The 121,896-nt window shown below is 40.7% G+C and overlaps 3 protein-coding genes across 5 annotated transcripts; 2 read left to right on the top strand and 1 right to left on the bottom strand.

Annotated features, from left to right (window-relative positions):
• The first annotated feature begins 2,127 nt into the window (after positions 1 to 2,127).
• LOC124996971 (amine sulfotransferase-like) lies at positions 2,128 to 4,956 on the top strand. The gene is made up of 6 exons (XM_047570417.1): positions 2,128 to 2,377; positions 2,467 to 2,672; positions 3,396 to 3,522; positions 4,382 to 4,476; positions 4,578 to 4,749; positions 4,828 to 4,956. The coding sequence occupies exons 1-6, from the start codon at positions 2,239 to 2,241 to the stop codon at positions 4,935 to 4,937; spliced, it is 849 nt and encodes a 282-aa protein (XP_047426373.1). The 5' UTR covers positions 2,128 to 2,238; the 3' UTR covers positions 4,938 to 4,956.
• An 8-nt stretch (positions 4,957 to 4,964) lies between these two features.
• taf1c (TATA-box binding protein associated factor, RNA polymerase I subunit C) lies at positions 4,965 to 19,317 on the bottom strand. Its single transcript, XM_047570416.1, has 15 exons — positions 18,423 to 19,317; positions 16,954 to 17,065; positions 16,524 to 16,573; positions 16,314 to 16,409; positions 15,321 to 15,388; positions 14,965 to 15,218; positions 14,352 to 14,483; positions 14,127 to 14,244; positions 13,944 to 14,015; positions 13,704 to 13,839; positions 13,286 to 13,414; positions 11,513 to 11,714; positions 10,560 to 10,697; positions 8,603 to 10,020; positions 4,965 to 6,944 (listed from the first exon to the last, which is right to left on the bottom strand). Exons 1-15 carry the CDS (start codon positions 18,546 to 18,548, stop codon positions 6,708 to 6,710), a joined length of 3,288 nt encoding a protein of 1,095 aa, XP_047426372.1. The 5' UTR covers positions 18,549 to 19,317; the 3' UTR covers positions 4,965 to 6,707.
• A 205-nt stretch (positions 19,318 to 19,522) lies between these two features.
• On the top strand, positions 19,523 to 112,185 carry LOC124996404 (WD repeat-containing protein 7). 3 transcript variants are annotated; one of them, XM_047569384.1, is made up of 31 exons: positions 19,523 to 19,677; positions 20,647 to 20,816; positions 20,922 to 21,028; positions 22,461 to 22,539; positions 22,927 to 23,101; positions 23,776 to 23,837; positions 24,043 to 24,162; positions 24,306 to 24,451; positions 24,578 to 24,680; positions 30,894 to 31,041; positions 32,342 to 32,457; positions 32,615 to 32,747; positions 34,221 to 34,441; positions 37,817 to 38,012; positions 39,509 to 39,723; positions 47,242 to 47,475; positions 47,580 to 47,873; positions 48,068 to 48,264; positions 53,429 to 53,526; positions 56,926 to 57,042; positions 62,265 to 62,383; positions 63,229 to 63,352; positions 71,695 to 71,808; positions 88,376 to 88,603; positions 93,864 to 94,050; positions 100,696 to 100,813; positions 101,040 to 101,189; positions 101,355 to 101,437; positions 101,972 to 102,071; positions 107,770 to 107,874; positions 109,041 to 112,185. In XM_047569384.1, exons 2-31 carry the CDS (start codon positions 20,658 to 20,660, stop codon positions 109,242 to 109,244), a joined length of 4,452 nt encoding a protein of 1,483 aa, XP_047425340.1. In that variant the 5' UTR covers positions 19,523 to 19,677; positions 20,647 to 20,657; the 3' UTR covers positions 109,245 to 112,185. The 3 variants fall into 3 exon arrangements, with proteins under 3 accessions (XP_047425340.1, XP_047425339.1, XP_047425341.1); XM_047569383.1 differs by having other exon boundaries at positions 23,776 to 23,852; XM_047569385.1 differs by lacking the exon at positions 56,926 to 57,042 and having other exon boundaries at positions 23,776 to 23,852.
• The last annotated feature ends 9,711 nt before the right edge of the window (positions 112,186 to 121,896 follow it).

Genomic DNA, 121,896 nt, shown 5'->3' with positions numbered 1-121,896 from the left:
ACATGGCCCTGATTCACACCTACCAAAAGGTCTGTTTCAAGCAGACTAAATGAGCCGGGTGTGAATATGACCATAGACTTGGTTGTATAACTGAAGGTTTTCTGAATCTGAATCTGTTATACTTGGCATTTCTTTATCTCATTGCTAAACTGGTTCAGCCTACCTGCATTACCTGGAGGGAAACTTTACACAGGCAAACAGTTATTTAAAATAATGTTTGTGTTGTAACTTAGGTAATATGACTGTGTCATTTAAGGGGTCATCATTTATTTAAAAAACACACGATAAGTTATACAACTAAGTCTATGGTCATATTCACACCAGGATCCTTTAGTCCGCTTGAAACGGACCTTTTGGGTAAGTGTGAATACAAATCAGCGGACTCTGGACTGGACCAAACAAATGAACCGAGACCACCTCTGCAGCTGGGAGTCGGTACACTTGCTTGGTCCGAACCAGAGTCCGTAACGAACCCTGGTACGCTTCGTGTGTCCTGTGAATGCAATCTGAACCTTTTCTGAACCAAATGCAACATCTGAGCGCCTTTTTGGATTAAACAGGCTTCCGTTCCATACACACGAGGGGGATCTTTTCAGGACAAAAGTACCTTTTAATGTAATCAATATCTTATTTTTCCCCGCCTTTGAAACCATCAACACACAAAAAGCCGACATGTGTAGGGCGTCCCGCATTTAATTAACAGAAATAATGTCCTATTTTACATTGTGTAAATTCAGAATAATTCCAAATCTAACGGAAAAAAAATAATTTGCCCCGTTCAACACACTCTTTAATGTTTAATGTTTAAATTATATTAAGTTCGTTTAACTTCACGGCCCCCAATGCCGAAAAGTTAAACGAACTTAATATAATCCATTCGCTAAGCAACAGTTTCATCTGCAAAAGCAAAACAAAACAAAACAAAACAAAAAAACAAAAACGAAAATGTGCATTAATACTAACTGGTATATCAAGAGCAAAAAAGTTACAAAAAAATGTTGTGATTGGTCATCGGTCATTTCATTCATTCATTTCTATTTCATACCAAGTATGAGCCGTGGATCAACGTGGGGCACAGAGGAGACGCACTGCCTCCTCGATATATGGTCGGAGGAGAGGATATATCAGCTGCTTGACTCACAAAAATGCAGACGTCTAGGCCAAATCTCCCAGAGAATGTGCAGACAGACTTTACCCGGACTCCTACGTGAAAAAACTTCGCCAAAGATCCCGCCAGTAGTTTTTATCCAGTGATTGAGCAGCTGCAGGACACAAGTGGGTCTGTTTACAATGGTAGCCAGCTTGTCAAAAAGTGCAATGTGAATACAAACTGAACCAAGTTTTTATTTTTTTTTTAAAGGTCCGGACCAAAGCAAGTGGACTATCAGACTTTCCTGGTGTGAATACACACTATGGCAAGTAGACCACATACACAGAACTGGTGTTGCATTTAATTGCTATTTTTGTATTTATTTAAAGTACACTTTTCTCATCTGTTGCACTGTCCTTGCCTAAATGCTGCTGTAATAGAAATTTCCCCACAAACTGTCAGATAAATTAAAGGGTTATAATTTAGCTTAACTAGACTGGGATCCCTGAGCCTTCGCTCTGTTCTGTGGCTGTGGAGGGTGCACCGGGCTCTGATTCTCCAGGAAGGCATAAAAGGTACCTCTGACATGTAGAGGAGTGGAAGCAGACAAGAGCGGAGACACAACCAGAGTAACCAAAGTAATATTAATCCTGTGCAAACAGGGCTTGACAGAATATTAACACAAATATTCACATTTTAGTTCCTTGGCTGTCCACGTTTACACTACTTAATAACTTGACCAACTCCAGCTTAACATATTACCTTGTTTTAACATTCAGACTGCTGTAATGTCTGGATTTATGTTACCGTGGGACATTCATATTTTATCGTGGTTAATGTTAGGAATTGCAGCAAAGCCTTCAGGTATAGTTAGCATTAAAAATGATCCAAATAGAGCGACGCCTCAAACACTAGCCAAGAGCATTGACTGTGTTTACTAAGAGGGTCAACAGCTAGCAGCTACTGGCCTTTGGCATCACCCAACCATCAACTGTCACTCAAAGAAAACACGCCCCTGATTATAAAATAATGAAGAGTACACACTTCTGAAGCAGCTTCACTTTTCAGAGCCAGAGGTTACAGCTTGGTCCAGAGTCAGCTTCTGCAGCTATCAAGTCTTTCCACTATTCTTCATTTTCTGGACAACAATGGAGCCCACCAACAAAAACTACAATAGGTATAAAAACTACGTCTTCCGCAGACAAACAACGGCTGAGCAAATTGATGCTCTTCAAAGCTTTGAAGTGAGGGACAGCGACGTCTACCTCATCACTTATCCAAAGTCAGGTGAGTGAGAAAACCATAGATGGTCACATTATTTTCATTTGATCAACTTTAATGCCTCACGCCTGTCTGCACTGTATCTCCCTCCATAGGCACCATATGGACTCAGCAGATCCTCATCTCCATTTTTTCGATGGGCGGAGATGTGGACGAATCAAAAAACAACCTATTTCAGATGCCCTGGCTGGAGTACATGAAGGATGAATTTGACTACACCAAGCGACCCTCTCCACGGCTCTTCACTTCCCATCTCACCCCGATTCTCATGCCTCCAGGAGTGAAAGACAAGAAGCCAAAGGTCAGCCATAAAATAATGAATTATCTGAATGGGGTTTGGTATGGGAATAGCTTGTAGTGCCTCAGGTTATATTCTGACATCTTTCTTTTCTTTTCTTTTTAATTTTACCCGTTAGAATCCAAAATATAACAAATAAAAGTGCAGTGTGTATGTGTAGGCCTTCTTTGAAATAAATGAAACAGTGAAGGCAGGCCTATTTGAGTAGTATTTGACCCAATTACAGATTACTCCTTTAAAACATAGCTTTACTATTTACTTGGCTTTAAAAGTAACTGTTAGATTACAAGTTACTTTATTAGATTAATTCATGGCTATTTTACTCCAGTGGTTGCAGACTTCAGAAGCTGTGGCCACCTGCAGGGAAAAACAACCAATATGGCTGCCCTTTGTGTAAACAGCAAGCTCCTGCAATACTCCATTTATCAGCACTTCTGATTAGTTAGGCGGGTTGGGAGTGTGATGGTTGTTGATTGTTATTGTCTTCTTCATGAATGATGAATTCCTCCAAGTAGTCCTCCAAGTAGTCAGCTGAACAACTAGATGTGTGTAGTAGGTGTCCTGTTTGAAAAGAGCATTTGTGTATTAAGATGAAAGATTACAGATGACGCTCAGTCTGAACTAGCAGCAGGCCCCCACCATGCTGAATCTCACCTCTGTGGACTCATGATATCTGTGTCTCTCTCTTATGTCTTTTTTTTTTTACTTGTTGTTTTTTAATGTCAGGTCATCTATGTGATGCGGAATCCCAAGGACAACGTAGTCTCATATTATCACTTCACCAAGGGATGCTCTACCCTGCCAGATACTGGGGACTTTTCAGAGTATCTTGAGGACTACCTCAAGGGAGATGGTGAGATACCTCAGTATTAAAGATAAACCCATATTACATATATTGGTGTAAGTTGCACATTCTCAACTTTACTTTGGATCTGAATTGGAGGAAGGGAATTACAGCTTTTTATAAATAGTTTCCTCTTTTCTACGGACAAAATTGAATTGGACTCAAAAGCTGTCTGTGATATTCCTTCATTCTTCTTCTTCTTCTTCTTCTTATTATTATTTTTAAAAGGAACTAATTTAGAAGATAAAAAGTCTGGAGGTATTTCCAATTGTGGAATTTCTACTTGGAGTCAACCAACAACATAAATTCAAAGGAGCTCTGAATTTAAATGAAACAGAACATCCGTAGGCTACAACATCCATCTTTCAGGCAGATAGCAGCAACATCAGGAGTTACCAGATCAACAATTGGACATGTTGTGGGAAGAATGATTGCACTAAGGTCTTAATGTCAACAGGAGAAAACAGTGGAATATGATCACCTAGTCATTTGCTTTTTGGCAACAACAACAACCTCCAACATCCTACCAAGTGAAGAAAACACATAATGATGCTGATATGGATGAGGACAGGGATTATCCTTATCCAAGTCACTCAGGATATAAAGACTTCACAGAAGCAATTACAGAGGCTTCACCACAGTGTGCAAACCATTCATAAGACTCAAGAATTAAAAGTAGAGTTGAGGCAAACTGTTGTGATTTGTTGGTGGAACAAGACTGTAAGTCAGGATTACTGAAGTCATTAGGAATTATCCTAAGAGGTTGTAGATGGTGAGACAGTCAGTCTAGGCCAAAGTGGTGAACCATCATATCCACAAATGTTAAATACAAATGTTAAATGTTGAAATACCTTCTATCATTCTGCAGTTATAGGATCATCCTGGTTTGACCACATCAAGGCGTGGTATACACAAAAAGACCAATACGACATCCTCTTCCTGAACTACGAAGACATGGTTTTGGTAAGATGGTGCTGTTTCCATAGGAACATCATTAGAAAACATTTGTGTCTGTCCCTGGCCAGAGGTGAAGATCTTATTTCTACTGATTTCTTCTGTTTTAGGACCTGAAGGGAGAAGTGGTGAAAATCTGCAATTTCTTGGGTAAAAACCTGAGTGAGGCTGATATCCAGAATGTTGTAGAGAAAGCTGTGTTCAAGAGCATGAAGACAGACTCAAAAGCCAACTACGAGTTTTTGGAAAAAAGGAATATCTCAGTAACTTTCATGCGCAAAGGTAAGGCAGCATAGCAGCAGCTCTGTTGTACAGAAACATGTAAACAGATATCAGGAAAGGTTTTGGTTTTCATTACAGGTCAGATTGGTGACTGGAAGAACACTTTAACTGTGAATCAGAGTGAAAGAATAGATCAGCTCATCAAGGAGAAACTCGGGGATCTGCCTCTGAAGTTCATCTACGAATAAACAGCCACAGCAACTCTAAGATGTCAATGTTGTAATGCAGTGCTTCACAAACTTTTTTGGTCATTCCCATTTAAATAAAGGGGAACTTTCAAGCCCCACTTGCCACAACCACCCCAACAAAAATACTGAAAAATTACACACTTTTAAATTTATTGAACTAACACAAACACATAACAAATAAAAAGTCACCACATAATACCAAATAACACAAAGTCCAAAAGAAAATAAAAGTGCAGCTGTGCCATCACTTGTGTCAAAAAAACAAGTCAAAAGTACAGAAAATAATGAAACCTAAGTGAATATTTCCTGCATAAGTGGCTGCAATGAGTTTGTTTTCCACCAAGATCACATATTGATATACCATCCTTAAGGCGTGTGACTACATGTGCAACATCTGTAGGGTCCAGGTATCACCTCATATTACCAGTAGACGCTGACCCTGGCCAAATGCAAACCTCCAGCAACTAATTATCCCAACCCAAACAGTTAGCACTTGGCTACAACCCGACCTGCTATTGTGGTCTAAGCTAGAGAATGTAGTCCATTTTATTGAACTTACGGTCTCGTGTGTTGAGCTAGAGATAGAGCTAGATATCAAGAGATGGCAGCAGAAGCAGCAAGGATAGAGTGCTCGCATGTGGCTAGTGGAGCTGCCATGGATTTGTGGTAAAATCCAGCATTGTTCTCCTAAATGAGCTGGGCTTACGTGTAAAAAGTCAGAAAGTGGCGATAAGCAACATGTCCAGAGCGAGGAAGTGAATGGCTGAATGAACAAGGCAAAAATGCACCACAAGATTCAAAGATGAGAAATAAAAACTGGTTTTGTCAAATGTCTGGCTTCAGTCTGTTACTTCCTACTTTTTTCCTGCTCAAAATCATCTTGTTCAGGCAATGGACCTTCAAACTTTAAATGTTCCTTTTCTTTTTCCAATGAGAACCTAAATTGAGTTGTGTGATTTCGCAGAAGTTTTGTTTAGAAAGATAGACCTAACCAAGCAGCAGTTGCACACACATATATAAACACTTGTGAACTTTGTAAAATTATAGCAGGGAATTTCATTCAAGTAAAACAATTCATTCTTTCCTTTCCTGATTCCTTTGATTTGGATTTTGCTATGGGCATTGGAGCTTCTCCCAAAACACCCATTAATATGCTAGAAATAAAACATAACTACCATGTTAACAAAAACAGCTATATTGTGGATGTGTGCAAACTGCTTGTGTTCAGAACCGATAGCAACTTGCAAAAAAGCATGACATCAGACCTTAGAGTTGTAAGACAACATGACCATTTGCCGCTAGTTCACCATTTTCAATAAACTATGTCAACTCATCTCTGTGACTGGGTGTTGAAACCACAGGAATGTCAAATCCATAGAAATAGAAACCAACACAACCGAAACATCGGCTCAGTGCGACAGTGTGCAGTCAGAAATGCAAAAAGTAATCCAGCAACCAGAGCCACCTCTCAAACACAAGCACTGGACCACCGTGGGAAACCAAAGTCATATCCGCAAAGCACATAATAAATTGCATTCAGTCCTACCAAACCAGTCTGCAGCGAATCTTTCTTCAGGGATCAGACAGAGATGATCAGTTTCTTGTTCTCCATCAGATCCAGTTTTCAAGTTCATTTCTAGTAATTTCAATCCAGATGAATGAGACCAGTAGAAAATCCATTTTGCAAATCCGGGAGCAAGAAAACATCCAGTGGGAAGGACGCATTGATCTGTCCATCCCCACTCTTGGTGTGATGGACAGATCATTGCATTAAAACCCCATTCGAGATTTCTTCTTCTTTGGTTGTGATGCCTGCGACAGCCCCTGGCGGCCCTGTGAACTCTGTGAGAAGGATGAAGTCTGAGATGAACCAATTGAGGGGAAGACTTCCTTGGACAGATCCACCCTCAAGCTCCTCTGGGACTGGGAGCTGCGGAACAGAGTGGAGGCTGTATTTGGGTGCACAGGGCTTTCATTCTCCGGGAAGTCATTATGTGATGGGACCTCCTACAAACATAAGAAACATACATTGTGAGGATTAGACAGTCTCCGTTCGAGTCCTTCTGGAGCTCTTTCTTTTAAAATGATTGCTCTCCCTCTCCTCATTTCCTCCACCAAAGTGACAAGGTCGAAATGCCTATTTTGGAATGTTTACTGCATTTACTTAACCAGTTTGACAGATTTTTTAGGGCCGATAACGGTACAGATTTGTTAGATCAGCCTTGGCCGATGGTCAGTACGTGTTGCAGATTTCTGCAACACGTAGCCGATATTTGGAGCTGATGCTGCTTTTTCTCAATCTCACAATGATAATAAATGTTACAACTCTCAATTTAACCAAATACACAAACATTAATTTAACTCAAGGAATATCTAACAGTCTTATGCATACAAAATAAAAGAGCACATGCATTTTCCAGCTTCCAGCTGCATGCACTCTGTTAGTGTAATGTATGGGCAGCACAGCATGCTGCCTGTGGATGTCGGGATAAAAATATATATACAAAACTGTGCGAACATTTTTGGCAGGCAGGAATGCTGTAGTGCTTTTAAAAATGTAAGTGTTAACAGTTTATTTTCATCAATTAAGAAAATGTAGTGAATGAACAGAAGCCAAAATCGACATCATATCAATATTTGGTGTGACCACCCCTTGCCCTCAAGACAGCATCAATTCTTCTATGTACACTTGCACACAGTTTTTGAATGGGCCATACCATCACTGTTTTTCTTTACATTTTCATTGTTTTTCCTTTACACTGAAGACAGTTCTTAATGATCTTGGCTGTATGCTTGGGGTCTTTGTCCTGCTGTAGAATAAATTTGGGGCCAATCATACTCCTCCCTGATGGTATTACAAGATGGGTAAGTATCTGCCTGTATTTCTCAGCACTGAGGACCATTAATCCTGACCAAACCTCCAACTCCATTTGCAGAAATCCAGCCCCAAACTTGCAGGAACCTCTACCATGCTTCACTGTTGCCTGCAGACACTCATTACTGCAGTGCTCTCCAGCCCTTCAGTGAACAAACTGTTGACTCATCAGTTTCTTGGCCTAGTTTCCACGTCAGAGACCACTTCTGGCCAGAATTCTCCAGACAGTAGATGGGTGTACCAGGGTCCCAGTGGTTTCTGACAGTTCTGAGCTGATGGCACTGCTGTACATCTTCTGATTTCTAAGGGAAGTAAGCTTTATGTGTTCTTCATCTGCTACCCTTTCTTGGCTGACCACTGTGTCTACAAAAATACAGAATTTGTGACTTTGTGCAAGTGTACCTAGAAGGATTGATGCTGGTTTGAAAACAGTGGATAGCAACGCCAAATATTAATGTGACTTAGATTTTTCTTTTGATCGCTCACATTGCATTTTGTAAATTGATGAAAATCATTATTTATATTTTTGAAAGCATTCTTATTTTTCAGCATTTTTTCCACACCTGCTGTACTGTAACAGCGAGTGCACCTGCGTATAGGCCAATACCAGTACCAGTAAAAAGCACAAATATCGTCCAGATTGCAAGTTAGCATCACACATAACCATTTAAGAAGGAATAGTTTACTTAGCTGCTCCCAGAAACCACAGTGACATCTTGTGATCACATGTTACTATAGTTAGCTGAGAACCAACATGACACGTTACTGAACAGACTACATTCCCTCTTACCTGAGGTGCAAACAAAACACTGAGGATGTCATCAGCTGGACGTTTGTTCCTCCTCTGACTGGCTGGTGGGTTGGGGCTGTGTGGTTGGTTTACAGACAGACTATGTGGTCTGCTGGGAGTCTGTCTGTCACCTTGTTCACCTTGAACAACTTGAGGTGTGGTGGCTGGTGTGTGATCCGGAGTGTCCATTTGAATAGTGGAAGGTGTCAGAGCTCTTTCCCTCTCGTGCTCCCAAAAATCCAACTGTGACTGTGTCTCCTTATTTTCGGCGTCTGACCATGCCCCCTGACTTGTTGCAGAGGACCAGCCCGTTGAATCAGAGAAATCATCCAGGTCTGTCTGGTAGCTGACAGATGAGGTAAAGCTTCCGGACAGATCCAATACACTGCCAGCAGCTCTCTTTGCTTCCTTTTCCTTCCTCCTCTTCTTCCTCAGAGCCTGTACCTTAGCCTCCCTGTTCATCCCTAAATGTTCAGTCCACCACGCCCGCCACGCCTCCTCACTCTTCCAGGAGAGGGTCAGACGCTGACTCAGTGGATCAGTCCAGGCTTCTGTGTCCACCTGGTTTGTCAATGGCACAATATCTGGAGTTCTGAGTGAGGCAGACACAGTGCTGTGAACCAGCAGCGAGCGTCTAGACATGCATGACCTCAGGACTTGCCTCAGGCTTTGCACACACTCTTCTTCTGACACATCACTGGCATCATTGTCAGGCAGATGGAACAGACCTTTTGTTTCGATTGTGGGGTGCAGTGAGCAGTGTGGACGAGGCTTTTTTTCATTACATTTCTGCATTAGTTTCTGGAGCCAGTGTTTCCACATGACAAGAGCACTGCTGCTGACTTTTATTGGAATCGGTCGCTGAGATGGGCTGACGGTCACCTCCTCTTTGCCAAGATTATCAGATTTACCTTTAGCCACATTATCATCTTTCACACCTTCATCCAAACTGCTCATTTCATCTAGCTCTGGCTCGTCATTAACAATAACCGGCAGCTGCAACTGCTTTCGGTTTTTGCTTGCCTCTGAAGACTCACAGTCAGAGTCAGAGTACACGTTCATTGCTCGTTGATCTCTTTCTGTTTTTTTCGCAACAACTCTGTGCATACTGAGACTCTGAGTAGGCCTGACTATGCCCTCATCACTGGACGTGTCTGAAAAAAGAGGCTGAGAACCTGGTGGAAGGTCTTCCAGCTTCCTCCCTGGTGTTGCTTCCTCTGTCAGAGTTGACTGTGGCAGTTCCTTGGCAGCTTGTTGCAGCACAGGTTCGTCCCTCGCCGCTGGTGGTCGGGACATCTCGGCGTCCTGCTGCTCGGGCTCAAGTATCTGATAGAAAATATCTCCTGCCTCTGTAAGCTGTAGGATGCACATACACTCCTGACCACCTCGTACTGCTTTCTTCTGAATACAAGCAATGCCTAAGAAGACAGATAAAATATTAGTTCTTGTGCGGTTTGTCTTAGTGCTGTTTTTTTTTTTACAGTGCGGTCAGAATTAGCAAATCCAATATTGTTGAGATCTTTGTGCAGTGCACTTGTCCATTGGTTGATGGTCAATAAATGACTGTTGATAATTGCAGCTAAAATGCACAACTCAAAATCAAATAACTGATGAGCTCCCAAAGAAATCAACTAAACATTTTAACTACCAAAAACGTATTATCTAGCTGTAAAATATTTGCACACAGCCCATCAAGTACCTCACGGTCACAACTCTTAACCTACACATGACATAGTTAGTCGACAAATCTAAAAGCAGTCTGACACAGAGATGTATTTTAATATGTTAAAAGGATGGGATTTGTTCTGTTCTTCCCGTAAAGCACCGACACAGATTTTGAAGGAAAAAGTTCTCCAGTGCATCATATGTCAAGCCTGTTAATTAAAGTTTTATTCTGGTTATGGTTACTCTTCACTTAAGTTTGTGAATGACACATACTCAACATGTTGTTTGTTACCTGCGGCCGGTGAAGACAGTCTATTGTTTGCATTGCGCAGGCGGCGAGGGATCTGGACTGGGAGGTGTTTCAGGCTGTCTCTGGGTCTGAGCAGAGCCTGAGGAGGACCTCGACTGAAACAGGCCTGTGCTCTGCCTCCTGAAAACACACACAGACACCTACATTTAAAACTAAAGAGTTTCGGATTATAAAAGGGATGACCCGATCAAGTTTTTTTGCCCCCCAATGCAATGGCAGTCTGTTAATATTGAGTATTGCCTGGGCTGATCTTAAATAAACTGTCCTCCCCTCAAGATACATGAAGGGTTTTTACTTTCTTAATGATTCTACCAAATGATGTGTGCACTATGCAACTGTATTATTGACTGTACTGTACAGAAAATAGGACTGTCAATGCTAATGTACTGGTGAGGAGAGGGTAACTCTTACCTTGCCACCAGAAAATCTGGGTTATGTACACCAGAAATGTGCTAGTCTAACTCTGCAACCCTCTCTGAAATACTTTGGTCCTCGATTACACATTAATCGAAAAACATTTCTCTTCTTTTAAATACAGCGTTCAGTTTTTGTTATTGTTTTGTACTGTATTCGTTTTTTTTTAGTCACAAATCAAATGAAATGATGACATTATACCACCACTTCCAAACATCCACATTGCATAATTTTGTAGATTTCTACCTGACTGACTTCATTTTCCAGAGTAAAGTACTTCCAGGGACCACATGTGTTCAAATGATTCTGGTTTCTCTTCTTCTTAGATTTTTGTCAGCTTTGACGCTAACCAACTGCCATTAAAACAGAAGAGGATAAAGACGGTTTGACAATACAGGGACGTGGTTTGGGTTTATGGCCTAAAAGACCTGAAATACATATAAATAACTGAGAAAGATCAGACTTGTGATCTCGAGCGGAACGTCCCTATTTTCTGTGCCCAGCCCCTCTTGTTGACTGACCTGAGTACTGCAGCATTGTGATTTCCTGAGAACTCTGGGAGCCAAGCAGGACCTTAGTGGTACTTTCCCTGCCTCCTGTCGCCAAGCCAGAGGATGAGGAGCCAGGAATGACGTGACAAAACACAGGTGGGGACTGCATCATGTGATCCCACTTGAGCATTGGCACGCATGGAAAACGCTCGTCCATGATGTAGGCAGAGTACTGACAGGCAGACAGAGAAAGAGAAGTCCGATGAAAGGGAAAAACTGCTTCAAACTTTTCATCACACCCAGCAGGATGTGTTAGTGAACACATTTAGATGTATACATAAAAAAAAAAGTTCTAAATGCTTCTCTTTAAAACACCATCACATGAAGTGTTACTCCCTGGGATACTATTGTTAATATATAATGTCATTTCAAAACCTTTTTTCCCCTCATTACCCCAACCAATCATCTGTGCCAACGCTGGCATCTAGTGGTGAAATTCAGGTATTTAACAGAAAATCTGAAAAGCCTGGGGTTGGCTCCGTCCCCCTCTTGGACGTGAGTGTCAAGCATACAGCCTGCAGGTAAAACCCCAGAACGTCATTTCTCATTGTCTCGTGTTGTTAATGGTAGTTCTCCCAAATTCAAAGGCAGGAATCGCTTGGTCACAAAGGACTTTATGTGTGCTTCCAGAAGCACCTTTGTGAGGACGTATTTTCTTCTCAACTGATAATGAGTAGGGAAGTATGGGGCTACAGTGGTTTTGTTACTGCATGGGAGGCTGAACTCACACCTGTTACCTGCTCACCTCTAGTGCAAAGAGGAGGATTACCTACCCACCTGTGAAGTAAGAGAAGAGTGGCTGGGCTACAACTACACTGCTAACAATTACTGGTTTCATAAAAAACGCAGTAAAATTCCAGATGGTTAGTATTATCAATTCAAAACTGTATTAACTGTGTCTGACTACTATGTAATAATTCACGGTGATATGGCTCATTTCTGGAGTCACTCGCTCCCTTAGACGCCGGCACGCATGGGCAGTTTGATCTGAAAACCATGAAAACATGGTGGAAGGCACCTGCGTGGCATGGGCAACACTTCTAATATGATGAGCCATCTCCATGAACACCACCCACAACTACACAGCGAGTGCAAGTTAACTTGTAGCTGAATGCATGATGTGGGGACAGGGACAGTGGACAATGTCCTAGTTTGTCTGACAAACGTTCCTGTAGTTCATCAATAAAGGAAACTGAAGACTTAAATGTTGCCTAACGTTACTCCTATAAAAATCCATGCTACTGACACGACATGTACAGCAGCAGAGCAACATGTGTTTCCGCTGTGAACGAACACTGCCACTTAATTACGCATGTATGGTCTGTTTCTGCTCTGGCCCTTCAGTAGCTCCGCTTCGAATAAGAATATTCAAATATGCCTCGTACGGGGATCTTTAAAATAAACAATAAACAAACAGTAAATTTTGAGAAGAAAACATTCCGTGTTAAAAACAAATCCTAAAAGAAAAACTGAAACGTGTTTTGGTTTCACAGGAATGACGTTAATGTGTGTGTGTGTCAATCAGATATCATCATTATTATCATTATTAAGTTGGCGTGCAGCAGCTAAATCTGTGATGCTATGGCTACTACATCCTCAAGTTCATCGTGCTTGTTTTTTTTAATTTGTTTTTCCTTTTTTCCAAAATAAAATTTAGTTAAATTATTTCAGTGTGTGTATGAGTAATTGTTTTGAGCACATGTCTCTCTCCGAATGTGAGTAACTGAGTGAAGATTACAGTACCTGTGTGGTGATGAGGTGATGGAAAGAGTGAGTTTCTCTCAGATATCGGGACAAGACGAGTCTCTCCCCGCTCCGACAATCTGCGGTGCTGCTGATACGAAACAGTGTATATCCTGAGGCTGGATTTGCCTGGAGGTGAAGAAGAGGAGGGGGAGATAAAGCATGGGACCAAAGGTTATGGAGTTTCCCTGGCAACCTACCTGACACATGTTGGGATATTTCAGTCTGCACATGAGTGGAGTTTCAACTATCACCAGAGTTACACTAACTGAAGTTAGAGAGCTTTTAAACTGTGCAACAACACTGTCGTACCAAAGTGACTGCATGTGCAAGATGGGTGATTCTTTATTTAAGGGTTTTCCAAACTGAAATCAAAGAACAAAACTGAAACGCCTTCGTTCCCACAAGCTCCACTCACCCTGATATCTGTGAGCTCCACCCCTGTCCTGTCTGCGTAGAGCATCACCCTTGGGTGAGCAGAGAATTCGCACCATCTCCAGGATGACTTGGCGTTGAAGTACAAGTTGCTGTCCTCCACACGAACCTTCTGCATCCTGATTGGTCAGAGCGTAACCTTGGTTCCAGATGCACTTGTGCCAACACACTTTGGACAGATGAAACCTGAGTGTACACCTCCGTCCGTCAATAACCTACTCACCCTTTGCCGACAGTCCACAGGTTTGCGGCTCCACTCTCACTCGCCACGAGAACTTCTCCCAAAATATGAGGACTGTCAACACACAGCAGAGAGGACGCTAATGAAACACCTGTTTCTTCAGCTGCAACATTTTATAGCATTGATTACTACTTCTTTTCTCTAACCCCTGAAGCTGTCACTAACCTGACACTGATGCAGGTTGCCATCTCTCTGGTGTTGACCGCCTGGAGTAAACGTGGCTCGTTGCTTTCACTGAACCTCCAGACTCCACAAAGGTAATCTGACCGCACACCAACGCAGCCTGTAAAACAACAAGTGAGCATCTTTAAATATCTTCACGACCTGAAGGTAAACCACAAAAGCACATTAGATTGGTGAAGTTGCTTCATAATATGCTCATGCTCTTACCTTCGTTGAAGAGGGACGTGAAGCTGATCTGTCTGATGGGGGCTGTGAGCTGGAAACTGAGAGGGTCGTGGCTGCTGGTGTCCACACAGGAAGTACCCCCTTTGTGGTGCTGCAGCTCCACTTTGTGGAAGGCTGATGTACAGTGTTAAGAATCAGAGCTAACACAAAGCACTGAAAATCTCACCCGTTTACCTCGCCTGTCTCATCACTGAACCTCTTCACAAGAATTCTTACTACCCCTTTATCAAAAAACGTAACTACAGCCATGAACAGGGACTGTTTTAAGTGAAGGGACAAAGGTGCATTTTCAGTATGACCAGTAAATTCCTCCAGGTTTGAAATCCTGTAAACTAAGAATGCTTTCAAAAATGGAAGTGTTAATAGTTTATTTTCATCAGTTCACAAAATAGGATGGATTTTTGGCTGCAACTCTTTTCTTGTTTGCTCACATGGCATTTTGTAAATTGATAAAAATAAACAATCATTATTTATAGTTTTGAAAGCATTCATTCTTAGTATCTATTAATCTAATATACTGACTAGGGATAAGTACCTCAGAAATCCTCACTATACAAAAACCAAACTATCCCCTTCACTGTGATGTGCAGGATACTGAGGCAGTCTAGTCCTTGTTTTCTGGGATAGAGAAGGCAGCCATGCAGAGAGTCGCTGCTATCATTGTGTGAGAAGGGGACGAATGCCAATGCGCCCCCTGTGGCTCTGTCAGAGAACACCAGGCGCTTCCTTTGCTCCCTCAGCTCCTCTTGCAGCAGAGACCCCAGCAAGTCGGGAGGGATGTCGTGCACCACGTCGGACAGCAAGCTGCTGTACCCATTCATGGCAGGACAGTTATATGACTTCAGACATCTGGGAGGAAAAACAAAAGAGTAACGATTAACGCTAGGAGTTCTTTTTCATTTGATGCCTTTCCAGAAAATGCACGCTTTAACACCAAGAAGGCCCACTTACAATTTAAGCTTTAGTCTGTCGAGGAAGGATTTCACTCTCCACATGCTGACGGATTCGCTGCGATATTTCTGAAAAAGAAAAAAACAAGTCAGTCATACCTAAAGTTCATGACAATAGTTGAGGGTTGGAACGTGGATTGAAGATAGCCTTCCAACTGAGCTCTCTCTTCACCACGACCTTTTAAACGCCCTCCCTGATCTGTCTATCACTCTCCCGCTCCATCCTATCCTCACTTGTGAACAAAATCCCGAGATACTTGAACTCCTCCACTTGGGGCAGGACCTCCTCCCCGACCCAGAGTTGGCAATCTAGCCTTTTCTGACTGAGGGCCATGATCTGAGAGTGGGAGGTGCTGATCTTCATCCCAGCACATCACACTAAGCTGCAAACCGGCCCAGTAAGAGCTGAATTTTGTAATTCGATCAAGCTATTAGGACCACATCCTCCACTTCAGTTTCAGACCTGTGTCTTCGTATAGCTCCATGGTCCTGGGTGAACATCATCTTATTTCACTATGTACTGCACCTGACATATATGGTTGAAATGGAACAAAAACTGAAAAAACTACATCAAAAATGGAGCATCACCAACATTTAACCCCTTTATTGACCATGGGGGACTTGCGTCTCTCCCTCATTTCACACCACTAACAATTCACATCAATGTAACTAACTGGATGTTCTGTCCCCATCTACCTGCATTGTCTGAGATTCAGTTCTATGATACCTCATGCAGATTCATTTTCGTGTTACCTCTATAAATATTCATTCATCACCTTCTTGATATTTCCTTATTGAAATAAAGCTTAGATGAAACACTGGATTGAAATAATTTCTCATCTCTTCCATTTTCTTTTTTGGAACAACAACCCGTGTGTGAAAGTCACCTAAGACCAAAGAGTGTAATTCATAAGTACTATATTTTATATTCATATTTTTGTCTGTGAAATCAAAAGATGATGTCGTTATTTCTTTTGGGTTGAAAAAAACTCACCTCTTTCTTTCCTGGTTTGAAGTTGAAGTTTTCACCCAGGACATCACTCATGCAACTGAATGCATCTTGAGAGTGATCCACGAAGAAGTTCTCCATCTAAACACAGAGCAAACAGCTGTGGCTGGAGAGCACTATGGCTGCTGAGGAGTCTGATCTGATTGGACGACCACAAACCCCTTCAGCTAGGTTATGTACAACTGGTTCACTCACGTGTTCTGTGAAGTCCTGCACATCTGGAGGTTTCGGGGGCCAAAGGAAGGCTGGAAAACATATTCACAAATCCTTTATTGAGGTATACATAAAATAAAATAAATATAATGCAACTCCGGAAAGATGCATTCAATCATGCACCAAAGGGTAGAAGATGTTGACATTTTACACTAACTTATTTTCAGTGTGTTTAGTGTTAAGTCTCTTATTCTATCTACCACATCTGCTTTTGGTTTGTCTCTACATGATCCGATAATAACAGATGCAACTGATTAGTCTCAAAAACTGCATAGACTAAAACTGTAATCCTCTCACAAGTTTTTTATATTCATCTTGATGTCTTCATCTGAGTCTTGGACCTGCTTCAGAAATCCAAATCTGAACATGAAGTTGACAATTACAAACCAAAGCAAGCTTTTAGGAGACTCACCCTTTTTAGGAGATAGGAGGGGAAGCGGGACAGGCTCGGTGACGCGCCACGTCTCCCCTCTAACCTGATGCTTGGATGTAAATGTCCAGCTGGAGGGAAGCCCGGAGACACTCTGAAACCATTAATGAAGCCGGAGATTAGCAGTGTCTGACAGGGCGGGTAGAAGTGAATGCAACAAAAGATATTAACCAACAAGAGAGTGACATTTCTGCACAAAAATGACGTCACAGATTTTCACGAAAGCAGACAAATGTGTGGGGCGGCTATGGCTCAGTAGGTAGAGCGGGTTGTCCATGAACCGAAGGGTTAGCAGTTCGATCCCCCGAGTGTGCCATATGCCGAAGTGTCCTTGAGCAAGATACTGAACCCCCAGTTGCTCCCAGTGCAACTGGCCCTGGTGTGTGAATGTGTGTGTGCTTGTGTGAGCGAATGGGTGGATGTGTCTCTGACTGTAAAAGGGCTTTGAGTACTTTTGAGTAGGTAGAAAAGCGATATATAAAAGCAAGACCATTTACCATTACAAAGAGATCCCAATCAGAAATATTATTCATTATGTGTATTTATTGATTCATTCAAGAAAATTAATCATTTGTACCGGTTGGGTGCCAATTCTTTTAAGCAGTACTGGCATGTTTTATTTCTGTTCATTTACAATGACTAATGAGAGGTTCAGGAAGGTTTTGAAATTCATTTAGTTTTGGTGAAAACCCATGCACCCTTAAACTCGATCATTATCTCTTCATTAAAATGCCTTGTTTGACAGTGTGACTGATTTGCCTCCCGCTACCTCAGTAATGCACAAATGGGTCACACAAAACGTTAGGCATCATGAAAAGCACCCATAGTATGTCATTTTTTTTTTACTTTAGGATTTCATCAACTACAGCAGGAGTATAACTGACATATATAACTGAGAGGTAACTGACTTTAGTTCAGGGGCTAGTACAGCCTAAATTGATCTCTAGGGACCAGACCATTAACCTATAAATCATGACAACTCCAAATGTGTCCCTTTGTATTAGTGCAAAGAAGTACGTTATGAAAGTGCTTACATTTAATGAATGGCATCATTAAGCATGTAACGAACAAGCAGACAGGTGCAATTTCTGTTTCCGCGCCCCCTTGAGATCAAACTGGGCTGTACGTGGCCCCTAAACAAAAAATGAGTGTCTACATGATCCGATAATAGCAGAAGGAAGAGTCTCGAAGTCTTTCTAATTTCCTTTTGTTTTAACACTCAATTGTTCACATCTGCACATTGGTGAAGATATCGATGGCCACTACATCAAGCACAACACTTCTTTGAAGTAACTGATTAAGCAATCAAATACTGGCGTGTTTATTGAAGTCTGAACCTCAAATCAGACAATCTAAACATCGCCAGCATGTAAATACTGCCGTCATCTAACGTATCTTCTCCCCTCTATTCACAGACATGTGACGCTGTAAACTATTAACAGCAGACCCACCTCAAGCCTCACTCCGTTGTAGGAGCCCCAGTTTCCGGCACAGTGTTTCAGGTTCGAGTTCGGCGGCCCGCAGTTGTAAAAGGAAGGAAAAAGCTGAGGTGGGAACTGGTAATCCATGTCACGCATAAAAACAAGCAGTTTTTCTTAACTGCGTGTGCGTCTTGGTCCTTCGCTTCCTTGGTGACTGGTATCAAGCCTGGACATGTTCTCCCGGCATGTAAACTTATGTTATGCTAGCTCCACGGCTCCAATATGTCAACTAGCACCAATAAAAGCGGGTTCTGCTCCCCTAAACGTCATGACACGCACTCGGCAGCACTAATGTATAAACTGGAGCTTGCACAGTTGTCTGAAATGGACAAAAAGTAAAGTAAAAATATCCTAAATATTCAGCGAATCACCGTACACGTGCAGACTGCGCATCCAAGAAGCGGAAGTAGATTTAGATCGTGTGATGCTTCAAAATATCAGCAACTATAATCATTTATTATTATCATTTAAAATATACATTAAAATAGCAATTCTTTCCGAAGAGCGTAGAGTATTAGGTGGCATTTGCTTGCTTTGCAAATCAACACAGCGCAGTATTTAGAACGATGATTACATGATCATATGCGGTGAATGAAGAAAGATTCTGGCTATACATTTCACTACAGAGGGCACTTTCTGAGAAAAGCTGGCTGCAAGAAAAAAAAAGAGAAAAGAAAAAAGAAAAGAAAAGAAAAGAAAAGAAAAGAAAAGAAAAGAAAAGAAAAGAAGAACCACTCAATGAATAAAATCCGAATCTACTTTATTATGAAGGACAATGGCGCATCCCGGAAGCTTTGTTGTTGCCGTGATCGCTATCTAGGAACACGCCTTCTCACATATCGCTCTTGCAACGTTTCAAAAACAAAAGTCATTCTTATTAGCGCACTTCTGAAATTCTCAATAACCTCATTATAACTGATAATACTATTACAAACATTACTAATGTATTATTATTGTTATTATTTTTTTATAATCATATTAAAAATATTTTGTCTTCGTTGAAATCATTCAATCTATTTTTTTTTTTTTATTTTGAAAACACGAGACCGGATGAGGTTTTCAGTTGTCGCGTGATCAGATGACCAAACAGATTGGTCGGTCGGTTGGGCAAGCAGTGATACAAGCCTAAAAGAAAGGTAATTTCTGCTTTCCTTCGCCTTGGAGGCAGTGTTGGAAGAAAAGCCTTCCGTTGGAGTGAGATGCTCTAATAGCACTGCTATTTCAGGTACGTATGTGCAGGTTTCAACGTTGTGTTTTGGTTCCGTTAGCCGCGATGCTAACCCGGAACCCGCGACACTGCAGGTGAAGTTTAGCGTTAGCGCTTCATAGAGAACTGCACTGCTACTGCTAATCCTTCATGTAATAACTGGCAACCAGTAGCCGCTGTCGTTCGGGTTAAATATCCTCCACTGTTTCCCCCCACAGGTGTCAGGAACTGTTTTGCGACTGAATTTATGTAATTTATGTGCTTCTGTCATCACGGTGCTGCTTAGGCTTTAAAAATGGACGTGACACCAAGGTTAATGAATCAAATGTACACGCAGTTAATGCGTTTACACTGTCATGCTTGAATGCAGTCTTGCTGAATCTAGTCACCTGACACCTGTCATTTCTCTCAAAGAGGTTCATGGTGTAGGATTAGGTATGAAAATGGAATCAGCACACCTCTGCAATTAATCTTGTTACTGATGAGAGATGTCTGGAATGGTTGTCTATCTGTGTAAAATAGTGTAAGGAAATGTACAGAATTGGCGTAGCTATAAAGAGTGCACAGTCCAAAAATGCAAACTTCTCTCATGTTGTACATAGTAGAACAGTATTATTATATAAAATTATATATAGCTAGTTGCAGGGTTTCCTAAAACTTCTTAAATGCAACATATTTTGCATCGTAGGTCTACTCACTGTAGTCAAGTCTTAAATTCTCACGTCTATTTCTGCTTCATTTGCCGTAAGACCCTCTCTACCCCCAGCCTATTATGTAGGAGAACGCAACCCAAGAATTTTGTTATTTTGAAAATAATTCTGGATTTCTGATTTCCCTTATTTTTCTTGCTTTGTGTAAATTTTAAAATTAACCCAAATTAGTCTCAAAAGGATTCAAAAAGTTTTAAATTTGACTTGTTCAAACCTGCAGAAACCCTAGTATAAAAGTAAGCCTTTTCCAGATCTAACTGTCCCTCTCTCCTCCCAGACATCAACATAATGTCAGGCAACAGCTTGGTTCTACCCATAGTGCTCTGGGGTCGCACAGCTCCCACCCACTGCATCAGCAGCCTGCTGGTGATGGATGACTTTAGCACCATCATCACTGGCTGCCACGATGGACAGATCTGCCTCTGGGACATGACTCCTGAGCTGGAGGTACTGATGAGTGTGATGCTGGTGGTGGGGATGTTAGAGATTACTTGCCACCTACCTGCAATACTTTCCTCCTCCTTATTGTGCCTTCTTTTCTTTTCTGCTCAGATTTGTCCCAGGGCCATGTTGTTTGGTCATACAGCCTCAATCACCTGTCTGTCTAAAGCTAGTGCGTGCAGTGATAAACAGTACATTGTCAGTGCATCTGAGAGTGGGTGAGTAACCTTTTTTTTTTTTTTTTTCAAACCACGTACACATCTATTCATATTCATAGTACTTCTTTCATAAGTATACCATAGCAGAATGACCAGAATGCATTTGTTCAAAGTGCAGTCTCTACACCTCGATTTCTGTTTTTGTCATCAAATTGGTCTTTTTGTCAGTTCTTGTCTTGTTCTTCAAATGTCTATCAAAACAGCCTCATTTAGATGCAAGTGATAGATCAACAAAGAAATACCTTAAAACGTTTTGAACGAAGAATTATTCTTTAGCTATTCATACAAATTTGAAATGGAGCCTTTTCCCAGTGAACACATGTAACCTCTGCCTTAAATGTTATGTTTATGTAATGAATACTTGGCGTGAACACTTCACTTATGACTGTGTAGTGCACATAAATGCATTATTTTACATTAAAAAATAACATGGGCTGCTGGCTATATTAATCTGAGGCTCAGCAGTGCATCAGCAGTGTGAAATATAGTTTCCTGTCAATGATGATTCCAAGATTCAAGACTCAAGATCATTTTATTGATCCCCGCAGGGAAATTATTTTGTCCAAGAGTCATAAGATAAGAAAAGGACATATATGAACAAGATATAGACATAAGAAATGGAATGAGGTAGAAGTCAAAATTACAAGAAACTGTACAGTCCAATTTACATGAAATATGCAGTAAATAAAACATTTTAGCTAAAGTGTCTCAACAATCACTTCTTCGTTATTTAAGAGAGGAAGCTACAAGAGGAAATAGAGAGAAGTACATCATGCAACATCATCTGTGAACAATCAAGTAGACATTTGTGCAATGGAACAGCTACCTCTGGGACCTAAGATTGAACTGATTAGAATTTGATGGTCAAAGGTCATCATGATCTTACTAAGCATTTTAGGCTAAATTACAGGATACTGTCATTTTGGCAAAACTGAAAAAAACTGATAACATTTTATGTCCAAAAACTCAAATAGAATTACTAGGCAGTAATTATCGTTTTCCATTACTGAAATTTTATTAGATTGCAGAATATTGACCTGTTGACCATTGTAGTTAAGCAACCTAAAGCAAGCTTCAAGGTAGTGGATTGTGATAAAGTATTTTAAGTTGGAATCCATCAATTTAATGACAGTCCTTGCTGCACTACAACCTTAAAAACCAGGATCTATAAAAAAAGGCATATATATGTTGTTGGACTCCCAATAAAGCTTTCTGAATATCGGTTTGCTTCTAACTGAGCTGCCAAAGTTTACTCAGTCAATTTCATTTATTGAAAATACTTAAGTAACTGCTTTGTTTTAATAGTCTTGTTCATTAAATTTAGTTTGATATTTCCACCATTGGAAGAGATAATACACACGATGCGTGTTTATTTGCAGATCTTTTTTTTTTTTTTACTCCTGTCTAATAACGGTTTTGTTGGTGATTCCAGAGAAATGTGTTTATGGGATGTGAACGATGGACGCTGCATTGAGTTTACCAAGTTGGCCTGTGCACACACTGGCATACAGGTAAGACACAGAGCACGTATATTATAATCCTTTACATGCAGACCTGAATGTAGTCTCATACAAACTAATAAAGGGATGGAAAACACTGAGAGGACTTCAATGACATGTGCTCAACTATAATGTACATCAGTGTGAAGGCTTTATGCATTTCTCCGCTGCTCTCAGTTTACTGTTTTGCACCAATACTTCAAAGTATGATTTTTTTAATCATAGACAACATCTGCATGGATAATATTTCTTCAACCCAGTCATTGTGATTGGGGATTGTGGCTCAAGTGTTTATATGGAGGTGAAATAAAGTGAGATGATGAAATACATGCCTCAGAGCGTCAGGCATTTTTAACATGCTCTCTCTTTTTACCCTTTGTCTCCTCTGTGGATCTCCAGTTCTATCAGTTTACAATTGGCACTCAGAGGGAGGGACGGCTGCTTTGTAATGGCCATTATCCAGAAATCCTTGTGGTGGATGCCACCAGCCTGGAGGTCCTGTACTCTCTAGTTTCTAAAATCTCTCCTGACTGGATCAGTTCCATGAGCATAATCCGGTCCCATCGCACACAAGGTGAGAGACACATTGTGTGTTTTTTTTTTTGTTTTTTTTTTTTACCCCTTTCCACAGTAATATTTATTGAACCCATCTTCTGGCTTTTGGAATTTGACTTCCACTTACACAGATGATATTAAAGTGGATTTCATTATAGGGCGTTATTCAACCAACCCATGGAGAGGAACAAAAATACTTCTATGTGCAGTTAGATAGTCCTGCAACCAGCCACAGCCATGTTGTTGTGAACAAATTCAACACATGACCAATAAAAATGACACATCAGATTTTAGTTCATACTTGTTTACCACATCACTGAGCAGCCACATCATTATGACCACTGACAGAAGAAGTGAATAACAATTGTCCATCTTGTGACAATTCAGTGTTCTGCTGGAAAACTAGGAACTGTGGATATTTATCAGACATGTAGCACCCATCTAGACCAAACCAGGCACCCCCTCCACCCCATAGCAATGACACTCTTTGATATTTACCACGAGTTGGACAAGTGGTTAGTTAGTTAAGGCTAATTGGGATTAATGTGAATATGTGTCCAATGTTGCACTGGCATTTTAAATGTTAGCATGCTCTCAACTGTGTGTACGCTTTGTATAGTTTGCTGTAATATGCAATTAATATCGTAGCTTATATAAGTGTAATTAGCCAACTGTCTCCTTCTCTCTCTGTAGAGGACACTGTGGTGGCTGTGTCTGTGACGGGCATTTTGAAGGTCTGGATCATAACAGCTGAGGTCAGCAGGATGCAGGTAGACCTCCATCCGGTTCTTTATTTAGTCATACATATTCATTTAGAATATACAGTGGTAATACACTTTGAATTCATTTTACATATGAAATGCCAAGTGTCAAGAAAGAAGTCAAACGGGTGTCGGCTATCGACGCGTATTTGCTCAGGCTGTAATTCGTAATTTGTATGTGTGTGTTGTGTGTGTTCAGGATCTGGATCCTGTATTTGAAGAGGAGTCCAAACCCATCTACTGTCAGGGCTGTCAGAGTATTTCCTTCTGTACCTTCACTCAAAGCAGCCTGCTGGTCGTCTGCTCCAAGTACTGGAGGGTAAGAGCCCAGTGAGCACTGAAGATACTACACACCAAGCATTGGTTCAGGGCGTTGCACTGGTCAGACATTTTAGTCCAATCTGACAGCTGAATTAATGAATATTTGTATTCCTCTTTCCTGTGTTTGTGTGTGCGTATCAGGTGTTTGATGCAGGTGACTACTCGTTGCTCTGCTCAGTGTCCAATGACAATGACCAGGCCTGGACCGGAGGTGAATTCATCGCTGCAGATAAAGTCATCATCTGGACTGAGGATGGCTGCAGTTACATCTACAAGCTGCCTGCCAGGTGAACATGCTGCTCCGCCTCTTCTCATGTTTCATCTGACAACACCCCAGATGAAACACTGATTTGTCTTCATGCTAAGTTTAAGTCATGGGAGCTATTTAGACTGACTGTGCATGTGTTCCTCAGTTGTCTACCTGCTAGTGAACATTTCCGCAGTGATGTTGGAAAAACCAAAGAAGGCTCAATCCCTCCGTTGGTCTACAGCATTGCTGACCGCTCTGACAAACAGGTGAGTCCTCTGCTGTTTACCACCTCTCTTGTCAGTTCTTCATGTGTCTCCTGCCTTAAAAAACACTTTCTTTTCGTAACACTGTCAACTAGACCCATCCCAGCGAATGATGGCTAACTTGAATGTGCAATGAGCAATAAGGAGCTTTGTTTTCTGAAGGGTGGGCGTTATATTCAATGTAGTTGGTTCCCTGTTTGACAGCAAGGGGTGTTTCGGTCCAATACATGCTCTAAGTGATGGATATGTCCAGATTTTCGTGAGACGAGCTTAAAAGCCTCGTTGAGACCTCGTATGAACATGTGTTGTGAGTGATTAGATCATATCTGGCCAGCTAAAGTACAGGTGTGAACACACACCAAAACACACTGAGGACACATCTCAGAGCCAACCACTCAGATCATATCTGGAGGTTTCTGGGCCACTTGTGACTACTTGTGTTTAGTAGTGTGAACACACACTTAACAGGCCACCTAATCAACTTACTCTCTAGGCTAGGTTAATGTTGAGAAATTTACAATTGATTCAACACTTTTCATTCTACTTTTAGTTGCACGTACTAAGTACAGTGTATTACTAGTGACACACAGAATATCTTGTAAAATAATCATGTGGTGGGCACCCTCAGTCGGTCATGACAGACGATGTTTAACCATTACAGGAACCAGACTAAGAATATCTAAATATCTAAATCTCACACAGAAGGCTTAATACCAACCTTTTTGTGTTTTGTGTTCTGTGCATTTATAATTTCAGTTTGTTGTTAAATGTGTATAGTTAAGTTCTTGTATTGTGTTTGTCTGTGCCTTTTTCTTTTTTCTTTTCCTGTTATTGTTCTGTCTAACCCCCCTGCTCCTCTCAGAAGGATGGAGAGGGAAGTGAGGAGGATATGGTTGTGGAGGTGATGTGCCTCCCTGCCAGTGGGTACGACTTGGAGCTCTACACGCCAGAGGTGTTATACCGACACCGGCCTCTAGAGGCACCTGTAAGCCCCAAAAAATAACATAATGAAAGCCACAGGCAAGAAGAAGAAAGGTTTCACTTTACTGGCTGAGCTGCAAAACGTCCAGTTGTTCTAATTACAGAAATTACAAATTACAACCTTAGTGAGTTGTCTGTTATCTTTATGAAGAATTATTGGTTGCTACTCACAACCAAGCCAGATGTTACACATCAGATTTACTCCACCAATAAAAGCAAAGCTCTATAGTGTTTTAAAAGGACTGTACCAAGATTAAGACAATTTTAGCATTCCAAGTACGAATATGTGCATTTATAATACAGTCTTGAAACAAAAAATCAGCAGTATGAATTAAACGATGGAGCTTCTTGTCCTGCTAGTGACTTAAATGGACTAAATGATACCAGGAATTAATAAAAATAGGTTAAAGAAACTCCTGGAAATTATTAGTTTGCGGTGGTCCTTTTCAGAAAGAGAGGTGTCTGGTGACGAGATGTATGGATATAAAATACTCTTCTGTGACAATGACACTGTTTAAATACTGTTTTAGGCATTCATTGGACTTTGTAGCTCAGCCAGAAAGTGACAACTGTACGAGAGGAGTAAACTGTGAGGACAGCAGTGAAAATGCTGACATCCATTCAGTGTCTCACATTCACACTTCTCTGTGCTAATAAGTGGGGAGGTGACCTGTAGACAAACATGGTGTGTTTCAGAAAACTAGTGCTTCAATTCTAAATAGTGCTTAGTGGATATAAATATAAAGCATGTTATTAATATTATATAAGAAGAATAAATAACTGATATTGTGACTTGATTTTATATGTTATAACTAAACTGAGACTTTGTGGTGGGATAATTAACTGTATTATACCAGACTAACAGACCAGTGCCTGTAGGATTTATATTTGAAAATGTACTTGGTCTTTTACTCTTTTACTCTTAAACGTATTACTACTAGTACTTACTTGAAGCATACTGTGTATAACTGCAAATAACTGCAAATTTGAAATAATAAAAATAAGCGCAAAAATAACAGTAGTTATTGTTAGGTTGATGGCAATCATCAGAATGCAACTTAGTGATTATCGTTTATTTCACACCTTATACTAACTTCTACTTTGTACTGACTGTTGTCATCAATCATGTGCCCAACAGGCACTGATGAAGCTATCTTTACCCTTGTTTGTAAACTACGTAGAGGATGTATTTAATTTATTTTTTGATCTCGTTCTTCTTCTTGTTATCAGTTGGACTGTTTGCATCAGCTTTTCACTACATGCAGGAAATCAGTTTGCCTTTATTGTCAGGGTATTTTGTAGAATTATTTCTAAACAGCTGCCTCTGTCATGGCATTGCATGTACTGTACATTAAAACGATAGAAGTCCAATAATGGTCCCTTGGGGAATGCCATAAGAATTGGGAAAATAGTAATGTCTGTTAATCTGCTAAATAAGCAGCAAAAAGGTGAAAGCAAATTTTTCATTTAGAATAGTAATTAAAGGTGTTTTAGGTGTTAGTGAAGTACACTGAAGCCTTCAGAGCTAAGTGGGGAAATAGTAGTGTGAGCCACTGAGTCGATGACAGTAGGAGTGAGCTGCTTGTTTTGTTTGCTCCAATCTTTCTTTTCCTTCCTGCCTGTCTGACAGACTGAACTCACTCTGGTTCACCTGGTTTCACGCTCTCTCCCCACTAAAACAAAACAACTCCTCCAAAAGCACCATCACCCTCCTCATCTTTCTTCATACTGATGAAGATGCATGCAAAGGCCACAAGCTGCTTTTTAACCAAATAATCACCCGCTGAGTCCTGGAGCTTGTGACAAAAAAAGATGACCAACAGGACGCGTTCATAGCACAGTGACAGTCCGAGTAAAAGTCAGTCCCTTATGTTCACCAGGCACTTGACTTAATTTTGACTAAAACACTTTTACCTTTGTCTGTAAACATTAATGATCCATACATGACGTTTCAGGGTCATGACTGAGTTGAAATTTAAAAATGTGGTTCCTTGACAAAATTCTGGTGAAGAACTATGTAACTCTTGTATTGATTTGTCTAATACATATTTGAGTATTTAAGGTTCAGTATCAGTTCTGAAAGTATTGCTTATTTGTGTTTTAATACAGCATCAGAAACAGATAGGACAAGGACATGTCAGAAAGCTTTTTGGGGATTGTTCTCTTTCCTCTCCTCGTATAAGTCTGGATATAGTACCACTGCTAGTACGTCATTGTCTGGGCTGCAGACAATCTGCACGGCACAATTTGCTGTGTTTTTAGTTGTGGGTAAGTCAGTGTACCTTAACTTGTGCCCTGGTGTATTCCATTAAAAATCTTTCATAGGCCTAAAACAGCAAAACATGTTCTTTATTTTAAACATTTGAGTTGCATTTCTTTAACCTCAATAGTAGTCAAAAAAAAAAAAAAAACAACAACCCCGAAATGACTAGAGTAGATTAGTCAACAACAACTGAAATGATTTTATTTTTTATATTTTAGTTATATATGTATATATTGGGAATTTATCAATGTAACATAATCTTCATTTTCTTTTTGTTTGTTGTGAGATCACAATTAAATTCTTTAAAAGAAACTTACTTTAATTTAAACATTTCAATATCTGGATGACTACCAGCAAAGTATGTTGCATGTTGTTACTATTTGTCCAGATGAATGAGTTGAATCTCTGCCTGCCTGCTCAAAACACAAAATTCTTGCGTGTAACTAGAGGTTGATTTCCTCTCTTTGTTTCCCTTTGTCTCTCTAGTGTTTGCTCAAAGCCTTCACATATTCACTAAAGTTGGATTTAATTATTCACATCTTGTATGAAGATGTTTGGTTTGTGCGTTTCTGTTTGTACATGAATCATTCTCACACCGGGACTTTGCATATCACCTCTACACGTCCACAGCGTTCAGATGAGTTGAACTAACCAATTGTGTTACATACCTCAGCCATTCCCTGCTGCTGTACCTCCTTCAGTGCAATAGTTGCCATGGTAACTGAAGCCCCTCCCTCATACATGCCCGCAGGTTCACTACCTTTCACCCTGTTCATCATTATTGCTATGATGGATCATCCAAACTCTCACCTGCCAAAGTTCCTGAAAATGGCCTTATGTATTTGGACTGTTAATGTTTCAAATGCCACTGAAATTTTGGGAAACTGGTCAAATTATCTTTCATGTTTTTTGATAGGATGTAAACTAGAATAGTTTAGTAGGTATATATCTGTCCAATGTGTATGCTCATTTGCTAGTAATATCCTTATGCTAGCTGATAGCCAAGATCATTTTAGTGTCCATTTTATTTAAAATTTTGGTTTACTGTTCAGTTTAGCAAACCATCACACAAGAAAAAAAAGTCACCAAACTACACTAATCGATGATGTTCAAAGGCACACATAGATGGCTGTTCTGATTTTATACCGTCATTTAATCTAAGCACTCAAATACATGAATATTCTCCCGACACAGTGTTGATCTAGGATGAATGAACTTTAGACCATCTGTTCAGCATTGTTCAAGAGAGTCCAGCTCTGTACAGTAGTTTGTAGCTCTTCCTACCTTTTCTGGCCTTCTGGCTATTCCTAGTTCTTCTTCTTTCAGAAGTACGACATCCTGCAACCTGCTGGCCAGTAATAGGACTAGGTCATTTTCTTTCATGCAGACACAGACCTTAGAGGTTGTACCAAATGGCGATTGGCTGTAGTGTTTGGTGTGTTCAAGTACAACATTTTGGCTGAGACACAAGGCAGCAGTCTTTCCTCAGTACCAGTAGTTCTTTGATGTCAGTTTGGGGTGTTGTATCCTCAGACACAATAATGGCATTTTCTCTCAACTTTTTTAATGTTGTCAGGTCTTAATGTGGACATGTGTGAGAGCACGTGCAACTGTCAGAAAAATAATGAGGGCGCTCACAACAATCAGGCAGAGAGATTATCAGTTGGTGCCACACCACGATGCTCTACAATAATGGATGTTCATACAGAAGTTCAGATTCTTAATCCAAATCTGACATCACAGAAAATAACACTATTCACTTAATGATCAAGTGCCATTCCAGTTTTAAAAAAAACATTCACACATTGCAAGGCTACACACACAGGCTCCTTCAGGGCTTGCATCGATTGACTAAAGGAAATGCAGTTAGTTTGTAGTATAAGTAAGTTGTGGATATCGTGGGGAGTTTTAAGCATCCCATCAGAATCATTATTTTCTTGTAGTACCTGGTCATCTCAACAGACCTTGGACACATGAATCTGGTCAGTTTTTTCCATGCTTCGGGCAGAGCCTCTTGAGTCCCATTCAACTTGATTGGAAGTGTCTGTAAACCACAGTCATCAGGTTTCTTCTCTTCTCTTTCTGAGTCAGGCCTTGCTTTTTGCTTTGTGTCATAGTCAGAATGAAAGGTGAACCATTGCCCTATTCTCAAGTCACTGGACTCCTGAGAAAGTTTCTCCTCCCTCTCTATATTTGGCAATATTCCTCATTCTCTGTTCTGACCTGTCTCCCTGCTGCCACTGCTGTAAATAAGCATCTGCATAACATGATGCATGCTACCTCCATGCTGCAGTTTAGAGATCCAAGTCAAATAATGAACAGTGCTTAGTGTTTGCTCGATACTGTGTAGTGTAGGTTCAGAGACAAGGTCATCCTTCCAGTGGGTTCTCCCATCTCCTCGGTCAAACCAGTTTGCCAAAAAGACCAACAGCTGGGTGGTTCCACACTGCTTCCACTTCACCGTTAGGCCCTTTATACCTTTGGCCTGATATATGCTTGCATAAATTGGAGCAAGGGTATGAAAGAGGGGCATGAGTGATCCTTAGAAAACTTTGAAAAACTTTGTTCACTTTTAAAAAGAACTGTGGAAAGAAATACATAATGGACAGCTCCACAGAGTTCCTCAAGTTATTTGACGGGCCCACATTCTCCTCAGTCCATGTTCACGTGTTAGGTTGTGGTGAATCAGAGATGCGTGGTTCTGCTTTTTTGCAGTTTGCTGTGTGTTGTTGCAGTTTGTTTGAAGACGCCTGGCCAGCAAAACCAACCATTTCAACTTCACTTGACCCTTAGACTTAGAACCATCAGGACACAAGAACTAAACTTTGTGTTTACTCCAATTGGGTCAAAAATGATTTTACTGGAAAGTACTTTAGGGAAAAAAGACTAAGCACCAGCTCTGAGTTGGGGATTTCTACAGCTTTAGCTTTTGAATGTTGACACGACTTGTCTTCCGTCCCACCTTCCTCCAGCTCCTCATCTGTCCTCCTGTGACTCGGTTCTTTTTCGGCCGGCGGGAGCCCTTCCACAAACTCCTGATCCAGGGAGACTCAGCAGGCAGACTGTCCCTCTGGAGCATCCCAGACACCTCACCTCTGCAGCCGCTGTCCACCTCTGCAGGTAAGGAGACTGCCTATTAGTCAGCAGTTTCAACCTACAGTATATTACATGAACTACTATCTACTTTTGCTAAAATTAATATTCATAAAAACATAACTTGGCCAGTAGTTTGAGCGAAAATGAGCCAATTATTGAAATACTGACAAGTCAGCTGCAGTTACAGGATCATTATTTTCACAACTAGCGCTGATGCTGTGCTGATGAGTTAGCTAGCTAGTAGGGACGTAATGATACACTCAACTCAAGACTCGATATGATTTCTGATACTAGGTTAACGATACAATTTTATTTTTTAACTGAATGAACTTGCAGACATATTATATTATTACTTTAATTATTTCTCAGAGAAAAAACACAATTCTGAGGTAGGACTTCAAAACACAAACTATGTAATGTATACACATTTAAAAAATATTTATATTTGGATATACAAAAATATATTTTCTCTTTAACAAGAGAAAAGAAAACTGCAATACAACGCACATGTTCTCCTCTTAAAAGTTAAACTGAAATTATATTTAATCTTAACAGCAAAATATAAATAAAAACTCGGCTCTTTAAAACAAATCCCAGATCAAAATAACTAAATTAATAATACAAATCAGCAAAATCTCTTAAAACTAAGGCTTGTGAGTGTTTCTATTTTGAGATTTACGTATTTTTTTTTAAGGACAATTGGCATATCTCGTCCTGTCCTAACGAACTTTTATGTTATGTCTTTATTTAGGACTGAAAATATAAAGTTAATGAATGGTAGCCATCCATGTGATTATGAAAATCTTCTAATTTCAAGTATATTTGGTCTTCATGATATTTGTTGTTGGAACACTGAGTGAAACCTACAGTAAATCTCAGCTCTGTGCGACGGATTGTGTTTTTTGATCTTCATACTGTTTGAAAAGGTGTTAATATGTCCCACTTAAAGCCTTAAACCTGTTTTAAACACAACTTTAGCTTTGTGAAAATGTTGTTATATTAATGACAGAAACAAAATCACGTATTCAAATATATTTTTAAACCCGACTCCGTGTATCGTGAGTGTTTTTGTTTATCTTTTTAGACCTTGGGGTCTCAATTATTCTAATCATCGTTATACTTATAGTATATAATGTAATGCTTGTGAATCCCTTGTGAATAAGTCTAAAATCAGGCTGATTTAAAGGTTTTGACATTTCTGCTCAGACCCAGAGGTTCATCCTCATCACAAAGGTTCCTTTTCATCTTCACATCCTTGTTGGCAGATGGGTGTCTAAACTTGTCACATATGTCTCCTTGGTTTTGACACCGTCTCTCTGTGCAGAGCTGCAGGTGTCGTCCACCATCAGTCTCCAGGAGGCATTTGATAAGTTGACCCCAGTGTCTGCTGGGATTATCGACCAACTCAGCGTCCTGCCTGGCAAAGAAGAACCCATTAAGGTGTGAACACCGAACACTAACATTTCTGCCAAGATTTTTGAAGCATGCAAATACACATTGAAGTGACGTCTGTGTGATAAAGATGTTCTTTTTTTGCTCTTGTAGCTTTGCTTTTTTCTTTTCATAAATCGGTGTTTGCGTATGTGGTTGCCCTCAGGTGACAGCCAGCGTCTACATCCCCTCTCAAGGTCGCCTGGTATGCGGGAGAGAAGACGGCAGCATCATCCTGGTTCCTGCCACTCAGACTGCCATTGTCCAGCTGCTGCAGGGGGAGCACATGCTCAGGAGAGGTGAGGGAGGAAAAATATTCATATTAATAATTAAACCTTAGGATTTCTGTGGTGGACAATGAATGAATACATTCAAACAAACAGTGCTGGCCTTTGAATATCCAGTCATTGTGCAGTTGCGAAAGGATGAGATAATCCTTAAACAACTCTGAAGTTACAGATATTTCTGTTTTGTGCTTCTACTTGATATTTCAAAGAGAAATATTTACTCTTTGTATTGTACTTTTCGCTATGAGTTATTAGGTATTTAACATTTAATAAAACAAAAAAGCAAGTAGAGCTCCCCCTGGTGACACTGAGTCCATGTTAGTAGACGGGACTTTGGCCAAATTAAAACACAAAGTTCATGTTAAATATTTATTTATTTATTTATTTATTTTTCCAAGGCAGTTATTAATTAATGCAGTTATTTTAGGCCATTACTATGATACTGATAATACTAATACATATTCAAGTTTTGTTCTAGTTAGTTATTTGATGCTATAGGAGCAGATAGGAGCAGAAGTTTACGTGCCAACCGCTCTGTGAAGCAATCCCATAGAACCAGGATAGTTGGAAAAAATAAATAGATAAGTAAGTATATTGTATAATCCAACATTTCATTTTAACTGGTGGAGGTAGAGCAGAGCGGACCGCAGTATTAAATAAACAAAAACCAGTGACCAGACGAGTGAGTCTGGTGGAAGTATGGGTGGGTCACTGATAACAACTCTCCATGGCTCCACTCTTGTCTACGATTTTCGTGGACAATGTGTACCTTTTGATATTTGAAGTATATTTTAATGAAATTATTTGGTTATTACTGAAGTAAACAACGAGAGTTCTTGTTTCATCTGTCGTCATGATGTCTGTTGAATCATGTGGCCCTTTTTTCAACAGCAACAAAGACTACCTGGCTATAAACTTTAAGAAACGTGGTCGGCGTCAGAACAACCCAACTCTAAAGGAAAAGAGAGATAAGCGTGATGCTGCATGACGTGCAGCCTGTTTGCTGACCCTCATTTTCTGCTCTTTGCTCCAGTGCCCTCAGCTCTGAGACTTAATTCTAGCAGAGTTGACTTAACTACTCCTGAACCCAACTAGACCAGGATTTATTACTGAACTACAACCACACTTTTTGTTTCTCGGACTGTGGGCAAATTTGATGATTCAAGAATTCAAGTATGGCACAAGTTCACACTGACTGTACAAACAAAGCTAGAGTTGTGTGTTCAATAGTGCTTCTCTGGTTGAACATGGCAAATGATAGAATCTTAAATAATGACTTTATTAAAAGAAAATGTCCTCAGCACAACCTGCCGTCCCAGTAGCAACCTGCTGTTGTATTTCTTATTGTGTGGCACCTGCTGCAGTGCCTGCTCTCAAACTTGAGCAAAGGCAGCCAAGCAGAGTGTCCTGACTCCTGTTCGTCCATCTGTGTTGGTCCCATCATCCGGCCTCAGGCTCTGAGCTTTGTGTCTGTCTGTCCCACAGGCTGGCCCCCCCACCGCACGCTGCGTGGCCACCGGAACAAGGTGACCTGCGTCCTGTATCCGTACCAGATCTCCCCCCGCTATGACCAGCGCTCGCTGGTGTCAGGAGGGGTGGACTTCTCCGTCATAGTCTGGGATATTTTCACCGGAGAGATGAAACACATCTTCTGCGTCCACGGAGGAGAGATCACCCAGCTCATTGTCCCACCAGAAAACTGCAGCGTAAGATCTCTGACATATAAATCATAGTCTTTTGCGGGGCTTAGAGTATTCTGGCCACAATGCCGGATCTTCACCGTGGGGCATTTGATCGAAAAAGATACAAAAAAAGATCAAGGTTTAGAAAAACTTGTTGATGCAGTCAGTCTCGGGCAGTCAGTTGAGTTCACCTACCAATGGAATGACAGTAACGCACCTTTTCCTCTCCAAACTAACAGCTCTTTCAGAAGTAGGGTGGGGGTGGGTTTTGGAAAACGTGGTTGAGATCCAGCTGCAGCTAATGCTGCATTCAAGGCAACTTAGGAAAAGATGAGCTCTGAGTTTATAAACGCAGAAATTACTGTTGCTTCATAGCTGCTTCACATATTTTAACATTCAGCAAACAGTGACAATATACCAAACTATTTCTCCTCCATTTCCAAATGATAACAAACATTGATAAAAACATTAAAATATAATTATATACTAATATAGAAAATGGTAGTGGAATGTTAAAAATTTTCTAATATAAGAGTTTATAAAGTAATTGATCTGCAGTTTAAAAACCCCCATATTAATTGTTAATTAAAATAAAAGTCCGGACTCAGGATTTATTATTATTATTTTTTATTTAAGCCCTGCTTTTGTCTGTTATTTGGATTGTTAGAGGCATTCTTTTATTCTCTCTGCTGCATCTCTGTGCGATGAATAGTGTATTAAAAGGGAGTGGTGTGTTTTATTGCTGACATAAGATGTAAATAGATGGGAAATAACTCAAATACCGTTGTGTTGTGGTGGACAAACACACACACAAGCTCCCTGCAAACATAGTGACAATCCCCTCAATCCCGACTTTCAGACCCCGTCTCTATTGTTTAAATGACATTAAATTAAATGGTAAGAAATGTGTTGTTGCCATGGAAACCATGTTGTTGTTGAAGTAGTACTGCAGTGGCTTATTACGGGCATGCTTTAATGAAGACATGAGGTGCTCTTGTGTTCACTTTTGAAAAAATCAATGAAACTTTAAATTAAGGTTTGTTAAGTTTTGCTCCAAGGCTGAGACTCATTCAGTTTTAAACAGCTCATTATCAGCAACACAAATGTCACATCAGTATCCTCATGCAGGTAATACAGACTGGTCTAAGCTAATTTCTCCTAAAGCCAATGCAGCTAAACACTGTACAGTGAAGACTTTGGTTATTTGGAGCATGATGACACTTTTGTAAAATAACAAATCAACTTGGATTTAGTAATTTACAAAACATTCATGTCATTGTTTCACATAGGACTTTTTTTCTTTTGATCCCTTCATAACCCTTTCATTTTGACAGCTACATTTGACTTTAACAAAAAAAACTTCAGTTGGCCTCAAGCTAATGGGTCCCTTCTAAGGCTGGGTTCTGCTCAAGGGGCTTTCCCATTCCACCGTTCCCAGATTAGGGACATCTAAGACAATTTTGGTTGTTGTCACCCCTTATGTCATCGAGGATCTAACATGGATCCTTCACACACGATGATGGAAAGTGCAGAAAATGTTAAAATGTGTTGCTGATCTTAACCGAGTTTAGCATTCATTAGCTTTGCCAGCTTTTTAGTCGTTGTTCCTCAGGTAAAACTTTACTACTGCTTTCACATTAAAACATTTATCATGCCACTCATTCAGGAAGTTATTTGTATCAGTATTAACTTTATTATTAGCTTAAGGCAACTTCATAATTTAGAAAAGAAAGCAATTCTGTGACACTGCATAAGTAAACATTAGAGATAATACTGTATTTCTGTGGTGCAACAATAGAATGAATTGAGTAGGCGCTTCACATTACCTTGCCTGGGCAGACCAGCTTCCTGGGCGGTTGACGGACATCTTCAACTCTTCCCTCACCCAGGCAGCCGTCCCCACCTGCCTAAACACAGCCAGCATCATCCCGGTCCCAAAGAGCCCCACAGTGACTGGACTGATGACTATTGGCCAGTGGCCGTCACCCAATAGTAATGAAATGCTTTGAGAGACTGGTAATGACCTGCATCAAAACCTGTCGATGTCACTGTGGACCCACACCAGTATGCTTTCTGGAGCAACCAGTCCACAGAGGATGCAATCACTCTGTTGTTCACACCACCCTCACCCACCTGGAGAGTAGAAACTGTTGTTTTTGGATTTCACATCAGCGTTCAACACAATAATTCAACAGACCCTGGTTCTTAAACTTTATTCACTTGGACTCAGCTCCTCTCTGTTCATCTGGGTGCTGGACTTCCTGTCAAACAGGTCGCAGATCAACAACATCTCCTCCTCTTCCATCACCCTCAGTACTGGCTCCCCCCAGGGTTGTCTTCTGTTCACTCTGCTCACATATGACTGCTCAGCGAGATATCTGGGTTGTCATATTGTGAAGTTTGCAGACGACACAGCAGCGGTAGGATGCATCAGCAACAGCGATGAGTCCGGCTACAGACAAGAGGTGGAACGCCTGCAAGGTTGATGCAGAGAAAACAACCTCTGCATCAACATGAAGAAGACGGAGGAGATGGTTGTGAACTTCCGACAGGGCAGTCACCTCCCTCTCCCTCTGCACATCGGAGGATCTGCGGTGGAAGTGGTCTCCAGCTACAAATAGGTGTCCACCTGAGTGACGACCTGAGCTGGAGAAACGACATTTCCAGTCTGGTCAGGAAGGCACACCAGCACCTTTACTTCCTCAGACGGCTGAGACATGCTGGTCTGGGAGCTCAGTTCTCATCTCATTCTACAGGTGTGTGGTGGAGAGTGTCCTGTGCTCCTGCATCACTGTGTGGCAGCCGCTCAGCTGCAGAGAAGAAGGTTCTGCGTAGGGTGGTGAAGGCTTTTGCAGCATCAAAAAGGACCCCACTCACCCAGCACAAGCACTGTTTGTCCACCTCCCGTCAGGCAAGAAGCTGCAGAGTATAAAGAGCAGGACCACCAGACCGAGGAACAGCTTCCTCTCAGAAGGTGCAAGACTGTTGCACCTTCTGCATGTCCTTGCACCATTTCATGTTGCTCTGTTACCGTTTTATTCATGCTGCTTTGTTGCCATTTTTATTTATATTTCTACTTTTTATCTTAATTTCATCTATACTTTACTTACTATCTAAATGTTAAAGTTACTATTGGTAATAATCCGGGACCGGAGTTCATAATTTTGTTCCATCTCATGCTTCTGTATGGTTGTAAATGACAAATAAAAACCCTTGAATCCTACTCATATTCTGGTCAGAAAAGCTACAAGGTACCATCAACAAAAGAAAAGCCTTTGCAGCTAAGCCTCACAAATAAATGAATCGTAATCAGTCATATCTTTCGGTTCTGTCTTGTCGTCCTCTGAGCTATCCCGGTTCCGTGTTTAACCATTGTTACATGTTGTGTTCTGTGTGCAGACTCGGGTGCAGCACTGTGTTTGCTCGGTGGCCAGTGACCATTCTGTGGGCCTGCTCAGTCTAAGAGAGAGGAAGTGCATCATGCTGGCGTCACGACACCTTTTTCCCATCCAAGTCATCAAGTGGCGCCCGGCAGATGACTACCTGGTGGTGGGATGCTCCGATGGCTCGGTCTATGTGTGGCAGATGGATACAGGTGAGATCTTCTTGACTTGCATGCGTATTAAATAAATGATGCACAGTGCCCTTTGCTGGGCTGATGGGCTGTTCAGAGCATACACAACCCCTTATCCACTGGATAATGGATGATAATGGATAATAATAATGGGATACTCTCTGTCTGTCAGTATAAGTGGTTATAGATGATGGACAGAAGTGCCTTAAATAGTGAAATGTAGAGGTGACCCTTAAGTCCAGCTTGGGTGTATTCCCCATCTTTCAGTCCTTATGTTGAGCTAGGCTAACCACGCCTTTACCCAAGCTCTTTGCTCAATGGACAGGCATGCAACAAGTCATCTCCCTGTCAGAAAAGAAGGGAATATTTCCTTGTTTTTGCCGCAAATCTCCACTCTCTAAAAAGGCCGCTCTGTGGCTACTAGCCTGTGTTTAGTCGTTACTAGGACAACACTTGTATATGGCGAAGCAGAGCAGTAAAATTAGCTTGAACGATGACAAAGCTAGTGATGACTAGCTCCTGCGGTGTGTATGTGCTGACGACCTGAGTGAGCTGTAGGGCTGCGTGATTGCAGGGTAGCTAAGTGTGAAATTAAGGAAGGTGTGTGTACTGAGGCATTGGACATGTAATAGGGCCATGGCTCACAGGCCCTTCATCACACACACACACACACACACACACACACACACACACACTCGAACACACACAGGTAAAATGGTGCCACTTCTCCTCTCACTCAATACCAGAGCCAATACTGATGTCAGCTCTGTCTGCAGCTAATGATGTCTCACTAAACCTCCTTCTCCTTCTGTTAAGGTTGAGAGTTGTTGCAGTCTGAGATAGAGAAGACTATCTGTGACCTGAATCATATTCAAGAGACAATATATGATGATGCTGAGCATCAAGACGAAATGAGTGGGAGATGGTGTGATTGAGAGAGAGAGAGATTGGAAAATTTATATAAATAGAAGGTGCAAAGGCAAGAGGAGAAAGCCTGATGGAGGCGGAGAGCAAATGCGTGATTGGAATGAAGAGAGAGCGATAGGAGGCTGAGATAAAACCATCAGATTGCCAGTTTATGCCTAAGGTTCTGGCTGGGCCACCAAACTGGGAGAACCATTTCTTTACAGAAACAGGTTCTTGTAATGGGAAGCAGGAATGTGATCATGACACTTTGTGGCAATGTGTTTATTGTGCGCCGGGTCACTGCTGTTATCAAATAACCATGCTACTGAGCTAACCAACTGTACAAAAACCTGTACAAAGTCTCTAAGTAATTGAGAAGTGAACCTTCACAAAGTAAAGTAGATTGCTGGCTCATGTGCTGCATGATATTTTAGTTATTGCGGGCAAAGTTTACATTTCACACAAGAAAGAAGATGGTTTATCCTCTGGAAGGAATCAGAAGGAATCAGTGTGGTTCTGTGTTTACCCAAAATTGTCTTAAATGGTGGCATGTAGGAACATTGGGCAGTATTTAGTATGAGGCAAGTTTGTTTCCTTGTCTGTATTTGCAGGAGCCTTGGACCGCTGTGTGATGGGCATTACGGCAGTGGAGATCCTGAACGCCTGCGATGAGCTGGCCCCGGCCACGGTGGACGCTCTGAGCCACTCTGCGGTGAACTTGAAGCAGGCGATGACTCGTCGCAGCCTGGCAGCACTGAAGAACATGGCCCAGCACAAGTTGCAGACACTGGCCACCAACCTCCTGGCTGCAGACAATGCTGACAAGGTAAGAACGACCACTTCAATAACAATACAAGCATTGTTTGGTGGATGATATTCATTTCAAGCTTCGGATTAGTCAGTGTAAGTGACTAATGTTTAGCCGGCCAAAGTGGCAAACATTGACACGCTGAGCTCAGGTGTAAATGCCAACGTTAGTTCTGTTCTAACACTCAATATTCCCCATTAAATCATATCCCTTGATTAAGTGTGTTTATATGATACATCTTACTCTATATGTCACGTATATAAGTATCTGGGTCAGCTGTGACAGAAACATTTTGAATATGTTCTCAATTACAATATTTAACAGCAGTTAATCCCTTATTTATGGCTTTTTTTAGTCAGTTCTAGACATGTATGTATTGCCCTTATCATCATGGTGGTGGTTGCTCTACTACAAGGCTGTCTGGTGTGGTTGGCCTTTGTCGAGATAGAGGAGGGCTCCCTGACTCAGGTGGTGACGGCTCGGTTCGGTTCAACACTGAATGCGGGTGATTTTATTCTTGTCGTAAAGGCATCTGCCCGGTCTTTGGGCTGCCCTTGCCATTCAGAGGAAATTATATTTGTCTGTTTCTGCTCGGAAAGGTAGTGGTATCTGATTTCCCAAATTACAGGTGTTTATATCACAAGGTTTATATCAGAGTGCTCTGGGCTTTTTGGAAGGGGCAGCCTTCCTAGCTCTGTTGTCACAGTAAAGATGTTATATCCAGAAATAGATGGTGCTCTAGTAGCTGTTTCATGTGGATATAAGACTGTGGAAGCCATAGACTCAGTTTGCCTCTGAAATCTCTCATCAATGTCACAAGCTGTTACCTTGATGTGCAGTGGTAAGCTAGTATTGTACATTTGCATAGAAATTTGATGTGTAAATAAACTGAGCTATCTTTGAAGACAGAATCAGTGTTAAACATTTAATTGTTGGAGTAGTGATGCCTTCACTCATTGTTGTACATGTTGAAATTCCTTTGATTTGGAACAGGACTGCTTAGCTTAAATGTTAATGGACGACTCAGTCACTGAGTTTGAATTTGCTATTTACACAAACGTGACTTCCAACACTTTTTTGATGGAAACAAAAATGTAACTTCACAAAAGCAAAGCATCAGATAATGCTGCAGAAAGAGAGAATCGTTCAGTCTGTCCAATGTTCCATCTGAATTGAAACAATTCTGATTTCTGTGAAGTTCAGTCTCCTTATGCTCCGTATGTGATGCCTTTCTCTTTCTTTGGCTCTTTGTCTCGTTCATCAGCAACAGACAATACCTTTTACAGACACGATCCGCACACACAGACCAGTCACCCCGATCAAATAGCTGGCTGAAGTCAGAGGCCAATTAAAACTCTGCTGGAGACGACCCAAAGGTCAACAGTACGGACTGTGTGTGTGAATGTTTGCGCGTGTGACCACTGACCACCAGTGTCTCCCAGGGAAAGATGATCTTAAATGTCATACGGGCATAAAAAAAAAAAAAAAAGAAGCGCAGTGTTTCTTTTGTCTGTGCCAGATGAGCAATGGAGAACTACAACCCTCCTTATCTAGAATGAATAACTAACTCTAACTATTCCGAGGCCGTAACATGGTGGAATACTCGTATCAATAGTTTGTCTTTGTAATTCTTGTCCTTTTAGGTTAACTTATTAAGAACAGGCCTCGGGCAAAAGCATCATCTCATCTTTCTTAAATTTAGAATTTTCTGTAAAAACTTCTACTCTGAATGAGCTAAATGGTCATGCCATAATAAACTTCATATAAAGCACATATGCGCACGCAAAGAGTAAAAGGTACTGTGTTGTAGTAAAGTACTGACCTCTATGGTGGAGAGGACAGGTGGAAGTAGTGGTATAAGCCTAACAGTTAAAAACAAAACAAACAGTGGTGGTGAAAGAGACAGGTGACAGGTGTCTCCATTGCCAGTACCTCTCAGGTTCATCAGTTTCTGACTCTATCCCACACTTACATTTACAGACACACCAGTTACATAAGAGCTGGATGATACAATAATAATAATGATGATAATAATAATAATAATGACAACAATGATGATGGTAATAATGATGATAATAATAAAAATGAATAAAATGCAACGATTATAATTAATCTATTGATAAGGTATTGCACAGGCTTTTTATGTTTCCCAAATTTAAATTCACGTGTGTTGGACAAACACTTGTAAACTGGGTAAATCATAGACTGTATAAATATGGACAGCGTGTCCTCACTTCCTTGCATTGGGTAACTAAAACAAAACTTATCCAAAAATTACAGAACCCATCCCTGAAAAAAGTGGATTTATATTATTTATGTATTTTAATTTGGTCCCAGTCCCACTAACATGGAGGAGGTGGAGCTTATGACTTATACTGCAGCCAACCACCAGGGGGAGCTCTGCTTGCTTTGGCCTCACTTTTGAGGAGCTGTGTCATGGTTCATTATTATACCGTCTAATATGGTGTAAATGTGTTTTTTCCTCCGTTAATTATTCGTTCAATTTTTCCTCTGAAATAAGAGAAGAGCAAAAATAGACCTACACAATATTAGAAGGCGGTCATAATGTGATGCCCGATTTGTGGAAGTCCCAAAATATAAATAGATTGTGACAGAATGTAGAAGTGGAAATGTCCAAGCAGGAAATGTTACTTTAGGACTATTAACTGATGGTTCTCCCTTAACACTGTTTTTAATCTTATACTTTATCATTTATTTAAAAAGAGCCAGCAGGGGAGCAAGTAATCCATAAATACAGATAAAAATAGGAGTAGTAAAGCAGTTTTAACAGTGTTATTTTTATTCTCGATTTGTGTCGGCCTTGACAAAAATGTGCAAACTATGGAAAAACCCACTTAACGTTAAATGGTATAATTGTTACATATTTGTTTCTCTATCAACTGATGTCTGAATCCCATAAACCTAAGTGCTAAATTTGTCATTTTGAGCTTGGCCTCTGAGAAGATCAGAGTTCACTTGTCACACTCGGATGATCTAATGTGTTCTGACAGTAAAAATCCCACCCACATGGGCATCCCAGGACCGAAAACAAACGCTATAAATTATTCAGCATTTGAACTGCGTTTGGTTTGGCCGCTGGTACAGTTTGACTTTTACAGGTTCACTTGAAAGCCATTACCTCAGCATCCCATTACTTCCTCCGCGGGGTTTGTCCATTTTCCTCTCTTTCCATCCACAAGATAACCTTTGCGTTGTTCCCTCCTCTCTTCTGAACGCTGCTTTTATTGTCGGTGTCTCCTGGGGTTTTCCTGCCATAACTGCCTATAATCACAACTCTTTTCTGAAAAGGCCAACACATAACAGCTGCAATCTTTCCTCCCCATTCTATCAGAAATGCATCGCTGTTGTTCTCTTCTCTGCCTCCCACCACTGTCTCATTTCTCCCTCATATCTACTCAAATTATGGCTCAAAAGCACCCACTGTCCCCAGTGTCTGTGTCTCAGTGTGTGATCTCCCCCGCTGTGCGTAATGAAGGATAATGTCCATGAAATGTCAGACTATCAACCCAAACATTCCACCCAGCCAACTCCAAGCTTTCACCTGTATGTTTTTACAGTTGATGTTTACTTGCTTGTTGCTTGTGTGCTTGTGGAAGTCGATGTGTGACTTTAAGTTTGTCCTCTGGTGGTTTTGCTGAGCCTGCTTGTCTGTTAATCTGTAGGTGCGCTCTTGTCTTGAAGAGAAAAAGCAATAGATCTGAAACTATTAGATAATTAGCAGCAGCATTAAATAACATACATTGAAAAGACTGATGAGAGGTTTCAGGTATCCTTTTAAGAATACCTAGATATGGTAGAGCAGTATCCCAGATGGATTAACTCTAAGTGTAAGTGTTTTACATCTTCTTACTAGAGTTTGTATATGAATTGCATCAGATCACTGAACCACAAAGATGCTTAAGGTGGGTTTATTGATTTCCTTGTGTCTAGTAGCGACGTCATAAAAACAACTCTGGTCTTTTTCTTATGGTAGAACGTTATATCTGTGTGTGACTCTGCTGCTGCTGCTCTGGGTTGGAAATGAATACAGAGTGACTCTGTATAGAATCTCAAAGACATTACAGAACAGTAATTTGCCAGAGCAGTGTGTGTCCAAAACGCAGGGGTTCATTTGACACCTGGGATACACAGTGTTTTGCTTTGGATGATGTTATGCATAGCTTTGCTCAAGAAATACTGCTGTTCACTCTTTGTAGCGCACAATATTAAATATTCTTATCAAGATTAGTCTGAAAAGCCATTTAGATTTTATTTTAGTGCATGTTTCAACTTACACAGAGGGAAAAATAGCCTTGCACACAATTGGATAGTCCGATTAGTGTCAACAATTCCACTGTGCTCAGATGACTTGTGTGATGTCGTTGCCGTAAAACCCGTCCAAACCATTAGTTTGATCCGGCAGGTCTTAGCTGGATCATAATAGGTAACCAACTTTCCACCTCAAAAAAAAAAAAAGAAAAATAGAAAATGTGGTCAGGGAAGTAGATCTGGAGGCGTTTCAAGGAACTGAGACTGAAAATAAGGATGGAAAGTTGGACTTGGATCAAATTATTTGTATAATGTCATCAAAGCTTGCCAAAGCAGCTTGTGTTTGCATCTTATGTATGGCCTTGGCCCAGTATATATAATGATAAGGCCTATAAGAGATGTTGAAATGCAAGATATGACCTCATAATACCAATGGGTCTGTTTATACTGTAGACCATGAGGCAAATAAATCATTTGCGACCCAAGAATTTGAAAGACCTTAAGTTATCCTATAGTTTATGCCTCTGTAGTATGTAGGGTATTGTTCCATATACACGAAAGCAGCACTTGATAAGATAAGGACTTACTGAAGCAGATACATGAGTGCATTTCAATAAATGTCTAAGACTGGTTAAATGTTTCCATTTCTTCAGTTTTCTCAAATAGAAGAGAAAACTTTTCCTTACAAAAGCTTTGCATGTCTCTTGTAATGGAAGTGCCCTTCATGAATTGCACTTATCGATGGCAGTGTTTTGAGTGTGATGGATAAAGACTTAATGACGGAGGCAAATAACAGTGGTCTGGCCTCCCTGCCGGGTCCCCTTGACAGCTGGAAGTACCGTGATTGTTTACCATTCCTATCTACAGGTGTGTACGAGTTTTAATCCATGAAATACCATTAGGACCATATCCAATTTTTGTAAACAAATATTACCGGTCAAGCATGTCAACCCCTTTGTTTTTAACAAGAATTGTTCTGTGTTTGCAAGATTTGTTGAGTTCTTTTTTTTTTTTTTTTTTACAGTTCAGTGAAGGTTGAGAAAAAGCACAAAGCATCTTCTGTGTTTATTTATTTCATGAGCCGATACTGTGTAGTATATCACTTCACAGTACCTGGCTTTGGCTTTAAGTGTGTCCCAAAGTGGGGAAGTGATTTTATTCTTTTTGTCAAATAAAACGTTTTTTGGATATTATCAACTCACAAGAGATCCCAAGTATCCCGGGTTTTGTTTTGGCGCATTCCAAAATGTGAAAATGGGTGATTTAGTAACACTGTGGAAAAAGGCTTACGTAAATAAAATACCTAGGATCTGTGCATGTGTGTGTAGATGTGTGGGTGTTGGACTCCAGTGTTGTTTGCCAGAAGGGCCCTGCAGGACATTGACCTTTAGACCTACTTCCAGGGAGCTATAAGACGCCGTTGCTCCGTTCAGACTTGGTATTAAAATGTTTCTTGAATGAACCTGTCACAACTGGCCGGCTTTAAATGTGTTTTCAGATCCACCGTGAGATCTGAACACACACCCGCGCTTTTTATGCGAATAAATAATAGAATATTCTAACAATATCCACTTTAGTAGTAATTTATTGAGCAAACTATTTATAGTGAGTCCTAAATATGACACAGATATGTTTTATGTAAAGAGCTATTTAGGTACTCAGCAAACACACCTAAAGTTCCTGACACTTGAACATTTGAATTTTAATCATTTTCTGGAGCTTTAATTCCTGTGGTCTCGTGACCCCAAGTGATAAAAAGTAAAATTGAAAGTAATAGGAGGGTTAATGTGTTAAAAGCACACTGCTTCCCTCTGAATGCTGACCTACAAATAGAGCATAATCAGAAATGTTTTTTTTTCTTCTTTTTTTTCGTTTACATGTCAGAATTTTGAGTTATTTATTTATTTTCCATATATGCATTAAATTCTGACACATTTTTGATATGATCCTAGACCAATTTGCCCCATTGTGTACATAATATGTCTCAAAACGCTCCAAGAAAAACAGATGGTGTTGCTGTGTGTAATTCTTTTGTTTTCCTTTAGATGGCAGTGTTTCTCCACCACAAAACATTAGTTTTGTTTTGTGGTGTTCTTAATGTGTGTGCGCGTGTTTCCCAGCTGCAGGTGTATTGTGTCTCTCAGTCAGTCTGGAGTCTCCACGGCTACTTATTGTCCTCTCTGTCTCTCTCATTCTTACAGCAACATCCAGTTCAATCCAATGTGTATTAAAGGTTCAAAACAGTGTTGCTGATGCCAGAAAAAAAAACAAAAAACAATAAGAATCTCAAATCCTTCAGCTTTTTCCAACATGCAGAAACAAACATTTGGACAAACCGATGTTAAGCATCTCTGTGAAATTCAAGCAGTCTTTATTCAAATATCCTTTGTTGTTCTCACTAGCAGTGTGCTGTAATGTTAAAGTAGCAGGTCTGTAGTGTGGGCATAAAATGACAAACATTTTGATTTGGTAGGAATCTGACTTTTTATTTTTATTTTATTTCCCCCTTAAGTGTATCATTCAAGAAAAATGTAGGCCTCCCAGATTACCTTCTCACATGCAAACTTTTACTTTAACTTCTACTGAAACAAAGTGCCAACCCCTGAGGCTAAAAAAAATAAACCAACAAAGTCACTCCCAAAATGAATTCCTAAACACCCCATAACATTCTGACAGCAGGAATAATCACATTCACACCTTTTTAACTTAACCATGGCACAAAATAACAAACTAATATAGGTATATCGACATTGGGGAAATTGAAACACAACTTAGACATTGGATTTTCTTGGAGTTCCTTCAAATAGCAGAGGGAAAACCCCTTTCTTTATTTCGTCACTGAATCCCCCCCCCCATCCCAGGCCATGGTGGCAACATATTAGCCCTGGCTTCTCTCCCTCCCATCTTATCCCCTCCCAGTGAACACATTAAAAAGAGATAATGTATGTGGAAGAAACACATGGACCTAAAGGCCAAAGCCAAATGAGAAATTCCTGGTGTCAGTCTTTTTGACTTTGACTTGTACAAATGTCCTGACTAACTGCTAGTTAGTCAGATGCATAGCAATCTTGTTTGCAAGTCATGTAACATTATCCTTACCACTTGAAGTGGTCATTATCTTAGGTCTTCTTCCTGTAACTGTAACTGGCAGAGCAGGTGCTCTGGACACGAAGTTTCTCTTTTTGGAAGTTCTTCAACTAACTGACTAATGTCAATCACTATTGCCTATACGTCCTATTTTTCTAAATCAAATTTTCTCTTTTCTAGGGCAACTTGCCAAAATACTCCCACAACGCCCTGGTGGTCCAGGCGATGAAGATCAACCTGACGGACCCCGACATGCATGTGCTGTTCTTTGACGTGGAGGCCGTGATCATCCAGCTGCTGACAGAGGAAGCCCAAAGACCGAACCCCACGCTAGTGTCTCCAGAAACCCTGCAGAAGAGCCAGGCCGGGGCTGACAAGGGGGGGTCCTTTCTGGCCAACAAAATCTTCAAACAGGTCTGTAACTATTTTTTAAAGTAGTTTTAGTTTTAAAGTATCTAGTATGATTTTAATGTTTCATTTGAGTTTTTTTTTAGTTAAATCATTTCTGTTAAAACCAGGTAAAGGAGACCATGAAGGAGACTATTAAAGAGCACCTGCTGGATGAAGACGAGGAGGAAGAAGAGGAGATGAGGAGGCGTGAGGAGAAGTCCAAGTCTCTGAGTCTGCTGGAGTACAACCTGACCATGGACACAGCAAAACTCTTTATGTCCTGCCTGCACGCCTGGGGCCTCAATGAACAGCTGGACGGCATCTGTCTGGAGCGACTGGGCATGCTCAGACCGCACTGTCCCATCTCCTTCGGCCTGATCTCCAGAGGAGGTCACATGTCCCTAATGCTCCCCACCTTCAAGGTAAACATCCATTGACAAATATTTGTGAACTTAAGAACATGATTGCAAAGTGAATGCATAATAGAACACAAAACTAGGGATAACTCATTAGCTTCTGTATTCTGCTTAATTCAAGTTACAATGTGTATTAAAGCATACCTCAGTGCGAAAGCAGTTCTATACAACCCTCCTCTGTGCTGGCCTCTGTTTGCTAGGAGTCCTTGCTGCGTCAGCTGTCCCTGGCAACAGGTCGGAAGCTCACTCTGTCAGACATCGTGGGGAAGGGGACGTACGGAGTGTCGAGGGCCGTCACAACTCAGCACCTTCTGTCCGTCATCTCCCTGGCCAACACCCTGATGGGCATGACCAACGCCACCTTCGTTGGAGAGCACATGAAGAAAGCACCTGCCAGGTAACAACATTTTCTCCTCACATCATTCTCAAAAGTTGGTTAGCTGAGACCAAACCAGAGCAAAAAGAATATTGGGGGTACTATATTGATGTGTACAAAAGCATCTCCAATGGGATGATTGCGTTGCTGTGTGTTTCCTGAATGTGATAATAGGTAGCCTTTGCTAGTTAGCCTGCTGTTAGCCAGAGCTACCTCACAAAGAGAGTTTGTCTTGTCATAGGTGGACAATACAAACAAACCAACACTCTTGAGGAACATTTAGAGGCTGTATGAGCTGGAGGCGTTTAGCTCTGAATTATCCTGATTGCTGAGACCTGTGAGGTCCCGATTGTCAGACTTCTCAACTGATGCACTGATCACGGAAAACTAAATAGACAATGAAAACAACCAGATGAATTCAGAATCCAGAAAAACAGCCATTTTTGCAAATTCTATTCTTGGACTTGGGGTTAGGTTGTAGATGTTTCAACTTGATTTTTTAAAACTATCTAGTTAAAAAATTCGTAATGATTTGACCACAGCTTAACGTAACAGATCTGGATTCAGGAGGCGGAAGAACACACTTCTGGACAGTGATTCCAGCTGAAAAACAACATTAAAAAGCTGGAGCAGAGAGTGAATTCAAAGCACAGATCAGAGACTCCTCATGTACACAAAGAAACCGGCAACAGTTGCTGAAGTTCAGCCTTTGTCAAACCTGTACTTTTGTGTGTGTGTGTGTGTGTGTGTGTGAAGCTGATTGTTTAGTCTGCCTGAGCTCTCATTGTGCTGTGAAAGATTTAACACAGAGGTCAAGGTCCTGCTGCTGTAATACCTACAAAACATTTCATCGTTTCGTCAACCCTGTTTCAAGGCTAACCCTGTAGGGAAGGCAAGCGAGGTAGAGTCAGAGATGATAAAATGCCAAGTCCAAACCAAGTGTCTGTCTCATTTAAGTCTCATTCAAGCCTAATGTCAAGTGTAACAGCTTTACATTGAGTCCTGAGTCTTGTCCAAATAATTCAATTACAGTAAATTCCAGTCGAATCTCGGTCCTGCTATGGTGTCTTGGAAGGCACGTCCATGTCAAGTCTCAAGGTTTCTAGAGCAAATCTGATTCAGTCATTGCCAAAGAAATTCTCAAATCTGAAGTCCTTAGAGACAAGTGTTATGTCTGTGTGACTACATGCAGTTCCAAAAGTCCATCGTTGTAAATTCAAGTCAAGTTTCATTTAAGTCCAGGTCCGAGTTAGTAAAGACAAATCGAACCACACATAGCCTCAAGTCAACCTAAGGTTAGGTCTCAATTCCATGTACGCAAATGTGAAGAAGATTGAGTCTTCATAAGTGTTGTCGTTTTCAAGTATTTAGTTCTCTTTTTGTTGATTGCCTCTTGGTGGCGGCCATATTTATTGTGTTTAAAGAAACCAACAGTAAAACCAGTGCTATGCTTTGGAAGCATCGTTCTCACTATGCACTTGTGCACGGTGTTTTTGCACGGTGAAATTAGTAGGCTACAGACTAAAATACATAAAGTGGCAGCAATTCAATGATAAACACAAAGCAGCAATGCAAGAGAAACCAAAGAAACCACATAGTCTAGAAAGTTTCTGAAACTATTTAACTTTCCTAGAAGCAACGCGTTCTTTCTCATACTTTCTTATAAAACTCAAACGAGGTTCCTCCCTATAGTTTTTTCCACCTCAATACTGCAATCCAGCAGTTGTGAATATTTGAAGGTGTTTTGGTTTTTGGCTGTTTCGTGCTACGTATCTTACATTTATGACAGTGGAAGCACTTCTCTGTGTGCTGGAATGAGTCTTAGTGGAAACGTATTTCATCACAGCAACACCAGCATCAGTTCCTCCACCTGCTCCAACACAGGGCTTGAATTTGTCACTAGGATGAGACTGGTTTGTGAAAACGGAACGTGACGGAAATAGACATAGTAATCACAAGAATAATTTGCCTTCCTTTATGAATATAAGTCTATAAAATCAACTTTACATAGATGGATTAGATTTGGGAAGTTGCCGTTTCCAATGAATAATAAGAAATTACACAGGCAAGAGGATGGGCCATTGGTCACAGGCAAAGACCTATAAAGCCTGTCACATAGAAGAAACTGGACTTTTAGATTTAAAGATCGTGGACAAGTCCTCAACAAATCCATCCAATCTCCTGTTCCTCCTTATTTTAAGAACCGGGTTCTTAGTTTTGGACGTTAATTCAATGTGAAATGCTTTGCTTTATTAAAAGTTGGGCTTGTTAAAGTGGGCTTATACTGTAAATAGCAGTCGCTCTGACAGATAAATTGAAGATGGAACAGAAAGACACATCTAAAGACCCACAATCTCCCCCCTTCAGCCCACACGACTTGAGTTTAACTTTCCAATATGTGTCCCTCAATTTCACATTTAATGTATAAAGTTTGACTTGTTGCAGCTTTAAACCATTTTAACTCTGAATGTCAAATCACACCCAGGACACATTGAAAGCCCTGAAAGAGAAATGTAAAGGTTTTCTGTGGATTTGAATTTAATCAAGTTTCACTAAAATGGATGGATTTTTGATTTTATTTAGATAAGAACCTTATGCCCTATTTTCCAGCGTTCAGACACAAAGAGCAGCACTCAGATAACACTATGAGCCGCACCAGTGTGCTGCATGCTGAAGTTCATTTAATCTGATAAAGACCGACATGGCTCGCATGAAGGCAGAGGACTCGAAGTAATTCAAAATTCTACAAATAAAACTTGAATCACTTTGTTAAATCTCTAAAATGTATGAAATTATCACATATATTTCGACTGTTTGCTTTGTGTGGCATACTCACAATCCATGATGAGCATGAAAATGCTGAAATCTGAAAGGGTGACACTTTTTTGCTCAGTCTCCTCGTACTTTATTGGTTTAAGAACTTCAGCCTGCTTTCCATGAATACGAATAAGGGTTGTGAGTATTTTTTCCCCTCTCATTGTTCGTATTGGATTCACGATGGAAAATTCTGCAAGCAACTCCTTTAATGTACAGTATGTTATATGAACATTGTATCAAGATGAACATTAACAATAATGAACGTTAATGAAGCTGAAGTTAGTTTTCCAGGGATTCGTTGTGTATTATATTTGCGCTCGACAGTGAGACTTTGGGTGTGCTTTTGTGTGCCTGCTTCTTTGTGTGTGCTGCAGTGAAAGGCAGTGAGAGTAGGCGTGTGTGTGGTGTGTGTGTGTGTGTAGGCTATGGAGCAGGAGGGGGGCATGCAGGTGCACATGTTCTTTTTCTCCGTCGTTCTGAGTGGGTCTCACGGATCTTTTTCTGTAGCGTGTGTTTATAGTGTAACCAGAAATACATAAAAAGGAAGGAGTAAGATGCAGGAAGGTTCTGGGTTCCAGCCCTTGGGCCAGCGCATGCAAACTTTCTGAGTTTGCATGGTCTTCCTGTGCCCGCGTGGGTTTTCTCCAGATGCTCCCTTTTTCCTCCCACATTACACGCACATCCTCGTTAGGTTAACGGGTGATTCTAACTTTTGCCGTAGGTGTGTTTGTGAGTGTGAGTGGTTGTTTGTCTCTGTGTTGGCCGTGTGATAGACTGGAGACATGTCCAGGGTGAACCTCGCCTTTTACCCAAAAATACCCACGGCCCTCCAGAGCAGGGTTGTCCAAAATCCTTTTCACTGAAGGCCATATATGGAAAAATATAAAGGGGAAAGGTGTATTTCAAGCTTTTAAATAAATGAAATGTCTTCAGAAAAATAAGTGCAATTTTGTCTCACTGCTGTCTGTTAAGTCCTGGGTCTCCGTATTGTGTTCTGTCCAGTTCTCTGACTAAGACAGTGGACAAATTAGGGCAGTTAACAGTTATTATTATTGAAAAATTGCTGTCGTCTATGTAATTTTCACACTTTGCAAGTTCATTTTGCGAGCCAGATCATGACTGAGTTTGGACATCACTGAGATAGTGATTGGTCATTCAGTCTGTTTTTTATATTTTTCTGTATTGTCAGCTTCCTGATTTAAAAAGAAAAAAATAATAAGAGCTGTGCTTGTTTCTTTTAGTAAGAGAAGAGGCATAGGTATTAAGATTTTTAAATTCCTGACGTGTAAGGACTGTCATCTGCAGTCTTCTTCAGAGGCGTCATGTGGTGGGTGTGCACTGCTTAGAAAGGTGCTCCCCCTAGGCGTGGCCGACCTGACAGATCTGACAGATCCACACAGTCCATAATTGTGATTGTTACGTTTACAATGATCTAATATGGTCAATTTTAGGAGGTACTTCTTTTTCTTTTTGTGTTCTTGTGAGTCGACCTCCTGTGCTGCTGTGATGTCATTTAGACAGAAAGAAGAAGAAAGAAGAAATTTCCCCTAGTGTGATTGATGCAGCCAAATTTCAAAATCTGAGTTTTAAAAGGTTTGAAAAAGTGTCTTTTGGAGACGCTGGTTTAATTAGAACTTCCGTAACCAACCGTTAAAAAACAAAAACAAAAAAACAACTACTACCATTTCAGTGGACAGAAACAGGGAAGTGGAGACTGGACTTTGCAAGGCTAGACAGTTTCTTGACTTTTCTGATATAGGACAGTTTCAAATAAAGACCTGGTGGTATTGTTCTACTAACAGTGATTTTAGAAAGTTTTAGATTTGCTCACACTGATGCTGTGGTCGCACTATATTAGGAAAAATTGCAGGATTTTTTTTTTTAAATCTTTTTTTTGTTTTTTTTCAAACATACATGGACAAAAAGGTGTTATTTTGACACGTCTCTAAAATTTGTGACCTGTCTTTGTAGTGAAATTTGAGCGTTTTTAACTGTGCACCTCCCTGGCAACCATTATTGATCACTCCATTGATTGTTGTATTGGAAGTGTTTGTGTGTCTCTGAAAGTTAGACGCCTCCAGTCTGTTCAGAGAGGATCGTGTCCTCCAACCAAAATTCAATAGGCTGGAGCCGGAGAAAACACACACACCTATGCACACACACACACAGCCGCACCAATTCAAGCAGTTGGTTTCAGAGAACAGGAATAAAAACCTTGTTTGTGTGAACTTCTGGTTGTTATGATTTCCTGTATGAGTCTCTTTTATTTTTTACATTGTGTGTGTGTGTGAGCAAATGCAAGCTGGTCCACCTCTCTCCTCCCTGCTCCTTTAATATTTCATGGCCCCTCTTTGTGATCCTCCTCCAGGCCTCCCAGACCAGGAGGAACCCCGGAGACTCCTCGCAGGACGCCTGCCGCCCCCCCTCAGCCCTCCAACCCGGCGCTACAGGCCCAGATCAAACAAGGTAACTACAAAAGGAGGGGGCGCTCGCTTCAAACATCCCTGGGGCCCTGTGCGGGAGGGAGGGGTGGGGTGGGGTTTGATAATGCAGCCCGTTGGCGCTAAAACCCACAGAGGGTTAAAGAAAAGAAACAGAAATATCACAGGAGGAAGCTGCTTGTGTTTCCTGGGTCAGCAGGTCTTTAAAGGGCTGCTGTTCTGTTCTGTTCTGTTGTTTTTGACGCAAGGGTAGAGTTGTTGAACTTCACCGTGAGTACAAACCTGTGATTAGAGCTTCACATCTGGTTCTAACTGCACTAGACCGACTGAATCTGTTGAAGTTAGTCAAATAAAATGTTTTTTCGGTAAATCATATGGACTAGTGTCTAGTGACCAGGTCCTATTGATGGCCACATCTGAAACACTTTTATTTAAAGCCAATGACTTATTTTGTCCTTATGTGGAAGACTTGGTATAAATGTAATAACCCAATCCAACATGAATATTTCCTTTTGAATCTTGGGAAAGATAATCGATTTAATTTTTATCAGCAGTGTACATTAATGGAATCAAGGGAAAGCTTTTTCAGTTGCAGTCTCCACAATGAGCTATGTGCAATATATATGGTGTAACCCCTTGATGCCCAGACTCAAGCCATGCTTTAACTGTAACGACAAACGACAATCGAGAAAGAAAGACAGAAAATGAAAATATCGAGAAGGTAAGAGTCTCTTTTTTTGCGCAGAGAAAACTGCTCTGCTTCACTGTAGGGGATGTTTTAAACAGCCGTAACCATCTGCCTACTCCACACCCACACACAACTACCTACCACACTGCAACAAGCTCAATACCCACAAATGTGCACACCAAAAACCAAGTCTGTGCGAACACAGTCACCAGAAACACACACACACGCGCGCCATAAGTGGCACCCCTGTGTGCTGGGTGGAGGCGGGGTTTTTCTGCTATTGTCACACCTTAATGGGGGCCAAGCGCGACAAGCGCGTGGACGTATTCACGCCACACGCCTATTCACCAGCATTCAGAGGGAACGCTCGGCCGTGACCTCTGCTCAGCTAGCTACTCCTATGCGGTGTGTGTGTCAGAGGCTTTGTCAAGAAGAGTGCTGTTAACCCTGCTCACTGTCTCTTTTCACATGGAAATAAATGAAGAGGCCCCTCTAATATATTGCAGCACTGCGGGAAAAATGGACAGAGAGAGCACAGAGTCTGCACAGTTTTAGAAAGACCTACAATAAAAACATAAAATTATTACTTTAAAATCCTGCCACGCACGCAGAAAACTTTTCAGATATTTTAATTCTGCAATTACCATCTATTAGAGGACGCTCCTGCAAGTGCATGTGAACAGAGAGATTAACATACACAAGTGTCCAAACCCTAAAGTTGTTTTGGTTCAATATTTTATTGAAATACAGAAACAGAAGTAAAATTGTGATGGTGTTTCTTAATATTATATTGGAATTCTGTCACTTGGAACTAAATATTCAGAGTAGGTGGATAGTAAAGTGTGATCTGCATAAATTCAGATGAGCTATGAACTAGTGGTAAGAGAAGTGGACTTGGGACTGAGGTTACTGGTTCACATCCCCTCTAAACCCTAACACTGCTCCCCTGGTGCCTTGCATGGCAGCCTACTGCACAGATGGGTTTAATGCAGACAACATATTCCCATGTATGAATATATATACCTTATACTTCGTAATTTACATGTACATTTATTAATATTTTATAAAACAGCTGGTTCAGCCAGAGGCACAGTTAAGAAGAGAGCATTCTCAACTTAATCCTCTCACGCAACAAATATTTATTAAAAATGTTGTCTTTTCCGGCACCAGTGCTTGCAAACAGCCATCGACGTAACTCAGCCATTTCCTCCGTCTCTCTTTATGATCGATGCTCTGCTTTACTCTTCTCCTTTAAATATCTCCCTCTTCTCATCTTCACACCTCTGCCCACTGCATGGCTTCGGTGTGCTGCCTGTTCTTTGAAGAAAAAAAACTTCCACAAATGCTGCTCTTTAATATTTCTTTCACACCATCATTTGGTCTCTCTTTTTCTCTTTTTGTCTTTCCTTCTTTACCAACAACTGCTGAACTGTTGCTGCCAGTGTTTTCTCTGTTGTCTCTGTGCTCCATGTTTTCTCTGTGGTAGTTGAGCTGTTTTATTGACAGTTTTTTTTTTAACAGGTATCCATTTCATTTTGCTGTAACAGAAATGGTATCAGAAGTTGTCGGTAATTACTGTATAGAATATTGTATGGCAAATGAAGCGATTTAAATTTTTTGGCTCAGCCTTAATCAACATTTTGTATCAGGACACGATAGCTCTGATAGACAATCTGTAGGGTTGATGTTTTTTTGTTTTGTTTGTTTTGTTTTTTTCAAAATGTGTAAACAAACCATCACCACAGTCTAAATTTTTGTCAGCTAAGTTTTTTTTTTTTTTTTTTTTAACCACTGATGCTTTATTTTGTCAATTATATGCCTTTTATGAACTTTTATATGTCACTTTTTGCCCTCAGCTTTCAGTTTATTTGTTTATGTCTTCATTAATTTCACACAATAGTTTTTTTTCTATCACCTTCATACATATAATATATTATATTCTTATTTATCTATTCTTTTTTAGTGTTTACTCCTTGCAGTTAGATTTTAGCTTTAATTTAACTTTAGCCATTTTGAATTTACTGTACCTGCAGATAGCTAGAAACATGTGGATGTTAACCAAGCACAAGACCAAACTAGAATACAGATGATTGTATATGATGTATTCTGAGCAGCGTGAATGGAATAATTTGTATCACTTAAATACTTTTTTCTTATATTTTGCTCAAAATTTCTTCTATATAAAATGTTATCAGCTACTTTGTTATCTTATTTGGAGTTTGTTACTCCTCTATTCATCTTTACCATCAGTAGTTTAAAATGGCAGGGGTATTTTTTACTTAAAGAGTTTATTTATTTGTTTTTCTGGTGAATCGCCTGTAATGGTGAAATGATGACTGGGAGCTTAAAGGCATTTCAATTAAACTGTGCTTGGTCACTTTGGGCCATTTGGATTTTTTTACATGTAGAATTTTGGACTTGTCTTTAATCTTTTGCATAATTTCCATAGTTTTTTAGCCTGTTTACCCAAAACTAATTATGTACTCTTTGAAAACACAACTGCGTATTGTGTTAAAAAAAAACAAAAAAAATGTTATTTTCTAACCATTTTTTTCTTTTTTCTTCAATTTCTGTCTTTTTTTGATATATGTTTTTGTATTCTTTTTGTTGTTGTTACTGTGACTGCATTTCCTTCTTTTCATTACTGTCTCTCTCCGTTTGGTATTGTATATACTTAGATCTTTCTAACCTGTTCTTTCCTTCTTCACTATTTCTCTCCCTCTCTTCCTTTACAAGCTGCTGTAGCGGCCACAGCCAACACCAGCACTGCTGCCACTGCTGGGGCTCTAGGGGCCCCTGGAGGCCTTCCTCAGGGGGCCCCTGGCTATCATAACATCCCCTCAGTCAACGAAGGTACAGACTGAACTGATGGGTACCACTTAGGGAAAGTCTCGCAGCCAAGCTCTTTTTTTCAGTTACTTAGCTTTGTCTTTGGAGATCTTCTGCTTCGTAGATCTTCTTTCCTTCTATATTTCCTTCCATTCTTTCTGTCCATGTGTTTTGTCCTATCTCTTTGTCTTTTGTTTGTTCTCTTGACTACTTCGCTCTTTTTATGTCGTCATAATTCTTCGCATCCATCCCCAACTTTTTCCTGTTTTTCTCCACGGTCTCCTTCCTGGTCTCCTCGCTTCGCTCTTCTTGCACCCACCATTTTTCCCTGCAGCCACTTTTAGGTTTTCATTTCAGGCGTCTAGCTCCAGTTTTCTACAGTGTCTTTGTCCTTGTTTTTGTCAACAGCGTTGTCTTTTAATCCGTTTGTCTGCCACAGCTGAATTCAGTCCACTTTCAATCCAGTCAGTTGAAGAAAATGACTTGAACACTCAAATACACTACCAGGCAAAGCGACTGGTAGACGCAAAACTAAACCAGTCCTTCAATATTTGCTAGACGACACAGAATTATGTTCTTTATTATGTTACTAAAATGTAGCAGTTTCATACTATGTAAAATAATCAACAATGCAGTTTCCTTCGATATCTTTTCGTATTTCTTTTTATTCTGCTGAAAGGACTCAATTGCAATTGTCAAGGCAATCTGCTACAAATTGAATGATTTCTGGGACTTTATTGGAGCTACAAGTGTCATTGGGCCGTTTTAATTTAAATCAGATAAGATCAATTTCCTAAATTTGGCAAGACAGAGTCCTGTGTCATCTGCAAACAATCAGACTACAGATTTTTAGAACCGACACATTTGAGAGTGCACTGACAGCAGTCCATGTTCCTTTGTCTTTTGTTGTTTTTCAGTTGTTAGCAGTATTGTTCAGTCCAGCCCTGTTTCCTCTGTCCCCCTTTCTGTCTGAATGTCCATGTGTCCTGGCGTATCTCCGTCTCTGTGCTGACTGTTTGCATGCTTGCTATTTCCACCTGAGCGCGACATCAGGGTTAAACCAACCTGATAAAAAATTGTCAGATTTGTGCTTAGCAATGGCTGACGTTTTCAATTTATTAAAATTGGCTGTCTTCTATTTCCACCTGCAGCACTTACAAGACTAAAACCATAAACCGTGAAGAGGAATATGTTGTAAAACAGATGGCTGATGGATAATATGTACATATTTATTGTAAATGAACTTGAGTGAAAGAGCCTAATGCTTGTTTTCTTCATCAATTATGAACTGTTTCTTTTAACAGGATGATGGCTTTTAGCATGGAGGCTTGCTGCCCCCTCTACACACAATGAATGTGCTTTCAAATCATTTTAAACAATTCCACATTTGTGGTTTCTATTGGGAAACAAAGTGCCTTTTAAAGCTGATAACATTTAGTTTGCAATTTTCAGACACTTAAACAACCGATTATATTTCAATGGGAAACAGCAAGCATGCACACATTCCTTCCCAGTACATATAGGAATATTTTAGAATATTAGTATTGAAACAGGAATTTTAGTTCATCCACAATGCACTACCTTGCAGAAACCTTTATTATTTTTATTTTAATATGTTAAATATTATAATATTCAGTTGTTATGGGTGGATTTGGGAAAGATTTATTATTTTCTACTTGAAGTATAATTATGGCAGGTCAATCTCTCAAAATTAAAGATTATTTGAAATAATCTGATGAATGACTCTAGTGTGAACTGTTGTCTGTTTTTCTATTGTTAGAAAATCTGCTAGTTTGTTATGCTGCTCTCTTGGCGAGGTTGTCATTGTTTGTCATTGTCGTCAACTGTTTCTTGCCTCAGTGGAACACTGGTTAAATGAATAACAGAGTATAATGAATATTATTTGTAGTGGGACCAGATGCAGCAGCTCTGTATCTATCCCTAAAACATATTCTTATCAACAGTAGAACTTTGTTTTTGTTTAGGCACCAGCAGTAGTAATAGTTGTTCCATAGTTAGAGTAGTTGTTACTCATAGTAACAGTAGAAGCAGCAGTAGTGCAAGCTCTTGCAGACACAATTATTGCAGCAAGTATAGTCGTGGTAGTAGTAGCAGTTGTTTCAGGTAGATTACATTATTTTGTTTGTGAGTAAGTAACCACATTACTTCACTTTGTAAGGTCAGGTCTACCATATCACACCCCCATAGAGACCACCATAAGACCAATAAAAGTGTTATATGGGACTTTCATCAAAGAGATTTTACTTTTAATCCAGCAGTTGAAGAAAATGAGTCAGTACGTTTTCATGCACATGAAAAAAATGAATTATTGCCTTAATCCGACTTTAACTGGACAACATATGCATGTAAACACGGACCAAAAAAACTCTGACTTTACACCCAGATAATGAGATTGGAAATCGATTTTCTCGGCCATGTATATGCTTAATTGGACTTGTAACTGGACAATGCGTGTACCCATGTTCCTCAACCACTGCGCTCGCGTGTGACACCAAAACAAAAACATACAAGAAAGCCGATCGCAGAAGAGGAAGGTAAATAGAGCCGGCAGAAGAACCGTCTCAGGGATAGTGGGCATCTTATCGGCACCAAAAGTAGCGCACACATTATGTACGAGATTAAAAAGCTGAGCTATTATCTACCTTATTGTTCGAAATGCCAGCCTGCCGCATGAATGACTCTTGTTTACTATATGACTTGATAGTTCAACCGGAAAGGGGGTCTTATTAACATGGTTATAATCCGCTGACATGACACATATCGCCACCTAGTGTGGAGGAGGAGAACATGTTCCCGTCAGTTATTCGATTTTCTCTGCTGCATGTAAACTGGAACAAGGACCACTTTCAAAAAGTCGAATTTTGAGCATAGCTTGATTAAGCTGTGCACGTAAAGGCACTGGGTGTTTTAACTTCAGTGCTTACATTAATTTGACAAATGGACTGGTAAAGGCAGGATTGAATCAGTCCTTGGTTATTTCCCAGATCTTACAGTTTTGCATAATTCTTATTCTAATTTTGCCAGACTAAGTCGACCTCATCACACTGCAGATTACAATTGTATAAGGTTATCCACAGAAGGCGAGATGCACTGATATTAGTGTAATGAGGACATAGCACACAGTAAAGCAGTCCAGTGAAGCCACACACATAGGTCTAGTGTTTTTGAAAACTGGTGCAAGTTCTGCAATATCATATTGCTATTAAGACCCGTGTTTTTTTAGTCAGAGTTTCATGTTTTGGCAGTTTGCACAGGCTTAATGTATTTCTATCCTTTATTAGTATGAGATTGCTGTGGTCGGGTTTATGTTTAGTATCCTTCAACAGTAGTGGTGGAAGACATTATATTTAAAAACAAGAAAAATAAATAAATCTTTCATTCAAATTCTTTGATTTTTTTCTTAACGTTTGTGGTTTCTGCAAGATAGTGGTGCAAGTGTTGCAAGTAGGGGTTGCCTGATTTTCTTATATACTATTGTCAGTATTGAGACCAACTGATCATCGTGCTATAAAATGTGTGCCAGTTATTTGACAAAACATGTTTGTTTGTTTTTTGGCTCATGAAAATAAGTCTGTCAACCTCTATATGGGATATTCCTGTAAATATGCTGAACGGTTTAAGTTTCTCTGTGTATTTTACTGCCAGAGGTAAGTGTACATGGTGCCCACAGCAAAGAAATTTATATGAAATTTCTTTCCTGCCGAAAAACCATTCAATGTCCATTACACAAGTGCATTTTGCGTACATGCATATTTGGAAACCATATATTAAACTAATATATGTGAATGAGGTGCTTGGTGAATGTTGGGTATTGGCAATTAAATATTTTAGTCACGGAGATGTAAAAGTTGGTGTTTTTCTCCTCTGGTGTGTGGTCTGCTCTAGAATATAAATATCTACCATTGTTTTACTGATACAGCTGGGTCTGAGCTATTCTAAAGCGATACCAAGACATTTTGAATGTTTTCTTCAGTTACTCAGGGTAATACAACTGTGTCACTGAGAGTTGTTTATTCTGAAAACCCAGTCGGTTTTCGGAAGTTTTTCTTGGTTTTAAAGTAACCCACGCACACATGCACACACATAGCGCCATGCAGCTGAATGAAATAATACACAATCAAATTCATCATGCCAAGGTATCGTTACGAGGCTTTTGTCGATCTGCCTGGTAGTGTTGTGTATCTGTTGTTTTCCTGTTAAATGCCATCAAACATACTCAGACTTTGGTTAGTAGAAATAATTTTGCTCTAACCAAGACTGTTAATAATCGTGTCAGTAATATTCCCATCCCGTGTTTAACTGTTGTTAGTGTGATTCTTACACAGGAACTGTTTAAGAACAAAGTTGGTGTGTATTCATAAGGACGTCAGAAAGTCACTGCTGTCATATGAAAATGCGTTTTTTCAGTTTAAATGAGCAACAACTTTAAGAAATACATTTTTTTTTTTTTAAAAAAAAAGGTGGTGAAATTAAGGGCTTGTACTGGATTCTTTGTTTCCAAGATTAATAGGTGTCAATTTTATGCCATCACTACGGCGACAGGCCAAACCCTGTGCTGACGTGCACCTCCCTAGAAATGTAACTAGAAGCATAGACCGAAAAAGTTGAGTGATTGGTCAACTTGGTGGTAGCGTATTCCAGCTCTAATATTTCCAGCTGCTTCTCGATCTCCGCAATTTTGGAATTGATTGTTTTAGATCAATTAAAATGGAATACACTGAGGAAAGATCGGTTGGGGAGGTTAAGTACAAGGATTTGTATGAGTTGTCTTCTGCGAAATGTCTGCGAAAGTTTCAGTTGTCATTGTTGAATATGAAGTAGAAACAACCTGACTGGCTAAAAAGACACAGCACCAACAGACGAGCCAGTCTGACTAGTTCACATGGATAAATGACTCTCACTGCCATAGGCTACATATATAGGTTACGGTGTCTAGTCCAGCAATAAATTGTATTTAACTTCTGAAAACTTCAACTTTATGCTCTGAGGACCAAGTCAAATTTTTAAATTCGGTCAGAATATTTAGAAAAAACAAGCTAAAAGCTAACATGCCAGTAGCTGTTTGTTTTGCTATCATTTTGAAGGCTGCAATATGAATCAAAAATCAGTGTTTTTATGTGACAGCAGTGAAGTTTGTGTGTGAGCATGAGGGAGACTTATATATATTTGTTCACTAGTCCTCATTTTAGTTCTTGCTGAATGTGTTTGTGTGTGTGTACGTGCAGGATGGAGCCAGCTGGCAGCCATGCACTGTGTGATGCTCCCCGACCTCCTTGGCCTGGACAAGTTCAGACCTCCTCTGCTGGAGATGCTGGCACGGAGATGGCAGGACCGCTGTCTGGAGGTACGGAAAAGCTCCACGCTGAGCCACCCAGGCCTGCTTATGTCTGTTCATCACATACTATCAAAACCTAATTTATTTAGTGAGAACATAATGTTGCCTTTTTATAATGAGGGAAATTCTAATGAATATATTTTCAAAGTCCTCTATATGTTTCTATTCAAAGAAGGAAATATGACTAAATATATTCAATATTTAGTTGAATTAAATTATTATTTTTTTTAAATACCTTATTTTTAATCTGGTTTTCCTTATACAAGTATTTGAACAAGTCTAAATCCTATCAATTTTCCTATCAATTAAATAAGAAAATGAAAATGATTAAATGAAGAAGCGCAAAAAACCCCAAAAACAAACATTAAACGTGAAGGTTCAGAATTCAGCCAAAGGATTTATATGAAGCAGGTGTCTTAGAGATCATATATCAGTAGGTCAATTCCATTTTTTCCAGTTTTTAACAAAAACATCTCCTCTCAATCTCAGTTGATAAATCCTTTTCTCCATAGTACGGATCTCTCTTAGAATTTCTAGCCATTGCTCTAAAGTAGGCAGATCCTTCTCATCATTTTCTTGTTATTGCTTTCTTGCACGCAATCAATAATATCTTAGTGAACTTTCTGTCCTTGTCAATAATATAATCATTTATATATCCTATATACAGGGGTATGTATTCCTTAGGTATTACATGTAGGCAGTGGTTAGCTTCTCTATTCCCACACACCCTCCAGCAAGTATGTTGTGTTGAAGTGAAAATTATGATGACATCCAGCATGTAAATTCTCGTGCTCACCAATAAATGATAAACAAATCAGCCGTATCCATAACTTAGCCTTCTTTTGTGGTTTCAGGTGCGAGAAGCGGCACAAGCTCTTTTGCTGGCTGAACTAAGAAGGATCGGCCAGTCAGGGCGTAAGGACACCATCGACTTGTGGGCTCCCTACTTGCCTCAGTATGTGGACACAGTTAGCTCCCGTAAGTAGCTCACACTGCAACAACTAGACACATCAACAAGTGAGTGGTAGTGTCTCTGCGGTCTTTAATGTCAAAGTTTTTTTCTAATTGTGGACATGCCAAGGCTGAAGGCTAGCATCCCACATGGCACAACTATACTAAAGCATCCAGCGGCAGTTAGGCTAGAGGCAATAAGACTAAAATAGAAAGTAAGGAGTTTAAACTTTTGCATTTTAAAAGGAGTGAGGTCACCAGACCTTTTCATGTCTGCCTTGGGAATAACTGTTAAAACTCCCGTGGCAGTCAACTCGATTTGTTTGAAACTTAGGTATTGGTTTTTAATTTAAAAAAATTTGTGATGTAATCTGGAATCTGTTGCATCAGTATTGTTAATAGGGTAACTAAAGATTCAAGACGTTTATTCTCTTGTACGGGTTACACTGAGGAATGAAATTCTTACCCTGCAAGTTCCCTTCACTCAGTTTAAATGAACCAAAATAAACTTAGTCTAAAATAAACAAACAAAATAAACTAGTAAAAGTACTTTCCATGGCTGTTATGTATTGAAGCACTAGGATTTAATCTGATATACAGCTTCTTTCTATTCTGCAGCATACCTGTGCAAAAAACAAAACGTGACCAACACATCTGGCCTTTCTGTAGAAATGTTCTTCCATTTTCAGTTTTAATTTAAATTAAATTAATTGGTGTCAGTTGCCCAATGTTTTGACTCTCCCAGTCCTGGAAGCGTTTTATAGGAGCAGATGTCCTCACATATTTCGTACTGTTTAAGGAAATCAATTGACTTAAGACTTGTTACGTTTGGAAGAATCTTAAATAATATGACCATGTAGCTGTGTCCAACTTATCCTTTCACATTTCTGTGAAAGTGTTTGCTCATGAATGAAGCAAGGTAGCTAGGTAGATTAGTAGAATGACAATATCTGCATTTTTAATCCCACCCACAACACGCTCTAAATTGTCTTTTGTTTCTGTGACTGAAAAACTGCCACGAATATGCACGTCTGTCTTTCTGTCTTGACAGCACTCACTTGCATAACACATTCTTTATAGCCTCTTAACCTAACCTTTACCTTCAACTCTAAGTGTTTAAACCATAAAACCACATTTAACTCAAATTAGCCTTTATTTTTGAATGCAGAAATGTCCTCACAACAGTGTTTTTTGTTGTTTTTGTGAGTGTGTGTGGTTATCATTGTGAGTACAGTAACTTAATTCTAACCCTTTTAGACTGTAATTAGTAGATGTGTGAGTAAGTGACAACTGGACAAAATATAATCACGTTCCCAAAGTTTTGTCTCTCCTGTGACCCAAGCTGTCTTTATATTCAACCCTATGGATATTTGAACAGAAACATACTCAACCTATTATTATCTTTTACTTTGACTCATTGTCTTTGTCTGTGTCCTGCTCTGTATATTCCCTGGTCTCCCGCTCTGTCTATAGTTAGACCTGCTGATGGGAAGAAAGGTGAATCTCCACCTTCTTTTACTAGAAACAGCCTTCTAAAATGCTGTGTGTGTGTTCAGGAGTCGCCCTGTGGTTGCTGAGGATGCTGGGGGTTTCTCAGGGGAACAGTTGCCATGGTAACAGGCACCGGTCAGTGTTGTGTTACCACACCAGCACCGCAGGCGGGGGAGGCTGGGTGGGGAGGACGGGGAGTGATGGACCGGTGACCTCAGGGGACGAGGCAGCACGGAGGGGGGGAGGGAACAGAGAAAGCGATAGAGCGAGAGACGGAGAGATAGAGCGAGGTTAAAGGGTCATTGAATTTGATCTGTGCGCTGCACAGCAGGACTGGAACTGGAAGTAAGATGACTCCGGCTGGTCCTGGAAATCCTGGAACATCACAGGAAAGCCAGACGTGCGTTTGAATCCTCTGGAGAGACCCTCTGAATTTCTCTTTCGTTCAACTGAAATATGAAATGACCACACATGTTGAGCTCTTGTGCTGATCTGTGACTCAGAGCCATGGTTCCATAGTTCTCCAGACCACCAGATGTAAATACTCCAGCTTCTGCAGCTAATGAGAATTTCCACCGTGATATGGCTCAGAGCTTTTGATTTAAATTTAAAAATTGTTGCCTTCCTGTGTGTGTTGTGTCAGGAAACCACAATCCTCCAATTTATTAAGGGAATGTTGACTCTTATCTTATTTTTGTTTTCATTTTTAAATTCTTTCCTCACTTGGAATGCACCTCAGATGTTAAGCATCGATGTCCATTCAGTCCACTTCAGCTCTGACCTAATTACAGCCTCACTGTTCTCAGAAGCCGCTGTCCTGTCAGCAGCACCTGACTAAAAATACCTCCACTAAAAATAAAAAAGAAAACTGCAAGTGGACTCTGGGCCTTGATCGGCATTCATTAGAGACATTCAAGAAGATCACAACACATAGACAGAGGCAGCTTTGTTTACAGCCTCTGAAGGAAACACACGATTTTACCTTTGTTCAAGGTAAAAGAGTTTGGCTTACCTTGGCGATGTGTTAATATTCACAGATTTAGTTTTTGTATCTGAATGTGTTTTAGGAGTATATAATGGCAGTCAGGTCAGTATTTCAAAGCCCTGAGGCTGTGACTCGTCTTCCCTCTGCTGCTGAACGTGAACATATCCTCTGGTGGGCGGTGGAACCAGTAAGAACTCAACTAATTTCCCCCCATGTAACTGATTAGTCTCAGTTGTGCCATAGATTGTATATAAATATGGACGATGCTTCCCCAGTTCCTTGCATCGGACAAACTGACGCTAGTTTCCCAGGGATATGGGTGGCACCATCTTGTGAGTTTGGAGCCAGGGTCTGCTCAGTATGGTCCAAGAGTGGGACCATGTGTAGCTGTGATATCGATGCCCCGCCCACACTTTCTCCAGATTCAGCGGTCCATTCCCTAGTTGGCCGGACTCTCTCTAATATATGACTCTGTCTGGCTTCACTTCTGAGGATTTGTTCCACCGTCCATCTTTATGATTGTGTGATATTATGTCCATGTATGTGATTGTTGCATACAGCTACCATTTCCCTTCTGAACATTCACAGCAGTTGGTTGAAAAAGATCCATCTCCAGTCTAACCTTCACTCTGGTGATGTGTCTGAGAAACTCAGGCTTGAGCCAACACAGAGAGGACACAGAGATCACCAGTCTCCACCTGGCTTCAAGTGTTTCATAGTACCTAGCTTTCTCTGTATTATTTGAATTCATATATATATAAGTTACTTATCAACCCTCTGCAACACCACCTTATATGTATATATATACATATATATATATATATATATATCCCTTGTCTAACAACTCCTCACGCACTCATTCTGTCGTCCGTCTCATGGGAAGTGGAGTGACTGGTCCTGCTTGACACTTTTGACACTGTCATCAAATAGATACTGTGTAGTTCTCTGCGGCCTTTCTCTCTCACGCTCTCTCTCTCTGCTCCACCTCTCCAGCAGCAGAGTGGTTGGTGTTTGAAGGAAGACACCTGTATTTATCCATTAGCTTTGAGTGGGGAGGAAATGTCATCCTGAGCTGAGCCAGTGCCTGAGTCCCACTGCCACAGCATGGGGCTGAACAGACCGCATCACACACACACACACACACGCACACACACACACACACACACATGGCCGAGGCTGACCTTTCAGCTCTCCTGGAGGTGTTTAAAAGGCTTTAATGCAAAAGGAGTTGTTCACCTCGATCTAGTGGGAAAGAGAAAGAGACCCATTTTTCACCTTAAAGGAGCTATTGAGCTTTTTGGGAAGTGCGTTCTCAATAACTCTATGATATAGACTGGATTCTGGGGAAAACGGTAAACTTACCTCAGCTCACAACTGGAACCGTGACTTGAGGGGTAACCGTATCCAGAAAACCGCACTTGGCTGAACCTGCTGTGCAGAAGTTCTAACGAACAATAAAACACGAACAGTCCAGAGCTGCAGGGGGGCAAAGAGGGGAGCAATTGAAGCCCAGGAGGTAGGCTGCAGAGCTGAGCAGTAAGAAAGCATCAACCATGGGGAGGGGGCTGGACGGGCGGGGAGGGACTGCACACACATATAATACTCTCATATTCACACACACTTGATTAAGCAAAGTCCTCAGCATTGTTCACCCTCACACGCGCATGATCAGACACAATTTTAAGGGTCAAGTTGTGTACGTGTGAAGCAGCTGTTTCTTTGAACACTGAGTAGCAGTCACAACCCCCACACCCCCTTTTTTTTTCCTTTCTCTCTTCTGTGCAGTTTGCCTTGATCACCCAGTCCTGACTGTTTATCTTCTCATCAACCTGCTGTTGTTTGTCGGACAATCCTTTCTTTTATTTACTCTCGGATCCAGCCTTGTCCTTAATTGCTGATTTAATGTTTCTTATGTTCACCATTTCTTCTGCCCTTTTCTCCATCTTTCTTTTACTATTGTCCTAATATCTCTCCACTCTAAGATAAGTCGCCCAAACATTGTAAACATTGTTTTGTTTTTAATTGCCAAAACTGCACATATTTAAAATTCCACAATTAATGTTAATACAAATTGCCCCAGAAGAAACTTTTTTGCCTCATCTTAAATGCGAAACCACGAGGCCAAAACCAAAAAATACAGGTGCAAAATCTTCTGTGCCTTCAAAAAAAAAAAACAAAAAAAACGGAAGTGTGTTTTTTAAACAGGAGTAGAGAGAGAGCAACAGACAGACGAGAGGAGGAGGAGGTCCTGGAGGTTAACAAGGCATGCTGGGAGCTATGTGTCATGGCTGACATGACAAGCTTGACCTTGGAGCAGGGCAGAACGCCTCCTTCTCCTCCTCCTCCTCCTCCTCCTCCCTTCCTCCCTCTGTCATCCACCCCTCCTCCACTTCACTCTCTTTCTTCATCTTCTGCTCCCTCAGGATTGTACGGATGTGGGTTGGAGATGCAGAATTGAACAACCTTAAATGAAACATGATGTTCAGATTTAGGACATGAATTAACACTGCTACAAAAAAAAGAAGAAAAAAAGAAAGAAATCTGGAGAGTTAGTGGGGTTACATTGTTTCAGGTACAGGTGAAGACAGAATACAAAGCGGGTATAAAGTTTGATTTATGGGCCTCCGTGCTTGAAGGCCTTTGAGACACGTAGCATTTTACAACTCTACACTAATGTACTGATGTCTCGTTGCCCTTCTGTAAAAGTTAAGACCGATTCACCTTTTTGCTGGATTGACGCAGCGTTTCTTTTTGTCGGAGAGCATTGGTTAAATTTAGTTCTCTAGTTCTAAAAGATGCTCATACAACAAATAAAGATTCACAAAACAGCAACAACCAATGCACACAGCGCTCTGACCATTCTGCTGGGCCACGCACTGCTACAAAATAACCCTATTCCATTTAAACGCACACCAGAATGGTTGGCTCCAGTGTGTTAAATTAATACTTCTGCTGACAGTTTATTTTATTTATTTCTATCATCACTGGATGAGTTCAATAAAAATCCACCCTGTAGATTTGTGGTGCTGTGTTGACGCTGTGCTGCTCTGCAACATTCAGACAATGATCTGATTCTCTTTGTTGGGCTGTTGAGACTGTGCTTTCCTGCTACTGCCACGACCGTTTCAAAGTGATGAAAGCAGTGATATGACAGGCTCAGAGTGTAATCACTGATCACCACACCCACACCTATTCACCTTCACAGAACCCTTATACAATTTGCGCTTGGAGACGCCCACACAGTCCACGCGCCCACGACCTATCGCTTTATTCCTGTGTCTGTGGGGCTATCAGAGATGCGTATTTGAATGGACTAACCAGCTGAATGAAAATACTGTGTTCACACATGACATTTTAAATAATGTAATAATATAGCAGAATACTGTGACAGCTCTTCACTGAAAGCACGTACGTACACTACCAGTCAAAAGTTTTGTCTATTAGTGTACCTTAAGCTATTATTTATTTATTAATCTCTACCCTGTTGTTAGATATTTTCTATGTTAGCCATTTTTTTTCATACATTTTTTTAAATTTTTCCCAAAAAATTGAAATGAACTTCAATCTAAAACATATTTTAGTAAAGGGATGAATAGAGGTTATCTTTCAGTCAACACTCCACACACTAGACTTGTCAATCTAAACCTCCTGAACACAGTAGGCCCCGCCCCTATCACTGCTGAGCCAATCACAAGGCCACATATTACACACTGACTGTCAGGTTCCCCACAATTGGTTGAGATCCTACATTCGGTCCCCAGGTGAAATCCCAGATGCACTCTGCAATATTCGCAGAGGAGAAGTTAACGGTGTAGCTTGCTCCCATCAGCAAAGGGAGGTCAAAATGTTTTGGTGATTTGCTGTCCCTACTACATTTAGCTACGTTTAAAGGTAAGTATATATGGTGGCAGTTGCACAGCCGCCCTACTGTTGCACATATATAAACTTTGAGCCTATGTATTATTTGAATAGCTTAATATTGAATGCAAAATGATAATAATAATGTATGTGTTTAAATATCACTAATCCTAGTTTAATGTAGAACACATTTAGTAAGTTGGGGGTCCCTACTTAATCTCTCCATTAGTTTGGGGGTCCATGGCCTGAACAACGTTGAAGACTTGTGATGTAATAACTGGCTCAAAGTCATATTATAACTGAATTCAACTTGGATCATCCAGAGATATAAAAAAAACAACAACTGATAAATAGATTTCTCTGTAAACTGAAGATTAGAATGTAAAAGTAAAACAATCTTTATTTTTCTTTGACAAAACCTTGGTATGACCCTTTTGTTATCGGGAGATCGGTATCCAGGCATTTTTAAGTGCCCAGATCGGTATTGGACTTCAGCCAGGCCCGATCTTTATAGTATTTGTTTTAGGTGTCCCACAAACCAAACAGTGTAACCTACTGTATAACATAAAAACGCCTCCTTCCTCTTCCGTTTTAAAAGTGGTTGGCCAAAACAAAACTGAACAAAAAGACGACTTCTTCTTATTGGTTACTGAGTTTATGGCGTCGTATGATCAGCCCATTTCTGTAGTACAGAACACAGGTTTTTAACATCTGGCTGAGGTTTCTGGAGCCAACGGGAGCTACCCTCCCCCTCACTACATGAGCTTTGATAGCATTATTCTAAACAAAAAAACGGATCAGGACATCTCTAGACAGAACCGCCAAACCGACAACCGTAAACATGTTAACATTGTTTTTATTCACATGCCATAGCTAGTTAATACTGTAGCGTTGTTGAACTAACAGCCCAGTATTTTCTTGTGCGTTTGCTGTTGCAAACAAGAACGTTATATATTTCTATACTGGAACCCTCAGTCTGTGTCAGTTTTTCTCCTTGGTGTTCTTTTAGTCAAATGCCACCAGTCCCAACATCCAATGTAAAGTCCACATCCAGTCAAAGTGGAAAAGCCTGGTACTGTTCTTGTTCTATTTGTTTTATTGTAGCAGTTGCCCTGTGTGGACACGAAGTATCCCAACGGCAAAATACATGGGACCAGGCGCTGAACAGGAACAAAGAAACAGCTCCCTGTCTCAGACGGCCTCTGCTTTTGTTCCGTCGCAGTGAAACATCGGTTATGTTTTAATTAAGTCCTATTAAGTTTTTATCACTTGAATGTTCAAGGTGGCTAATCAACAACCAGGCCGCGTATCGGCCTTCTGTCAGTGTATGTGTGTGCATGCGTGTGATATAAAGTCATTATGTTGAGCTTTTGGCCGTGTGTGTGAACAGGTTAATTGGAACATGAAGCACAATGTTAACCAGGATTAATCAGTGTAATTTTGTACACAGCATTACCATTGCTATACTGTGGGTAACCTTATCAAGTTGCGAATAATATTCAGTTTAGTATTGTTATTAATTTTTAAAAACTGAATTTCCAAAAAAAAACTAATAAATTCTTTTCTTCGTTTTTTTTTTTTTTTTTTGCATCGACAAACGCTGCACTCGTGTCTCTGTGTGCCTGTGCATGTGTGTGCATCTGTGCAATTCATTAAGTAGGGCCGTTTTTCCAGAGATTATCCCAGCACCAGCTCCGTTACCTTTGGCTTCATTCATTAGCGCCGTGTCGTTCATTAGCCTCAGCTGCTAATGAAAAGCCACTGTTAATTGGCAATAGAGAGATAAGGGCTAAATGAAAACAGTAAATATAGAGGGGGCAGCTGTTCGTGTGTGTGTGTTTTCATTAATCCTCTAGATAACAAGGAGGCCCAATCAACCTTTATTAGCTACTTAACCAGGGCAGTTAGGCTGATAATTAGGACCGACACAGAAAACGGCGCACACATGCATGCACAGTCCTATTACACCGGTGGTCGCTGACATGACAGGCTGATATTTAACAGTAATGTAACTCCTCTCCTCCCCTCTCCTCAGCTGCGACGGGCACTGAGCCCTCCCCTCCTGCCCCACCCCCTCCCGAAGCTCAGCCAATAGAAGCCAAGGCTCCGGAGGAGGAAATGGACGTCACTGATGATGACATCACGGCAGGTAGGTGCACAAACAAAGCATTTAAAGAAAACTTCATTAAACAACCAGATCTTGTTTTCATGTAGGAAACAGAATTCAAAACAGTTCCTTCAAACCTTGTCATCAGGACATGTGTAATGTCAGAAATCATAGTCAGGAGTACATTTTAAATTTATATTTGGGTTGGCGGGGAGTTTGGAGCATCCATATTGATTCTTTTACAGATCAGATTATCCCTGTGGTGTCATAATGGAAGATAAGTGACGCTGCTTTTGCATCGCCTCAGGAGATCTCAACCAAAAGGCGACCATATGACACACCATGTTTTGCTTCTTTTAACGTTCTGTAACACTGACCCATAGGAACCTGCTAGGAACCTGCTAGGAACCAGCCGTGTCGCAGGAAAAATAAGTTAAAGGTCCATGGTCACATTTCACCTTAATGTTGCTGTGAAATGTCTGACGCTATTTGTGGTGCACGATGATGAGATCATTTTCTAGGAATGCGCAGACACTGACAATGATATCAGTATCTCATATACTGGTACCAGTATCTGGTTTCGGTCCCATACTTCACTTGTGTACTCGTATTTATAAAACTGCTTGAATACAACTGCGCCCAACAATGTAACGTCTCACGAGCGCTCCAGGTGGGTACCAGGTTGTTAATGAGGAACGTTAGAGACTCGCTGATGATGCTGTGGCAGTCGGAGGTCTTTTCTTAGTTCCGCCTGGAAGACGTTTAGGGGAGCTGAAAACCAGAAACAAAAACTTTTACATCCTCAAATAGCTTTAGTAAGTGATTTGAAGACGGTGCACTGACACACATTCTGACATTTGCAGGTATTGTCTTACAGAAAGTGGTGTCAGTGCACCCAAAATATTTTACCCAGTGAAAGCCTCATTTGGTTTGATCCAGAACAAAAAGAACTCATCTATTATTTATTGACCTCTGAATTCAGACGTTTTATTCTGGTGACTGAATGTAGGTTACGCACAATATGTGTCCAAGTTTGTGTTTTTTAATCAGTGCCACACAGGTTGTGTATTGTACCAGTTTTCTGTGACCTGCATGGTGTTAAAATCAGTTTAGTGAAATGCGCACATGGGCTTTCTTTTATCTCTCTGTGCCTCTCTATTTCTCTCCCTCTCTCTGTCTCACACACACACACACACACACACACACACACACACAGAAAGGTGAGAAACACTTCTCCCCTGGAAAGGACTGACATCTGCAGTACTGATAGCAGCTACATACTCCATTGTATGACTGTCTTTTTGTGGACATTCACTGATATAACTGAGAGTCTAAACTCAGCTCTTAATCAAGAATAAACCTAATTCTAACCGTAACACTAGAATCCAGTAGCCAAGCTAAATTATTTTCAAGATATGAGTCTGGCAACGCACCATTGGTATTCCATTAAGGGCTGTGTTTCAACCATTTGGCACAACCAACCGTTTGCCTTACAAAGACATTTCTACGCAACTCCGTTCTCTGACAGCAGCAATTTTGTGGCAAAGAAATTCAGTCCACACACTCAGTTGGCTCGTATAACGAAGGTGCTGTTTCTCTCCTGCCTGTTTCTCTGCCTTTTCAAACCACCTTTAGAAGAGCTTTAAGAATGGTTCTGATGGTCTAAAGCACAAACCGGTCCTCACAGCCAAAAAAGAACAAGATTATGTTTTATATGCAACATAGGGCGGTCAATTGTGCCATTAATTAGTATTAATAAATATTAAATGCCCAAGTACAGAATCAAAATAATCTACATGAATTCAAATATCATTGCCTTTCAACTTTGAAAATGGCCTCTCTTCTATAGACTACAGACTTCCAACGAACCGCCGAGGCACTCAGAGTTGACTGTCAGCTTAACAGGAATTATAATTTCAGTCTTTTTTGTCATTATTTCCTAAATGTTTGTGTGCACCACAAGATAACAACAGAAAGTGTGTTTAGTGTTGAGGTGCCACAAGAGAATAAGGAATGATTCTGCTGAGAGTCGGGCTTGTGGAGTCCTTTTTTCTCTGTTTCTCTTTTTCAACTGTTTGCCTTACTTGTCCTCAACATTCAGCCAGTTCCTAAGACAGTTGACAAGTACTTGTGTGCTTCGACTACCAATTTAGTCCACCCTTCATTGTTCATTTTGTGTTGGCTCTATGGACTCTTCATCTGCATCACTATGAGAACAACCCACCAAAATGATGAACATCCTCCTCTTCTGTAGTCGGCTGTTTCTGTGTTGTCTCTGCAGGTGGTTGTTGAGCATTCCTCTCTCCAATCATCAGGTTGCTTACTGAAGCCCGCACTTCACTCCTTTCATCTCAGGGAAGACACTTTCTGCCCTTAAAACTGGGCTCAAGTATCAATCTCCAGCCATATGAGGTTGGTGCTGGCCTTCTGTTTATATAGGTCTGTGGTAAACACTGTCTCAAACTTCACTGCGTAGATTAGATCATTGTCTGAACGCTCGGGATAAGTGCAACAAGGAGACAACACAACTGAACAGGAGACGCGCTGGCATCCCCCTTGGGAGTTCACTCATATCTGAAACGGACAGAGATTTTAAACTTGTCAGTAAATTGTTATTAACTACACATGACTACATACACTCACACAGGAGATGCAGTGTGAACACATACAGAAAACACAGGCAAAGAGAGACTACATAGACCATACATAATATATACAAGACAAAGAGAGGGAGGGATATACTGGACATAAAAGGAGTAAATATTAACACACTGACTAGTAGTTCCTCCAACTTTTGTAGTTTGGGAAGCTCCTGTGCTGGATCATACAGGGAGCAAGGTTCTGTTTTGCAGTAGTGGTCAGCGGGGATTCGTTCCACGGGCAGAACTTCATCTTGTTGCCAAATGAGCGCAACTTTGATTTTTAAATTCCTGAGCATTTGAAGGACTATGCTTAAAAGTGGCCATCAACCTTGTGGCATAGGTCCAGAACACCTTCCATCCACTGTGGTGGAGAAATATCACAAATGTTTTTTTTTTGTTTGTGGACTGTGGGCTCTTCATCCACAAGCCTTCAAATGGCGGTAGTCTCATGGCTGCAGCCCTGTTTTGAGCTCTTGACCCTGTGCCTAATGTGGCTACCTCTTCCTTGGTATTACATATTTTCAGTGATCAGCACATGCCTCATCATAGCATTGCTCATCTGACTGTGCACTGTTTTTTGCAAAAGATTTAGTTTTTTATCTGCTAAATGTGCTGTGTTCCCCTTTAGAGCAACATCCTTTGCCTGCTCAGTCTTGTAAGTCCTCTGTGACCTCTCGCATTCATGCAAAGTAGGTATTCTTGACACATCCATTGCTCTTGAAGGTCATTGATCAGAGCTTTCTCTTGATGCAATTTGAGTGATTTCTCGCAGCCTATTGTGTTTTAAAATTAGTTTAAGGTTGTAATATTTGTCTAAACAATAATTTGAGTTTGCATATTTAAATGTCCAGTTATCTTTGGCACGTTAGAAAATGTGGCTGTCTTTCTGAAACACCCCACTTACATTTTAAGCAGTACATTTGACTTATTGTTGTGTATTTTCCGTATATAGTCGTCCTAATCTGTGTCTTATGAGTCGCAGAATCACTCATTTATCTGAAGTGAAATCTAAATTCTTTCAGTGGCACAATATATAGTGTTGTGTAAATGCAAACAAAAATACACTTTCTGCAGCTCATTCCTTCCTCCTCCCTCCATCCTTCTCTGAGACCAGTCAATATCACAGATGTGTCTGACAATTTATCATTTCTCACAGCTCATTTTTCTCCTATTGACAGCAGGGCTTTTTTTCATTGGGTCTCTGTAGTATTCAATCTGTTAGCAGATTCCTTAAACATAGCACAGTCTGGACCCTCTCTATTGTAAGAAAAAAACTTTTTGGCTCTCGCTTTGGTGGCTGTTTTCCCTTAACTGTGACTGAATTAGAAAAGAAAATGTCCGTCCGAGGTGGTTTTCTAGATGAATTCTAACATGGTGAACATTACCTCACAAGACAGATCAGTTATTTCAGCTTCTAGAGGAAAACATGATGCCTTATTGCTTATTGTATTGGCATTGCATAGTCTTTTTGTGATTTGTTGAACTTCTCTACTAATACTGAATGCCTTTGTTAACCTATTAGTGTTAACTGAAGTGACTGCACTTGTAGTGTGTGCTGTTATTATTCAAATAGTTTATGAAGTGCAGGTAATTGATTTGTATCGTTACTTTAAAGTTTATTTGTTGTGTCTTTCACCCACTGCTGGTGAATAATATGTATATATGTAGCCATTGCTGTAGTCATGTAGTGCCTTAATAAATTTTTCCCAGGTATTGGTAGAATTAACACTCTTATTATATATTCTGATTACATACCAAAGCTTGAGAGATTCCTAGTGTTTGATTAAAATATGTCTAATACGCATAATAAAAAAAACTGTCACAGAAATGATGCATTGCTGTAGAATTAAACAACATTTTCTTGTAATGCAAAGCTTTCACGGGGAGCAGATATGGATGTGTGTTTACGGCAGCACCTTCCTGTCTGAAATTCTATTAGTTGGAAAATAATGAATATATTATTATAATAACAACAGTAAGTCTAGATGTACATTTTTTATTTTATCTGTATTAATTATTTTGCTTATAAAATATTGTGAAAAGCAAATGTAAGATATATAGATAAGCAGTATCTTTTTGTTTAATTTTCTTCATCTTTTTTTAAATGAATGCATCAAAAAGTGACCAATTCCATATTTTGTCATTTATTGTGTAAAATATTTTGGTGTTTAAAACAGACAAAGTATAAGTAACACAAGGAGACAGCTCATTTAAAGTTAGTCGTTCCTTTTGGAAAATGAAACCAAGAAGAGGCGGAGTGAAATGGGTGAAGGAAACTGAGAGAGGGCAGCAAAGGAGGAGGAAATGGGAAGAGATGAGAGGAGGAGACAAAGGGATAGAGACTGAGATGTCGACAGCCGCAGAATCACTTGCCTGCAGGCTGTTTCCACGGCGATAGACTCATCACATGAGTCTGCTGTCTATCCTGTCACACACACACCACACACACACACAGACCAACCTACACCAAGTTCAGGATGTGCAGGTGACAACATTTGTTGCTCGCTGCCACAGCTGCAAAACCTCCCAGACAGGAGCTCGCACACGCACGACATGAACCTGTGTGTTTGTGTGTGCAATTATGTCCCTAGCAGTGTCAAGGGATGTCATTAGGATCCACAGCACCCTCCTCCTCCTCACTCACACACACACACACACACACACACACACACACACACACACACACACACACACACACACACACACACACACACACACACACACACACACACTCTGTCACTCTCTTTCTATTGCTCCCGCTTTCTCTCTCGCTCACACACTCACACACATACACACACACACTTAAATTCAGTTCACTGGATCGTTAATGGTGTCACAGTTTGATGAGAAGAAAACGTTTCCAAAACACCTAAACAATACAGCAAATAGTAGATACCGTCAGGAGAGAATATACATGAAAAGTCCTGGATGTACAAATCAGAACAACGAAACACCTTACATTATGCTAATCATTTTTATATGTTGAAATAATACAAAATGCCATGAAGGACTATTCTGTCATCTGGTTATGGTCACAGATAATTCCTGGAAGACTGTAGCATTTGCTCAATTGAACATGGCTTATTAATTTCTAGATAACTTGTGCTCCACATTCAGGGCCTGACCCAACTAGCATGGTCTTGCTGACAATTAACTTCAGTCCCACTGCTAAATCCTTGGGGTGAAAGTCACACTTGAGAATTTATTTTGACCGAATTAATATGGATTTCAGCGACAATCACTCAGTTCGTGGGTTTCATGGGTCAGAAAACAACATTTTCCTTTTCCTTTTTTTTTTTAAAGATGCCTAAACTAAAAACTAAAGCAGTATATTTTTTTATTGATACCTTGGCTGCAAAACGCAGTTTAAAATCAATTTTAAATAACAGCGGCTGCTTCATATCAGTGTGGAACAGTAATGTGGTCCTACACTAGAGGGAAGACTGCCTCCACTAACCCAAGGAGGATCTCATCTTCAGGCTCTGATGGAGGAGGTGACCCCTGGGAGGTCAAAGAACCCCGCTGGACACCGCCCCATCCCATGTCCCCCCTTCCTCACACACACATGCGTTTACACTGTGCGTCCAGGCACCTTTTTATTGAAATAAAAATGATGTGAGTAAAAGACGACATTTGCTGCACATTCATTAACTTGGCATCAATTCCTTTTTTTATTTTTTGGAGCAAGGAAGGACAGAACAAAATGAAAGGATGGAGGGATTTCTTCTCCTTTCCTTTATCATGTCAGTGCTCGTCCTTCCTTCCTCGCCCGTTGTGAGGGGTTCCAAAGCAGCGGTGATAGAGGTCAGAGGTCAAAGGTCAGGCTGACCCTCACCTCTCTGTGTCATTAGCCCAGTAGTGATTTGGTTAGCTGAAACGCCAGCCTCCCTTGTTAATCTAATATCTGAGCCTGGAGGTCGTTTGGGTCAGATCACATTTCTCCTCGGAGCAGATTGAACTTATGGAGAGATAAATGTTCTGAGCTGCGACTCTAAACGCCCTGATTGTTTCAGATGATTGCGCCTGTGCTGTGGAACACAGCGAGGGACACAGCTGGCGTATGGGAATATTATTGTATTACAGGTAGAAGAGCGAAGCTATTGTCCAAATTTTATTAATGTACTGGAATGTATTTCTGCTGGCTCTGAAACAGAAACAGCAATATCTAACGCAGCGTTGTGTGCTGCGTTGTGTAGTTAAGGCTCTTGTTTTTATGTTGCGCCTTTTGAACTGCTGGAGCACAAAATGCTTTACAGGCACAGTGACACATTACCCACTCGTTCACACAAACACACACATTCACACACTAGTGGGAGTAGTGTGAGTGGGGTATGTAGCACTTGTATAACATATACATTGTACATTTACTTTCTATACCCTGATGTACAACTGTAGGAAAATGTGCTAACATAGTGTACTTACATGGTGTAGTATACTCGTTAGAGTATTGTAGTGGTATGATTATGTGTGCTAGCCATAGCCTAAGCAAGTAGAGCTCCCCCTAGTGACTGGCTGCAGCATAGGTCTTAAGCTCCACCTCTTCCATGTTAGTGGACGGGATTTGGCCCAAACTAAACGTTAAATACGTGTCAAAAGTATATTTTTCCGATAAGTTTTATTTTAGTAAGTTATTTAATGCTTTAGAAACATGGTGTGACATCATAATAAAACTACCAGTTGCCATGGCAGTCCTGTAGGGCCGTGAGAGTAGAAATTAAGAAAAGAAAAGCACAATGTATTATCCAACATTTGTGTGTAACTGGTGGAGGTAGAGCAGTGCAGTATCAATGAAATGAAAAAGCAAGTGAGTCTAGATGAAGTGTGGTGGGGTCTTCGATTGCGTGGCTCCACTCTCGGACAATACCAAACTCACAACTTGGCACTGCCCTTATCCCAGGACGAATAATGTCAGTTTGGCCAATGCACGGATCAGATATTTTAATGTCTGATAATAAATGAATGGCACTGTATGCTGTGATAATACAGTGTAGTATGAGTATAATGTAATCCTCCTTTCATCGCCTCTCCTCCCGTAACATCTGATTACAGTATATACACATCGTCTCTCCGTTCACACACACGCACCTGTCTTATGGCCGTGTGGCCAGTGTGATAATGTGCACATGAAGAGTGGGAGGGGGGTGGGCAGCGTGTGTGTGATTGTCTGTGTGTATGTGTGTCAGGGTTTATGAATGTGTCACAAAGATAAAGCGTTGGCCTTGGGGTCTGTGTGCGTGTGTGTGTGTGTGTGTGTGTGTGTGTGTGTGTGTGTGTGTGTGTGTGTGTGTGTGTGTGTGTGTGTGTTACAGACTGTCAGCCTGCTCATGGTCTGACCACAGATGTGGAGTCACTGGATAGTAATGACTGACTGGTGTTACTACCTGGTTTTCTGGGTCATTGTCCCAGTGCCGGAGTGACTGTTTGGTTACTGATGAGTGTTGAATGACATTTGACAGTTGACATTTTTGACATTTTCGTACAAAACGTATGAGCTGCTTAACCACCCGCACTCATTGTGATGTTATTTAGTCTGGGCTGTCAGCCAGGTATTGTCCTGACAAGTGCATCAACTCATTTAGGTCAGACAATGAGAAAGAGAAAGTTGTTAATATGTACGATATCTCTGATGACAATTCTGGTAAACATATATATGAATATAGGATTTAAAGTAGTGTGCAGCAGATTAGTGACATCCAGGCAGCTAGAGAGACACAGTGTCCTTCTAGTGTTTTGATGCAGACCTTTGAGCCCCGTGGGCAGATTAAGATGGTAATACTGGTCCCATTGATCAGCAGGAGGTGCAGTGCTCCGAGTCATCAAGCCCACTGCATAAAACACAACACACACTCTAATCTGCTTGTATGGAAATGTGATAAAGGGGGAGAGCTACCAAGATAGTCAAAACATTACATATCTCATTAATCAGAATCTGTATATTTTGTGTACTAACCAGCAGTTCCAGGGTTCATAATAACATAGAATCCCAACGTAAATGTAGATAGATATTATAAAATACAACTCTGTTTACAAAAAAGGACATTTGTAAAATCTTGAATTTAGAACTTGGTCATTTATCAAAGCCATTCATTATTTTGACGTGAGCCATTTAGGACATTTACATTGTTCACCTCCAGTAATTTTCTACGACCTCTGCCTTTCAGGTTTTCTGCCTATTTGTTGGAATAATATTTTCTTTTCCCTCTCACTCCTAAACTGATTCTTTTCATTTGCCTGTGTTGAAATCTGTCAGATACCGTTGATTCACGAGTGTTTGAGAGGAAAGCGTGGCCACGCTGTGGTGGCTTTAATAAAAAAATAACTCCTCCTTCATGAAGAAGCAGCGTGACAGAGCCTGTCCATTGTCTCTGCATTAGTGAAATTATCATCCACACTCATTTTTCTGTCCTCTTTATTAACAGCAAAAAATAGTTGACAACTCATAAAGCATTGCCAGTATGAGGATTATTAAAAACCTGTTGGACACTAAATTAAACTGTAAAACAAACTCATAATTGATGAGAATGGAAAAGGTAAAAAAAAAAAAAAAAAGAAACTATATCTTAAGAATGACATCTTAGGCGATTTCGTCAAACCGTGCCTTTGTACAGTATTACTGCTATATGCATTGGCCAAAGTTAATGTGGTTGAAGGCAGAACACACTATAGAAAAGCTCTTATTTACTGTAAGTGTTGATAATAAATTTTTATTCCATTGCTAATTTAATACAACAAGTAGAGATAAAATACTGTTGATCGGTCAAAAATCATCATATGTGCTTAGTGACTCGAGGACTTGTGACTAAACCACTAAAAAAAACAAAAAAACTGTTTGACTGTCACTTAATTCAGACCTTACATTAGCATTCCTCCTGGGAATAATGGTCCCAAATGTCCAGCACGCATTTGAGCGATCTTATATCAAACCACATTTGGAGGTGGTAACATTCCTTTTGTAGTGTTAAAATGTATTGTCCTTGTAGATGTTAACTAAGTAACAATAAATAGGTCTAAACAAGAATTAACAAATTAAAAATTGTTTAATATGAGTAAACTGCGTGTGATTCTGTCATTATACAAGTAGTTCCGACCAAGCAATCTGATTGGTCAATAAGACATTTAGAACATGCTCAAATCAGCAAATAAACATTCCGCCAAGTCTGTGGCAACATTGTATCCATCTCCGTGGCAACACTGTAACTGTCAGAGCTGGAGCAGGAAACGGCTGAAAAATACGCTACAAAATGGATCGGTTTGTTGATCATTTTGATTTAATGTCCACCTCCATGCATCTATATTTAATTATACGCTTTATTTTGTTGATAATTGTTGTATAATTGCAATATTACAATATTGCAATATTAATATTGCTTAATTTGAGGAGTTCCTAGTTCCTAGCTGGCCTGAGGTTTGTTTTCCAGGGAGCAGATTTTGGCTAGCGTGGCAGGAAGTGCTGGTGTATGTCGGTTAGCTTTTAGCCTGGCCATGACCCTCGTGTGCATCTCGCACCGTTTCTCCTGTGGTCTGTGGTATGAGGGGGCTGGCTGTTGTGTAGGCCGCTGCGTGAGTCAATCTGCCATGCTGGCGAAGGACTCTTGAGATTGAGTTATAAATCCAGACAAGCAACACGTTTGTTTTTCTGTAGACTGAGCGCTGTATGACAGTGCAGCACAGCTAATAAACTACTGTAGCTTCCTCCATTTGGGGACTTTGTTTTCATCCCTTCCTTTAAAGGTCAGCTTTGCTAGATTTGCTGCAAATTCAAACGTTATGACAAATACACTCAAATCACATAAGTCAGCTAGATAATTTTACTTTTTAAATCTTGTTTTCTCCATGTTTCAAGCCACATCACACAGATCACTCTTTACTTAGTACAAAGTAAAACAATAAAAACAGGTACTCACATCCAAAACTTGCGTATCAGTATATAACTTATATATTTCCAACAATTAATCATATTTATGATGGTCACTGTCATTCAGCTACATTTTGATACACGCCTGGTCTGCTGTGGACATTAGGAAACATTTTATTCAACAATGATTAGCAGTGTAGGAAGAAAAGTAATCTAAACATTGATGGAGAATCAGCAGACATGAAAAATCAAAGCGGCCGTTTGGTTTTGTCTCGTCTCCTTTTCCCCACAAACTTGCATCCAGTTTCTCATGCGGACTTCCCCCTGGCCCCCTTCAGTGCCCCCCTCGTATCCGTCTAATTGAAGCACAGAGTTCCCGGTGAGCGCAGATAGCTCTCCTTTCTGTGTCTTAAGACGGTAAAATACACTTAACCTTCAGATGGACTCGGGCGAGTTGGAAGGGCAGCCACCGTTTCAGGACTCAAATCTTTTTTCTCTATCAACTTAATTGTGTTTTCAATTATTTCCCCAGATTTTCTGTCTCCTGACATTTGCTGTAAGGACAGTGTTCACCGCAACTCGCCCCTTCCTCCCCCCACGACACCAGCACTCTTTTACTTTATAAAACTTTTTTCATGATCCCAAGTATTGGTCTGTCTTAGGCTTGAGGCCGCGTTAGGAGTTAAATAGTTCTAGTGTGCTTTTGAGTTTTTGTGTATTCACTTTTGAATTTACAGTGTTTTATAAGTCTTTCTCCCACAGCAATTTTCCATTTGTCGTTCACTATCTCCTCCTCCCTTCCCTACATTCTCACATCAGTTTCCTGCTGGTATTGATCCCTTCCCCGAGTCCCTCGTGATCGGGTTTTACCAGTCTCCCATTGATTACCAATGGAGGCAGAGCTGAGGTGCATGATGGGAACAAGGTGGGGGTGCAGCATAGTGAATTATGGGAACATTATTCACTAAATATATTCTTTTTCTCCCACTTAAAAACAAAACAAAACACTAGATACGTACAGTATTTCATTATCATGGAGACATAATTTACAGTTAAGACTCAGAGAATGTTCATTTCAGTCACTCATAGTTGTTACATTTCAGCTAAATTGTATATAATCGTCTATAAATAGAGAAACATTAAATTACAGCATATTGTCAGGTTCACTCATCTTTATGATTCAAGCCAGCTATACATAATTCAGGGTAGACTCTCATCAATGTGGCCCTTCTAGGGGAGAAAACAATCCGTTCTGCATAGGTGAGTGTGAACACTTAGAACAAACCTATTTAAATCAATGCTTTATTAATTTGTAGCTATGTACTTGACGAGAGGCAACGTGGGGGACTGAACCATTAAGCCAGTATCAGTCCTTATCTATGGTCAGTGGAAGTTGGTCACAGCGATCAGAGGCTAACTAACTTTCTTAGCCTCAGGATAGACCGGGCTAACACATGGGCCTTAACATGGCCTATGAATGGAGAGTGCTACTGTCAACTATCATGTCATTTGTGGAGCACTACTGTTGGCTAATAATGGATTATTTCTTATTTATTCTTCTCGGTTTCTTTTCCTTCACATCTTATATTTGTGCTCTTTTCTCATCTTTTGTCCTTCCTTCTCCTCTCTTGTGTCTTTCGTCTCCTTTTCCATATGCCTCTCCTCCCTCCATTTTTATTCATTTTTTTCCCTTTACCCCTCTCCCTCCCATCATCGCTCCTGATTTATTGTTTCTCTCCCATGCCACCAGTCATCTATCCTCATTATGTCATTCTGTCATTTAAAGTAATCTTGAAATTATGTCAAATTACAAAGAAAACTGATCTCAGTCCTTATAGCAAAAGCTGAACAATAAAAAATGAATACAGTCAAAAAGGTTAGGGTTCATATTTATTCTTTTTATTATCATTGAAAGAAAACTTTTTCAGGGTAACATTCCAGTTGTTTCTCCTTTTTGTGACGCTTCCGTAATTTTACAGTGATTGCATAGACTCCACAGGTTGTTGCATTACACCATCTTGCCCTTTTTTTAATAGATTCCTTCCTTTATGGATAATGTCATTTCAGCCAGAAAGCCTTTTTATCTCAATCCATTTCTTGTTTTTATGAAGATTTAGCTGAGCGGAGGCGAGCAGCGAGGGGACCACGTCCATCCCCCTCTTTAGTTTATTCGGTTATGTTTGGGAGCAGGTTGGCCAACAAATAGGATTTAGATGCAATGTCATTACAATAGATCTGCCAGTTGCGAAGGAAGCAGATCGATAGGCTTCAAAAATCAATCAGTCCGTCCACACGGCGGAGAGGCAGCAGGTACACGCAGATCCACAGAAAGTGATGCTGCTGGCTGAATGCAAAAAAAAACTCACATCTCGCAAATAATTTAACTTTAGGGCAACTGCAAGTCATTAAAAGGTCTTTGATCAAATCAAAGACGTGGCATTCTAATGCAGGGGTGTCAAACATACAGCCCGCAGGGCCAAGACCAGCCGGCCAGCAGGTCCAGTATGGCCCGTGGCATGAATTAGCAAAGTGTGAAAATTACATGTAAGACTTTGACTCAAATTTTTCAATAAAAGTTGCTGCTATTTCTGATTTGTCAAATAGCAACACCCAGAGCAAAACAGCTGAGAGCAATGCACCAAGATTACACTTGTTTTTCTTAAGGAATTTCATGTTTGACCCCCTTGAAATCAAACTGGACTGTATGAGAACTGAACTAAAATGAGTTGGACACACCTGTTTTAATGGTTGAACCACTTTGTTGTTTTTCATATATTATTAATTTATTCATCCTCATTCTATTTGGTATTTGTGAAAACTCCAGATTTCACACTTTCAAATACATTTTAAAACACAACCATTTGTAGCCATCGGTCAGACAATTAAGTATTTGGAACACTTGTCATCTGTTGGCTTTTAAATGAGGGTTTGGGGGTCAGGGTTAGATATTATAGTTTAATATTAGAAGATCTACTTATCAGGGCAACTTGCTGGTTAGGGTTAGAGTTATCCACTATCCAGAGGGTTAAAGGTTCAATCCACTGTACGTGGACCACATGCTAACGTGTCACCTAAGTTGATCTCTAAGTAGCTCCCAGTACTTGGCACTGGTAGGTGAATGTGTGTGTGTGTTATTATTAAATTAAATAAATCAGTGAAGACCATTTATCTCAATTGACAGTCAAATCCTCTTCAATATCAGAATTATTTTAGTATAAAGCTGTTACCTAAATAGTCTTAAATAAGTCATCATTTAAGAGCGTTTAGCAAAGATATAGCTGTAAACAACAGTGCGTCGTTGGATTAATGCTGCCAGATTATGACTGCCAGATCACCTTTTGTTGACTTAAGTGATTAAATATAGGTTTCCTCTAATGCCGGATACAAACTTAGACATTAACAGTTACAGGCAATGAAAACTGGAGATACTGTATTTTGTTGATAATATCACCTGTTCTAGATGAAAGCATCCGTAAAGTGTAGTAGCAAACTGATTTTGTGATTTTGATATGAGCTGTTAAAATGTGGTTGTGGTAAATGTCCATTGTTGATGCAAAGACTGTTCTGGAAAACATCTGGAGAATGGATGGAGTTGACAGATAGAACCAGGCCTGTCAGTCACTATGAATGTGATGGTGTCTTTACGCTCATCAATACCACAAATTTGGTTATCCAGCTAGGTGTCAGGTAGTCAAATAGTTCCATCACTGCTTGATTGTGGGCTATGAACACACCACCAGCACATGCAATATATTCACTCACACCATCGTACAACTATAGCTTTTTAGTTTAGGAAGAACAATGATGGGTGGACAGGACTGCTAAGTGTGCCCACTAAGACCATGTGTATACGCTACAAAAGCTCTCCATTTTGTCGCTAACTCCAGCACATACCTCATCTGTCTCTCTGTATTTTCCTGTCTTTACTTTCACTTTCTTTCTGTAAATCTGAACTTTTTAGTAATTCTGGTTGGGAGTCTATCTCTAATTCTGTTATCTACTGGCCCAGTCTGGCCCGGGGGATGGATGCCATCTGTAATCCATTTATCAGAGCCGGCCGCTGGGCCTTCTTCCAAATGACAGCTGGCCTTTAGCAATCTCATTATAAAGAGCACCAGGATATAGTATGGAAATATGGGGGGCGCAGGGGAGAAGAAGGGGCTGCTGACATCTGAAAAATGGACCGAGGTAGAATCACGGTGGGCAAAACACAAAATCACACCTGCACAGCTGAGAATCAGGTTGGAGGGAATACTTTGATTTCCTCCCAAAATACACGATTGTGTATCAATTTGGGATTACCTGGACCAGCACCTAGCTAGCTATCAATAAATAATAGTACACATGCACAGATAAACTTGGTTTATGAGCTAAAAAGACTTGTGGTACTCCTTTAGCCACATGCTGCAGATCATTGAGTGGTCAAGACGATTAGGAATCAAATGAATATTACGAACCTATTACTAACCTTGTGTATGCGTTGAAACTGCTGAAGTCCTTTCCTCTTGTAGCTTGAATGAGCTAAGGTTAACGGCAGCGAAGAATATGGAGATATTTATTTGTTTTTTATTTGTTTTTATCACTTCTTTATTAACTCACCGGCTTAGTCATTGAATATCTGTACAGTGTTCAGGTTTCCTCCAGCCTCTGTCACACAGTCGTGTCCTCTGTCATCATTTGCTTATCAAGGATCATGAGATGTTAACAAATCCATCGTGTGTGTGAACATCAACAGGAAGTTCACCCAGCAGTGACCACCTCTCCCGCGCTCGCTCTATTCATCACACCAAGTGTGCTCACTCACCCCCTGCTCCTGTGTGTCTTTATTGTGTGTGTGAGTAGTGAGCGAGAGCGAGCGCGTGTTCCACTGGAATACAAATCCATAACAATGCTGTGCTCGCTCATCCAGAGAGAGGGAGAAAATAAGAAATAGAAATCTGAGGGTGGAGGTGGTGGGACACAGACACACAGACACACTCTCTCTCTCACTCAGTTTTTATGTTGTCCTTATTGGGCCTTTGATCCAAGATGTGTAAGGAGCTCTCATCTCCTACTGTGACACTCTTAAAGACACGCACACACACTTTTATCGCTCACACACAGACACACTTACTCCACTCGGTGTTGCAACAGTACTTCCCCACTTTGTGCACCCTGTCACACCCACACTCACAAAAGAGGGTATTTTAGGGTCGTCTTGGCGAACACAATAAAGCGTGCACGCGCGCACACACACAGTCTGCTGTTGCACGCGTCCAAAATCTTTCCAGAGGTCTTTGAACGGGACCGTCTGTGTGTATGTGTAAATGTGTTTTCACTGTGACTAAAGGCTTTCAGCGTGACAATAAGACGTGTGCCTGTGTGTGTGTGTGTGTGTGTGTGTGTAAGTAATGATTAATACCAGGACAATAGACGTGTGCCTGTTCAGTTGCTCGGCTCACTGGAGTCTCACAGGCCTGCAGGTTTTCTTTTACTGCCTTCTAGCATGAAATGGAGAAAAAAAGGGAAAGAAAGAAATTAAAAAAGTAAAAAAGGCCCCAGATGTCCTCTGCCTTTATTTAAAACATCTCTGAAAGGGTCAAACAAATAAGGAGTCTTAAACTACTGAATGTGGGAAGTTGCTAAATCCATGAGGTTATAATTGAATGTGTTTGAAATTGATTGAAGTGAAAAGTGTAATTTATTTTTACATGTTACATCTACATTGTTGATGTCTGCAGTCACATCTAGTTGGTTACAAATGCATGTATTTGTTTGGCTTAAAACATTTGAAATACAGCATATAATACCCTGTTTACAAGATGCCAAGGCTTCCTTACATGGTATTTAAATTAAAATACAAAAAAAATACTGTATCATTATAGAATTTATATCACAGTGGGGTCATTATTATTTGATATTTGACTGAAGTATACCCAAACGTTTGGTCCAGTATGTTTAATGATGCACATCATTCTGTGAAGTTTGAAAGTCTTTTTCTTACTTTAACAAAATGATTTTCAGTGCATGCCATGGTCCACCCCAAGTCCAGGATAGAAACGACCAAATGACCAGGAACCAGCAGAACAAACAGGCGTTAAGTTAATTCTACTCTTCTCTTTCTCTTTACCAGGCTGTCTATCAAACCTTCCCCCGAACGCCAAGAAGATCTCCAACTCTTATGAGGAGCGCCGTAAACAGGCCACCGCCATTGTGCTGCTGGGAGTCATCGGAGCTGAATTCGGCGCGGAGATCGAACCTCCGAAGGGCTCGGCACGAGCCCGAACTGGTGGACAGGCACCCGAAGGTTTTGGCCTGACAAGTGGAGGGTCATCCAACTATTCACTGGCCAGACACACATGTAAGTACAGAGAAAAACAGCCCACATCCACAGAGGAGGAACACACTCACTTTTAACATGAACACGAGTGAAAAAACATACTAGCTATTACCTTAAAATGAAATCTGTGAACAAGGTAGCCCAAGCAGAAAGTGTATGTGCAGGTTTAAAGGTACATCTCATGTACAGTGGTCCCAGCTCATCGTTTTTTCAAACTCAGAATTCCCTACCTGACAAAGTATAAACTTCTTGTTGGATTAGAGGTGAGGGGCGAGATGGGATTGATTTTCACCTACCAAGCTTGACACCTTAAGGAGCTTGGCACTGTACATACACATACACATACACATACACACTCTCACACACTGTCTTACACACTGAGCCCAGCCTGTGCCATGCTGTGCCTGCAGCCTTGGACCTTGGTGGGCATCAAACCAGCACTAAGTAGAGCTGCTCTTCCGTCCCACTGCTCCTGATCTCTGATTTGTTGCCTCTGGGGGCATCCGCCCAGCGACAGAGCCTGTGCTCTCACCGATAGGCTATGGAGCGATGCTTCTTAGTTGGACCTGTACACAGCAGTCAGCTCACCTGCGTGGACTCTCCAGTCTTTCACACATACATCACAAACCCTAGGCCCATGTCGTCAGATGAAAACACCTCCAGATGTAATTGATTCCCTTGAACTCTGTGCCAAGAACGTCTCTGGTCATTGCTGTGCCCTTGACAAAGCGACCACTGGTACCCCTGAGGGGGTCAGATTTCTTTTCACTGTAGCATTATATCAGTAACTTATATTGCCATGTGCTTCATGTTGTTAAAACAAGTTAGGTAATGGATTTTAAAACAGTTGATGCCACCCAGCTTATTTTCAGGCATCTGCAAAATCCATCAAACATGTGATAGTAATAAAAATCTATGGAAAGGCATTTATTTATTAATAGATAGGAGGGCAAAATTATTATCAAAGTAGATTGGACCTCGTTTATGACAAAAAAGGAGCCACAATACAGAAGTCCATGCTGCACCACAATCTCAAGCTGCAATCGTATGACATCACACAGGACATTGTTGACTGTACTGAAGGGTAACACACTCACCATGTAGGGTAACATTTTAAGCTGCATTCAAATTACTTCAAATAAATAATGTGTTGACTAACTGAAAAAGTAATCAGAGCAAACGTTGCTTGTCTTTCATATTCATTTTTTAATGTTTTTTTGCCCAATCCATCCACCCCAACCTCTTCCTTCGCTGTATTTTTTTAGCTATAATATTTGGGTACTTCTGCTGTTATTGAGCTATTCTAAACGTATAAACCATTTGATGTATGACTATTTTATGCCATGGCTTCTCTTTGCATCTGTTTTTCTGCTTCTCTTCCTGTCTCTATCTCCCTCCTCAGTTATTTTTCCCGGTCTCATTCAGTTTGTTGTTTTTCTCCCACCTTCCACTTGCCACCTCCCCCCGACCCCCCTACTCCGTTATGAAATTGAAAGATGGATCGGTGTTGTTGGCATACAGCGCACCGTGTGATGAATGAGAGCTGTCCACCCAGAGAGAGGGAGGGTACAGAAGTCTATACAGCAGAGTATAGATTGATGTTTTCATATGTTGAGGGGGGGAAATGTAGGGGAGACGGAGGGGGAGATTGAGCTTAAGGATGGAAGGAAGGAAGGATGGACAGATGATGACAGAGGGAATGGAGGATGCTGCTGGGCAGAATAAAAGAGACAAACTGTACATCAGTGTACGGCCTCCGGACAATAACGCTCACAGTAAATGTCAAAACACCCCAAGTCCCTGCTGAGGCCCATTCACTATGAACCATGGCATTTTCAAACATTCATGAGAGCTGATTGGAAATTGAGTTTTACTTTGTATTGTAGAACATTCAGCAGGGAAAAGCAGACTTTTGCAGAGAAGTTGGGGAAATATCCACCTTGAGTCAGATGAAGAAAATCAAAATTTAATGGCATCATGATTTTCATCATTGGTGCTTTTTTGCCAATAAGTGCGATGAATTTTGGTCCATCGTGCTTCAGTAGGTATTTTTGAAGTATCTCATAATGTAATGATTTGTGTTTTTTCTCCTAGAGCAACAGTGGATGTTGCTAAGTATACGTACTATGTCTTTTTAGGCAAATCATGCACCTTTTTCAACTAATTATTAAACACAGCCGTTATAGCTGCATCTGGCAGAATATCGATTCGCAAACAGGTGAAGCTCATAGTGTCTATTCACACTTGAAATTAAAGAGAAATACATTTACATGTTACTGAAATAGGTGATTCTAGAAGTTGGGTGACTTGAGGCCCATTCATGGATTCTAGGAATCCACTTAAAGCTGCAGACTGAGAAAGAAGACATGCTCCTTTGGTTGTTATGTTTGTCTGAACGACCTAAAAAAGTCAGAAAGAGAAAATGGCATGTGTAACCGCTTAACAAGAACAGGACCAAGGAGATGGAATAAGGTGCAGACATCTTGACATACATGAGGTGTTCAAGGTGAACATCCCATTAACTTTTCTGTGCAAAAGTGCCCTGGAGGACAGACCAAGATAGAAACTGTGATTTTAGCCCCGTTTACACATGATTATGCAATAATAAGCATGTTTGCAACAGTTGTGTTTAGTATCTTCTAATTACATTTTTAACACAATGTCCGCACCGTTTCTCTCTCCTCTCTTCTCGCTCTCATTCTTTTCTCGATTCTCTCCACCTTACTCTGCAGCCAGTCCGGTCCAGCTCTCATCCACTAACCAAGTCCCCATCATTGATTTACCTTCACCTCTCATTTAAGCTCAAACAGAGGAAGAGAGGGAGAAGGGGGAAGATTGAGAAAGGAAAGCACAAAGCCTGTTAGTGCTCGTTTCGGGCTGGTACATTTTAGACGTCACCAATCTGTCACTATTTCACACTCTCTACTTCTCCATTTTACCTTCCTTCCTCGTTTCCTTCCTTCCTTCCTCTCTCCTCTTCCTCCTGGTCTAATCACCCTGTGTGTGTTAATGTGACATGTTTACTGCCCTAACTAACAGCTCATTATGGCCAACTGATGTTTTGTCAATAGCTATTGGTTCATTTGGGTGCAGGCCGGCCTCTGCCTCTGCTGTGAGAAATGGACCAGACTCCGGACCTTTTGCACTTCCTTTTCCCCGATTAAAGGGGTGGGGCTGTAAATTTGAATCTCAATCTACCCAATTACAACCCTGATTGTTAACGACCACCTTTAATTGTCCAGCGAAAAAAAATAAAAATAATGGAGCTTATAAGGGCAAGTGCTGATGTCAGATTAAGCTCCCATCAGGTTCAAAACAAACACACACACATATCATTCCCCCCAGCCCACCCACAATCACTGCTCACAGTGAACTTGGACCTCCTGACCCCTAAAGCTCATTGGGCGTTGGTGGGGTTGGGAATGTTTGCAGAATCAGAGTGAAAAGCATAAACAGAATAAGGAGGATGGCAAAATCAGTAAATTGTTCTTGGCCTATTTTGTAGAACATGTAGGTTTTTTTTTTTTTTTTTTTGTTTCATTAACTGTCTCACTTGAAATTAATATGTTAATATTTTGCCATAATTTAAAATAGAAGATAGAAAAATGAAAGCTGATACTAAACACATGGCAATGATAATAATTCTTTAAGTGAACAAAGAACTGTTTAGAAATGACAACCATGTGAAAAGGGCATGAATACATGGTATAAATAAGAATGTCATTGATTTCTGTGTGGTCTGGATTTGTAATAATCACTAAGTGGAGGTCAAAGTTCATGCAGCTCTACATCACCACTGATATTTATAGTCCACTGTTTGCATGTATATAGATGTATGTTACTAAACCATGATTGATTTTAGTTCATTCTTGTTTGCTTGCTTCACGTTGATCACGAGCTGAGGGTCAAAGTTCACCGTCCTGTCACTAATTCAGTCACACCATGCTAACAATGCACCTGTTTGAAGCCCAGTCACCACCAGCCAAAACATTTACCAGTGTTAGCACTGCTGTCTGTGTCTTACAGTCTGTATCGCCCATAACAACATAGCAGAACAATGCTAATATAGTTAGTGCTCCATCTGTCACTGCCAGCATATAATGGTCGTGCCAAGCAATGCTAACGCGGTTAGCTTCTTGCTATATCTTTCATAGAGCCATCCATAGGCTCTGCATGTGTATAGATATAAACCAATAAGGAAGGGGTTTGCCATATACGGGAGGCTGATGATGAAAAACCATGAGATCCATGTGATGAGATTAGCTGTGTGTATCTGGAGACGGCAGGACCTTTAGAGCCACCAAAGCATTCTAACAGGAGTAAATGATCTGTTTAATATTATATGTTTCATCATTTTATGACTGGTTAACATTTGCATTTCAAGTGAAAATACAATAAATGGATTTCCGAGAGTGCTCAGACGGTAGGAGATGAAAAGAGCCTCCCTAAGGTGGATGTAGATTCTCAGAGAAAGGCGTTCTGTTTTAAAATCTAACAGTTTTAATCAGGAACCACCAGTGTGCAAAGCATGTGCAAAAATTAAATTTACATCTCAGATATTTACACCTTTAGCTTGATCTTTGTTAAACATTTGCTAAAACCATTGCATGTGACGCTGCTATGGGTGAGACAGGCACAGACAGGCAGCTCAAAGGAGAATGGGGGGTGAAGCGCGGGGGGTGGCATGTATTTGGAAAAGGAGGGCGTTATTGAGGGATGGGGGATATTTTCTGGAGTCTTAATGGTCAGTCCGTCCCCACAGAGACTGGCTCAAATGTCAGGTCAGCTATGAAGTGACCTCCATTCCGCTTGCTGTCTTTATCCTCTGTGTGTGTGTTTGTGTGTGTGTGTGGTTCAAAAGTTGGAACATTTTAACCCAAATCTTATTTGAAATGTTAACATTTATTGTTTTTACTTAACATGAAGATAGGATTTCATTATGAAAAATGTCTTCGTTTCAAACTGCTCCCTTGGTGCTATAATGGAGCAGCTACGTTGCATTGATGGGCGTGGCTATAGGTGATATTGAGCTGATATGTAATAATGATGTGTTTAAATGGTGTAGATTGATTTTAGAGATTGGGATCAGTAATCAAATTAGTAAATAAATTATTCATCTTAATTCAATTTTTGTCCCCAAATTAGTCATGCCTGCATATTGCAGAATAAAACGCCATAACAGATAATTAAATCATATAAAATGCTTTGCTAGAAGGTGAACATAACCTCAGAGGGTTTTCAGATAAAATCCCGACTGACTCCACTCTGATTCTGTTTGCAGGCAAAGCACTGACCTTCCTGCTGCTGCAACCCCCCAGCCCCAAGCTGCCTCCCCACAGCACCATCCGGCGCACCGCCATTGATCTAATTGGTCGAGGCTTCACTGTTTGGGAGCCCTATATGGACGTGTCGGCTGTGCTCATGGGACTTCTGGAGCTGTGCGCCGATGCAGAGAAGCAGTTGGCCAAGTGAGTCCACGGGCACACGCACATAAATTGAATTAAACAAATTTCCTGAATTCTGGTCAACTATTATATGAAATCAAGTTAAAGGACTTGACCTTAGGCTTGTATTGACTTGGGCTTGCTTCATTTAAACATATAACTCAAGGACTTGTGACCTGACTTCAAGCGCTTGAGTAGGTTAGCTAGGCTCTGGTTTTAACAAGACTTAGCACTTGACTTGGACGTTCCCTGTTCGCACCAGGGTTTATCGTGGTTCTTGGGTAATTTGATGTCTAATTGGCATCACTAATGTGTTAAGTATGTCCATTCACACCGGGTCTTAGAATGTGTCTCCATATGTGTCTTGAGTGGCTGCTGTTAGTATGACCCTCCCTCCATCCAGAATATCATCTGTGTATTTTCTCTTTGTGTGCTTGAGCATCCACCTTTTTGTTTGAGATAATCTGTAGTACTCCCCTACTTTCAAAGCTCTGGATTCGGTCATGCAGCACCCAGTTTCTAAAACTGTTGGGTTGACTGCAGCTGCTAAAGTGGTCTGAGCATCTGATATTAAGGTGCATGTCGGGTGCCTTCTGACGTCTACTTGAAGCTTTCCACTTGTGATCAGATCTTCCAGGATGTAGTTTAACATCAGGTGTCAACGTACTAACTGTTAGGGGTTGGACTTCAGAATTGTTTTTAGATTATTGTAGTTCCTCAGATACTTTGACTTGATTGAACAAAAAGATCCTGAGACATATCAATCTGTAAATGGTAAATCCACTTTTCTTTCTATTAGTACACAAAGCGCTTTAATTACATTTACCCACTCATTCACACAAGTACACACACATAAACACACCAGTGCCAGACACTGGGATCAACTCGGGGTTCAGTGTGTTGTTGAACACATAGTAGACACAACAGCGTATGCATCACATGTATCTGTGAATACACACAGACACACTCGCATATACACACTGACTCGTGTTTCTGTTTTTGTGAGGACCTTCCATTGATATAATACATTCTGTAGCACCTTACCATAACCATCTAAGTGCCTTTACCCTAAAACCACGCAGGTTTTAACCCTCACAAATGGCAAAGTGGCTATATTCTATGAAAAACTGGCCCCCACAACTTAACAAAAACAAGGCCGCGCTCACACACAAAAGCATTATAGAGCGAGCACAATGAGTTATGGACGGCGGACTGTAATCTGATTGCAAGACATTATGATGATGTAACAATGTCTGTGTTGTTCTGACATGAGACTACTCTGTCTATGTGCATATGTGTGTTGTCTGTGTTCCAGCTCTTTTTTATTTATCTATTTATTTATTTATTGTTTTCCCCCCACCAGCAGCGGTGCTTAAAACTGTCCATCTAAAAGACACCTAGCAGCTTCCTACTCCTCAGAAAATAAGCCCTTTAGAGTTTAATAAGATTTCCTCCTGGTGGAGAATGAAGCTGAGCAGAGTGCGCAGCAAAACCATGTTGCAACTGTCGTAACTTCATAGTGAAGTTTGGCCGTTAGACCGATCAACATTACTACCAGCAGAGCACAGGTCAGAGGTCGTGGTGGCCTTTATACAATCACAGTGAGCTTGTGGTTGAAGCACCTTTTTTGTCCAAGCGAAGGCCATGGGTCACGTAGAGAGGCTAATTCAGTGGCATCTTCTCATGTATGGTTCAAAGGACTGCATGTCTGTGTGGGTGTGTGTCTTCCTCCCTGCTGAAATCTAACTGGCCAATATTAGTTGATCCTATTAAGGCTGAAACTCGAGCTATGCCAGTCTGGTTAAATGAGTATAGATATGTCTGCTGCCGCTGTGTGTGTGTCTGTACAAGAGAAACAATTGAATTGGAATAAATTTTAGTAGAATAGGAAGACTTTTATAAGGATGATATTCAGCATTTTTACATCAAGAGTGAATAGACTTTTAGAAAGTAGTGCTAATGGTGAGTTAATATGCAGAGTTCCAGACCCCTGACTGTATTTTTCTTATTTTCTTTGTTTGAGACCTTTCTGAACTGCTCTGGATCTACAAAGAGCTGCAGATTTGTCTGTCTGCATGACATGTTGTATGGATGTGAAACTGTCCAGGGTACCGGTTATAGATAAAATGTTACAATGTTAGATGATCCTTTAAAAAGTAGCCAAAGTTTCAGCTAAATTCCTATGAAAAGTAGCCTGTTTGAGTCAAAAGTCTAGTCTTCAGACTACTCTGAACTCTGCTCCCAACAGTTTTTTGCTGTATACTGTTTTTCGACATCTGCTCGTTGCAGATTTATTCACATGGTCATCTGCTTGGAGAATCCTAGAGCTGAAAATGAGATCCTCTTTAACAGATCATCTTCTGGAAACACATTTCAGCTGCAAAGTAATTTAAGCAGCAGCGTCTACATTAGCATTATTAAAGTAGCTTTAGTGTAGTGGAACCGCTGTAACATCAGTTGCTTGATCTCCTTAATACTTCTAATTTCCTTAATATTTTCAATTTTGTGTCCCCAGTGACTTCATAATGTTTAAGTAAATGCTAAAACCTAACACACACACACACACACACACACAGAGTTCATGACCATGTATAATTAATAATGTGGTGTCTGCAGGTGCGTGTTGTTGCCTCCTGGTGTTGTGGAAGTAAACAGCACGAGGGCTGATCAATGAGACACACAGTAATCACATCACTACGGTATAATACACACATTCACACAATCCACTTCAGTATTCCTATACTCGGGCAGTTTACTCGGTGGAAAGAGAAAGAAAGTGTGCAGAGCTGAATGTGTTACTGCCTAAAAGAGCGTGCATGCACGCACACACTGACAGAGGATGGATTTCCATGCAGCTGACTTGCGGTGAGGCTTTTTGTCCCTGATGCACCCAACCAGTTGTCAATACACTCCTTGCCGAGCTGTGTGATAATCCCTCTTCAATAGGCAGAGATTGGAAAAAGCTCCCGGTATAGAAGACTCTCACACGTTTGCTTTTAGATGCACAAGCTCGAAAAAAACACTTTTTTTTTTTCAAGCCGCCACTTTCAGGCAGACACCTGAAAGAAAATATATAATTACACTTATATTTTCTGTTATGATGGCAGCCCTACTTGTCTGTCTTCTCGTAACAACTTTGTAACAATTGCAAATTGCTCTGACTCAGATGAAAATATAAATACAATAAAACCACTTTGATAAAACTTCCAAGAGCTTTTAAAAATGTAAAGCTGATGTCATGAAAAAGCTCCAGCACCAGTTTAAATTCACAACTAGTCATATTGCATTGGCCAAACTGACGCTAGTTTATCAGGGATGCGGGCGGAGCCACCTCGTAAGTTTAGAGTATTAGTTTGGCAAAGGCCCATCGTCTGGGGGTGGAGCTTATGTACTGCAGTCAGTCACCAGGGGGAGCTCTACTTGCTTTAGCTTCATTTTTTAGGAGCTGTTCCTTTGTCCATTTTTGTACTGTCTAGGCTTGTACATGATAAGCCACAATTTACTTTACATGTTTTTTGATGTGTGTATCATTCTGAAAAGAGAGATATATGATTGACATATTCCCATGGCACTTACAGAAAGAAAGACATATGTATATTTCCAAAACTGTGTAAGCATTTCCTCAGATTTGAATTTTCAGTTGAGTTCTTATTCTTTTGCATTTTCAACATATGGTTGAAAGTGTTTTGTATCATGTTTTTTCCCTACAGAATTAATGAGGCCGCGTAGCACAAGTAACTTGCACTCATTGAAAGAGGTCTTTAAACTGTTATTGAAATTTCCTCCCTGCTCTCATCAGATCAGAGTGAGGTTTATCTGCAGACACCACCACAGAGATAATGCTTGTTTCAATTTGTGTTTATTTCTGCTCAAGAGAATGTTGTGCGTGTGACTTGCAGGGATAACTATACCTCTATGTTGTGTTCATTGTGTATAAGTGTGTTGCATTTGTCATGCAGGGTGAAATGAATGTTTTGGTCCTCTGTCGGTCATGCAGTGATAAGTGCGTAGTGTGGCCACTATAGACGTTGAATCCTGAACCCTGCACGATGTCCAGCACAGGAAAACAATAATCACAGAACTGCAGGTTACTTCTCAGGAAAAAAACATGTTTATCTGTTTTTATTTGTGTGTACGTGTGTTTGTGTTTGTGTGTGTGTGTGTGTGTGTGTGTGTGTGTGTAGAGAGAGAGAGAGAGAGAGAGAGAGAGAGAGAGAGAGAGAGTGAGAGAGAGAGAGAAAGTTGTGTCTGAGTCTTTTTCTGATGTTCAACAATCAGTTGTCAGTTTAATTTAATAATAAAAAAATAAATAAAAATCTGCATGTCCTACAATTAATCAGTCAACTAGCTGGTGTATCAGTATCTCAGTTGGCCAGTGTAGTGTCATCAAGAAACCAGGAATTGGATTAATGAAGAAGCCCTATATTCAGTGTGTAACTAAACCAAAGGTCAAGCTGTTCATAAAAGCAGTCAGCCATATGTCAGCCAATAGCGACGTTACCAAACAGAAAGTTACAGACTGACTAAATGATCCAATGAGACTGTTAAAGATCAGATATTAACATGTGTCCTGGATGATACGATCACAAGTGTGCTGTTCTGAGTATGTTTGTCCACACCTTGCATTAAAATACATCTCCACACGAGTGGCCTCCTGATTGGATCGCAGTTCCGAGCAAACAAATGGGATACAACATTAAATCATCCACAACTGCCGTCTACCTCAGCTACAGATAACATGACAGAAAACGTACCACACTTCGTACCAACTGTGGTAATCAGTGTAAACAATGTCCTTATTGAGTTCTAAAATACTTCAGTTTGTGAGTTATTGTTATTGTCTAGATTTTTATTTTTATTTATTTCTTTATAACTCCACTTATGAAAGAATGTGTTTACAAGTGGCATAGGCCACCTCCAAATGTTGTCTGAGTGATTGGATCTCAAACACCTTCTCAGTGTGTCTTGGGTGTGTTCACATTTTTACTCTAAGCCACTTGTGATCAGATCACTCAGGGTTTATGTTTATTCCATTTCTGAATCAGCTGATATCAACCAGTAAACCAGTCCGTAGGTCTGTCAGTCCCTAAACAGTCAGCCATACACACGAGGTCTTGGTTTCTTGCAGCAGTGACTCTCATCATGTAACTGAGGTTATTCACTCCTCCCTCACACACAAAAATCAATACCTCCGGTCCTCACTGTGTGTGTATGTGTGTGACTCAGTATTGACTGGATAATGTCAGCGTGATATTGGCTGTGAATGCAGTCATGTTGCCAGGTTCACACACTGGACTCTGCCCGTGGTTCTCGTCAGCTCCACATACGGAACGGTCACCACAGCTGAATAATATCAGCGGTGGTTCATTTCATTGCCGCTGCTTTGATACAGCTCTAGTTTGGTATCTCTTTGTATTTTTGGACAGACTGGTAAAAAAAAAACAACACTGATAAACCCGTAATATTACTGATCAGACCTGGGACACATGTTTGATTCATAGTTTTAACTTCAATTCATGTTTTATGAGCATGTCACTTCTCCTGTGACTCTAATGATAATCCAGATTATTTCATTACATGTTCTAAACGTAGGTTATTAACCTCAATGGGACTCAGTACAATTAGCTCCTTGCACTCCTGCTGCTTTATATCAACATTGTGACTGTTTCCAATTACAGCCACCTCTCTAAATGAAATTAAACATTTCAATATGGATGATATATTGCCAATATATTACCAGCATTAATTACGGGCTCTGTAGCTGTGATGTGTAATCACAGGAGATGAATCGTAGCGCTCAGTCGTCCGTCCACCCATCACTCCCCCTCCTCTTTCTCTCCCCGGAGTCATTTGTTAACAAGGTGGCCTAGCTCGCCCTCTTGGTCTTTCTCTGTCTCTCTCTTACACACACACACTCACACTCTGAGGGGTGTGTGGCCAGCTGTTAGGGTGCATGTGTGTCTAATTCCTGTTGCATTGTGGGAGTCCATTATGCTGTCGCCTGGTGAATAGCTCCCATTGACTCGGCCTTGACATTATAAGCTGTCCGCTAATCTCTTCACTCCATATATTAGTAAGACTCAATCTCTCTGCCGCTTTTCTCAGATTTATCTCGTTTTCTTCCGCTCTTCCTAAAGCGCTTTATTCAAGAGTCTCTCTTTAGTCTTTTTAATCTTTCTTTAAAAGATATCCCTGGTAATAGTGTACATATATATATATACACACACACACACACACACTATTACCAGGGATATATTTTATTGTTAGCAAATCTCATAAAAAGCAAACACTGAATACACTCCACTGAAAATACTGAGTGTGATTCCAAACTCTGACTAATTGTGTTGTTTTGTGCTTTGAGAGCTTCGTCGTAGCTCAAAAACCCTCAAAACGTGTGATCTTTATTTATCATGAACACACACTTTGTGGTTTCAGTGGACTTACATTTACAGTTTGTAGACCACCCTGCTCCTTTCACAGTCAATGTGAAATTGGTCCAAAATAAATGGACTATTATGAATGTCTTTTTGATATTAAACATGACTCATACTGTTCACAGATGTTACACTCTTTTATTTCACAGACCTGAAAAAAAATGTGATTGTGTCTGTTTTTATATTAACAAATTGAGGGCATTTGAATGAAACCTCTACCTGTCTGTCTCCTCAGTATTACTATGGGTTTGCCCCTCAACCCGCCTGCAGATTCAGCTCGCTCGGCCCGGCATGCCCTCTCTCTTATTGCTACTGCCCGGCCCCCTGCCTTCATCACAACCATCGCAAGAGAGGTGAGATACAAGTGTTCAAAATATGTTCACCAGCCTACCACCAACACACCTGACATGTTTTTATATATTTAGTGTTTTTCTGTTACCTCGGTATTAAACCTTGAAGGACATACACACTTTTAAATCTAGATTCTCTATTGGTTTCAGTGGCTTTGCGTAGCGCCTTTCATAGACATAAATTAAGTTCCTCCCCTAGTAATAACAGATTTGTGTCCATCATTTCCAGGTCCATCGGTACAACGCAGCTCAGGCTAACTCTCAGTCGCAGCAGAACGTTCACACCACCACGCTGGCCAGGGCCAAGACCGAGATCCTTCGAGTGATTGACATCCTGATAGAGAAGATGCCCGGGGATGTCGTGGATCTGCTAGTTGAAGTACACAATATGACATGTTATATTTGTCAGCATGTTCAACAATAACCTGGACCGCAATCCTGCTAAAGAAGGAGGAGACTTGCATGATTACCAACAGTCTAACACCACAGCGTTCTCCTTTTCATAGCTACAATAAAAACGTCTGCTCCTTCTCTTCTGTTTCAGGTCATGGATATCATCATGTATTGCATTGAAGGTTCTCTGGTGAAGAAGAAGGGACTGCAGGAGTGTTTCCCAGCTATTTGCAAGTAAGTGTACACGTGTGTGGCAACCAGGACCCCGTGCTGTTTCCTTCTAAGGTCCATCGGGGTGAACTGAGGAAGAGTTGACTCAAGCTGACCCGTGAATAACTGTGTGCCAACATTAAAGATCAGAGGTCAACTCACAGGTGACGGATAGCAGCCTCCACAAGCTCTGTGGGCGTGTTTGTGAATATATCAATATGCAATGATGTCCTTTTCTGTTATTCTTTACTGCCTCAACGAGGAGTTAAGTTTTTCTATTAAGGGTATATTTTGTCACTTCAGTATTTTCTTGTAATGTACAGAAATGTCAATTTCAAATATTTAAATGTTTGTATCAGATGTACATTTGTGCGTGTGAATTTGAAGATTGTCGGTGTATCTCTGCAGTCAGACTGTACAGCTTTTTAATGCGTTTTTGTTTCATTTTAACCCCAATTGTTCATTCTTTCCCTTGTGAAATCTTTCGTCTTTATTTGCCAAACAGCTCAGCTCTGCATAGAATGAATGTTAATATTTGCTTGTTGTCCACCTGTCCAGGTTTTACATGGTTGGTTACTGTGACCGCAGCCACCGCATTGCAGTCGGAGCTCGCCAGGGCTCAGTGGCCCTCTACGACGTTCGTACTGGAAAATGCCAGGTACATTTAAAAGGGTGCACCTCTCATCTCAGCAGCACTGGAATGTGATCACAACAGTTTGTGATACATTTGAGTAAATCCAGTTTTTCACCTGCTTTTGCCTTCTGTCAGTGCAATATATCCATCCATCCATTCATCTACTCCATATATTTATCCACCCATTTTAAACATCCTCCATACAGTACTGTATGTATGCATCTCTGTCTGTCCTTTGCTGTATCATCCCTCCATCCATCACTAAACTGATCATCTATTAATCCATTTGTTGATCAATATTCACCTCCCTTGGTACTTTCCATGTATTTCTGCCCTTCTACAAAAGGATGCAGCAATGAGAAGAGTGTAGAAAAAGATGAGAGGAAGCAAGAGGAGGAGCTGAGACGAGGGGTGTAAATATGGTTAAATGAGAGGGAGGAGAAAAGAAAGAGGAAAGGAGGAGAGGAGTTTTGTTGCTTTGACTGTTTTCCTTCTCAGTAATTGATTAACGATGAAGCGATGGCTCTCTTAATCATGTTTTTGTCTTAGCCCACATCTGTGTTTGATTGTGTGTGAGATGGTGTAGTATACGTGTTTGTGTGTGTTTCTTGTGTGTGTGTGTTGGTAATTTGCTGTGTATTGATTTGCAGTAACCTGAGCAGTCTAGTCTTGTGGATGGGGGGTAATTTATATCTGATAACGGCATGGCCTCGTTCACCCAACATCTAGTTTGATTGTGAGTGAGCGTACGTGTGTGTTTAGGTGTTAATGTTTGTGTACATGGTGTAAAGCTGAAGGACACACACGTGTGTTATTTGCAGTAATTAACATTTAATAGATAATGGTTCTTCAGGAAACGTGTGTGTCTGCTGGAAGTATTCCATTTCAAGTGTAACAGAAAACACACAAAGTCTTTAATAATAGAGTTAAATAAAATCAGTTAGGTTCTGTTAGTTCTGGTTCGTCTTATTGATTAATATTTAGGATTCTACCTTTAGCTGATTGGTTTAACTGGAAAAAAATAGCATGTAGGATGCAACATTTTAACTGCCATCTCATGACAGCCAAGCATTATTGTCTGGTTATGTATAGCCAATTTCTGTTTTTAGATACATTGAGGCCCTGCTGAGATCTTACATTGACTAAAGTATAGATGTGAACAGGCCCAGGACACCCAGGTCTCTGACCACATTTGATCTGGGCCACATTTGAACATATTTCTTTGGTTGTGTGAACACACAATGTGTCCTGAATCACATTAAAGGCTACTCAGCAGGAGCTTTGCCTCATTCATTCAGAAAGCCGCCCCAAAACAGAACCACTATTATATGTGAAAAGGAAGAAGCAGCATTCATAAATAATGAGACCCTTTTAAAGTATTCTGTCTTTGTAGCTGTTATCTAATCACACACGAAAAAACAAAGAAACATTAGGGTTGAGATGAATAAATAAATAATAGTGCATGCTTTCATTGAGAGAGATCATTCACAGCTTGTTCCACAATATAAGTCATTTCCCCATGTCAGGACTCGGCCACTTGTGATCAGTTTGCTCTAGTGGGAGATAAATGCAAGGTCTGAAAGAGATCTTAGCCATGCTACCTTCTTAGAAGCTTCTTAGACTTTTAGCTAAACCATGGGTACAAACAAAAAAAAAAAAAAAAAAAAAAAAACATTTTAAAGCAATTTGTTAAGGATTAGTGTCAAATCTGTGTAATGAGCCCTGCCTTGACTCTGGCACAGAGTGGTGTACAGTTTATAGTCTGATACGGATATTGAGAAATGCTAATTGGTTTGACTTGTTTAGACTGGTATATTAAAAAGACATGAGGTGGAAGAAGATCAGAAAAAATAGGAGAATGCTTTAAGGAGGAAGATGCATTAAAGCAAGGAGGAGAGTAGAGACAGTTTTTGTTCATAATCCGTGTGTGTGTGTCCAACCATAGCTAGCTAGTGCCTGCATGACCATCTGCCACAGCTTTGATCAGCCTCTGTGAACAGCCCTTTGTCAGTAGCATTACTCTGTGATTGTGTGAGTGTGTGAGTGCGTGTGTGCGCGCATCCAGCTGCTTGCCTTGCTTCTTTAACAGACTCTGCTGAGTCTACTAATTGAACACAAAGAAACAATTTGACTGATCTTTCTCTCTGCATCTGTTTCTTTGTGGAACCGGAGGAAACATGTAGCTCTGCCTTAGAGTTCGCTTCTCCTGCCGTTCATCCCATTGCAAACTACCAGTGCAGCTAGATTTCAGCTGAATGCAGGGAGGATTCAGAGGGTTCTGAATGAACTCATATGATTATTTACTGTTATGTGATATTTAGCAGTGGCCTATTTAAGTTTAGTGTTCAGTTCATTGTTTAGAAATAAATAAATTATTATTATAATTGTAAAACTGTTTATACCCAGTGTGTGACATTGTAATCACTGAAACAAATGTTATTTTTCAGCCATTTCTGGTGCTTTATCTCTACTCAGTTTTTGGCTTTTTTTTTTGGTGTGTGGCAGTCACTATTGCAGTCAACACACAAATTGTCTGTGGCAAATGTTAACGTTATGTGGTATAATAAAGAAACATAGTCAGTGCTAATAAGTAACTGTTAAAATGGACTGAACAAAAAGTTGTAGAGCTAGACTAGAGCTTGATGCACACCTCTCTCACAGTACAAAAAGAATGTATTAAACACATTGTGTGTGTGTGTGTGTATATATATGTATATATATATGTATGTATATATATATATATATATATAGAGAGAGAGAGAGAGAGAGAGAGAGAGAGAGAGAGAGAGAGAGAGAGAGAAGAGATGAGAGAAGAGAGGAGAGAGAGGGATGAGTAGAGAGATGAGGAGGTGAGAATATGAGAGAGAGAGAGAGAGAGAGAGAGAGAGAGATGTATAGATATACGGTATATATAGCTTCCTGGTGTGTATCTGTATTTTTTGCGTTGTTGCACATATTTTTCATTCACAGAGGACGGTGGGTTGAAGGGCTGCCAGTCTAAGTCACAGGGAATGGACAAATGAAATGAGATGAAGCATCTTTGTCTCTCACACACTCACACACACGCACGCACGCACAAACAGTTGTGTCCCAAGGCGTCAGGTGTATTGAAGTACAGAGTGCTGTAAATGGTTTCAGTGTGCTTCACTGCTCTCTGATAGGCTGATTGATTTGGTAGGCAGTCCACTGTGACACAAACACACACACACTGATCATAATATATATGAAAGCATCAATGTTTAATGCACATTAAACAGTTGAACTCTGCCTGTTTCTCTCTACAGTACATTCAGGGCTTTTCTTTCTTTTTATTCTCTCTTTAACCATGTTTTGCTTTGGGAGCTGTTAAACATTTATTTTTTTCATTCAAGGCATCTACACTCGATGCATTAATAATAGTTTCCTTTTCCAAAATTTGATGTACACACAGTGCTACCTACTTCCAGACATAAAGTCTGACCTGTTCAGTGTGGGCGTTGGGCGCCTTGTCACCACTACTGTTTGTGATTGTTGTTGACAAGATTTAAATGTGTTACCATAGTGACGAAGGCCCCTGGAATGGAGATTGGAAGATTCAATCTCGAATCTCTGCTTTTTATGAATGCTTTCGTCCTTTGGCGCCATCACAGGACGGCCTCCGGAGCTTGAATGTTGTGCGGGTGATTGTGCAGTGTGGCTGAAATGTGGATCCAAATGCGAGGTGGTGGTTTTCTCTTGGGAAACGACAGTATGCTCCCTTCAGGAGAAAGGGAGAGAGGCTGAGTTAGGGAGAGGAATTTAGAGATTGAGAAAGATGGAGATTGAGGTTGGGTGGAGCTTCTCCTGTGATGCAGTTGCTTTACCGTACTGCTGTGGTGAAGATGAAGTGGGTTTTTGCGTAGACAAATTCCGCTGCCAAATGAATGCAACCAATACACATTTCTAAACCAGCACTTACCTTGTTCTTAGAAGTTCTATCCACAAATTGTATCCACTCTTTAGGCCTCTCAGTAATTTTTCCTTTAACAACAGCTGTGATTGGAAGAATGGGAAGATGAAAATAAAAATATGAGAATAATTCAGCTTTTCTCTCAGCCAACACTGCTGGAATCTAATAGGATTTCCCCTAAAAGGAGGAGGGAGAGAACGAATTAAAAAGATGAGATTTTCATTTCATTGTGTTATTATTATTATTATTGTTTCTTCAGGTTTAATCATGACAGACGGGTTATTATTTTAGGGTCCAGGTGCCTGAGGCGACACGTCTTAATCTCATCTCGAGGTTAGAGTTTGTAATCCCAGTCGCAGGCAGAGGCGGGGCCCGGGATTTCTGGGAGGGCGTTTATTGCGTTAGACGCCCCGCATCTGGTCGGACATTTTATTGCGTTACATACGGCGGAGCAGTGCCTTATTTTGTCCCCTGAGTTCTGGAGGCGCGTGGCAGCATCTGTCGGACCAGAGGCAGCCTCTCACCTGATGGAATTATCTCATCCAAACCAAACAGTTACTATCAAGTAAAACATGGGTGACGCGACGCATTTATCTGAGATTTCAATAAAGACCAAAATGAGTTTTATCTGGACTTTATAACAGAACAGGCTTTGAGCCTCCAGCTGTTACTGCAGTTCATCGCCATCACCCAAAAGATTTGTTTGGAAGCCTAAAGCCATACTCTAGTTTTAGCTTCTATGGGTGATGAGCGGGAAAGATACCATGAACTGGTGTTTTGTTTCAGCCTGGTTTAAGTTAGACTTTTTAGAATTTATTTGTCCCAGAACAGAGATTTGTTTCCACTTGACTGTATAACAATATATTCAACACAACAGAAAACTGGACAAGACAAGAAAGTGCAAGAAAGATCAACATTGGCTTATGACATCAGACACTGAAAATGGTGGACATGTATGACAGATACAAGGGAGAAATCATCAGGGTCTATTGTTTAGGGTGGTTATGGTGGTCCAGTATCTCCTACCTGATGATAGCAGGATGAGGTGTTGGTTGAGTGGATGTGTGCTGTCCTGTTCTATTGAAACTGCAAATCATCTTATGGGTCTATTGTTCACATTGTTTTAAAGCTGATGAAACCTGCTGTAACAATCAACACATTGACACTGACTGATGTCTCGTTTCGAGTTTGGAAAGCTTGAGAGGCTCATGTACAGCTTTTGTAGACCTTTTTATTTTTACAAAGCATGTGTGCTGTTGTGTCTATGTTTAGAGAATTCCGACACTTTGCATCAGGTTTTGGCATTTTCCTTCACTTTCCAGCAGCAGCAGAATCGCACAGTTGGGGAAGAGTGTACACAGAGTGTGATGCATTTGCGTATTCTGGTCACATCCTCATTACTACTGTTGGTGTTGTTGTTGTTGTGGTTGCTGGAGATCAAACCAATCCTCCCTCTCAGTATGAGTGTCCCAATATTTATGCCAGTTTTGACAGAGACGTTTTGTCTTTTACGCTCGTGAAATGGTGTAGGGCAGATTATGAAATATTAGTGTTGTATTACAGTATAGTGCTCTAGTTAAATTATTTTATAAAGAAACTAGAGAACTAGATGACAACGAGATTGTTGTACTTTAAATCAAGTTTATTATTTAGTAGTTATACTAGCAGTAGGGGATAATAGTTGTTGTAGAGTTTTAATTTTGTCAAACGGGTTTATCTCCTTCAAAAGTTGCTTTAATTGCTTTACAGTCGTTTTCACGTCTTAAAGGATCCTCCATCTCGTTCTCTCCATAGAACATCCATGGTCATAAGGGCCCAATCACGGCAGTGTCCTTCGCTCCCGATGGCCGTTACCTAGCGACCTACTCCAACGCTGACAGCCACATCTCGTTTTGGCAGGTAAGAACCACATATGATAAAAATCGCTTAAAAACCAGGAGGTCCAGGAGAGTCCAGCTCGGGCCTTTCTGGGTGGAGTTTGCATGTTCTCCCTGTGTCTGTGTGGGTTTTCCCCGGGTACTCCGGTTTCCTCACACCTCCAAAGACATGCTTAGTTGATTTGTGACTCTAAACTGACCCTAGGTGTGAGTGTGAATGGCTGTTTGTCTTTGTGTTAGCCCTGCAATAGACTGGAGACCTGTCCAGGTACTATACAACTGCTATATACACTATGAACTATATATATTGGTCTATACATTCTACTTACATGTACATACTGTATGTATTGCATTTTATTCTCATCCTTCCTCTCTAAACTATACTTTCACAAACTAAATACTGTACATTTAAATAGGAACACCAACTAGTAGCATCTCAAAACAATAACACAAAGTTAGATGGCTGATCACATCCAAAAATATGGCACACACACTTCTTACCTTCTTCCCAGAACTGTTATTTAGAGTGAAAGGTCTTTACGACCTCTGACATGACTGTCTGTAGACACACACACATACTAATGGCATTACTGTAAGCATAAACCACTGCTAGCGCGCGCCGGCAAGACGGCTGCTGTGGTAATGAGCTGGCAGACACTCTGTCGGTGTGTGTAAGAGGGAGGGGCACTGTTGTCTCAGGAAACGATAGAGTTTCTACCCCGCTGTGTTTTTCCTACACACACACACACATTTGGTGAAGCCGTGTCCAGTTTCAGGTCCTGACTTTATCTTAAGTCACAGCGTCAGAGGTTTGCAGGTTAATCCATAGGTGTTTCCTCTCAGATGTATGTGGAGGCCTCAGCACAGTTTTAGGCTGTGGTTTCTATTATGTGTTGTTATTTTCCCCCAAAAACTAAAAGTAAAGAGTACCGAATACGAAACAGCATTCAGTGTACAACTTCTTCGTACATGAAACCTTGAGGCCACGCACACTGAGAAGGGTTATAAATCATTTGAATGCTAAATTAACAGATAATTTAGCCTTTTTTTATTATTTTTATTTATTAAATCATGACTAGAGTTATTGAATGTGTTGATGGACTTGGCCTTTTTACAGGCAGTGACGGACTGATGAAGCAGGATTGATGTTGTGAAAGTGTGGTTTGATATGTTGTTGGTCCTCCTCAGATGAACACCAGTCTGCTGGGCAGCATCGGGATGTTGAACTCAGCTCCTCAGCTCCGCTGCATCAAGACGTACCAGGTTCCTCCGGTCCAGCCGGCGTCCCCGGGATCCCAGAATCACCTTAAGCTCGCCCGCCTCATCTGGACCTCCAACCGCAACGTCATCCTGATGGCTCACGATGGCAAGGAGCATCGCTTCATGGTCTAAACTGGCAGACCTGGGCCGTGTTTTAGGGATGTTGCTGTGAGGTGGATTCTGTAAAGGTGCAGCCTGGTTTCAGCCAGTGGTTACTTTAGTTTTAGCTCCCAACATGCAGCATCTGAGCTGTCTTACAAGAGGTTTTAGAAGAGAATTAACAGGAGCACGGCTGGTAGTTCAAGTGTTATTTACTGAGACTCACTCTGTTTTTTTTTTCTTGTTGTTGTTTTTTTTTTTAAACTTATTTTATTTGAATAATCTGAAGGTATCGAACTGCAGCTGCACCAGGAGAGTCCAACGCAGGTCAAGGCTTGAACTTTTTGTGTTTTATGTCTTACTGTAAGTGATGTGAGGAAACATTATGATAGGTTGTGATAGGAGGCTTGTTTACAACCTTTTTTTTTTCAGTATGTCACAGATCTTCCAACTGTTTCCATTTATTTAAACTTTTAGACAACTTATTATTAAATGTTTTTACTCATTGTAGACATTTTTGAATTTAATTTTGAGAAACTTGAAGGAACATGGAGGAGATTTCTAAAATGAATTTCTCATTCTCATTGTTGGAATGATTCATTTCTAAGCCGGCCTGTTGAAGGCTGCCGTTTACTCCCACCTCTCCCAGACCAGTACACGCTTTTCGCATTTCAAACTGCATAAATGCGTGCGAGGGAGTTCTGCGGTGCTTGCTTTTGTGACACCTTGGAAGCTTTTCCATCGTCTCTGAGCGTCACACTGAAATGCATGTGTATGCGTTAGCACCCAAGTGTATTTTCACTGTTAAATACACATTCTCACTTCAGACTGCTGGTCCTAAAAGCACCATCCCAGTCAACTTTTAGGTGCTGCTGGTGTAGCAGTGCTCACTACTGATCTGTTAAAATAAATCATCATACGATGCAAACTGAAGCATATTACTTTAGTAACATAAATTGTATTTTGATTTTTTTCCCTCCATTTTTGTCTTCCACCTCTTTATGTTGACTTTCTTTAGCAAACTTTTACAGCTACTTTCCTTTAGTCAAGTAGTTATTTTCTTCTAAACGTTCCAACGATGGGAGATCACTCATCTTATTTTTGCTTTCTTAGATGTTTACACATTTGAAGGAATTACTACAAGCCTCTGTTTTCCGCGCGTTTCTGTGTTTCTTTGCAGATGACGCTTGCTATTTGACTGATCGATGTGAACACTTCCCTCCTTGCAGCTTTTCTCTTACATTCATCAAGCTCCCACCTGACTTCTAGAACGTTTCTCAATATAAATGTGTATATATTCAAATTGTGCTTCAGAACTGCTGCGTAATGTATGTAGTCTGTTGATCTTGTACAGTGAGTGTAGATGCTGTTCGGTGTGATAATTTTGTGGCTTACGTAACTGTCCGTCTGGCACTGACTAGTTCTTCAAATAAGTGAATTTCCAACTTGTGTGAGCAATTTTTAAACCATCATCCGTTTTGTTTTAGTTTTGGTTTTAACAAGAAGAATCTTCAGGCCAGAGTTGTTAAAATCCCAGAAGAAAGTTATTTATTTTTTGCTGTATAAACATTGCTATCATTCTTTATTAATAACAGAGGCTTGAACAAAGCTTAATGGACTGGACCTAAGTACACCCATTACTTCCTATGAGGAATGCTACCAAATTGAAAAGTGTACAGTATGTGTTTAAATAGTAACATTACAAGAACTGTATACGTTGACTTTGCTGTCCTACAGTGGGATTAGTGTATTCCGATGTGTCGTTACACCAAGACACCACAGTTGGGTGTAGTTATAGATGTTTATTTACGGTTGATGACACTTTGTTTTTGCACATTATCACCTTAAATATTGGTCTGGACCTTCTTGCTTTAAAATGTTAGTTGTGGTAGAGTTTTATGCAAAGAGAGAATTCTATAAAGCTATATATAAATATATATGAAACTCTATAAAGATAAAGACCACCTAAGATAAAGTATATATGTATATACCGTATACTGCTTTATAGGGTTCCATTTTTGTGATTCTTAGTGGCAGAAAAGTTAGATGAGTTTGGTTTCGGGTTCAGGCATACTTGCTCTGATTATGTATTTCTCACCCTTCACTTCCTTTCCTCCCCTTCTCTGCCCTCCTTCCTGTCCTTCCTCCATCTCCTGCCAGTTTCATTAGTGCTGTCAAAAAGCTTCTAACACCGTTACGCACCTGTAAACCGGAGCGTGTCAAAGCTTTTCACAAGTCCTTCCTGTTCACCCCCCTCCCCTCCCCTCCCCCAAAACAAAAATAAATAAATAAATAATAATAAAAAAAAAGCATCTCGTCTGACGGATTCCTGAAAACACACACACATACACGTCAAGTCGAGCAGGTCCTGACAGCTTTGAGATCTTAATCTTTCGTTTCCTCCACCACTCTTAACAGTTTGAGAAAATATGTTTTGGCCACGTCTCGGGGGAGGAAGGGTGAGAAAAATAAAGAAGGCGGAGAGGAAACTGAGGAGTAAGTAACAAGGGAGGAAGATCAGGCCATCCACCCAGAAAAAAAATGTTCTGCGGTAAAGGTAGTGAACCAAAATGTCCAAAAAACCTCCTGGGGTTTTCCACAACAAAAGGAAAAAGACAGGAATAAAAAATAAAAAAAATGTCTCTAGAACAGCAGACGTTAAAATTGCTCTCCTTTCACGTCTTTCTTTTGTGGAGTTGATCACTTCACTCTGTTTTCACTCTGCGGCTACACGTCTTAAAAAATATGATCATGCTTCTGACTCATTTTTATATGTCTGTGTGTATGTATGTATTTATTGTTTACAGTAACCTTAATCTAGATATTTAAGCGAGTGTGTGTGTACTGCATGTAAATGAGCTTCCCTTGATGTAACAGAGCTGATCGGATCTAACGTGCACCATATAAACATGTGCTGTGTTCAAATGTGTTGTTGTTGATGATTGTGTCTAATAAAGATGAAAATGAGAATGTCTGTTTCCGTTTTATCCTCTCTTTTCATGTTACTATTTTCTTTTAAATTCATGATAAATGCTACGAACAATCTCCACGCTATCAAACAGCTCCATGAGGTTTTCACCTGGAGCTTTTCCAGTACTGTATTTGCTTCCCACATGTGCTGAGAACCTGCCGACTGCTTTTCCTTTGCTCCACAATCCGACTCAGCCGAACACCACCTCCGCTGGGCTTAGGTCAATAACTGGAGGCCAGCTCGTTGGATGCAGCACAGCTCGCAAACCGCCCTTACACAGCGCTACGCAAGTGTTGCCTTGAATTCTGAATAAATCTCCAACAGTGTCATAAAGAGCACCTCCTCCATCTTTCATGTTGAGACACACACACAGAAATCCTCCCGTCACATTTTCCCCCGGGTGCTTTACACAATAAAAGGCACTCTATTTGCTACTCAAGGGCTTTTAATGTGACGCAGCAGCAGTGTTTGGCATTAGCAGAATTTTTTACTCTTCTCAAATCACCTGCCATAAGCGATGAAGATTATGAAGAAATACAGCAAACAGGCATAACATTATGACCACCTTTCTAATATTGTGTAGGTCTCCCTTTTGTCTCCAGAACAGTTGTGTTTCATCAGAGAGTGAAGATGGGCCTTCTGCCAGGTCAATACCTTGTGCTGTTTTTCATGTTTTTTGAGTTTTTCCTAAACCGTTTTGTGTGTGTGTCCATATCAAGCTGCATCCTGCTGAGGATGACTCCTGCCAGAGTGTCATTATTATGGGGTGGGGGTGTCTGATCTGGTCTAGGTGGGTGCTACATTTCTAAGTAGCATCTACATGAATGCCAGGTCCAAGAGTTTCCCAGCAGAACACTGAATTGTCACAAGATGGTCAATGTTATTTACTTCTCCTGTCAGTGGTCATAATGTTATGGCAGATTGATGTAATCATGAAATGTAAATACACTGGATTTGTACTGCTGAAAAGCATACCTTTAATCATATCACACATTTAATGAACTGAAAATAGAGTAAAAAATTAGATATGAAACATTTAGACTGAAAGAGCGCGCACACACACACACACACACTTATCTCTCAACTAACACCAACCTGAGTTCAGAGCAGATCAATCTCTTCCTTTAATCTCAGGTCTTCTAACTCTCTGACAGCCTCTGTTTCCACGTGGAGTCTGTTCATAATTTAAAGGCCTAAATGATGAAAGTTGTAGTTCTGCATGTAAAATGAAGCACATGCTCAATAATTCACTTTTAACTGCGGTATAAAAAATGAAGAGTGAACCTGTTAAGCAGCAGCAATTAAAATATAGACTCGCTGCTCCTGCTTTTTCTGTTTTATTGTTGCGTTACACACTTTTAGGTCGGTATCAGTGTGTAATTGAGGTGTGGGTTGAACTCCTTTCTAAAATGTGTATGGTTGGATCGTCTGGTTTGACGGAAGAGAGGCTATTAATTAAGAGTTCAAGCTCTGTCACCTTTTACAACAAAGGTTACTCACTGTCTTCTTCATGCTTACTTTTGTTAAGTTGCACAGAATGGCTTAAAAATCACGGCACAAATCCCTCCCTTGGGGGGCGCTACGTGAGATTGGTGAAGGAATATTCAGTTTTAACCAAAAAGAACCTCTGCTGGAAGAAGACTTCATTGACTCAATCATTTGGGGTGAAAGAAAAGCAGAAAACACACACACACACACACAAAAAAAAACAAAAAACAAAACAGGGGTCTCGAACATGCAGCTTCAGAGTGGGTCACCAGTGGCTCTAAGTTAATGACATGCAACAGTGGCTTATGAATGGATGGTGAGTGGAAGAGAGGGAGGTGGAGGAGAGGTGCTCAGTGCATCCTGGGAGGTCTCACAGCAGGTAGGCGCGTGGCAGCAGAACAAAGGGATGGTTCGGGGTCACCTGAGCCAATGGCACAGCCAATTAGAGGGTAGGGAGGCCAAACTCTCACTGGCTACCCCAGATCACTTTATTTATGTTTCCTTTTCTTCTTCCTTTTTTTTTTTTCTTTTGTCCAGACACCTCCTTAAGGGGTCATTGTAGAATAAAGAAACGTCTGAAAAAACAGCAGGGGTTCAGATTTCTGCATCTTTTTTTATTATTATTATTATTGATCTGCAGGGAGAGGTAGCCAGCCACCCTCTCCCATTCACTTCATCTCATGCCCTCTCCTCCACCACCACCCTTCCCTTCCCTCTTTCTCTCTCCTCCACTTTCCTTCTCCACCTTTTCCATTTTCACCCTCTTCCTTTGTTCCATTCCTTTTATAAAGTAAGTGTCTTATTAAAGGATCTTTCTCGCCATTCTTAAATCAAAAGTCACATTTAAAAAAACGGCTTTTACTGTGAAAAGAATCAGAATGCCCTGGATGTTTTCCCATGCTTCTTTTTTTCTTCTTATTTAGTTGAAGTTGCTGTGGATATGAAAGTTTTGTTGAGATCAGAGAGTCCTGTTGTTCCAGCTTGTGTATTTATCTATTATTGATGTTCCTGAAAGTTCCTGCGTTTTGGCTGCAAGTGTTATTTTTCCTCAAGATAAAAAGATTATCAAAAGATCTGTGGTTGTTTACAATCGATTGGATCTCACAGCTGGATGGGAGAGAGTTTTAGGGGAGAAATACAGACTTGATTCGCAGAGGTTTTGCAGGAACCGGGGCGGTTTGATGTAACCCAGATACAGCTATATAGTATATAGCTGTATCACCGCTGAGTCAAAGTTTGTCTTTAAAAGACAGTCGCTTGGATTTTTCATGTTAGAGTGGGTCAGGAGCTGTTAGTTAAAGCTAAAATCTCTTACACGCTGCTTCTCAGGCTATCAGCAAACATTTATGAGAAGTTTATTGTCTCTTACTTTTGTTTCATTGTTCTTTTGTGATATAAAAGATCATGTTCTCACAAAGGTCTGCCAGGGAAATCAAAACATTTTGGTGGGCTTTAAGTGGTGAAGAGTAACATAGTCATACACATCATCAAAAATGCCTCTGCTTGGTTGCAGCCAGCTAACCGCATGGTATAATTCCACAAGAATATTTGGTCTTATTGGACCTGACCAGGTTTGCAAGCACCCCCCAAATCTTGTTGTTTCTGAGACAGTCTGACCTACTTATTTGGCCATAGCCATCTGGCTCTCCTCAAGGAAGCCTATTTATCCCAAAAGCAACATATCTTGGAATAGCAAACATATCCACATCGGGGGGCTTTTAAAAGGTTTCGAAAGTTTTGAAACTGAATTTTAAGGATCCATTACCTCAACCTCGCTGGTGTCACAGTTCAATACAGACGAGGACCCAGAAGTGGGATGCAGAAATTCGTTGTAAGGAAAAAAGAATATGCTTTACTTCTAACGCTGATAGAATGCAGAACAAAAAAGAATGTTTTGGAGTGGCAAAATCAAAGTCTTGATCTTAAGCCAATAGAAAGAGAGAATCCCAACATCTCAGAATTGAAACGACTCTGTACTAAAGAATGGGCTAAAATTCCTCCTGGTTCCTGTGACTGGTCAGCAGTTACCAGAAATGTTTAGCTACCTTGTCACACCAGATACTGGAAACAAGGGTTCACTTACTTTTGCAACTCACAGGTATGTACAAATGGGCAAACAGAGCAACTAGTGGAGTGGAGTATCAGTTCAGGAGGGATGTAACCACTGGTATAGAGAGCATTGACAGAACCCTGCTACCTGGCAAGCTGAAGCTCTGGTGCATGCACTTTGGGCTACTCTCACTCTTCATGTAACCACTAACCCTGTATGAAGTTCCAATCTCTAAGGTGGAAAGAGACGGGTTAGCTCCTAAGCAAGGAACCGGCTTGGCTTTCCCAAATGCAGTATTGGCTTGGTCTTGGGACCAACACACCAGCTTGGAAAAAGGTCACTCCATCCCAAAAACACATGCTTGTGGTGCAGGAAGTGTGGTGGGAAGAGGAAGCAGACAGGTGCGCAAAAGCCATGGCACAGGCAGAACAAGGGCAGGGAATGATATGGGAAGGAGTGGAAAAGAGGAAGATATGCTGGCAAGAGCTATAGGATATAGAGTGAGCTTCACCATCAAGACTGCCTATGAATTCATCTCATCTCCCAAGACCATCAGATAACGGTAAGACAAAGACCCCACATGCTTATTCTGTCTGACTCCAGTAATACAGAAACCCATAGTAGGCTGCAAGACCGGCCTCACCCAACGTCATTACACCTGGTGGCACAACCAGGTGCTGAGGTGTCTTGCAGCAGTGCTGAAAACACAGGAGATGAGTGTCAGCACCCTTTCACCCACATAATCCTGCTGGAAAGCGACAACCTTTGTCCAGGTTAAGCCTGTCTCACCACCTCAAGATCTGATGTTGGGCAGTGGAGTGTGGCACATAATTGGAAGTAGACCAAAAGCTCTGCTTCCCAACTGAGATTGCGTCCACCAACCCACGACCACACCTGGTGCTATGGTCAGCTTCATCAGGCTCACAGTGCTCTGGGAGAGCTCAGTAGAGGAGGAGGCCTACAAGCACAAGAAGCTGAGGTACATGGAGCTTGCCACCAACGCACAACAACGAGGATGGGAGATGAGGGTCCGACCAGTTTAAGTAGGCTGCAGGGTTTGTAGCCACCTCAGTTGGAAAGCCCACAGACAGGCAGTCAATGTCCTCTCCAGAGCTGCTGAAAGGGGTGGCTGTGGATGAAGAGACCCTGTCTGGGCCTTTGAGAGAGTTGATGCCATAGGGGATGAATCTGGGACGCTGCGATTCACCGCTGAACCCTCTGCAATGAGGGATATTAGCATCTAGTCCTACACAACAGATCTTAATTGTCTTGAATAATTAAATGCATAAGTATAATATTTCAGTTTGATTTGGTTGATTGGGTTCTTGCTGTTTACTTTCAGTATTTGTGTGAAAATCCACTGAAAAATGTAGAAAATTCTGAGGGCCAAAAAACGTCAACTCTTCATGGGCCTTTTAACTTCAGATATCAGTTTAAAACTTCTCAGAGCAGTGAGCCTCCAGATCTTTATCCCTACAAACAGTTTTAAGTAGTCCACTTATCCTCTTTTCTCAGAGCCTCCTGACAGCAGCCACACATTTTAACATCAGAGCCTTCAACATGCTAAGTTCTCTTTAATCCTGAGAAAGTATCTGCGCATACTTAAACGTGGGACAAAGTCCTCCGTTGTCGACGCCTTAAGAAATATACGAAGGAAAGTCGATGTTAAGTACAGAGTGAAGAGGAGATCAAAAACGGGACAATGTGTGTGTTTAGCTTCGACAAGCCTGGAGTTTGTTGGTGAAGTTAGTGAGAATGGAGGGAGAGGGAGCAGAGAGAGAAAGAGGAAGGGGTTTGGTGGGGAGGTTCAGGTTTCGATTAGTTAAGAGCAGAGAGCCTGTGATTCTGCTCAGCTGGAGAGAGAAAGTATTGACGTGAAGTCAGAGAACCTCGGCTTTCCCCCCTTTCAGTCCCCCAGGTAAGCATTAAAACCCAGCCTAGCGATGGAAGGATGGAGGGAGGGAGAGAGGGAAAGAAACCCCCAAGAGCCCCGTCAGAGTTTTGATTCACCGGGGTTTCTCACATCAACCACAGGAATCGGGGGGGCCCAGCGCTAGAGGAGGGGCTGCCTTCTTTTAAACCACAACACTGTCAAAAATTAATCACCACCGCTTTAGTTTTCAATTATCAATCCAGCGTTGAGCCGCTCTGCAGCTTAGAGTTGGCTTAAGGTTACTAACAGTGGTTAAGACGAAGGGTTTTGTGGAGGTGAGGAGGGAATGATGCATGTTTAGAGTTTTAATGAGGTGAGGAGGTCAGACATAAGCAAATGGGCTTAAACTTACAAGGCCTGCACACATATTTATGATTTAATTGGACTTGTTGTCTGAAACCAGGTTGCTAAAACCGATGCTCAGTGTATAGGATGTGAAATACAGGAAAGGTTAACAGGACTGGAGCTGAAAAACAGAACTTTTTTTTTAACCATTTGAACATCTCAACTCATGCAGATGATGGATCTATAATATGTTTAAACTTACCAACTTTAAGGTGTTATGAAAGTTTGTATATTCAATATAATGGAAAAATTCTATTTAATTTCAATTCAATTCTGTTTTATTTATATAGCGCCAATAACAATACAAATTGTCTCAAGATGCTTTAAAAAAAAACAGCCAGCAACCTCCAGAGCAAGCCAGAGGGCGACAGTGGCAAGATTAACGTATCATTGGCTTTTTTTTACAGTTACCAGTGAATAAAGTCATTTAGTACCTGTTGTTTATGCAAGCACTGCAAATAGTAAAATACAGCCTAATACAATGCAGCTTTCCATTTGAAATGCTTTGGGAGTTTACCCATGTAAACATATCCAACTACCCCAAATGTGGTAAACAAAATATTAGAGATTTTTTGCATGAATGAATGTATTTAAATGTCATAAACAGCATGTGTTTGACTTATTACAAATTATGCATATTTGAATTGAACCATCAGCACTGATACAAGGCTGAGAGATGCATGTTGAGAGTGAAGGCTGGGCAGTGTGGTCTGATGTAATACACAAGATAGTGTAGTTCAAATTGCTGAAAAAATGAATGCTGTGTCTAATAGAAAGGTGTTAGAACACACACAGTGCCACAATTTAGGGTGCCTATGTTGACCGCAGTCCACTGCTGAAAGCACCAACAATGGGGATGAAAGTGGCCCGCTCTAATGATTTGTATTTTCTTTTACATTACATGCACGGCATGCACATGCTTGCATCACTTATCTGGTGAACACATTACGCACTAAGTAGGCATTGTGATGCTTTGGACAATGTTCTGCTGGAAGACCTTGGTTTCTGCTATTCATGCAGATGTTACTTTGACTATCAATTTCTTCAATTGATAGATTACTTTCAATAAACTAGTGTTTAGTGTTGTGAAAGTTTAAGAAGATCTGTCCCCTTACAATCTGTTCCCCTCTGGTGGATGTGGGTTGCTGCTCTCTTTCCTCACCTCTTCAGTTTTCCCACGCTGTCACTACTTCCATCCAATTAACAGTTTGCCCGCCTTCTCCCAACCAATCATTCCCTCATCCATGTGCTTCATGGTCACTGTCATTCTGTCAGTCCATCCAGGCAGTCCGTTGCGCTACAATCCTCCTCCCTATCTCCACCTCTATGGTCATCCTAGAAGTCTTCATCAGAGGTCTCCTTCAGCATCCTGCCAGCTTCTTCTACCTCTCCACAGCCCCCAGCGTCTAGAGTCTGGGGGGTCCAGTCTCTATCTACTTGCATCATCTGTGGTTCAGTTCTACTGTACTGTCATTATTATGTGGTGCGTTCATGTTCACATTTCCTTGATCTCTTCTTAGCAGTTTAGGCTTTTGTCTTTGTAGTATTAGCCTTAGTATCCCCTTTGTTTCCTCTCAGGAAGGCATTACTTTTGCCTGGTTGGGTGACTGAACAGTATTAAAATCCATATATGCCAAATGCTGAGTAATTGTAATCATCAGAATGTATTAATACTTTATTGAACTCAGATTAGATTTCATTCACAGACTCACCATGAGCAAGAGGATATCAACCACTTCACGCTTAATTTTTTTTCTGTTCTGACTATTTTCCATAGGACGTGTAACAGCTATATAAGCGCTACACCTTGAATGTCAGTAAGGCTCAGGTCTAGTCTGTAGGGTACTTTCACATCTGCCTGTTTATCCCAGAGAAAAAAAAAATGCACCCAAAGTCACATTGCAAAGAAAGAGGTCATCAGAGACTTTGGACAAAACGCTCTCATGCAGTGGTGCATGAAGACATTCAGTGTCTGAGTAGGCTGAGCACCAGCAGGAAAATGGAACCAAAGCTTCCAAGGTTTCTCCACCTCCTCTGTTGTGGCAATCCATCTGAAATCACCTGTACGGTGGCCAGGAGAGCTCAACAGCAAACATACAAACGCACAACACCAGCAAAATCTCACACAACCAGCAAGCACAGAAACTCACTGTATCATTTGATTTTGTATAAAACATGTGACATTATTTGAGGAAGGTCCCCTCTTCAGAGTTTTTTTTTTTTTTGTATTGTTGTATGTACATGTTCGGGGCTGAGGCTTGTGAGGTTTTCTTTTTGAAGTGCTGCTCCAATCAAGTGCACTGATAAACTCTTCTTTTGATCAAAGGCATTAGCGTCTCAAAGAGCAAACTAATCTTACATATTGATTGAATATTACTTATGCAGCAAAGTTAGAGGATGTTCCTTCTCTCTGCTTTTCTTAATTCCTTTCATCGGCCGCCGTGAAGAAAGCTTTTCTCCATCGAACGCAGCGCAAACTTTCTGATGAAGAGTGAGGGTTTTTTTTGGAATGAGCTCATTAACCAAAGTTCAACAGTTCCTTTACAGCACGTTGCGTTCTGATCTCCAGTTCAGGAGAAAAGACTCTTATAACTCAACTCAAACTCAAGAAACACACATATTCGTATATACGTTGTATATACACTGGACTGATATGTAAGATATATTCATAGAGACCATGTGACGTCACTGCATTTAAGTGCTGCCATCTCACTTGATCGTTAGCCTAATAGTGTAACTGCCCAAGTCATTTTTTGTTACAATGTCAATAAAAATACTAGTGTGCTTGCTAAAAGTTGTGTTTTCCGACTTTTCAAATATTTTCGAACTTTCAAATATGACTGATAGTCATTCACCCGGTAGGATGTGACGATGGCCTATTTGAAGCATATGGGCACGGCTGATTGGCTAAAGAAGATGTTAAAAATCACTGCAAAGACATGCTGTAACATCTCCACAGTTCTTTATTAGACATCAGTTTAATCAGAATGAAGCACAAGGCAGCAGAAACCTTTTTTCATGATCTTTGTTGTTGTCACAGGGAGAGAGGAAGGCAAATTCCTAATCACAATCACATGTCAATTCAGAATCATCAGAATGAAACAATTTATTGAAAAACAAAACAAAACAATAACAATGGAATACAGCCAACATTGAAATAAAACCAAGAAAAGGAAAATGGTGGAGTGAAAGTGGCGCGGAAACTTCAGTCACCTTTCTCAACATCACACAGTGAACAACAACATCAAACTAAATAACACAAAATGAAAATGAAATGAAAACGATATAAAATGGAAATGATGCAAAATGTGCCAGATAAAAGGAACTACATGCACGAACTCCGAAATAATAAAGAAAACAAATGAAACTAAAGAAAAACTAAGAAAATGTAGATGGAACCCAAACACTAGCTGGAGCTTCATCTGCAGTGCCTCCAGGTGCAGGTGGAGGGGGTGGAACCACAGACTGGGATTCTGGGCTGGATTTAGTCTGCTGCTGAGTAGAGGGTACAGGAGCTGATGGAGCTGCAGTCACAGAAGACTCATGTTCCTCTGCTGCATCCAGGATAGTGAACCACAAAAGTGGTGGGTCAGCGGTGGTGGCAAGAAAATCTGGAGGAAACAACAAATGGATCTCTTTAACTGCAACATCAACGGTTGTGTTCAGCAACTCTGCAGCAAAACGGTTGAGACTCTTTTTAAAGACATCGTCGGGGTAGGCCTGCCTGACTTTCTCCTGGATATACTGGATCATGTTGTGTCGAATGGCACGAGTGTAGGCCTACATGAACTGCACAAATATGGAAGACAGATTACATCAACAGAGGTGTTTGGAGGATAATCCCAGAAGCCCTGCAGGACTTTGGAAACCACCTCCACCACCACCTCCCATGGTTCAG

This window comes from Mugil cephalus, chromosome 19 (assembly GCF_022458985.1).
Source record: "Mugil cephalus isolate CIBA_MC_2020 chromosome 19, CIBA_Mcephalus_1.1, whole genome shotgun sequence".
NCBI classification, from domain to species: domain Eukaryota; kingdom Metazoa; phylum Chordata; class Actinopteri; order Mugiliformes; family Mugilidae; genus Mugil; species Mugil cephalus.
Note: the sequence above shows the minus strand (reverse complement) of the source record. Positions and strands in the feature narration are given on the sequence as shown.

Excerpts from the sequence above, each read along its gene's own strand:
- LOC124996971 (XM_047570417.1), top strand. The coding sequence starts at position 2,239 with ATGGAGCCCACCAACAAAAACTACAATAGGTATAAAAACTACGTCTTC. Across the intron at positions 2,378-2,466 it reads CATCACTTATCCAAAGTCAG|GCACCATATGGACTCAGCAG; the intron begins GTGAGTGAGAAA and ends CTCCCTCCATAG. Across the intron at positions 4,750-4,827 it reads AGTAACTTTCATGCGCAAAG|GTCAGATTGGTGACTGGAAG; the intron begins GTAAGGCAGCAT and ends TTTTCATTACAG.
- taf1c (XM_047570416.1), bottom strand. The coding sequence starts at position 18,548 with ATGCGTGACATGGATTACCAGTTCCCACCTCAGCTTTTTCCTTCCTTT. Across the intron at positions 15,219-15,320 it reads GACAGACTAAAGCTTAAATT|ATGTCTGAAGTCATATAACT; the intron begins GTAAGTGGGCCT and ends TTTTCCTCCCAG. Across the intron at positions 14,245-14,351 it reads CACGTCCCTCTTCAACGAAG|GCTGCGTTGGTGTGCGGTCA; the intron begins GTAAGAGCATGA and ends GTTGTTTTACAG.
- LOC124996404 (XM_047569383.1), top strand. The coding sequence starts at position 20,658 with ATGTCAGGCAACAGCTTGGTTCTACCCATAGTGCTCTGGGGTCGCACA. Across the intron at positions 24,681-30,893 it reads CTGACCGCTCTGACAAACAG|CTCCTCATCTGTCCTCCTGT; the intron begins GTGAGTCCTCTG and ends ACCTTCCTCCAG. Across the intron at positions 63,353-71,694 it reads TGTGGACACAGTTAGCTCCC|CTGCGACGGGCACTGAGCCC; the intron begins GTAAGTAGCTCA and ends CCCTCTCCTCAG.